Here is a 104,255-nt window from a genome sequence, read left to right as displayed (position 1 = left end):
GGACTCCTGGAGGGAGCGGGGAAGGCTCTGGAGGGAGGGGTTTGCTTGCATGTTTATTGCTTGTTGCACATGACTTTCTTTGTACATAAACCAGACGAAGAACCGAAATCCATATTCTTCCACTGAAAACGCCAAGCTAGGAGAGAAGGACGCTGCACGTAGCCCGCTCTGCGCTCTCCTCGGCTTTTGGCGCCCGTCACCTCCAGAAGCAGCTCGGCTCCACGGACTCAGACCCAGCTCTCCCGGCCCTCCCGAAACACGCGTCCTGCTGCTCCCCGAGACGCCTGGCAGGGGAGGCAGGGCCCTGTGCTTGCACGCCCGGACTGCTGCCGGCACAGCACGGCAGACAAGTGACCTGAGTGGACAGCAGAACCTCTCCGTGCTCCTTCCACCTCCTCCGTTCTCCTCCCTGCTGCCATCAGCTGTAAAACTGAATTTGTAACTATTTATTTTTAATAAAGTCGAATATCCCAGGGGGAGGTTTGGAAGCGAAGGGGAGACCCCAAGGCTGCAGCCCGCTGTAGAGACTGATGAGTGCTGGTGTTTGCTGTTTGTATGGCAGCGGTGCCTCTAGGCTCCCTCGTTCTGGGCCTCTCTGGGAAAGACCTGCCATAAGAGGCTCCAAGAGTGTGCCTGGGGCTAGGATGTGTCGCATACACCATGCGTGGAGGGAGGGATGCATTTGCATTAGATTTTCCGATAGGATGGGTCAAACAACCCTGCCTGCTTCGGAGATAAGAGGAGTTTTGCCCAAGAAAGGCTCAGGGGTGTGCTTGATGAAGAGGCGGAGATGTGCTCAACACTGCTCTAGATGTAAGGCTCAACATGCACACAAACAAGACAAAAACTCACCCATCCCCAAATTGCTAGGGACAAGTAAGAGCTGGGATACAGAAAGGGAGGGCATCAGCCACAGCTAGACCAAACATCATTTTTCTATCATTGCACAGAAGGCACAAAAGCTTGGCGAGACGTTGCCTTTAGGAGCAGCAGGATCACTCATGTAATACTGTAGGACGATACGAGGATGGGAAGATAAATGGCTAGCTCAAGAAGCCGCCCTGGGCACCTAACAGAGGTGCTATCAGGGAAAAGGCTGAGGAAATGATGTCCCACCCCAGCCCTGACCTACAGAGCAGAAAGCCAGCATCTCGATAGCAGTTCAGGACTGGTGCAAGAAGCAAGAGCAGCCTTTGTTTCCCACACAGCCTCCTGGCTTTTCCCACCTACGGCTGGCCACCCAGCCTCGTTTCTCCGCGTGTGTCCCTGTCCCACCTCCCCTCCCCACTGCTAATTACCAAAGCCCCTCCCTCCCTCCCTCCCTTCATTATTTATTTATTTCCCCCAGAGGGAATAAACAGGGGCCGGTATTGACCTGGCTTTCAATACAGCTTTCAGAGCCGGCCGCCTGTCGCTGGCCATGGCAGTGGAAACAAACTAATGGACCGAGAGGGAAGGACTCCGTGTGCGAGGACACGAGCACCCAGGACACGGTTCCCAAAAAGGAGGAACCCACGTGGCTGAACACAGCATCCTTTTGGGGGCAGGGAAGTGTTGGGGGAGCGACCCCAGCCTGGTCGCTCCTGGGAGCCCTGCTTTGTCAACGCACAGAGGTAGGTGCATCCTTCGTCCTCCTTGTGAGCCCCCAAATCACCAAGCACTCGTGCCCAGGGACACACGCATATGTCACACCTGGGCATAAACCACCCTACACCACAGCCGCACCCCACAAACACCCAGCCACGGGCTCACAAACCTCCTGCTACAGCAGCATTCACCGCAACCAGCGCCTCCGGGGTGGGCTCCTTCACATGGCCCACAAAAAGCCACCAGCAGAACCCCCCGTGGAGAGCTGTTTGCCCTAAGGAAGGCTTTTAAGGGGTCTGCAAACCAGCTCTCCGAGCCATTCACAGCCATAAATACAGCCAGGGTGCTGCTATGCGTGATGTACGGAGCATTGCCGTTCAGGTAGGGGATGCTTTCTGCTCCTGTGCTCTCCAGAGAAGACACCTCTGTGTGCTCCCTCGCTCCTGGTGGAGGGATCGTTTCTGCAGTGGCTCGTTGTTGAAAGCTATTCAAACCTCAGAAAGCTAACGGGGAGAGGAAGGGCTTTTTCCCCTATGAATGAGATCCAGGCACTGGCTCAGATCCTGCACCCCATGACAGCTAACTGTGCCGCGCTGGCTCCTGCCAGCTCTCGGATGAACATTGTTGTTGTTTGAAATGACACTCGAGCAAACTTGTTTCATGCTTTATTTTTGGTGACACTTCCAGCCAACCCTTTTGAAAAGAGACCGTCGCTGGCACCTTTCAGCTCCCCCCAAAACTTGCTCAGCGAAACGTTTTTGATACACGACCGCGGCTAAAAATATTGTCAAGGAACACGATAATAGTTTCAAACAGGGAAAAAAAAATGGGTCTGGATATCCGTGACCGGGAAATCACGTTGAAAATGTTCTTGTTTCTGAACAAAACTGCTTTTTTTTTTTTTTTTTTTTTGCACCCAGCTCTGCTTCCGTTGTGTCCCGGAGCAGAGAGCAGCCAGCTGCACGCGGGCTGGTGACCTCTGCACTGCAAAATGCCTTTTCCTCTTCTTCCCAGGCCATTAAGGGCTCTCTCCTGGCCCTGCTAAGTCAATGGGAATTTTGCCATTGCCTGGGGTGAGCGCGGAGCTGGGCCCTAATGGAGCACCACTATCGGAAACCCCCCGCGGCAGGAGGCCTGCGCTCAAGCTGGGGAGCTGGGACAGGGGAAAGCGGGCTGAGCAGGAGGGGGATAGGTGAAAGGGCAGTTTGTGGGGTCGGGGGAGAGCTCAGCGCATCCCTTGGGGGGCACCCGGCAGGGTGGGCGCCCAGCAGCGGGCTGGGCAGGGGACCCTTGGGTGCAGCCGGCTGGGATTTGGGGTCCCTGAGCCAGGGGGGCTGCCCAGGCTGGGGGCGCAAAGCAGAGGAGCTGAGGTGGCAGCGAGGTGCCCAGCCCTTTTGGGGGGGGGGGTCTGCTGGGGGGTGCAGCCCTCCCAAACCCCCTGGTGCTCTGCGGGAGCCGGAGCGGGGATGCTGCGTGTCCTCAGAGCACCACCTAGGGATGGGAGCCAGCCTCGCACCCTGCCTCTCCCCGCTCCTCCAGCGGCTGCGGGGACACCCCTGAGGTGCAGGGGATGGGGTGCAGGGGATGGGGCTGTTCCCCTTCCCATCCTGCAGACAACGCCGGCTCTGGAAGGACGGGCAGCGGGGTGCCAGCGTTTTCCCAGCAAAGGTCAGGCTGGATGGGGACGGCTCTGTCAACTACCAGCTCTGCGAAACCTCAGCAGCTTTTTCAGAGCACCCAGTGGCTTTGAATGCCGTTCAGATGGACACCGACACTTTGATTTCTTCTGCAGGCAAGGCCGTGCCAGCCCGGGGAGGTTGTGCAGAGAAAACCTGGGTTCAGAGTCAGGTCCCTCTGGTCACGGCCCTGCCACCTGCCTGTCCCTTCAGTTGTCACCTCTGCAAGCTGGCTGGTTGCAGACGCTCAACATTTCACATTTTTTTTTCCCCACATTTCCATTCCTCAGTCCCTTGGCCTGACACACGTACCTTATGGGGCAGCAGGGTAATGCTGCCTTTCCCCTGCCCCGGGCAGCTGTGAAACTGCGTGATGGCGGAGAAATGCCCCGCTGGGACGTGTCCTGGCCAGCACGGTGGCTGGCACACACCTCGCAGGCCTTGCAGTGCCCTAGGAGCTCTTCTGGCAACCAACCTTTCCGTATCCCCTCGGGACATAAGGTAATGGTAGCCTGGCTTGCAAACTCTGCTCCTGGGTTTCTCCCAGTTCCTGAGAAAAGCAACGGGAGCAGAGCAGTCATCTCCTTACCTTTGAACACGTCCCCTCCAGAAGGGAGCATCCATTGGGGACAGCCCCTCTGCTCTCCGGGCAGCTGTAGCCCTAAGCACACAGACCCCAAGTGACAGGCTACCCAAATCAGGGCAGCGCGGGAAGAGGAAATGCGTGCTGCTAACTGCAGCGGGGTGATTTCACTGCCCTGGGGCCCACGAAGAAACGCAGAGATGGACACAAACACCGTCCTGAAATAGTCTGTCAGACACCGGACATTTGAGCTTTCAAAGCTTTTGGCCTCTGAAATGAGCGGGATTATTTTGGTGCCGTGCTATTTTGAAATAGCACGCCTTGAGACCTGGGGCCCGGTGCTATTAGGGTCCCCGGCTGCGGTGCGGGGACGGAGTTGTTCGAATGTCCCAGTGCTGCAGTCACCGAAATTGCCCAGCGACCTGCCCCAGAGCACGAACCCCCCCGACCCTCGGCTGTCGCAGGGAGCCAGTCCCCAGCTGCCTCTGGCCCTCGGCCGCATGGTGAGATGGCCTTTTGTTAATCGGTGCCCCGTGCCTGGCGCTCAGCCGGCGAGGACAGGCTGTCCCTTGCGGAGAACCCCCTTGCATAAGAATCGCGGAGGAGCCGCGCTGAGATGCTGAACTAATCCAGCGGGGCATGCCGGGAAGCTGCATTTTAAGCCATCCTCCCTGCCCTCCCGGCTCCCCGCATGTTGTTTATCTCTCCCGGCCCTCCCACAGCCGTACGTGAATTATCCTGACTGGGCAAGCTGGTTTCATAACCGCCTGGGCCTCCCCCCCACCCCCCGGCACGCATATACGTGGGACTGGCTCGTACACGGGAGGTTTTTAGCCACCGTTTTTCGCCGCTGTGAATCACGAGCTCGGGTGAACGCCATGCTCCCCCCCGCGGGTGGTATCTGAGTGGTTTTGCTCCCGTGGCAGGCATGTGCTGCCTCACCTCTGCCAAAAATGCCAAACGCAATCGGGCGCTGCGCATCACAGGACCGAAGGGCAACGCGGCGTGAAAGGGACACCCACCAGGCACCACCAAGAAGGGCTTGGCTCTGTCTTTTACCAAGACTCCCCGCTGCTTTTCCACAGAGCTGCTCCCCAGCCAGGGTTTCCTTCTCCCCAGGTGCAGGGCTTTGCATTTGTCCCCGCTGAACTCATCGGGTTCCTGCAGGACCATCCCTCCAGCCTGCATCCCTGGTAGTACTGGTGGTAAGGGGCTGGTTGGGCCTTGGAGGTCCTTCCAACCTTAATGATTCCCCGATTTTTGGTCCTCCTTCCAATGCAGTGTCACCTGCAGGCTTGGTGTCTTCTCCATGGGCTGCTCGCCCTCTCACCAGAGGCTCTGAGAAGATAAAAAACCCACCCTCAGAGCTGTATGCTCAGAGCCAGCCCTCCAGGATGATGCGACGGGGCTGCCCCAGCCCATGGCTCTGCCACGGGGCAAAACCCAAGCAGAGAGAGGGACAAATTCAACCCCTTTTCTCCAAAAAAAGACAAGCTTGGAGGATGAGCTTATACACCTTCAAACAAGGTGCTGCAGACTCAGCCCTGAGCCCTACTTCTGCCCTGTCCCGCAGTCCTCTGCTACGTCTGCCCTGGCCTAACACAGCCCCAGGGGTGCACCTCAATATTCCTATTTGTTTGTTTTCTTTTTTTTCCACCTGGTCATTTTTTTTCTTTTACTTTTTTAAACAAAGCAAGGCGGCGTGGGTGGCTGACAGAAGCTGGGAATACCACAAGGATAAAAAAAGGTGAGGTATATGGAAAAAACCAATAAAGGCCCTTAATTATAGGTGTGGCCGGGAGCAGCTCCTATTATTAACACTGCCGACACTTCCCCTTTTTCAGACCCTGTTTTCACTAGCTTACAGCTTTGTCAAAGCTTCTCCAACCAAGCAGAAACTTTCGGTTGCCAGCGATGTCCTCAGCTTGGATTGGGCCCGTTTATTGAGTTTTTCTGGAAACATTGAAAACCCAGGAGGGGTTTTGGAGCCCAGGAGCATGGGGCAGAGCAGTGGGGATGGGGAGAGCAGGAACCAGAGCGTTTGTGGGGGGCTTGGTGGCAGGTGGGACTGGGGACGGAGCCGTGTCAGCTTGTGCTGCTGGGACCACAGGCTTCTCCAGCACCTCTGCAAGAGGCCACGATTCCCAAGGCTTTCTGGTGCTGTGATGCTCCAGAAACATCCTCGTGAATTTGAGTTATGATAGACTCTTTAATTACACGGCCACAGATTTATTTTCCACAGGACACCCGCCGCACGCAGGTTGGACGGTGCTCGGGATGAGTCGGGACTGTGTCATGCAGGAGCCTCCTTGCAGAGCCTCAGCATCATTTTTTATTTTATTTATTTTTTTTTATTTTTGCAAAAGTGTGAAGGAAAAGGAGTGACTCATTGCTGAGACGGTTGTGTGCTGGCCTGGATCCCTGCCCCGCCGCGGATTTCCTACCTGATGCTGAGCGAGTCACTCACAGCAACCTTTTTGGAGGTAGCTATTAGCTATGTTTTATTTATTTTGGCGTTTTGCTTTGTTTTTGGCCTCGTGCTATCCTGGGATCCTGGTGTCTCATTTGCCGGAGTATTTATTGCTCCCTGCTGTGTGTGAATTGGGACTTGACTGTACAAAAGGATACAAAATGCAAAGCGCTCTGGCAAGGCTCACCGCTCAGATCGTGTACCCACATTGCAGGCTACTTCTGACCTTACCTCGGGGAACATTAGGTCTTCTCTGAAATGCTGCTCTTTTGCTTGGTGTGAGTATCGGGAAGGCAAATCCCTGATTATTTGGGAAGCACTGCGAAATCAAAGTGTGCGTCCTGTGAAAAGACCCCGTGAGCACTAATCATTGTTTTTAGAGTAGGGGCTGACTATCCTGGAGTTAATAAACTGTGAGTTAACGCTTTGAACAACAAGGAGAAAACAGAATACCAGACAGCTGATCCTCAAATGATCACCAGCCAGCCTGGGCAGGGATCCCGGGACAAGAAATGCATGTGGTCTTATACAACCTGGACCGTAATCCGTATCCTTCCTATTTCGGCCCATTTCGGGTCTGAGGATTGTGCTGCGCTAGCGCTGCCCTCGCATAGCATTTCAAGCGTGATCAAGTAAATCTTGTGGTCCTCGTGACACACTGCTAACCCCGTGCCTCCATTACAGCAAGGGCAGGAGGGCAGCTGAGCTGTGGCCCCGGGGCAAGCTAGCACAGGAGGCGGCCAGATTTCTGCTGGGTTTATCAGTGTCAGATGAGCAGAGGTGGCCCTGGCCCGGTGGGAAGTCACCTCAGGGACTCTTGGGCTGCCAGGAGGTCTGCTCTGCTGGATGCATCAAGCTGTGTGTGCTTGCCTCCTCTTGAATGCCAGGTGTTTGCTCTCACTTCAGATTTCTTGCTTCTGCTGGCCCTGTAGAGGTAGAATATCAGCACAAATTCAGTTTCCTCTGCTCTTCCACTCGTTCCTCACACTTCCCCAGCGTGTGAAGACACGGCTCTGGTCTTTGAAGCAGCACGTCCCTCCCTAGATAGCAGACGAAATGTGAATCTGCTCACTGCGGAGCAGGCAGAGCTGCCAAACGCGACCTGGCAGCGCTCTGAGGTCTGCCGGGTCACCGGAGCTCAGCTTTCCCTTGGGAGGGCTTCAGTTTACCCCTGAGATTTGCTAGGTGCTATGAAGTCAGCTCCCTGGTCATGGAAAGTCATATACAGGGACTGGGAGGCCACCCAGCAGTGACACCGCGAATAAAGGGGGCAGCTCCAGCCTTTCTTCTCCCTTCCTACCCCAGGAATGGAGTGGCCAGCAGAGGTGATGCTGGTTGGGTTCCCACTGAGATGAATCCCCCTTGGATACACCAGCCAGCGAGTGCCTTTCTGACCGCTCCTGGTGCTCAGCAGAGCGGGGCAGGGTCTCAACACTCAACCCTTGACCCATCACCATGGGTTCCCCCCACAGCACTGCAGTGCGAGCACTGGGGGCTGCCTGAGGACCTTCTCAAGAGAATAGGACAGCCCTGACGGAGATGGGGTCCCCATGGGCTGCTCCAGGCATCCCCCAAACCAGCAGCCCCTGGGCCGGGCTCCCCAGGACAAATCCCTCCGGAAAACGAGGTGTAGCCAGGCAGTGCTGGAGAAAAGGTGGGTGTTATTAGATCACGTGGCTAGCCCGGCTACCAGCACGAAAAACTTGATTACAATTCAATTAAGGAAACGCTTCTAATTAAGGAGTTCTTATTTTAAGCCCGAAATGATTAAAATAAAGGCAGCGGAAGTGGCCGTACACGCACTCGGCTTTCACCTGCGAGGGCTGCGTCTCTGCTGGGGGATTTCTCCAAGATCCCGACCACCACCAGAGCCCCGGCCTCGTGCCGTGTCAAGCGGTGCTGAGGTGCAGAGCCAGCATGGCACGGCTCCGTGCCCACCCACCCGCCTGGCCCAGAGCCGAAATTTCAATTCAGGAACTGCAGCATCTGTGGGAAGGGGGAGAGGGCGAGGGGAAGGTGCTGGGAGCACCCGCTGAGGGGAGAGGAGCGAGCACGTTACTATTAGCCGAGGTTGGGAGGGAAGGATGGCTAGTGGAAAGAGGAACGGGCAAAATATTTTGGGTTATGCTGATGGCATGAAGGCTGGGCAGTGACACTTGGGCATGGGGGCTCCTGCTGGCAGCGGTGGTGGCCAAACTGACCCCACTGGGGACATGGCGCCCACCCTCAGGGATGTCCCTGAGGACTCGGGGCCACCAACTCGACGACATTTTAACTCCCGGCCAAGCAGGCTGGGCAGTGTGAGGGAATTGGGCAACCTCCAGCCTCAGGGCTAAGGAGAAAGGAGAAAGCGGGGAGCCACCGAGGGGCAGCGTCCCCCATGTCCCTTCTCTGAGGGGACGGGGACTGAGGAGAGGGGGGGCAGAGGGAACGGCGGTTGCGCCTTTAACGGCGGGCGGGAGGAGGAGGAGAAGAAGGAGGAGGAGAAGAAGGGAGGAGGAGGAGGAGGAGGAGGGCTGGGGCTGTGCTGGGTGACATCAGTGGGTTTGGCTCCGGGGCTCAATGGAAACTGGGTGAGCGCCGGGCTGCGCCGAGCACACGCCGGCTGGAGGGGACGGCGAAGCGGGCGGGGAGGCGGCAGGCAGCGCCTCGCCTCGCCTCGCTCAAGCTGAGCTGAAGGAGGGACCGCAGCCGGGGCTAGGGCAGCCGCCAGCCCTCCCCAATCCTCCGTCATCCTCCCCTCCGCCGCCGCCGGGCCCCCTGACAGCCGGCGGAGCAGCAGCCCCACACGGCCCCCTTCCCGCCTGGGTGGGTATGGGGGGCGCCCGCCTCCATCTTGGGGCGCAAACCCCGGGGGAAAGGCGGCCCCTCCGGCTCTTTGTGTGAGGGAGGGAGGGGAAGGGAAGGGAAAGGGAAAAGGAGGGGCGGGGAGGGGAGGGAGGGCAGGGCCGGGCTGGGGGGCAGCGGGGACAAAAGCCCCTTTGTGGGGGTGCTGGGGGGGGGGCGCCCCCATTGCCCCCCCCCCCCCCTCCTTGGGAAGGGGGGAGCTGGGTTTGGGGGGTCCCCGCTGCCACCCTATATAGGAAATGGGGAGGGTTTGGGGGTCCCCAAGTGGGGTCTTTGGGATGTGAACCCCCCCCTACACCGCCTTTGTGCCGGGGGGGGAATGGGGTTTGGGGTTTTTTTGGGGGTAACGGGGGGCCGCGACCGGCTGGTGTGTGTGGGGGGGTGCCGAGAAGTTGGTTCCCCTTTCACGGAGGGTGGCTGCTTTTATTAATTATTATTATAATTATAATTATTATTTTTTTGTTGTTGTTGTTGTCGTTGCCTACCCGGAAAAATAAAAGCCCCGGTACGGCCGGCTTTCGGAGTGTTTTGCCTGTAGGGGGTGGGGGTGGAAGGGGAAAGATTTATTTCATTTCACCCCCCCCCCCCCCTCCCCATTTTCTTGTTTGTGGCTGTTTGTGCCTAAAATGTAGGCTCCGATGCTGGGGGGGCTGGTTTTTAATTTATTTTTTAATTATTATGATCATTTTCTGCCCCCCCATCTTATCTGCTGCCGGATATCTGTCCTTTTCCGAAGTGTGAAAGGGGGGGGGGGGGGGGCTGTTTGATGTTTCCCCTTTCAATCAAAATGCGATTTTTTCCCCCATTTTTTTTCCTTTTTTTTTTAATTTTTTTTAAAGCCGGTTCAGATGATCGCCTCGCCAGCCTCTTCCTTTATTCCCTTCACACTGGCGCACACACACACACAGACAAAAAAAAAAAAAAAAAAAAAAAAGCCCTGCACAGCCTTTATGGGCAAAGCAACCCCCACTCTCCACACTTCCCCTTCGAGCCGGAGCGGTGCTGGGCTCGGCAGCCTCCATGATGCAGCTGCTGAGCTCGGCCGCCCCGATTGGCTTTTGGGGTGGTTTTTGGGGAGCCCAAATCCCCAGCACCTCGCTCCCCACCTCCTCAGGTGGGGCCGAGACAACTCTTCCCCTACAAAACGGCTGGCAGGGCCTTCGCCCGGCGTCGCCGCTGACACGCCGGTGTGCCGTGGGCTCCGTGCCGTGTTTATATAATGGCCTTTGTGCACGTACGTGGGTATTTGATATTATATAAAAGGGGATTGGTGCAAAATGGTGCGTGTGTGCGTGGACCGACACGGGTGGCTGCATAGTATTTTAGTATTTTCTTCCTTTTTTTTTCTTTTTTTTCCCCTTTCCGAGGCGGTGTAGTATGTTGTAGGTGTCTGGGTGATGTGGATATTACCGTATGCAAACGCTCCTGCGGAGCACACGCTGGCTTTTTTTTTTTTTTTTTTTAAGGTTGTATGCGCCTTAATCCCGTATGGAAAACTAAATGGTTTAACTAAATGATTGCCCTGCAGCCCCTGGGAGCGCTGCCTCGGCTGGAGAGTTAAAGTCTGCTTGGGGAGGGGGGGGTGGATTTCCGAAATTTCCGCACCTATAAATAATACACGGAATGATATAATTTTAAAATATCAGAACGTGAGCCCTCGGCGCTACACCCCCGTCCTTCCCTTTGCAGTAGTAGACCTGGAGGTGAGGTAAGGGCAGGAGCTGTAGGGGCGAGCGCGTGGAGGGGGAGGGAGGCAGCCGGGGAACGCGGTGGCTGTTCGGGCTCCTGCAGCAGTTGGTGCTGGGGGGCGGCCGCCCCCCTCGCCACGAGTCCCCGCTGTCCCTATCGGGCCATCGAATCCCCTATCGGGCCGTCATCGCCGCCCAGGTTCACTTGTGTGCGTGCTGGGGGGGAGATAAGGCAGGGTGACAGCTGTGTGACTGTGATTTTTCACTCCATTATCCTGCTTCCCGCTTCCACCCCCTCACCCCGGAGCAGGTTTTTTTTTTTTTTTTTTAGATTCCCCTCTGGAGCCTGTTGCTCAATCAGCTAGGAGGGCTGCTGCCCTGCTGTGCGAGAAACCCTTCTCAACCCAGCTGTCCCAAAAGGGTGGGACCGTCTTTAGGTTTAGGATTGTGGCGTTGCGGGACCGGTGTCACCGTGCCCCGGAGCAATGGGACCCCGCTGGGACCTGTCCCCAGCCCCGGCTTGGGTTGGAAGCGCTCGGGGTGGCCACAAAGGCCAGAGCCGTCTTCATGGGGGTGGCGTGATGGGTTCCTGGGGACGCGGACCTTTGATCCCTGGTTGGCGTAGGAGGCCGAGCACCTCGGCCGTGCGTTAACGTGGTGATACGGAACAGCAGGCAGCGGATAAAAGCCCTGCCTGCCTGCTGCGCCCTCGCCCAGGTGTGCCTGCCGCCCGGTTCCCTTCCCAAGGCTCTGCCTACATTCCTCGGGACTAAGAAAGTCAGAAATAGCCACGGGGTTTTGTAGTCTTCAGAAACCCACATGCGTGGGTAAAGGCGAGGTGAGGGGACTCCACCTCGCAGCGTGTTGCGGGTGGTTTCTGGTGGCAGGGCTCTGCTTTCAGGGTTCACAATGTCCCCTGAATGCCTTGATAGGATTATTTCCCCGGCCCTGCAGCTCGGCCGTTCCTCTTTCTGTAATCCCATCTCCTGGGGCAGGAGGAGCAGCTCCGGGTTTATGGTGTGCCCAGAATCCCATAGCTGGGATTATTTTTTTGTGTGTGTGTGTGTGTGCGTCTGGCAGAGCCAGCCCTCCCTCCCTCCTCTCCCTCGCTGATGCTTCCTTCCCAGCGGGCCGTGGCGAGGGAAAGTTCCTCTCACCTACTTGTGAAAAACATGAATCACTCCTCACCTTTCCTGTCCCCAACAGACTCCGTGTCTGCGTTTCGTACGCTAATAGCGTGGCATTGCATAAATCAGGAGCGCGGCGGGTTCCTCTAAAAGGAGCCGTGCTTGCAGCCCGGGGAAGAGCTGCGCTTCCTAGGGGCAAGTCGGTGAAGCTGCTGGACCAGAGGGTGGTCGCTTTAGGTTGAGGTCGGATGGGGAGCAAGTTCCTTCTACCTTAGTGGGTTTTCTCTGGCAGGTGAGGAGGCAGAGCCCGGGGAAGGTACAAAGGGAAGGGTCAAAGGGTTAGCTGATCCCCTCGGGCACCGGGATGGGGGAAGGCCCCGGCTGCTGAAAACAAGCACTTGGCTCACCTTGGGGGGGGGGTAGCACAGGCGGGGAGGCTCAGATCCCATCAGCAGAGGTGCGAGGAGATAAGCAAATGGTGTTGTTGCTTCTCTGCGCCACGGCTCCTCCCTGGCCCCCGTGCCAGCCCCAGCCCAGGGGCAGCGGAGGTGCTTGCTGCTGGCAGTCTGTCTGTCTGTCTGTCTGTCTGTCTGCCTCTCGCAGCCCCTGGTTGCAGTGCTGTGGGGCCAGAGGGAGCTCCTGGTCACGGGACACAGCACCCTTGTTGGTGTTCCTGCTGCTAGAACTGACCCGGTGCCGGTTATTTTAGCTGGCTGTGAAGGGAGAGGGTGCTGGCGCCTTCATAAAGGGATTTCCTGCCCCAAATCTGAACAAAATGGTGGGAAACGAGGTTCAATCTTTCTGCCTTCCCATGGTGTTCTCAAAAGGGTCGCGTTCCTGCAGCACTTCCAGCTCCCACTGGACATCCACGCTATCAGGGCAGTGGCTGCGTAGAAGGTGAAACATTTCAGGTGCTGGGCGAAGCAGCGAGGCCCATTCTGGAGCCTTCCACGGCTACCGAGTCAGCTCCTGGCTCTCCTCTAACCATTTTCTGCCCTTTTTTCCGCAGCACGCCTGAGCCATGGAGCTTCGAGTGGGGAACAAGTACCGGCTGGGCAGAAAGATCGGCAGCGGTTCGTTCGGGGACATTTATCTAGGTGAGTGTGAGCCTCTGCGTCCTTCCTCCTGCCAGGTTGCTGTCTCTGGGTTGCACCACTGTTTTTGTTCTGTTCGCCTGGTGGTGTTTCAGGTGCCGGGTAAGGTTGGAGGTGGTGGGGAAAGGGGGAAAAAAAGAGCTTCAAGGAGTGCTTCCAGTTGCTGCTGGCCCTCTGATGGCGCAGAGGGTGGGATGGACTCCGCCTTGCCTCACAGATACTGGAGACGGAGCGGTGTTGGATCAGAATGATCTAGGTTTGGGCTACTGAGGGTGTATTTGTCATCCACCCTCCTCCAACTCTCACGCCTCCTTCTCCTGAGCTTGGGTGTGTGGGTATAAACTCTGTGGGTGGGTGGTGGGAAGGGAGGAGATGGCCTGGCCTTCGGGGTGAGACGAGTAAAGCGATGGGGAGGCTGATAGTGGGAGAGGTGGTCCAGCACCTGCGAGAGAGGCCTGAGCCGAGGAGGTGGAAAACAGGTCGGAGAGGCTGGCCTGGTTAAAGCCCTGGGACCCAGATCTGATAGGTCTGTAGTGGGTGGGGTGGGATTTAGTGGGATTTAGAGTTACCAGCAGGAGTGACCTGAGCCGGGAGCTGCGTGGGGTCAGCGGACGGAGCCTGTGAAGCTCTGGGGTTTCCTGTTACCGCAGCATTTGGGGAGAAGTTCCTCCGAGGCAGCACACTGATGTGTAGATGCGCTCCCTGATGATGTTACTGGCTCAAACCGAGTGGGGCTGGAGTGGCGAGACTAGCCAGTAGCCCGAAAGCCACTGGTGAGAGCTGTGCTGGCCTCACCTCTTGTCCAGTTCCCACCATCACCCTGTAAGCTGTAGTCCCGCAGGCCATCTGAACAATTGCCCTTTCCTCCTGGTGTCTGCACCCTTTGGGTACTCACAGCTGCTTATCATACGCTCCTGGGCTGTTTGTTGGCTCAGTTGAGTCCTGCTTTGCTTCCCACCACATCCACCGCCCCTCCCTGCTGCTGCTCTCTCAGTTTCTCCCAGTTCGTCCATCTGCTGAGCAGCTCGGAGCCTCCACGGCGTTTCAGGTGTGGCGTTTCCAGCTCTGGGCCGAGGAGGGCCACCCTTGGGTGATGTGTAATGCCAGCTGAGACCGCTTTGGGTCTCCTGGCACCACTTTGGGTCTCCTGGGACCACTTTGGGAGACCCAAAGTGCAGAGCTGGCCCGAAACGTGCTGTCAGCTGTATTGTGCGAGGTCTCTTCCAGGTTCTGCAACATCTCCGTCCCTCCCCGAGTTCCCCTTCAGTGAATGCCTCTAGTTCAGGTTACTTCTCCCTGTTTTGTAAATCACCTTCTGTTTTCTACCTCTGGCTTCTATCCCCAGCTCTCTTTTTGCTTTATTATTCTCCCCTGATTGGTGTTGGCAGCTCCCCTTGACGAAGTATCCTGTGGGAATCATCAGTAACGGGCTTTGTTGCCACCTTTCTCCAGAGCACGAACAAAGGTGATAAATAATGGATAAGGGAGCCCAATTCCACCGGGTGCTGCCTTTTGCTTCTTTTTTTCAGCCAGTCAGTGCCTCAGGTGCTTGGGTAATGCCCAGGTGCTGGGGATCGAGGGGGGATGATTATTTTAGCCCAGACCCAGCCTTTAACACTCGTGCCAGGGCTCGAAGCCCCGCAGACCCCCTCTGACACAGGGCAGCTGGGTTCAGCCGCGTGGCTCGAGCGCGGTATCAAAGGCCTTGTGATGTTCCCTGAGGAGCAAGCCAGCCTGCTTGGAAGCAGCGATAGCGAGACTCGGCGGAGCCGGGGTGACTCCCCAGCCCCGAGGGCTCGGGCTGGCAGTCGGGAGGACTCCCGGCCTCCCTCTTTTGGGGTGGCGCTGCCTCAGGAGCCGAGGGGTGCCGCGTGCTCTGCTCCTCGGGTTTCCTGGCAGAAGGGAACCCGAATTTCCACGCGGGCACACGCACAAAGCGGGGGGAGTTGTCGCGCAGCTTAAGCTGGGGCTCAACCAACGTCCCCTGCCTTGGTGAGGGGATGGCTGCTGGATGGGGCTGCCCGCAGGCCTCGGCTAGGCCCCGTTGCCTCCAAAAAGCCTCGAGCAGGGCACCAAAACCCAGCTGGGAGCAGAGTCTCTTTGTCAGGGCGGCGCTGCCGGCCTCGTACAGATGGCCGGGGCTGGGGTCCACCCGGGGAGCCCTTGGGGTGAGCGCAGGGGGCGAGGAAGGAGGGAGCTGCAGACAAAGCATGCCGGGACAGCACAGCGCTGCCTTTGGACAGTTCCTGCTCGCAAGCTCCTCCTCGCTGGGAGGGGAGCTCGTTTCCTTTGTTTCCCGGCCTGTTAACTCTCTCTCACCCTCTCTGCCTTCTCCCATCTGCTGGCAGCCCTCCTTTCTTCCCTCTAGGAGCCGGGGCAGGCGCCCGTCGGCTGGCCCCCGCTGCGGGAGGAGGGTGGCGTTGGCCGCACCAGGCGGGCGGCCAGGCCTCTCTTAAAAGCAGATCCTGTTCAGCAGGTGACATCCCCTGTCCCCGGGGCCCCGCTGCAAACAGCTCGTGATGAATGAGTCGCTGCCGTGCGCGGCCCCCACAGCGGAGCGAGACCGGGGGCGGATGTTAGGAATTATCCCCGATCCTACAGCCGTCTCTCGGCTGGCTCGTCTGAAACCGGGGGGGGGGGTTTCAGAGCGAGGAACTGTTGCTTTTGTGTTTGTGCCTTTAAAAAAAGATGGTGGTTAAGGCGGGGAACAAAGGGAGTCCTCTCTGATCCTCCTGGTTGCTGGTAGTCGCTGTCTGAGTAGACCTCTAGCCCCCAAAAAATAAATGATAGAGGGAGCAAGCTGAAGGTATTAGGGGCGGGGGGCTGGCTGAAGGCCTGTCACCCCCTCAGCAAAAAACAGCCCCTTATCAGACTAAATTCATCCTATTTTCGCTGTCCCAGGCCACGGGGGATTGTGCTTCCTCTCGGAGGCTGACACCTGCATCTGGGCTACCAAGAGCGTGGGGCTGGTGGCCACGCTGATCACTTGAGCGCCACCCTCGTGTTTTGTAGGATCTAAGCTCTCCTAATGTTCGATGCCCCCCTTTTCCATTCCCACTTTACGTGCTCGCAGATGGCACCCCCACCTGCAGGCAGCCTTGTCAGTGGGTACGTTGCCATCTTCCTAAACACGCGTTCGTCCTTCCACTCTTTGGCTTTTGGGGGTAAAAGGGTCGTTGAAAATGCTGCCAGAAGTCCACGAGAGTCATCGCTTCTCGTGTGGCAGCAGATGGACTGGGAGAGGGGAAAAAAAAAAAAACAGGGGATGCACAAGGGAGCTGCTGCGGAGGATTTGGAGGAAAATCTTCACAAAGGCAGGGGGAAGAGAGATGGGAAGGAAATGCTCTTGTCTTTTTGGGTATCCTGGGTGTTTCCGTGCTGAATGTGGCCCTGTGGTTGAACGCCCATTTAGAAGGTACACAGCTAGTCCAGGGCCACGTCCTTGCTGTGATCTGAGCCCCTTTTACTGCTCTTCTTTCCCTGATCTTTGTAAGAAGGGTCCTGTGGTGGAGTGAAGGGAAAGAACGGGCTTGGTTTGCTGGCCAGCAGGTCTTTAAGTGGAAAATAGCAATCTTTTTTTTTTCTGAAGTAACCCTTGGAAAAATAGCTCTAACTATTGGGGTGGTTTTTCCCCCTTCCCTTCAACTGGCTCTTGAGTAAAAACCCTTATTAAATCCATTCCATTGCTCCTCCTTCCCCTCCCTCCGAGCACCCTAAATAATTCCTCTCCCTCCTTGGTGTTTACAGCCTTCAAATATTTGCAGACTGTTGTCATGTCCCATTCTTCTTCCCCACCCTTCTTAGTTGTATCTCTTGTCTCTGTTACATATTTAGCTCTTTTAATCTTTCTTAGTAAATCAATCCCTCTAGGCCCTGATCGTTTTTGTTCCTCTCTTTCAAATTCCTCCCAGCTTGTCTGTCTCGACCTGACACTGTAGCATCTCAATGACGTCTTCTTGCTCGCAGGGAGCTCTTGGCTGACTCTTGTGTACAAGCAGCGCCCGAACCCTTCAGCACGAGATGGATCTCGTTTAGGATCCACTGGGAGAAGGGATTTAGTTGCACAAACTGTTCCTTTTTTCTCTCTAGTCCCTGGTTCTGGAGGAAGTGTGTGAAAGAGGATGGAGAGAGATCCATCTGCAGCTGTCCTTGTGGGTTTCTTTAGGACTTTCAGAGTCTTAACGCAGGGGTCGGGAGGCACGAATTCACCACACCTACAAAAACCGGCTGTGGGTTACCTACAAAACACCAGCTCTGACTCCAGCTCACGCTCCCCACGCGTGTGCCGGAGCAGTTTGCTTTGGGAGAGTTCCCAAGCAGCTGGGAAGCAGAGCTGCCCTCTGAGCTGCCTTCGGGTGCAACTTCTAACAGTCCCTGATACGAGGAAGGGCTTGTTTGTGCGCGAGGCAGGCGCGGGAAGGGGGAGAGAGAAGCAAGGCTGGAGTGTCATTCCCGTGACCTGTGGCAGATCTTCATTCTTTCCATTTTAGGATGATGGGAAACATCTGGAATCCTCCCTGCTAATACTAGAGAAGGATCAGCCTGTTCCTCCTCTGGCAGTGCGCGTTGGGACTAAAGTGCTGGCTTTCGTGGCTGGCAGCTCGCTTCTTTTTTAGAAGGAAGCACGCGGGGAGGTGCTTTTGTGTCACCACAAACCATCGAGCAATACCTTCAACAAAAGGCGTCCGAGTAGCTTAATTCAGTTCCGGGCTCAGTTTATTTCTTCACGCTTCTAATTTTGGATGCAGCAAATGTTTTTGTGTTGGCAAAAGATAAAGGTATTGTTAAAGCCCTCAGGAGAGGGAGAAGCTGGAGGTTGGGGAATTGTCTGTATCAAGCAGGTCAGGGCTGTAGGAAAAACCAGAGGGAATGTTAGCAATGTCTCCTCAACCCATTGGCACCGGAGGTAAGCAGTAATTTTTCTAGGGAAGATGCACTCCGTATCCCTGCCTGGGGGCTGATTTGGGCTTAGGGGGCTGAGCGTATGCTCAGGGACAGCTAAAACTTGTCCTCGGTTTTGTTCCTGCTGGTGCAGGCTGTCCTCTCAAAGTCTGGCACTTGTTGAGACAACGAGGCAGTTTGTGTGTTGTAAAACTGTTGTTCTAGCCCAGCTGCAGGGGCAGAGCTGGCTCGCTAGTCATGTGCCTTCCTCTGGACGTCTCTCTGCACATGGCAGTGCTGGAAGCTTGGTAGGAAGCGGCCGGATCTCGTTTGTGTCGCAGAGAATAAATTTCAGGGCAAATCTCAAGGGTTGGGCACCTGCGAGGGCCTTGTTAAAATGGTTTACTTCACTGGAAGCCTGCTTGATCTTCGTTTTACCCTCGTCTCTGCGCAGGAGCCAACATTGCAACTGGTGAAGAGGTGGCCATCAAACTGGAATGTGTCAAAACCAAGCACCCCCAGCTCCACATCGAAAGCAAGTTCTACAAGATGATGCAAGGAGGAGGTGAGCTGGGGAGGAGAGGACGGGGCTGGGGGAGCGAGCGGTTGGGGGAGGGAATTATTCTGGAGGGCCTCAGAAAAAAAAAACGATTTGGTATCGCACAGAACCCGCTCGGCGGGGGCTGCAGCAGTTTGCCTGTGTTCTGGGGGCTTAATTTTTGTGTTTTCCCCAGTGGGCATCCCCTCCATTAAGTGGTGTGGAGCGGAGGGGGACTATAACGTGATGGTGATGGAGCTCTTGGGGCCGAGCCTGGAAGATCTCTTCAACTTCTGTTCCCGCAAATTTAGTCTCAAGACAGTTCTGCTCCTAGCAGACCAGATGGTGAGTTTCCTCTGAAGCATTTGTGCCTACTCTCCTTCTCCCTGCCTCTTTTATCTTTTATCCCCATCCACCGTGCTCGAGCAATGCCGTACCCCAGGCTTTTGCATTTAGCAGCAAGTGGCTGCCAGGTTTTTCTTCCTCGATGAAGCTGGAGGCCTGGAACCTAGGCACTGCTGACTTTTTCTAATCTCTGCCCGTCCTTCCTTCCTCTTTTGCTCGCCCTCTGTTCGTGTTGCATGCGTAGATACTTTTACTGGCCTGATAAACAACTTCTATTGCTACCCACCCTGAGTAAACCGCGCCTGCCCTGGGCTTAGGATCTTCAGCTCTTCTGGACCCTCTCCTTTCCCAGCCTGGCTTAGTTTGAAAGCTGACTGGTGGCAACCCTGAAGCTCAGAGTTTCAGTCCACGCAAAGACTCTCCAATCCCTTCCTTGTGGCGCTAACAGTGACCTCCCCAGGCTGAGGACTGTGCTGGTGTGCAGGGTCAAATTCCATCTCCAGATCCTCCAGGGGGTGGGAAGGGTTGTGTTTTCCTTGCCTGCCATCTCGGATATTCTCTGCAAAAGGGTCCCTTTGCCTGCTTTGACAGGGTATGGCATCTTTAGAATGGCTGCAGCTACGATGAGCTTTCTTTTCACTTCTCACTTTGTTTTATTTGATTTTTTATTTTTTTTTCCCCTTCCAGATTAGCCGTATCGAGTACATTCATTCCAAGAACTTCATCCACCGGGACGTGAAGCCAGACAATTTCCTTATGGGGCTTGGCAAAAAAGGCAACTTAGTCTACATCATTGATTTTGGCTTGGCCAAGAAATACCGAGACGCCCGGACCCACCAGCACATCCCTTACCGGGAAAACAAGAACCTGACCGGCACAGCCCGTTACGCCTCTATCAACACCCACCTGGGAATCGGTGAGCCTGCTGTTGCTTTCCACGGGACACACTTCTGTGTCTGGTGCCAGGGGGAGCAGCAAATGTTCTCCTGAAGGTTTCAAAGCCACCTCCAGGGTTTGAGTCGCTCGCAGCTGGGTCCTGCGCCCGGCTCTGCTGCTGCAGGTGGCGGGCAAAGAACTGAATCCTTGTGGCTGTGTTACCTCTCCTGCCTTCTGCGTCCTTCTGAGCTCCAGAGAGGATGAATTGCCTGCTGGTGTGTGTTTGTGCACTGCTTAGTAGTACAGCAGGGCCCTATTTCAAGCGGTGAGGCCGCGAGCCTCTTGAATTTACTGCCTCTAACTCTGCCTTGTGCCGTTTTAGATGTGTGAGGAGGCATTGGCAGACCCTAAGCCCTTAGGGATAGGTGCAGCTGAAAAACCTCGCTTCCCGACTGCATCGGCGATGAGTTTGTAGCTGTCAGAGCTGGAGGGTGCAGGCCCACCACCATGCGGTGAGGCTCCTCTCACCCACCGCTGAGGAGGGGGACAGCAGCGTGCTGGAAACGCAGGAGCAGATGAAACGAGGGGAGGCTTCCTTCGGCACAAACATCCAGGTTTTGTGATAATGAGGGCTGTTGGCTTTCGCAGGCCTTTAAGAGGCGTGGGCGTGCTGACAACACTCTCCCATTCACCTCAGAGAGAGAACACGAGGCAGCTCTGGGGAGCCAGGGCTCTGCTCTGATGATTTCAGGCTACTCCAGCGGTGATAAAGCTGGGCTGGATGTTCAGCCGGGTTTTATACCGCTGACAGGCTTTGTAGATGCTGCACGGGGTAATCCACGGGGCACTTAAACCTCCTGAAGTCACCCAAGCTCTTGGCCTAGGAGTGAGCCCCGTAACCTGGTGGCTGTGAGGAGCAGAGGTGGAAACCTCTTGCAGTTTTTTTCTCCCTTTCCCTGACTGGGTGCTTCTTTCTCTGTGACCTCTTTGTCCCCGCCGTGAGGGTTTTGTATTTACCACGGGGTTCCTTCCGAACAGGCTGAGGTTGTTCTGCTACTGAGCAGCAGAAACACCAGAACTGCCCGGCCGGCAGATCGAGGGACGCAGCTCGGTTTGCATTCGGGAGAGCTTCTTCTGAAATGTGTAAGCTGGGAATTTGGGAATCACAGCAGAGAGCTCAGATATTTTGCACTAACAGCTTCTACAAGTTTTCATATCCTCGTATTCCTAGGGAAAGCTCTCGCTTCTCCCCTCTCGCAGATGTTTTCTCCAAAGCCTAGAGCCAACACTTGACCTGCGGAGCAAGCAGTTTCTCCCCGTCCTCCTTGCTTCCTACTCCGCAGTCCCAGACTGAAACTGCTTTATTTATACTGAAACAGGGACTGCTGTGTGCTGAGTGGACTGTGACCTCCCGCCTTCTTTCGTGTCGTAAAAATAGCTCTTGTGGTGCTCCCCGGGTCGCTCTCCTGTATTTTGGCGTGACCCGCTTATATATAAACCGGCTCTCCGCCGAATTCTCGGTCAAGATTTCCACAGCCATGGTAACTGCCACCAGGAGACATGCACAAAATAATTCTTCCTGCTATGTCTGCCGATCCCTTCTGCGTGTGCCTGCCCCGTCTGAACCGAGCGCGAGAGGCTGGCTGCCTGGGCGTGGGCGCGGCTTGGTTGTTCTTGAGCGGCTTTATTATTCACCCGACCCCTAACTTAGCCCTTTACTACTGCTGCTTGGCTCGTGGGTCAGGAGGGACAAACATCTGCGCCCTGAGCCGAGGGCAAATTGCAGCCGCCGTCAATCCGAGCGCCGCAGTCCCTTGCTCTCTCCGTGCCCTTTGCTTCTCAAACGCTGGGTGTGAGTTACCCGGTGCAGCAGGTCTCGGGCACGTTATCTCCACGCCGCGGATCTGTCACCTCGCTGGGATTTCGGGGCAGCCGACCTGCCTGGAGGAGAGGGTTTGGGGTGGCAGGGTGGCAGCCGGAGTCCCTCTTTCTCGAGCCCCTAGCACGGGGTAAGTGGCAGACGTGTTTGTGAGTTAGCAGCATCGCCATGGGAACAGTCGCTCTGCATTTTTATTTTATTTTTTGTCTTTTCAGATACTAAATTCTCTGCCTTAACGTTGCGTTACCGCGGTTTAGGGGGAGAGGGAAGGAACCAGGTGCTGGGGTATCGGTGTGACGGGAATAGCAAATGAATAAACGCCTTTATTTGAATGTGCAAGCTAAGGGTTGGGCATTCCGATGTCTGGAGGAAACACATTCTTTTCCCAGTGACCGGGCAGGGGGGGGAAAAAAAGTAGGAGGCGAGATCGGGGAGGGCTTCCACAGCTGGAGACTCGCCGTTGGGGGAGGCAGCGGACTGTGCAGGCTTGGGTTCACGCATTCCAGTCAATTTTCACATGCTCTGGGGATGAGAGTCCCCTGCACCCTCTGGAGCTTGCGAAGTCTGAAATAGATGCCCAGGGGTGCCCGGGAGCCGCTGCTGGGGGAAGCCTGGTGGGCTCCGTCTGGGTAACAGGAGGCTGGGGGCGGGGGGGCGGCGCCTCCCCAAACCCGTCTCGAGGCCGGCACAGGCGTAGGCTGTGCCGATCACGAAGGTCTTCTGCTGACCCCGCTTTCTGCCACCCCGTTTCAGATCTCTGTGAGCTTTGAAAGGCCGTCACCACGCGGCGGGGAGAGAAAGAAAGGGGAAGCGTAGTCCCAGAATGTGCAGCGTCAGGTCTGAGTGCGTAATCAGGAAGGCATTGCTTGGGTAAGACTGCTCGTAGCCTGGCTGGCTCTAGCAAAGAGGTTTTTTTTTTTGATTTAGGGAGGCCAGCATTGCTTGGGGTGGGAGGGAAGCACCATGCAGGGGGACCAGGAGGTGCTTCGAAACTAGTTTTGGCACGAACCTGGCATCCAAGGCAAGCAGTCCTCATTCTCTCGTCTTTGCCCAAGCATGTCTCCAGCAGGTAGCTCACCTTCCTGCCGCTCACCCCTGCCGCAGCTCCCTCTGAGGACCCACTGGTACAAAAGGAGCTACGGCGTGGGCTGGGATCTCCCTGGGAGTGGGAAGAAGCTGGCACCGCATCTCCGCGCCGCTCCTGAGCACGGGGGGGGGGGGGTTTGGATTTGAGAGGCCGTGCTGGGCTGTGTGGGAGGCCAGCCTCGTGTTTTGCGTTGGAAGGGCGTTTGAGTGAGGAGCAGCGTCTTGGAGAAGCAGCAGCTCCCCGTCTGTTGTACGAGAGCTGAGAAACTGAGCTGAAATGGAGAGAGGAAGTGTGAGGTGGCGTTGCAGGTTGGGCGCAGGTCACGGCTGTAACCCTGCCCCTGAACCGGCTCGCTCTGCGCAGGCGCTCACCTCGCTCGTGTTTCTTTTTCTCTTCTCGAGCCGTAGGGTGAGATTTTGGCCTGCTTCTTCGCGAGGTGGTCAACGATTGTCGAGCTTCTGAAATTGGGAAGTAGTGATGTTAGATAACACTTCTCTGGTTCACTAAGGTGACGTTTTTTTTCCTAACTCCAACTTATTACTCCCTTTTTGGCTGTTTGATGTTACCTACACTTCTGTGGCTGTTGGTACACAAGGTCAGGCAAAATAACTAAATAAAAATGGAGATAGCTTAAGAATGCGTGCCTCTGAAAATTAAACAGAGAAACGGGATTTAGGAACTCCTTCTTCACCATCACCCAACATTTCAGTTGAGGGTCTTGCAGCTGGGGCTGCAGGTGAAAGGAACCTACAGTGTTTGAGGTCTGTACCAGAATTCAGGTAGTGTGACAGCCGTGACCCATGTTGGTGCTCCGGGCTCCTCACAGACTTTGAATCTCTCTGAAGTTGTTTTAAGTGCCTCCAGTAAGGCCTTGCAGCATCCCCCACCAAACTGGGTCTTCTGAACCCTCTGCCCAGTAGGTTTCCCTGGTTCCTGCCCCGTCTATCCCTACTCTAAGGGCTACCCCCACGCTCCAGACAGGGAATCAACAATTACAGGCTGTCAGAGCTGCACTGTGGAGAAATTGAAGGCTGGCAAATTGCAGAATCCGGGTTGCCTTCACCACCTCTGCTTTCAGGCCCTGGATATGTGTTGGGGCTCCATTTCCACAGGCTTCCCGTCTCGGTCAGGACGGAGGTTGTTATCAAACACGGTGCAGTTTAATTTATTTGATACGTGAGGTGTGTAATCGCAGCCCTCTGAGGGCATGTGCAGCCCAGCCTTCAGCCAAATGCAAAACGGTGCCTTGCTTTTCCCTGCTTCCCCCCCTGCGTCTGACAGCCAGCCCTGTGGTTATCTTTGGCAGCAGCCTGATGAGATTAGGAAGCATTAGCCCCTCTAAAGTGGGCAACTTGCAGTGGTGCAGCCATTCCTGCGCGCTCAGAGTAAGACAGTTTGGGGATCAGTGGGGCTTCCTTCTCCTCCACTTGGCCATAAGGTTTTTATGCCGTTTCATGCGCTTTGAACCTCTTTTTCTTCTGCAGCCTTCAGAAAAGTGGCTCGGGTAGGCTGGCAGAGCGAGGGGTGCCAGGACCACTGCACTGGCCTTCGGATGGGGCAGGTGGCAGCGTGTAGCTGACACCGAACCCACAGATTAATATGTAGTCTGCAGCAGCTTTTGGGACGTGGCACTGAATCCGGCAAGACGTGCTGCGGTAGTAGGCGAATGTCCTGGATGAACCTCTTCAGCCTTTCTTCTTCCCCTGTGTTCTCCATCGAGCCGTGTTTTGCATCTTACCTGTTTAAGTTGTTCTCCAGAAGATGCAAAACACTTCCTCCAAAGTGGTTGGTATTTGGGAGGGAAGTAGGGCGACAGGGGCCAGAGCTTCTCGGGAAGGCGTGTAGATGAATTCGTACGTACGCTGGGGGAGCTGAGGGAAGTGTCACAAGTTAACCCGGCCAAGTTGCTGAGCTTCTCTGTCAACTGCATCCTGAGCAAACTTGTAACTTAAAATGGCTTGGCCATGACAAAGAAACAGTTACATGTGAAATATTTTTGCTTGGGAAACAAAGTTTTGTGTTTCATAAATACATATCTAAAAGCAGACCTTTATAATGACCTGTTAAGGACAGTCCTTGCCCTGAGTAGGGTTGTCAGTGGTGCCAGTTACACGGTCATTCCCATTTGGAGGGGAACCTTTTTGTTCAAAGTGTGCCTTTTTTTCCTCTTCCTCTTGAAAAATGCCACCGATCCGTCTCTGCACGGTATTACCTAACAATACTACCTGCTGGGCTTCTCTAAATTATGAGCACAGTTGTTTATCTCGAGAAGGGGTCACTAGTTCCTTGGTTTTGCCCTGTCTAAAGGGTATCAGCAGATAAGCTGGAAGATGTGTTTGAAAGGGCAGTCTGGGGCTTGCCTCTGTGAGCTTTGTCTCTCCGTGACAGTCTCTGCCATGACTAATCCCCGGGTTAGGTCTTGTCCTGGGTGTGGAGGAGCGTAAGTGCCCTTCCTCTGTGACGGGGAAGAGGAAGCAGGCAGAGCTGCTGCAGCGCTTCTTGATGTTGGATTCTCGTGGGAATTAAGGCTTCTCGGCGGGAGGAAGGAGGCAGTCAGAGTAATTACCCCTTTCGGAGCGGCTTGTGCTGTAGCTGCAGTATGAACAGCCCTGTAGGAATTTGTACTGGAATTTCTTCTGCCGGTTTGTCTGTCCCTACAGACCCAACAAAGAAGAGCGAGATGCTGTTTCTTTGCTTCTGTGTTCACCTCCAAACCTGTGTGATTGCCGAAGCAGTTCTGGTTGCCACTCACTCCTTGCCCCGTGTAACTTCTTCCCGCAGAACAAAGCCGTCGCGATGACCTGGAGAGCCTGGGCTACGTGCTCATGTATTTCAACCTGGGCTCGCTGCCCTGGCAGGGCCTCAAGGCTGCCACCAAGCGCCAAAAGTACGAGAGGATCAGCGAGAAGAAGATGTCAACGCCCATTGAGGTGCTCTGCAAAGGGTACCCTTGTAAGTGCTCTGATCTCGGTGGCTGTCTTGTGTGGTGCATGGCTTGCTTCTGCTGCTGAAACTCCCTGCAGCCTCGGGTGCTGAAGGGCACGGCCCGGTAAGCCCAGCCCCAGATGTGCTGCTGACACCGGTGAGGAGAAGCAAAAGAGACCCGTGATGATACATTTCTGGTTCAGATGTCAGAAATTTAGGAGTTTTAGCAGACAGATGAGCCTTGTTTTAGTAAGGGCATGAAGCTGCTGGGGAGGATCTTTGAGAAACTCAGAAGCAGTCTGGAAAGGGGACGTGTAGTGAGGTGAGAAGGTGTGCACATGACCCCGAATTATCCTGGATGATAGGGATTAGGACTGACCACGATGAATCCCAGAAACAACCAGGCAGCGGGGCGGCAAATGCAATCCTTTGTGGACAAATGTGGAGCCCTGTATGCGGGGGGAGAGTAGAAGTCCTCGTGGCACGTATGAAGCAGTAGGCTCTGAGGTGACAGGTGCTGCTTGGCGGGGAGCTGTTTGAGCTACAATAAACGCTTCTGCGAAAGCATCAGCTTCACGCTGAGTGGCTACTGAGGAAGGTCAGTCAGGTGCCCACCAAATAAATCTGGCTCCTGCCAGCCTCAAAACAGAATGATACGGTTCTTCACGCAGCTGTGGAGCTCCTTCCTTTCCAGAAGATGCAGCTGCCTACTTCTGGCCACTGGACTAAGGAGGAGCTCTGGGGGAACAAACGGTGCCTAACAAGCAACTGTTCTCTGCTCTCCCCAGCTGAGTTCTCAACATACCTCAACTTCTGCCGCTCGCTGAGGTTTGATGACAAACCCGACTACTCCTACCTGCGGCAGCTCTTCCGCAACCTCTTCCACCGCCAGGGCTTCTCCTACGACTACGTCTTTGACTGGAACATGCTTAAATTTGTGAGTGTGTGTGTGTGGGGAGAGGACGGGAGGAGCACGGGTTGGTTTGTGGCGTGGAGATGGGGGAGGGAAGTCAGGAACTGCCTGTCATTTGTATTTAAGCCTAGTGAGCAACTTGAGAAAGGGGACCAGGCAGTGTAAAAAGAGGTAGAGCTGTTCTGTGGTGCCGAGGGGTACAGCTGCCGTTCTGTCAGTGTGTCTGATGCAGCGTGTGCATCAACAGATCGATCTCACGCTGTACGTAGGTAGGAGTAACCTTTTAGGGGAGAACTACAGCTGGAGATGGGACAGAAGTAGACTGTGATGACAGCTCTAGTACCACGTGCTTGCTTTCTTCCCCATTTCTCCGTGGAAGGGAATGAAGCCCCTCTGGGTGGAGTGGAGGATGGTGGGGTGAGCTTGTTTTGGGGATGAAGCTCTCCTTTCTTGTGGTCAAGTACCCTGAATCTTCTGTCTGCTGCTGTCTCCCCTGCCTGACTGCCACGTTTTGGGTTTTCCCTCTTTCTGCCCCAGGGAGCAGCCCGAAACCCCGAAGACATGGATCGGGAGCGGCGAGAGCACGAGCGAGAAGAGAGGATGGGGCAGCTGCGGGGGTCAGCCACGCGAGCACTGGCCCCTGGCCCACCCGCCGGAGCCACTGCCAACCGTCTCCGCAATGTCACAGAGCCCATGGCCTCCACCCCCACCTCCCGAATCCAGCAGTCTGGTGAGTGGGATGGGGGAGCTGCCCCCGTTTATCGACCGGATGCTGGAGCCAGGCTGACGTCGTCGTCTCGCGGTTCTCTGCCCCAACAGGAAACACGTCCCCCAGAGCAATCTCCAGAGTGGACAGGGAGAGGAAGGTCAGCATGAGGTTACACCGAGGAGCTCCCGCCAACGTCTCCTCATCCGACCTCACAGGGCGGCAAGAAGTGTCACGGATTTCAGCGTCACAGGTGAGCCCCCGCTGTGACGTACGTGGCCTTGGCCTGGGTGCTCCACAAAGAGCGAGGGCCCTGCAGGCGGTTTTTGCTCGATTTGCTGGAGCTGATGTGAGTCGTGCCATGAGTTCAGTCGTGCGTTTTCTGCAGGCCGTGCTCAGTGCGGTGTTAGCTCTGCTTTGCTCAGAGCGAGCCTTCACCTGGTTGTCTTCCAGACCACAGTGGTTTGGAGAAGTGGAACAGTAAACCCTTGGGAGGGATGATATCCTGAGAGAGGAGCTCAAGCTCTCTGTTTTTGTGTCCTTCTTGCCTTTTTCTTCCTCCATCCCTTACATATTCTTTCTCTTCTTTTGCAGACGAGTGTGCCATTTGATCACCTTGGGAAGTGAGGAGCAATTGCCACTGGACCAGTGTTTGCTTAGGTGAGCCTGTCCTCACAACCTGGGATCCCACAAGGAGGGAATTGCTGCCACTAGGGATTCGGTTAAAGCCTTGAAGTTACTGGGGGGGACTGGGGCCATTTCCTTTCCCCTTCACCTTACCGTAATTTAATGAATTAAATTAAAACGAGATGTTTTTTTGGCTTCGGAAGGATGTGTAAGGTTTGCTGCCAAAGCCTCAGGGATGAATTATCTTGGGCGTAAAAGCAGCTTCCATTTCTCCTGGAGGGTAGGGAGGGTGGAGAAGGTGCTGGGCTGGGGAGCCATTTTGTTAGTTCCTAATGAATGCTTTTCTGGCAGCGTGATGGTTGTGGGGAGGAGGGTGCTGAGCATGGATTAAGGGTGTGAAACTTTGCCCAGCAAGAGAGCATCTCTTCTGACTGGACAGGGTAACTCTGAGGGGTGGCCGGGCTGTGGAAGATGATTTGGTTTGTTATGTTCCAGTTGGTATTGGAATTGCTGGGAAGAGCCTTTTCTCCTAACTTTGTCTTCCTTTTTTTTTTCTCTTTTTTTTTTTTTTTTAATCTCTCTAGTGTCTTCACTGTATTTTTCTTTTAAAAAACAAAAAATCCAAAAAAAAAAAAAAACAAACAAAAAAGTAAAAAAAAAAAATCATTCAAAAAAAAAAAACAAACCCAAGAAACGAACGATTTTTTTTTCTTTTTGCCAACGACGAGGAGTCAAGCTGTGCCCCCGTGCTGGCGCGAGCCGTTTCCGAGAGGGCCGCCTGCGAGCACCTCCGAGGAGCTGACGACGCGGGAGCCGTGCAGAAACACCTCCGCTGCCCCCCCGGGCCATACCGTTGCCTACCCCGTACCCTCTCCTGATGATCTGCTCCTGGTTTTCTTTTTTTTTTTTTCCCCCCTCTCCCCTTTGGGTATCTTCTGCTTCATTTTTTTTTTTTTATCATTTTCAAGTCATATGGTTTCTAGCCATATACGTTTTAACTTTGCTCTCCTTTTTCTCCAAGGGCAGGGGGCGAGGGGCTTTGTTTGCTCTTGTTTTGTTCTCTTCAGGCGCCTGGTGGGCTGGGAGGGAATCAGATCCCAGCCACGCTGGTTGGCAGAAATCTGATTTTTTTTTTTTTTTTTTTATTATTATTATAACAGAATTTATTTTCTCAAGCATTAAATTAATTTTAAGCTGTGAGGGGAACTGCGGCAATGGGCCTCATCGTTGACTCGGGCTTCCTTTCCTTGGGTGGCTTCTCTGCGTCTTTTTGGGCTGTCGGGAAGCGCCAGCCTGCCCTGCTCCGAGGGCTCTGGGTGTAGGGGCACCCGGCCACAGCGAGGATGGGGATGCAGGAGCTGGCGTGCAGGGAGATGCGAACCCACCTCCCATCCTGCGGCGGGGTCTGTCTTTTATTTTGATTTTTATTTTTTTTCCGTCTGGCTGTGCGTGTTTTTCTATTATTATTTTTTTTTTTTTCGTATTTTAATTCAAAAACTTGTTTTAATTCCCGCGGAGAGAGAGAGCGTGTGGGACTCGAGGAGACGAGAGGGGCACGCAGAAACCGGAGGGCGCGGCGTTCGTTCGGAGCGGTGCCTCTTGCTCTCCCCTTCCCTCTCGCAACCCCAAGTAAGATCCACCGGACGTGCACAACCCCTTCCTGCCCTCTCCCCCTTCCTTCCCTCTCCCCCCCCACACACTTTAGTTGTTTTTAAATTTTAATTTCGGAAGCCGCAAGCTTGCTTGGGGCTTCGAAACACGAGGATCACCACTGCGACCTATGGCCTGTAGCAGACACACTGTCCCTGTAGTGTGGAGCCGATGGGTTGTTGGCAGGGCGGGGAGGGTGGGGTTAGTCTTTTTTTGTTTGTTTGTTTTTTATCCTTTCTATTTAACACTTTTATTATTTTCCTCCCTCGTTTGTTGTTTTTTTTTTTTTTTTTTTTCCCTAATTTATTTACCCCTCTTTTACTGTCTCTCTTCTCTCTTTTTTTTTTTTTTTTTAATTAAAGAGCAAAACTTTTTATTACTTTGTAATTTAAAAAAAAACAAACAAAAAAAAAAACCTGAAGAACTTTGGGGGGGATTTTGTACTTTTTTCCTGTGTAAATATTGGACTTTTTTGAGCTTTATCGTGGTTGTTAATTTGAAGTAATAAAGTAGAAAATGATAAAGTGACGCCAGCATCCGTCATTTCTTCCTTCCTCGCGGCCCAACCTCTCTTCCCTGAGTTCCCGGAACGAGTTTGATCCCAATTCCTGGAAGAAAAAAAAAAAAAAAAGTACCTAAAAATAAACTAGAGCTTATTTTTACGCTCCCCGGAGCTGCGGGATGAACGCGGGGCGCCGAGCCAGAGGCCAGGCGGGATCCCTCGCCTCATGGCCCCGAGCCCCTCACAGCCCCTGTATGGCCTTGGGGAGGGCAGGACGGGGTCCGGGGAAGCTCCATGCGGGAACATCTCGGCCGTGAGATTCGGGATTTGCCATTTTTGGCTTCATTCCCCCCAAAAAAACCACCGCTGAGGAAACGGAAGGAGAAGGGGGGCGAGGGCAGGCGCTGAGCAACGCGTGAGGTGCTACCCGCCGCTTGGGCGTGCGCTAACACCTCGGGAAGGTGGGGCCGGCTTCTTTCTTTCACCGTTTCCTTATTTACGCGCTTAAACCCTTTATTTCTTTCTTTAAACCTTTATTTATTTATTTATTTTTTCCCCTTTAAGCCCTACGCGGTTACGTCACCGCCCCGCTCCCTCCTCCCTCCCCTCCCCTCACAGGGCGGCGCATGCGCGGCACAGCCGGGCCGGGCCGGGCCGGGGAGGGCCCCGGCGGCGCCATGGGCTCGTGAACCCCCCCCCGCCCCCCCCCCCTCCTCCCTTCCCTCCCCTCAGCGGGGCCGGGCCCCGCCGCAGGTAAGGGGGGGAGCGGCGCCGTGTGGGGCCGGGGGGGATATAGGGGGGATTTGGGGCGAAAATAGGGGGCAGGGGGGGTTAAGGGGACCCTGTGCTGCCCCTAAGGGACAGGCAGTGGGCGGGGGGGGGGGGTGCTGAGGCGCGCGTCCCGCTAACAAAGAGGAGGGTGCGCGGCTTAAGGGGGTTAGGGGGGCAATGGGGGCTCCTGCACGGTGGGGTTGGTCGGGTTTGTGGTCCTGAAAGTTTGAGGTTTGTTGTCCTAAAGGTTTCAGGTTTGTCGTCCTCAAAGTTTCAGGTCTGTCGTCCTCAAGCTTTTGGGTCCGTCGTCCTCAAGGTTTCGGGTCTGTCATCCTAAAAGCTTCATGTTTGTCATCCTCAAGGTTTAGCGTCTCTCATCCTCAAGGTTTTGAGCCTATCGTCCTAAACTTTTCGGGTCTGTCCTAAAAGTTTCAGGTTTGTCATCCTCAACGTTTCAGGTCTGTCATCCTAAAAGCTTTGGATTTGCTGTCCTAAAGGTTTCAGGTCTGTCGTCCTAAAGGTTTCGGGTCTGTTGTCCCAAAAGTTTCAGGTTTGTCATCTTCAAGATTTCAGGTCTGTCATCCTAAAAGATTGGTATTTGTCATCCTCAAGCTTTTGGGTCTGTCATTCTAAAGGTTTTGTGTCTCTCATCCTAAAGGTTTCAGGTCTGTCATCCTAAACGTTTCAGATCTGTTGTCCTAAAAGTTTCAGGTTTGTCATCCTTAAGGTTTCAGGTCTGTCATCCTAAAAGCTTCATATTTGTTGTCCTAAAGGTTTCATGTCTGTCGTCCTAAAGGTTTCAGGTCTATCATCCTAAACGTTTCGGGTCTGTCATCCTAAAAGTTTCAGGTTTGTCATCTACAAGATTTCAGGTGTGTTGTCCTAAAAGTTTCATGTCTGTCACCCTCAAGCTTTTGGGTCCGTCGTCTTAAAGGTTTCAGGTCTGTCGTCCTGAATAGTTTGGGTCTGTCATCCTAAAGGTTTCAGGTTTGGAGTCCTAAAGGTTTTGCGTCTCTCATCCTAAAGGTTTCAGGTTTGCCATTCTAAAAGCTCAAGGTACGTCATCCTAAAGGTTTTCGGTCTGTCATCCTAAAAGTTTCAGGTTTGTTGTCCTGAAGGTTTTGGGTCTGTCATCCTGAAGGTTTCTATGCATACAGTAGTTTGGGGAAAAACAATCTCTTGCTTTTGGGATGCTGGCGAAAAACTAAGCAACAGGGCTCAGAGGAGAGGCTTTGGTGATGTGAAGGCATTCCGCTGTGGCCTGCTTTGGGGCTTTTTGCACCGTTGTCAAATGGGTACAAAAAACCCCGAAGAGAAGCAGGCTGCGTGTCCTCTCCGGTCTAGCAGAGCGGTGTTTAAGTCCTTAATACCTTTGTTGTTCCAGACGTACCCTAAACTCTAAGCGGTGTGCGCAGCAGGTGGCTGCCTACACCTGCAGCAGAAGCCGTGTCCGGCCGCGAAAGGATGGGGACCGGTTCCTCGGCCCCTAAAATCAGCTCGGATTTCGCAGTGTTTGGGAAATGGGGTGCAAGGGGCCGAGCTGGGGCATCCTTTGTGCTTCGTGGTGTTCGGCCGCCTTGGGACACGTGGCAGCTAGAAGGGGAAGGCTCTCAGGCATGCAGAGGCTGCTCAGAAATCAGATTTTGGCTGGTTTGGCACGAGGACAGCGCTCTGAGCTGGCTTGTTCCTGAAGATTTCCCAGGCTCTCGCTAGGAATCCGCCTGGTTCCCTGTCAGCTCGCTTGGATGTTAGCGGGTGGGAGGCTGGGAGATGAGCTCTTGGGATTTGCGGTTGGGGGATTAAGATTTCTGTTCTTCGCGTGGAATAAAGGAAGGGAGTGTTCTTTTTCCGACTTATAATGAAACAACTTTTGAAACGCCTTTTTTCCTCAGATACCAGTTCCCTTCTCTGTCCAGTTGTGAACGCTTCTCACCCCGTCCTGACTTCAGACAGCAACCTCTCCGTTTCTCTGGGGTGGATCTTCCCCTTCATCCCTCCTCCCCTCCCGTTTGGGGTCTGTGTTTAATTGGCTTACGTTTGCAGCAATGAGCTCTTGCCTCTCGCAGTTTCCAGCAGCGCAGGGGGCATCCCTGAGCTCCTGCAGCAGTGCCTGGAGGAGCAGCACATTTTTGGCAGCCCTTTAAAATTCTTCGGTCCTAGCTTCTTGCGGAGCCCAGCGTCGCATCGGATGCTGACAGCGGTTCCAAACTGATAAGATAGTTTCCTCCGAGGAATTTTAGCCCATGCTGGTAGCAGTGAACTGTCCGGGAACAGAACAAACCGTGTCCAGGGAAAAAGTGGGCAGGCTGCAGCTGGGTGTGCCCAGGCCTTTACAGCCCCCGCGGGGCCCAAATTGCAGGAAACTTGTCGGAGGAAATGCCTCACGTGCTCTACCTGCAGCACCGAGTGTCATTTAACCCGCGGAGCGCCCGGATATTTGGCTTCTCCTCTTCAATGTGGGTCACCAAACCCCCCCCCCCCCAAAAAAAAAAGAAGTAGAAAAGAGGAGGAGGGAGGAGGATGGGGAGGGGAGGAGGGCCGTGCGGGCACAGCGAGACAACAGAAATTAATAGAGCAGAAAAAAAACTCTGGGAAGAAGAGTGCAGAGCTCAGGGTGAGGGGGTTTTGCTGCCGATTGGGAGGTGGGAAACGGGTGCTGGGGAGGGGAAGCAGCTTGCTGTTGGGGTGGGGGCTGTGTACAGGATTGCTGTGGGGCTCTTGGGGTTTGATTTCCTTAAAACGAGAAAAGAGGCGGCATGGGAGGTTGGATCTGTGTGTGCAGCATGTTTTTATGTGGATGCAGGCGTTGGATCACCTCTAGAATAGGGCAGAGGGTGCTGAGCCTTTACCCACAGGTTCCACCACCCTCCTTCTGCCATCCTCCCCTGGCGGAGCACAGCGTCACTCGCGTGTGCGCGGAAATATTTGCTTGTGGAACGGGAGGGGAGGTGATTTGTGGTGGTTTCAGGTTGAGGCTTCCCCCAGCACGAATAGTAGAAAGCAAAATGTGTTGCACGAGTAACAATTGTGTGCGGGGTCATGCACTGGGCTCACCGATTGTTTCGGGGATGCTCTTGGAGAGCTTGCAGACGCACTGCCGGGGCCTTCCTCTGCCTTGTAGCTAACTCGAGTAGATGCCACCCCAGAGAGCGAAAGCGATTTAAGAAGTAATCGATTTAAAAGCGTTTGGTTTGCTTTTATTGTTATCGCCGATTTCATCTGCACCAGGGGCTCTCTGGCGTTGTTTTGTCCCGACGCTCTCCCTCCTCCTTTTGCCACCTTCTGCCAGATCAGCCGGTGGTGCCACACCTTTGGGGGCTGCAAAGAATTGAAGGCAATTGCAAATTTGCCCTACACACCTAGCACAACGGGAGGAGCTGACCCCAGTTGGCAGTTGTAGGCATCCTGATAATTAAAATAGCCTAAAACGAACTCGGCACCATTTGGGCCTGTGTTCTTGTACTCCCTACGAGTTTAGGGGACATTCGGAAAACCGTAAAGCTTTCCCTGATGTAAAGCTTTTACTTCGCTGTGTCTTGTCTTAACAAAGGCAGAAAATCCAGGCTTTCGGGCACCCGCATCTAGTGGCATCTTGACCAAAACCAAATTAAGCACGATGGCTGCTTGAAACCGTGGTAAGTACGGGGCTGGTCTCAAAGAGGAGCAACTCCTCGCCTCGTGGCTTTTCCCTGCGGCCAGGCCGCGTTTGTTTTCCCCGATCGTCCCCTGTGCAGCAGCAGGAGGCTTAGCTGCTAAGGCTCTTTCCCGGGATAGCTTTGCGCATCGTTCTTTGCTCTCTCAGCAGTTTGGAAGCGCAGTGCTTTCAGCCTCGGAGGGGATGAGCTATTTTAAAAGCGCAGATTGCGGTTGCAGATGGCAGAGAGCGGCTCTGGAGCGGGGTCGTTCCCTCTTCTCTCCCTCCTGACACGGGCGAGGGTCTCGCCCGGAGCAGGGGGCTGAGCTTGGGTGCTCCTTCCCTCCTCCTGCACCGCTTTTGTTGCCTCAGGAGCGGGCTGGGAGTGTTTACGTTTGTTTATCCTTACGTAGAACGAGCTCCTCCTCGCCGGGAACATTTTCCGTGCGCTGACGCAGGCCAAAAGCGAAGCTTTTCGTTTTCGCCTCTGCCAGCTCCCTTCTGTTTACCCCTCCGAGTACCGCTCCGGCTGCCTGAAACCCAGCGTGGCCCCCGCAGAGAAGTCCCAGCAGCTGATCCGAGCTCCCCACAGCCACCCCACGTCTGGGAGCCCCGGGGGGGGTACTTTTGGGATAGGTTTCCACATGGTTATGGGTTCTCCCGGGCCTGCTGAGCACGTGCGCTGTTGCAGGTTACCTCCGGGGGGAGCAAGGGGGTAAGCTGGAGGCAGGGAAGCTTCAGGAGCGAGATTTGGAAGTGTTGAAATGTTTTCCTTTGGTATATTTTGGCAGGCACTCCAGAGAGGGAGAGTAAAGCGTGCAAGGAGCTTCCCTCTCCCTCCAAATGGAAGCAGGGACGTTGGGGCTTTTCCGTGGGGATAAAAGGAAGCGGGGCGGTTGTAGGAGGCAGATGTCGAGCTCACGAGTTGGTTAGGACCAGCTGCAGGTCCCGAGCGTGGCAACAAATATCCAAAAAACATTTTATATCCTATAAAACCTTTGCTGGGGCAGGTAGGAGGGGAGCTGCCCGCGCCGGGGTGCTCGCTCTGGAGCTCGTCGGGGTTTGCTCGCAGGCACCACCTTTTCTGGAAGCCTGCTCTGGCGATGTGCTGGGCTCGCGGCCCGCTGCACGGAGGGGACGAGGCAGCTCGGAAACAAGATGTTCAGGCGCTTGCTGTGCCCTGCCCTCACCACGCTCTCGTCTGCCAAAGGCGAAAGAGGAGGCAGCAGAGCAGAGGCTGAGTTGGTGGTTGGTGTCGGGACTTCAGGGGATTAGGAGGGATGATTCGGAAGGGGTGTGTTAGCTCGGGACTGCGGCGTTCCCGCGTGTTTGACTGGGAAGGGGAACGAAGTGCAGGCTGCTGGTTACAGCCAGTAAGAAGTCTCAGGTGATAAAATCTGTCCTCAGGCAACCCTGAGGAACAGGGGCTGCTCATGGATGGGGCAGATCGAGGTTTTAGGGTCGGGAGAGAGAAGCAGAGCCCCCGTTAAGGAAGTTTGCCCGTTTGGTTTCGAGTCAGAGTGGTGGAAAGAAGTTCTGCCTTGCCAGGGCTGCGTGAATCAAAGGGGATTAAGCGAAGAACGAGGCATCAGCGCTTAATTAAAGGCTCTGTAATCACAAGGGGGCAGTGTTAAGGTGACATATACCGCTCCAACTCCTCAACGTCCTGGCTTCTGAATGCTTCACCCTTGTGTCAGCAGGCCTGCTGGGCGCTTTGGCTTCTTACAAAAGAGAGAGGTGTGGAGGAGCAGAGGAATTCCCCGTCGGTGCCGCGCTCGGCTCTGCGCTGTCGGCGAGGTTTGGGCAGCTGGGGAGCGGAGCCCCGCGTCCCGTCCCCCCCCCACTGCTGCTCTGCAAGTCCTGATCTGCTCCCCCGTGGACTTTAGCAGCTTCCTCTCTTGCACGGCTCTCAAAGTGTGCTGGGATCTGCGGGATCGCAGCCGGCTGGACTTTGCATCTGCTCCCGTTTCGGTTTGGCCGTGCCCTCTGTGAGCCCCGTGGACGCGCTGTCAGCACGGGGGGGGCGTGCTCAGTTGCTTCAGAAGTCACTCGGGTAGAAATCCTGTGCTTCCCAAAGCAGGAAAAGCCTTCCTGACATCCCCAGGCAGCCCTCGTCCCTCCAGGCTTTCAGATTTAGCGTGGATTGTGAGCGCGTATGCTTTGAAACTCCAAATTTATCAGTTATGTTTCCTGCGCCGAGTAGCACTGGAAAGGAATTACCCTTTTGGTATGTGCAGGACCAAAGCTGCAACTCAGAGCAGGAATATTTTGGAAAAAAAAAAAAAAGGAATGGCTGGAAAGAGCTAAGAAAGGCCAAGTTTGACAATGATTTTACGAATGAAACCGTAGAGTTGTGCAGCTCCCCCTGTAGTAAGCGAACACCTGCTTGAACAAACCCGGATATTTCCTGGGTTTTCTGTTCTCTTGCTTTTCTTTTCTCCTTTGCCAGAAAGCAGAAAGGAGGCGGGAGGTGGTGTAGGTGACATGGGAGGGCTGCGTGGTGCTCCTGCAAGCCTGTGGTTTGGGGGAAGTGTTGAGAGGCTGCTCACACACCGTAGCGTGGAAGCGATTTCTTCACTCCAGGCCTTTGGATTTGTTTCTGGAGCAGCAGCAGGAGCAGCTCGTGTAGCTCGCAGAGACCCCGGCTGGCTGCTTGTGATCTTGGTTTAAGTGGATTATCTCCTTCCAACCCAGGGGTCACAGTAGAGCCTCCTTACGACCCAACTGAAAATAATAGCTGCTTTAGATCTTGGGCCTTGTACGAATTCTCCCCGCTGAATGAAACCCAGGTTTTCATCCGGGAAATGACCGAGGGTAAGGCCGCTGGGAGACCTCGCGGATCCGTGTGCCCTGGGTGCGCTGTCCCGGGTCAGCTGGCTTTGAAACACCAGTCGGGTTAAATCTGCATCACACAGCAAAGGGAGCTGAGTTAGGAGAGGTGGCGAGAGGTTGCCTAAGCCTGCCGTGCCATATGGTGTTTGATGAAAGCCTGGCTTTGAGGCTCCTCCGGGTAGCGTGGCGAGCTTTCGGCACGCGTCCTGCCGATGCAGGCGCTTCGGGCTGAGTGCTGTTCCTCCTCCAGGTCCTGTTCGTGCGGCTCCTGAGCAGCCTGCTGATGTTATCCTCCCGAGTCCTTCCCACTGAGTGCTGTTGCTTTTTCTTTCTCTTCCCTGGCAGCTCTCGGCTCCTGGGCGGCTCTTCAGCAACCCCAGGCGGAGCCTGGCACCGCGTGGCACCATGATAATGATGACCGATGTCACCGCAGCCCCCCGGCTGGGGTCAGCTGCCACCACTCCGGCCGTGGCCCCCAACTTCTCCTGGATGCCAGAAGACGGCAGCCCCACAGCCGTGGAGCAGCCCATTTTCCTCATGACCACCGCTGCTCAGGCCATCTCAGGTTTCTTTGTCTGGACAGCTTTGCTCATCACCTGCCACCAGGTAAAAACCCCGTCGGTCACACTTCTGCTCCTCTGCCCTTCCCCACGGGGAGGAGCAGCTCTGGTGCCCTGGCACCAGATTTTAATTTCTCTCCCCTCCCCTCTCTCTGGGGCAGGCGCCCCAGAGGGAGCCAGAACGAGGCAAACGCGCCCGGTGCTGTGCCGCTCTCTCGTGCGGTCGTCATGTGAACTGAAAAATAGTGTGGGGAAACACAAATAACCCTGTCATTTATCAACCCGGGCTTCGTACCTGTGGGTCAACAGCTGCCGGAGCGATGACTGGCACCTGGAAAACCACAGCCTGTTGAGGGGAGGACAGGGGGGAGCGAAGTTCAAAACCGGATTAGTCACCGATGAGTAAGAGCAACACCTGCAGTTTCACCTGCTGGGGTAACAGTGACAAAGTGGCATGGGTCCTCCGGTGGCAGAGCACGGATTGATCACCTGCTGAGGGTGGGAGAAGCCTTTCCTCTGCTGTGTAGCACGTCTCGTTAGGTGTTAGTGCCCTTCTCTGGAGAAACCAATGGAGGACGGCGCTGGGGAGACACCGGTGATTCAAACACGCTGTTGTCCTGCTGGGAGAGAGTCGTTCCTGCCTGAAGTGCTCCTGTAGGCACGTGGATTGCAGGGCTCTCGTGACATCCCAAGGGCAAAGCTCGGAGTCATCTGAAGCCCGGCGTCAGCTGCGCTGGGTGAGGTGTTTCACTGGGATTGTCGCAGGGGAAAAATATCACGAAGGTTCGTTAGGTTCTTTTCAACCCCTTCTGGCCAGGAAATGAGGCTTTTGTGAGCTCTTTTTGGGCTAGGAGGGAGAAAGAGAAGTGTTTAGAGCCCTTCAGTTGACTTTGACCAAACCTGGCCAAGAGGCAGAGGGAGATGAAGAGGAGATAACCCCACCCGAGAGCACCGGCGTGTGCTTTATGAGAGCCTGGGGAGTCTACGCAGCACCCACCCCCCCCAAAAGCAGGGTGAAGCTTCAAACGAGCGCTTGTGCCACTTCACACAGTCAGTCACGAGGCGCGTGTGTGATGAAGGAGGTGCTTTTAATTCCAGCAGCCAGGGCAGCAGCTCGGTTAGGGAAGGTCTGGCTTCTGGAGGACGCGGCCGATCGAGCGTCCCTGCGAGCCCAGCCGGGGCCCTCGCTCTGCTCTTAGCCCATTGCAGCGGCGCTGCTCATCTCCGGGGCGTGCTGGCAGTAAATAACTTCCCCACGAGGTGGATGTTCTGTGAAAAACGCGGCTGAGGTGGGGGATTTAATGATGGCCAACAAACCCTGAGCAGAGAGAGCGGGTGAGCGGACAGCTGGATGAAGCAAGCGGCTCCTTTGAGCGCAGCCCAGCTCCCGTGGTGGCTGAGGCGTTGTGGCCACGCTGTCACAGACGTGCCGAGTGGCACTTCTGGAGCAGGTGGCACTGCCGTGGGAAGCGCTCTCAGCTTGGTTAAGGCGAGAGCCTCAAAAACATCCACACAAACTGCCCGGAGAGGGGGTGTGCACCCCAAAGCGTGCTCCCACGCCGCTGAGGGAAAGGAGCCTGCAGTGTTGTGCGTCTGAGCTGCCTAACGAGGGCAGCAGGCACCTGGGGTTGCTAATGGGGAAAAATGAACAAAAGAAGAAGGGGAAGGTGGTGATAATATCAGCACGCTAACTCCCTGCGAGGAACTAGATGATAAATGCCTTCATTTCCTTTTCCTCCTCTTCCACTCTCTCTGCAAACCAAGGGATGCCCGAAGATAACAGCGATTCTCTGATGCTTATCACCTTGAGGTTGCCAGAGACAATCAGGAGCTGATTTTTGTTTGCTCCCACTCCGGTTGCCTCCTCAGTTCTGCTTTCTCCTCTCCTCTCAGCATGCAGCTTGACCCTCTTTTCCCCTCTCGGTCCCCTCAGATCTACATGCACCTGCGCTGCTACAGCTGCCCGAACGAGCAGCGCTACATCGTTCGCATCCTCTTCATCGTGCCCATCTACGCCTTTGACTCGTGGCTCAGCCTCCTCTTCTTCACCAACGACCAGTACTACGTTTACTTCGGCACGGTGCGGGACTGCTACGAAGGTAAGCAGGGCTCAGGTGGAAAGCAACCAGCGACTCCAGCAACCAGGTTTGTGCAAAAGCAGCAGCACTTGACACAAATCTTTTTTATTATATCGAGGTCACGAGCACACTTGGTGCATACAGATCAGGAGAGCAGTTGTTCTGCTGCTGCAGTTAGCTTCGATAATCAGCTCTAGTTTCTTTCGGGGACGGAGGGGCAGATACTTCCCTCTCACCTCTGTTTGTTTTGTTTGTTTTTTTTTTTGTTTACTTCCTCTGATGTCATCTCTTTCCTAGAGACTATGGCATGGGCAGCTGCTATTGTAGTGACCACATCAGAGGGCAGGGGTCACTGGAGGATAATGAGAAAAGCTGGGCTTTTCTTCCTGTGGATGCTGGGAGCTGCCACCTGAGTTGGAGACAAATTGCAGGCCAAAGGGGTTACCACGGTTATTTAAATACATTTTCCATGTTTGGTGTTTTCTTCCCTAATGAAGGCTTTCGCAAAATCAGCGCGGCGTGAATGTGCTGAACTCTGGTCAGCCATAAAGATTACAGATGGAATAACGATTTCCCAGTTCCATGAGGAGAGGCAGGGATACCCCAGGCTTTCATGTGCGGTGGCATTCTTGCCAGCTAGGCACATCCAGGAGCCATTCGTGCGCTGTTTTGAGACTGAGCATTTTGGGGAGCGTTGGGTACCTGTTTTCTAGGGCATAGTTGGGATGCTTGTGGAACAAATTAGAGTCGCTGCCTGCCTCTGACTGTGGGATTTCATCCGTGTGGGAAAACAGACCTCAGGTCTAATAGCTGGCTGCTCGCTGAGGTCAGGTTGCCAGCATTGTTGGGCTTTTGGTCTCGTTCCAAAGTTCCTTGACACTTCTGTTTCCATCCCGAGTTATTTTCTTTTTGTACTGTGTCCATGTCGGGGGCCAAAACTAGGATCTGGGTGATGACGTGCCAGGGAATGTCCAGGGGTGGAGTATCATAGAAAATAAAGTCGAAAGAAGGGTTACCTGATCTGACATTTTGTCCTGTGGTTGCATGTGGCAAACTGAGGAGTGGAGTCCTTGGTTGAGAGAGTGGCAGACAGGTCACGTCCCATGAGAAGGAAACACCCATAATTATGATCAGAGCCCTCCCCGCAGGGTCTTCATCTCTTTTTCCGTGTTATCAGCACAACGGGGCCGTGGAGAGAACTGGAGTGGGGCAGAATATTGGTGGTCAGTCCACAAAGGCTCTTCCTTATCTGCACCAAGCTGCTGGGGAAGGCAGCAAAGAGGTGGCCCAACAAGAGAGCTGTTCAGGGCGCAAGAGATTTGATCTTTCAGAGGAAACGAAGCACAGAGCCTTGTTTGTTCAGAAATCTCCACCAGGCACGAAAACAGAGTTCCACCGATGGGTAAAAACGCTTCTCCAACTCTTCTCTCTACAATCCAGTCACCTCAGAGAGAGGGGGAGACTGTGCTCGTCCCTTCAGAGGGTGAAACCAGGAGCTAAGATGTGCTTGATGGATCAGAAATAACTTTTCCGTATGATTTAGTACCCGTGTAATGTCCTGGGATAATGCACAGGAACTCGGTAAAGAATGGCACCTCACAGATGCCAAGTAAAACAGAGGCTGACCAGCAGTGTGAAATGGTCCTGTGACCCTTTTGGCATCAGCTGGGGAACCGGCCTGGGACCTTGGCCAAACTCCAGCTCAGATAGTCTTGTAAATGCTGAGGTAGGAAGATAAACACAGCGAAAACAATCTTTGAAAGGGCTTTGAAAGGAAAGATGCTGCCTAAGCAGCCCCTGCTAATGTTTGGGTTGTTGCCTGCTCTCTCGGGCCTGGCACCTGTTTTGAAGGCGGTTGTCATTTTGCTCTGATTGATGTCTTTGCAGCCTTTGTAATATACAACTTCCTCAGCCTCTGCTATGAGTACTTGGGAGGGGAGAGCTCCATCATGTCTGAGATCAGAGGGAAACCAATCGAGTGAGTATTTGTCCTGCTTACAGCGTGATGCTCTCATCCTTCCCTGCCCATCTGCCGTGCCTCCATCCCTGTCCTGTCTCTAAAAAAGTGTGTCAGGTGGCAAACGTCTGCTGGGACCGGGCAGGGTGGCTCGTGGTGATTTACCAATATCCTGCCCTGAGACAGATCAAGCTGATCATGGTCTCTTGGGCAAGCTGGATTGATTCACAGCCCTTCTGAACACCTGCCTACACCTTTGTTTCTTTTCTTCCATGCTTCTCCTTCGTATCTTTCCTGCCTGCAGCCGGTTGTGCATGCTCCTTCAGGCCTGGTTTTCTCCCCATGCTACTCAGTTAAAAAAAGGAGAACAGGAATCTTGTGCTCTAGCCCAAATCTTGCTTCTGACCCCTGTCATCTTGTGGTGGTTCTTTCAGGTCCAGCTGCGTGTATGGGACTTGCTGCCTGTGGGGAAAGACCTATTCGATCGGGTTCCTGAGGTTCTGCAAACAGGTATGGGCTGCAGCAGCTGTGCCATCCTCCAGAACCGAATGAAGTCCGTGGCGGGGGTGGCAACGTTGCCTTTTGCTGCTGAACTTCTGAGATGTCCACTCCTTTTAGTGGGTTTATAATATCATTTTGAGGGAGGCCTGTGGACTGCAGAGAGGCTTTTCTTGTTTTGGTTTGTGTGTGTGTGTGTTTTTCTTTTCCTTTTTTTTTTTTTTTAACGGCGTTAACATTTTCTACTCGACCCCATTAGCCCTGGGACCTGACATTTAGCTCTGGGACCTGACATTAGCCCTGGGAAGCCACTCAGATTTTTTTTTTTTTTCTTCTTCCCTTTCTGCATCGCAGAGGTCCCGACTGTAAGAAATGGGTGGCCGGGTTGCGTTGCAGACACCCACCGGTTGTGTAACAGCCTCCTGAATTCCCACTGCTGCCGCTGTGCTTAGAGTTGAGGAGTGGGTGGAGGTTAAGCGTGACACAAGGCTTTGTAGGAGGAAATGGGTATTGCTCACCGTGCGTGCGTGTGTGTCTGTGGATGTGGATGGGGAGGGAACGAGAGATGGAAACCTCGATACAGCCTTCGTCTGCTCATCCCCGTGGTTCGGGTCAGTCACCTCTGGCTGCCATGAAGCAGCAGGTGGGTTTCAAGGCTCTGCTCCCGGGCTGAAATGAACACAGGAGGCTTCTCTGGAGGCAGCGGGAAGCCAGGCTGGTTCTTTGAAAGGGTTTAGGTCACTGTAATTCCTGCCCTGGCTTCTCCTCCACATCATGCCCCATCTTCTGTGGTTTAGCAACATGCAGGAACATCAAAAGTGCAAAGCAGCCTCTGAGTAATATCCCGTGTTAATCCCTGCAGCGTGGTTGGCCTTTCTCAAAATAACACATCTTTTCCTCTGCTCTGTTCATCTGCCCCGTGTTCTGCCCTCATGGCTTTCCCGTTTTCTTCCCTGAAACTTTATCCCTAAACTGCTCCCTGTATGCTCTCTGTCCTCTTTCTCTTGGGGTTCACTGGTGCTCCCGTATTTGATGCCGTGCATTGCCTATTCTTTTTGCTCCCAATTTTAACGTTTTACCTTTTAACTGTGTCACGAGCAGACCTAACACCCCTCAAGGTGAATGAGTGCTGGAGAGAGAATTTCCCTTAGACCTCTTATTTCTCATGTCTCGCAGCCTCTGGCAAGTATCTCCACATCATGGCTTGCATGCGGTTGTGTTTGGGAAGTTTTTTGTTGTTTTTTTTTTTTTTCTTCTTCTTCACAACAATGAGAACTAGAAGCACTTCTGGGGGGGATTTTGCTGGCTTCTGCAAACCTCGAGCTCATTTGGCAACTCTGCCTTAGGTGGATGTTTTTTTTTTTGCTTTTGCTTTGCTGCTGTCCGGCAGCAGCGCTGCTCACCGGCCTGCCCGAGCTCCTGCGGCGGCCGCGGCGTGCCGGTGGCTGCGCTGTGCCACCTGGACAGCTCATTTCCTTCAGGTTGTCTCCCGTCGAGGTTCTTTCTGGGTCCGTGTCTGGTGACCCCCGTGGGTCACACACCATCCATGTGCTTCCCGTATGCCGTAGCATCTTCTGGGGAAGCGCCTAAAAATAGCAGGCGGCGGTTTGGGTTGCGGAGGAATGGTTAAACCAGCCCCGGGTTGGAAGGAGGGGAAGCTCAGGGGACGGGGTTGTTTACCAATTAGCCTGACCTTTTCCAGTTCACATCTTCAGAGTGACTCACAAACTGGCATGTGCTGGGGTTTTTAATCTCCTTGAAGTCTTATGACCACTAACACACCGCCTCGGATCCAAAGCCATTATTCCCCTTCGGTTTTGCTTTCTTTCCCCGCGCAGCCCTCCCCGCGTGTGCAGGTCAGCACCTGCCCAGGCTCTTGCAGTCTTCTTTGGGGAGGCACGGTGACGTTTTTAGGGTCACGGTCTTCTGCTCTTTTAGGGCCTTGGCATTCAGCTTTCCCTCTTGGAGAAGAAATGAAGCGTGGGGTGGCTTTGGGAGAGAAGTCCTGATAGGAGGCGTGATGTATACCTGTAGAGCCTGCTGCCAGACCGGACAGAGCTGATCCCAAGTGCTGCAGAGTCTTTGGGGAGACTCAGTAAAGGCGTGGGGGTGACAACAGAACGGCTGTAACTGCTTTCTGGCCAGACAGTGTACACAAAATGAGCCTTAACGTGGGGGCTGTTGTCACGGTTCCTCCTCAGAGAGCTGGGTTTCACCTCTTTAACCCACCTTCGTACCTAGCTTTATGGCAACACCAGATTGGGGTGTGCTTCCCTTCCCAGTAGTGCTTTGTGTTGAGTGCATCCCCCTCCACACCATGGCACAGCACGGGATTGTTTTCGTGCAGTTACCGGGCATAAAGGTGCCCGTACTTCTCCGAATCTCCTCTCTCCTGGTGGGTGCTTGCACGGCAAGTGGACACTGATGTGCACTGGGGCTTTGCTTGGGACCTTGGCCTCTTGCACCCTCTGCCTTCTCACTCCTCCTCTCTCCTTCCCGCAGGCTACCCTGCAGTTCTGTGTGGTGAAGCCCCTCATGGCCATCAGCACCGTCATCCTTCAGGCCTTCGGCAAGTACCAGGACGGTGACTTTGAGTAAGTTTGTAAGTTTGCTTTCCCCTTCCCTGCTGTGCTTGCAGCCTCTGGAGGTGCCGGGCCATGGGAAAAGACATTTATGCACGTGGGCTGAACGTGTACATGAGAAAAAGGGTAAAACTGTTGGCTTCAGTTTTATTCTGCCCCAGTTTGGGGGAGAAAGGGGAAGGGCAAGGGAAAAGGATCCTACTGAGCTTTTCAGGTGTTCACATCTTTTCTCTCCTCAGTGTAACCAGTGGCTACCTCTACGTGACGATCATCTACAACATCTCCGTCAGCCTGGCGCTCTATGCCCTCTTCCTCTTCTACTTCGCCACGCGAGAGCTGCTCAGTCCCTACAGCCCAGTCCTCAAGTTCTTCATGGTGAAGTCTGTCATCTTCCTGTCCTTCTGGCAAGGTGAGCTGCTTTCCCCGCTGCTTACAGCCACAGAGAGCTCTGCACAGGGGCTCAGACACTCGAGTTCATGGAACAGATGATTAATGGCTAGAACGTCGCTCTGTGTGTTTATTTATTTATTATTCTTGGATTTGTATTATAGTCTTTTGTTGCTTTTCTCAGGGAGAGCTGCTTGGCTCGTTTTCCTCTGTCTTTCTGTGCTCCTGAGCCCTCGACTGTTCCTCCACGTGCACGTGCGCACACATCTCTCTGGCAAAGCCAGCTGCTTGGCTGAAGGGCCCTTTGCATTCCCGAAGCGGTCGCAAAGCCCAAGCTGCCAAGGTTTTATCTGCGTGCTGCCATTTGATTGATTAAAGCGACACGTTTAAATTCTTATTTCCTTTTAATGCTGTATAAACAAAATTGCAATGCCTTGTCTGCGAGCAGCAAGCTCGCTGAATGCCACAGGAACCCCAGCAAGCACTGGTGTTCGTGAGGGACGTTCAGAATGCACGCGCGGCGTGACGCAGGCGCGTTCAGAAAGCCTAAATTCCCCCTCAGCTTAGTGCCTCTTACTAATTGGCGCCCAGCATTTCCCTGTTCGCTGCCCTACTTAAGTTTGCCGAGTTGCGCTTCAAAGACTTAATTGGGTAGGAACTTAGGTGGAATTTAGGCTGTTGGAGTAGGGCCCGTCCTCCCTGCGTACAGACAGACTAATAAGCTGTCTACTTTTTCATCCCGAGCCATCTGCTCACACGCTTTCTGCCTTCTCTGGAATTCTTCAGCCAGCCACCTGGTTATGGAGAGGGAAAAGCACCTTTCGTACAGTTCCGTGTCACAAACAGCTTATGCTTAAAGAGAAAAGCTCAGTTACCTCTTTTTTTTTTTTTTTAGCTTTAGTTAGTGGAGGTGCTGAGATAAGCCACGGAAATATCTGGCTGCTTTGTGTGCTTTAGGGCTGAAGGCCTGTAGCAGCTCGTTCCCCAGAATAGTTCAGCTGAGGATAGGAGGGATCAGCGTTTGAACACTCTTTGCGTAAACACATCTATTTCGTTTATTCCTCCTTTATTTTGTTGTAGAGGTGAGCTCGCTCTGCTCGTGGGTCCCGTGTTAAATGGATTTGCATTCTTAGAGTTTCCATGCCTCCCCGTTGGCTTGCGGTCCTGCTCTTTCACACCTTGACCTGAGCTCCTTGCCTCCTTTAGGGATGCTCTTGGCCATCTTGGAGAAGTGTGGCGCCATCCCCAAAATCCACTCGGCCAACGTCTCCGTGGGTGAGGGCACGGTGGCTGCCGGCTACCAGGACTTCATCATCTGCGTGGAGATGTTTTTCGCCGCCGTCGCCCTGCGCCATGCCTTCACCTACAAGGTGTACGCGGACAAGAGGCTCGATGCACAAGGTGGGAAATGTTCCAGTGTCTGTGTGGGGTGGCCAGACTGGGTGGGGATGTGTCCCTCCAGCAGCTGATGCGACTCCCAACCTGAAGGCTCGGAAAAACATCGGGTCCCCTCCTCCGTGGCGTCTGAGCAGATCTCGTTGTGCAACAGCTCTGCGGGGCAGGAACCCTGCCTGAATTGCATTGTTCCCTTTTCGCTTCCCCAGTGTGCCACCCACGAAAGCCCGGTGCAGACCTCAGGGCTGCAAGAAGTTGCATCCTTTCGGTGGAGTGGGTTTGTCCCTCTTCCTGTCTCCCCAAAGGGGAACTCCATTGCTCCGGGTTGTGCAACAAGCTGGAGGCAGGAGGGACAGGGCCTGAAACAGCCTCTGTTTTGACTCCGGCTCGGGAGGATGAGGCCGTGCTTTGGCAATATGTTTGGCTGGCAGGAGGAGGATCTTCCTGTAATGACTGGGAAGGTGGAGCTGCTGGAAACCTTATTCTGGGGAAGAGGGAGGTAGAAGTTCTCTAGGAAATGGGGCTTCTCGTTTTTCCAAATAAAGGGGTTCCTTCCTGTCGTGGGCTTCTGTGGGGAGGCAGCAGCCCTCGGGCTGTGTTCCTGTAGCTAATCCCTCCATCCCAGCCAGCCCCAGAGGTTTTGGCAGGATGGTGGCCACAGCTGGGGGAGGTGAGATCTGTCTGAGTTGAAGGGGTAAACTGCTGCCCAGTACTTTGGGGGGGTGACTTGGTGCTGGGTCTCGTTCAGTTCTTGTTATTTCCTCTCTCTCTTTCTCTCTGTCTCTCTCCCCTCCTCTTTTTTTTTTTTTTTTTCTCTCCTTTGCTTTGGCCGCTTGTCCCCGACGCAGCCGTGCCGTCGTACGGGCCATACGGTAGGTGCAGCATGCTCGGCGTGTTCCTCCCAGTTTGGATTTAACTGGGATGCCCTTCTGTCCCGGCTCCCGGCCTGCCTGCTACCTCTTCTCTCCCTTCTCCCCCGCTCCGTGTAGCTCCGTGTAACCCGACTGCCTCACGCAGCTGCTCTGGGGTTGCCTGGATCATAAATTGTAGAACAGCCCCTCGGGCAGCGGCAATAACCCGGCGCTGGAGCGTTTGTGTTGGGCCTGGGTGAAACATCTCTCCCCAGAGAGCTGCACGGGGCTGGGCCGGGCTCTCTCACCGCAGCCTCCCTTCACTCCCCCCTCCCCATCTCGCCCCGGCAGGTCGCTGCGCCCCCATGAAGAGCATCTCCAGCAGCCTGAAGGAGACCATGAACCCCCACGACATCGTCCAGGACGCCATCCACAACTTCTCCCCGGCCTACCAGCAGTACACCCAGCAGTCCACGCTGGAGCACGGCCCCCCCTGGCGCAACGGCGGCCACGTCGTCTCGCGCTCCCACAGCTGCTCGGGCGCCCGTGACAACGAGAAGACCCTCCTGCTGAGCTCCGACGATGAGTTCTAGGAGGGGGGAGGCCGTCGTTTTTTTTTTTTTTTTTTCTCCTCTTTTGTTGGTTTTTATTATTATTATTTTATTATTTTTTTTTTTAATTTATTGAAGCAGAAACATGCGAGTCATATCACTTCCTAGAGAGTACAGGTCGCAGCAGTGGGCGATTCCCATGTAGGTTTTGTGGGTACGGACGCGACGAGTGGTGTGGAGGTAGGGGAATGGCCAGGACTCTGCTCTCGAGCCTGTTCCTTCCAGCAGCAGTTGACTGGAATTAATCGAAGCAAAGCTACGGGGCCGGGGGCTCTGGCCTCCCCCGCTTGCCCAGCTTGGTGTGGCACATAACAGGCCAGAGTCTGGAGCCGTGGCCAAAAACGTTTTTCTTTTCCCTGGTACTAACGTCTCTGCCATCTTTGGGAAACGGGATTAGGATGCGTTTGGGAAACGGGGTTAGGATAAGCATTCCCAAGGACCAGACTGGAGAATGGTCTTTCTGGTAGCCATTGCCTCAAATATTGGGTCAGGAACAGCTTCTCCCACCCCTCTTCAGCACTGCCTCCCCGATGCCTCCCCGGAGCACCCGTCTCCGGCTCGCAAACCTCCAGGACTGGCCGTGAGGAGGCGGTGGAAGTTTGCACAGCTCTGGCCCTCTCATCCTTTTGGGGGGAAGGAATTTTTGTAAACACTAAGCTGTTCTTGCCTCTTGTTCCCTGCCCCTCGTACAGATTGCGTGGATTGCCCCAGCCAGCATCCGCGGGGCGAGAACAGAAGCTTCCCTTCGCGTTTGTCAGGTTTTGAATCGCCCCCTAGATTTGCTGACACCCCGGGGTCTGTAGCTGAGCCGGGTTTGGGGATACGCTTTCTGAACCTTATTTTGAAATGGATGCTGATCTGGTGCATAGGATCTGGATATTCTCCAAGCTTCCTCTCCCTAGTGCTTTAAAGCCCAGCCCTTCTGCACCGGCTGCCTTCGGAGAAGCCTGGTGAAGAAAATTAGCATTTTAGATAAATATTTTTAACACTACACGAGATCGTTTCTGAGCTTCCTGCGCTCCCTTGCAACAGGCAGGTGTCAGAAGGAGGATTGGCTCTGAAGCCTCGCCGGCTCGGAGGAGCAAATACCGAAATTTGAAGCCCCAGAGCTGCTTGCAGCGGCCCTGCCGAACCCCTCAGCTCCAGGAGCAAGCCCTTGGAGCTGCCCCCCTCCCCTGCTCCCCCTCTCTGCCCTTCTTTTTTGTTTACCGTGTACCACGCCCGCGGGGTTTGTTTATTATTTTTCCAGGTAGAGTAGTTCTTTGTATATAAATGACTGGAAAAAAAAAGAAAAAAAAAAGAAAAAAAAGAAAGAATTGTATGATAAGTAAGACAGAGCCACCTAGTTTTGTACCTATTGTGTTTAACTGATGTGAGCTCAGCGACAAGCCGCTCTCTCTATTTTGGTCTTCGTGACGTTATACTCCGCAGAAATGAGCAAATATGATGACAAATAAAAAAATATAGAGATAATATAGATTGTACATAAGCTGCCTCTGCGTGGTGGTGTCGGCGTGCCTGACTGCTCTGAGCCAATTTAACGTTTTTGCCCGGTTTCAGGGACTGAGATTTTTCCAGTCTTGTCCCCAGAGCGCCCAGCTCCTGGTCAATGGGAAAGGGAAACTCTCTGATTTTGCTGATTTGAAGAGGGACGATGCATCCGAGAGAGAAAAGCGTCTCCAAACATCCAGCAGCGAACCTGCAAAGCCTTGTACACCGGGATTTAGTTACGGGAGAAGAGGAGGAGCAACACCCGAGAGTACAAAGTAGCATTGGTTTGGAAGTCATGAGCTGTGCCCCATCCCAAATCTTTTTGGGGCATAGTTTCTTGAACGTGTCCTTTAGCAAAGCTGAGGATCTCAGAGCCACAGCTGGAGCCTGAGGTTCAGGAATGACCAAACACACTCATTTTGGAAAAAAAAAAAAAACAACAAACTTGCTTTATTCGTAAAGTCTACAAAATACAGAGGAGTCGGGTAGGACACATACTGTAAGTCAGAAAATAAATAAGTATTTTTTTATTTTTTGCTCTATATAAGTATAAGATAAAATGTGATTTGCATATATAAAATATAAAGTACGGCTCTGTACCAACATCCTGGCTGTGCCGAGCGGCGGAATGGCAAAGAGGACGTGAAAAATAACTTACGGTCGTGCAATAAATAAACCCAAGAGGAGTCGGGGTGTGGGGGGCGGGGGGGACTCTATAACCACCGTGCCCTCCCCCGCGAGCGGCGGGCACCTCGTTTTGGGGAGGGATGGAGGCTGCAGCCGAGGCGGCTGGCGTGGCGTGGCGTGGCGATACCCCGGCCGGGGCTGAAAAGGGCGATCACAGGGGGTGGCAGAGGCCACGCGGGGTGCCTGCCTCCCCGCTGCTCATCAAACCCAGCTCTGCTCCGGCTTTGAAGCCTGCTGAAGAGCCCTTTGGTCCCTGCCGGTGTCCAAGCTGGAGGAAAAACCCCAAAGGGAGGTGTGCCTGCTGCCGGCGGGGCGGCTCCCAGGAGCAGGGATGCTCTGTGCCCTGGCTCCCCACCTCCACCTCTCCCTGCGAGTCTCGCAGCCTCGATTCCTGCTCCCGGAGGCCAGGACGGCCTCTCCGTGTGCTTTATGGCCCACGGGGAGCACGCGCTGGGCTTGGCGTGGCCATCCGAGCTGGCCTGCGCCGAGCCAAACAGCGTTTTTATCGCCGCTCCAGCTGCCTCCGCTTCCTTCCTGCCCGCGCTGCTGCCTTTCGGAGACGCCCGGCCGGGCCGAGCGTCCCGCGGGCAGGAAGAGGCGTGAAGGATGTGCGTGATGGGGACAGAAAACAGCGCCTCTGCTTCTCCCCTGCGCGGCCAACAGCCTCTGAGCCCCTCGCGCCCCCTGCCCGAAGGACCCCTCCCCGCCGTCCCCATCACCTCCAGGCTCCCCACCCGCACCCAGGCACCAACCTGCAGCCACTTTCTCTCCCCCTCTGACCTGCCACCTTCCCTCGCCACCTCCAGCCCGTCTCACGGGGCCGATCCCGGCCCTTCCCATCTTTTTTTCCATCCGCCAAACTCTCTCTCTCTCTTTCTCTCTCCCCATTTCCCTCCCCGGCACGTGCTCCTGGGAGCGCAATTCCCGTGCGCTCGGCTCTCCCGCTTCCTCCCCCCACCCCCCAAAAAAAAAAAAAAAAAAAAAAAAAAAGGGGCATTTTCCTGCCAGCTTGGAGCCGTGGGACGTTCCCCTGCCTCCAGCCGCCTGGGCTCATCCCCTCCTGCACGCACCCAGCGGGGAGAGGGGTGCCGGGACCGGGGGGCTGCAGCAGGGGACGGCACTGCGGGGTGGTGACGGGTTTCGGGAGCCACCGCTGCCTCCACGGGGGTCCCCCATGGGGTCCTGCCCACCCCAGCACACGCGCGGTGGCAGCTCCCCATCCTCAGGAGAGCTGACCCGGCAAGAGCGGGAGGATTTTGGGGCCATGTCCGAGCAGAGGAGAGGTCAGGGAGGGCTTAGAGGCAACCCTTGAGTCGATCCGTGGGGGAAAGCACCCCGGGGGCCACGGAGGGGGGTCCGTGCCCGGCCGGGGGGGACGGGGGGAGGCCGGCACTAGGAGTAGGCGGCCTGGTTGGTGCCGGACTTGACGATGGTGATGACGCTGGCGGTGGCCACCTTGGCGGGGGGCCCGTGGGCGGCCACGGTGCGGGCGAAGCCCTGCAGGGCCTCGTACTTGCCGCGCAGGGTGTCGAGCTCCAGGCGCATGGCGGCGTTCTCCCGGGCCAGCTTGTCCACCTCCCACTCCAGCTCCATCTTCTGCTTCTGCAGCTCTTCCTTCTGGCAGACGCGCTTCACCCGGCAGCTGGCGGCGTAGCCCCGGTTCTTCAGCGTCCGCCGCCGCTGCTTCAGCCGCGCCACCTCCTCCTTGGAGAGGCCCCGCAGGTGGTGGTTGAGCTCCCGCACCGACAGCCCCATCAGCTCCTCATCCGACAGCAGCGGCGTGTTCTCCCCCAGCTCCCGCTTCACCTGGGGGGGGGAAAAGGGGGCGGCCGCGTGAGACCCCCACCCCGATAATACACCCCCCAAAAGCCCCCCGGTCTTCCCCCCTCGCCGCTCACCTTCAGCGCCTTGCTGGAGAGCCCGTCCGCAGCCATGGTCGCCCCGTGCCAGCCCTGCCAAGAGCCGAGAGGAGAGCCCGTTACCGCCTGCCCTGCGCCCAGGGGTGACACCGAGCCTCCCCGTCCCACACCCAGCCATAAAACCTCCCCGTCCCATGCGGAAAGTCCATATTAAGGCCAACAACAGCAGGCTCCCCGTCCCCCTTCGCCCCCGTCCCCCTTCACCCCCGTCCCCCTTCGCCCCCGTCCCCCTTCGCCCCCGTCCCCCTTCGCCCCCGTCCCCCTTCGCCCCCGTCCCCCTTCGCCCCCGTCCCCCTTCGCCCCCGTCCCCCTTCGCCCCACCGCGGGGATGCCGTGCCGTGGGGACCCCCCGCGCACCCCAATCTTGCCTCGGGGGGGCCGGGCCTCCTCCTGGGGAGGGCAGCGGGGCCGAGGTCGGCCCCATACCTGTCGGGAAGCAGAAGCGGGGGCACCGGGCTGGGTACGAGTGGGGTCGCCCCATGGGGAAGGGGGGCGAAGGGTGGGGGCCGAGCCAGCGTCTCCCCGTGGTTCAGCAGCGACGGGGGGGGGGGGGCACCCGAAAGCCACCCGCACTCTGCCCGCCCCCTTTTTTTTTTTAAATAAATATTATTTTTTTGTTGAATATGCCCCCGGCCCTACAAAAGGAGGGCGCTGCCTGCCCCGAGCGGCCGGGGAAGGCCGAGGTACCCCCCAAAAACGCCGAGGAAGCCGCGGAGGGGCCCGGAGGAAGGCTCGGGGCTGGAGGGGCAGGGGGCGGCTGATGCAATCGGGGCCGGGCAGGGCGAGACGCGGGGCCGGGAGGGACCCGAGGGCTCCCGGCAGGGCTCGGCCACCTCCCCCCCGAGCCCGGCCGGCCGGTAGCGAGCCCCCCCCGGCCCCCTGCTCCCCGTGCTTACCGGGAGGAGGCCGCGCTCGTCCCCGTCCCCGCGGCGGGCGGGCGGGGCGCGCTGCGAGCTGCCCGCGATTACTCACCCGCGGATTCCTTTCATTCATAAAAACACAGTCATGCGCTGACGTCACCCCCCCTTGGCCCCGCCCCTTTTCCCTTCACCAACATGGCGCCCGCCCCTCCCTCTCCCTTCCCTTCCCCTTCGCCCCGCCCTTCTTCCCCCGCCCCATTGGCTCCTCCCCGCGCCCCGCGCCGCCCATTGGCTGGAAGGAGGGGAGGGGCGGCGCTGATTGGTCCGCCCCGCCGGGGGCGCCGCTCCGCTGTGGCGCCGCCATGCAGTTCCTGGGCCGGCTGGTCAGCACCCTGAGCGGCGTGGCCCAGGCGCTGGGCAGCCCGCACCGCGTCAGGGAGGTGCCCGCCGCCGAGTACGGGCCCGGCCGCTGCCCCCTGAGGCAGGAGGGCCGGCTGCGCCTCTACGGGCCCGGGCCCGGCCGCTCGTGGGACTGCGTGCTGCTCTGCCCGCACAGCCCGCAGCTCGCCCTGAGGTACGCGCCCCAAACGGGACCCGAAAGGGGAAAGCGGCCCCAAACGGCTCCAGGCCCTAAAATGGAGCCGGGTCCCAAAAGGGAGCTTGGCCCCCAAAATGGCTCCAGGCCCTAAAATGGAGCTGGGCCCCCAAAAGGGTGCCAGGCCCGAAAATGGTTGCAGACCCCAAAAGGGAACCCGACCCCAAAATGGTCCTGGGCCCCAAAGTGGCTCTGGGCCCCCAAAATGGCTCCAGGACCTCAAAAGGGAGCCAGGCCCTAAAATGGAATTGGGCCCCCCAAATGGCTCCAGGGCCCCAAAAGGGCACCAGGCCCCCAGAATGGCCCTGGGCCCCAAAATGGAACTGGGCCCCTAAAAGGGAGCTGGACCTCAAAATGGTCCTTGGACCCCAAAACGGAACCAGGCCCCAAAATGGAACTGGGTCCCCAAAAGGGAACTGGCCCTTAAAAGGGAGCCAGGCCCCAAAATACCTCTGGACCCCAAAAATGGACCTGGCCCCCAAAATGGCTCTGGGTCCCCAAAAGGGAACTGGGGCTCAAAATGGCTCCAGGGCCCCAAAAGGGAAACGGACCCCAAAATAGTCCTGGGCCCCAAAAGGGAGCCAGGCCCTAAAATGGAAGTGGGCTCCCAAAATGGAGCCAGACCCCAAAATGGCCCTTGGCCCCAAAATAGAACTGGGCCCCCAAAAGGGAATGGGACCCCAAAATGGCTCTGGGCCCCCAAAAGGGAGCCAGACCCCAAAAGGGAACCAGGCCCTAAAATGGCCCTGGACCCCAAAAGGGAGCCGGGGCCCAAAATAGCTCCAGGCCCCAAAATGGTCCAGGCCCCCAGAATGGAGCTGGGTCCCCAAAAGGGAACCAGGCCCTAAAATGGCTCTGGGCCCCAAAAAGGGAACCAGGCCCCCAAATGGCTCCAGACCCCAAAAGGGAGCCAGACCCCAAAATGGCTCAAGACCCCAAAAGAGAACCAGGCCCAAAATGGCCCTGGACCCCAAAAGAGAATCGGGCCCTAAAATGTCTCCAGGCCCCTAAACAACCCCAGGGTCTGCAGGTGGGGAGCATTTGGGGCTGCAACCCGTGGTTTTGGGGTCTCCGTCCCCCTCTCTCCCCCTGCGCAGGCTGTTCCAGCTGGACGAGGAGGCGGAGGCCCTGCAGCTCTTCCAGCACTACGCCGGGCACCTGCGGCCCTTCTACGAGAGTTCCCCCGAGCCGCTGACCCCGGAGCTCCTGCAGCAGCTCTGCGACTGCCTGCGCGGCCACCCCGCCTGGTCCCCGGCGCACGTGGCGGTGGAGCTGGGCCTCCTCGAGGCTTTTCGGCACAACGGGGTGCTGGGGTGAGCCCGGGGGGGTTTGGCTGCTTCGGGATCGGCTTTCGGGGTGGCTGTGTCACCTCTTCCTGTTCTCTTGCAGCTGCGTGAACAGCCCCGACGGCGAGGATGGCTGCACCCCGCTGCACCTGGCGTGCCGCCGGGGCGACGTGGCCTGCCTGCTGGAGCTGCTCGAGTGCCGGGCGCGGGTGGACGTCGCCGACCGCCGCGGGGAGACGGTTTTCCACTACGCCGTGCGAGGCCACAACCCCCAGGTCGTCGAGGTGGGAGCGGGGACCGGGACCGGGACGATCGATCGGGGATGGTTTAGGGTTTTTGTATTAAAAACGTATCCTCTTCCCGCGTTCCTCTGATTTTGGCGACTTGGCTTGCTGAAGAAATACTTTCAGTTCCGAGCAGTCTGCTGTTTGTTTCTCTTTCTCTTTTGATTCCTCTCTAAACCAAAGAAAACAAAGTGAATTCCTGCTTTTCTCGCGTGCCGCAGGACTTTTAGGGTTTCCACGGCTGGGTGGGGTGGGGAGAAAATCAGGCAGCTTGGGAAACGCGAAAAACCTTGACTCTGTGCCCTCCTTCTGAGGGGGAAAAAATACAGGAGTGCTTCAGCTGTCAAAGAGGATGGACCGTAGCATCATGAGGAGCCCTGTCCGTGGAGCTTCCACGCCTCGTCTGCCTTTGATTTATTTATTGCTTCCTTTTCCCAGATCCTGGGCAAAACCCCGACGGTTGTCCTGGACCACCTGAGCCACGAAGGGCTGACCCCTCTGCACCTCGCCTGTCAGCTGGGCAAAGAGGACATGGTTCGGGCCCTGCTGAAATGCCAGGCCAGCTGCGGCGTCGTGGGGACGCTGGGCTACCCCATCCACACGGCTCTCAAGTACTCCCACAAGGGGTAAGGAACTACCCGGGCTGCCAGAGCTGTGCTTTTCCTGCAGTTTGGGGCCCTGGCTGCTCGCTTTGGGTTGTCCCAGACCGGACGATCTGCCGAGGGCATCACCGAGCTGGCAGAAGAGCAGCGGGGGGCTGGTGTGGAAGAAAGAGACCCGTTCAGAAAAAAAAAGGTTTTCCCTGAATTTATCTCCAGGTATCACTTGGTGTGATATAATGAGAGAGGCACACACAAAAGAAAAGGAAAAAAAAGAGTTTGTGTAATACTTTCTCAGGATGAGCTGCGAGGAGGTGACTTACTGATGCTTAAACACTTATTAACTGCTGTACCTCTGCCTTCCTGTCTTTGGCTGCTTTGATCCTACTCAGCTTTCATTCCAAAGCGTTGTTATTTCCGTCTCCCGTGGGCAAAGGTACTCCTGACCCTTAATTAACACTCTCTGAATCAGGAGATGCAATATTTACTTCCTGTTCTCTTTTTTTTTTTTTTTTTTTCAGGGAGAAATTTGGTTCTCTTTGTGCTTTCTAATGCTTATTTTCGTGGCGTCCAAGCCCTCCAGAAGGGGCCCTCAACAACGACCGCTGCTAGCTGCTCCACGATTTGGGATTGGGAAGGGATCATCCTGCTGTAGGGTTTCCTGAAAGGCTCTGTGCTTGGGCTGGGCATCTGGCATCTCAATTCCTCATCTCCTTGCCTTCACCAGGTGTGCCCAGGCCATCCTGGAGGTGGATGCCAGCCAGGTCCGCTCCAGGGACCCGCGCCACAACGCCACCCCACTGCACTGGGCGAAGAAGGCAGAGGTAAATAGAGGCAGCCCGTGGCTGCTGGGCTGATTGAAGCCGTTTGGTTCTCTCTGCTCTCCTCTGACCGGTGCCGTTTGCTGCAGGGAGCAGCGGAGCCTTCAGATAGAAAAAAAATATATATAATAATAATCCCAAACTTGGCACGCTTGTCCCAGTAATTCAGCCCTTGTGAAACTGCCAGCTCGTCCCTTTTCCCTGCTTATTGTGAAACTGCACCACTGTCGTTGAAGCACAATTACCCCTGGGGGGAGCTCTCTTCTCGTTATCTCCCAGTTTAATGAGAGGAGGCAGACCGGTGCATTAAACCATGAGGGGAGCGTGAGGTAGGCGCAGGGTCATGGTACGTAGGTTAGAGATACCCCGATGAGTGGTGTGATAAGCTGGAGCACCTGCGAGGCGTTTGTTTTAAGCAGAGAACATTGAACATTTCAATGGAAGGACCATGAAACTTTGTCTTGCAAGGAGGAGAAGGTTAAAAAAAAAAAAAAAAAAAAAAAAAAAGCAAATTTCTTCCCTCCAGTCTGCAAGGATTAGGGACTGTGTTTCTCCATCGCCACCAGCCAGTCGTTACGCTTGCATCTAAGCCCCAAAACATCCAGAAGCTGTAGCCAGATTGCGAAACCATCAAATAATTTTGAGGTAGAAGGTAGAGAAACCCCATGTCCAGCACCTGGGACGATGCAGCTGGCTCCTGCCGTGCCCAGGCGAAGGCTTGCTCCTCTCCATGCGCTTGCCTGGCTCGTGTGAGCACTCAGACAGTTGTCCTCACGATTTCTTTCTCTTTCCTTCACCTGGAACACGCACGCTCGGGCTCAGATGACGCAGCTGCTGCTGAAGTACGGCTCCGAGGTGAACGTGAGCAGCCGGACAGCCGACATGGCCCTGCACATCGCCGTCAGGAGGGGCCGCTTTGACTGCGCCATGGTGCTGCTGACGCACGGGGCCAACACCAACGCCAGGGGCCAGGATGGCAACACGCCGCTGCACCTGGCCATGAAGGTGAGGTTGTGGGGCAATCCTCCTGGGCGCTTTGGCTGAGGGGAAGAGGAGGGAGGGAACGAGAGGTGCGGCTGAGGGGAGCACGGCTTTTGACTGAGCTTTCCCTTGGCTCCTAGCACGACCACCTGGATATGATCAAAGCAATCGTTGTCTTTGGAGGAGATGTGGAGATCCCCAATGATTTCGGGGAGACGCCGGGGCTGTTGGCAGCCCGGAGCAGCAAAGGTGAGGGAGCACCAGAAACCAGCGTAACATCTCCCCTTGTTGGCTAAAACCTGCATCTTGGAGAGGTGAAAACCCACCAGGCGTAGGCAGTGCTTCTCCAAAACGCTTTCCCAGCTTCTAGTTGCTCACAGGACTGGCCCTTGCTAAGCTAGTGGCATAGGCTTTGTGTGAATAGCCCGTGATGAATTTCTCCTCTATGAGACAGAGAAGCAAGAGGAAAAGCTGGCACGCACCCCCCCCCTTCCTCACGCCGTGGTGCTGGGCACTGCGGACTCACAGCGGGATGGGAATCCTACTGAGCTGCCCAGGTGTCAGCAGGCACAGGCACGGCAAGGAGCGTGCGGCACAAACCCTTCGAGCTGCATGGCACTGGCCGCGCCGGCTGCGCGCAGGGCAGGTTCAGGACGTGCTTTCCTCTCCCCCTGGGTTACCCCAGAGGTTTCCTGCGGGTGACGGCTGCCGTGAATTTTGCAGACTTCCCCCTTCCCCCGGTGTGTGCGTGCACTGATTCTCTTTCTGCTCTGTGACTCCCCCTGCGTCACCTAAGGTGCGAACCGGAAAGTGCTCTTAGACCTGCTGCAAACTGTAGGGACGCAGCGCTGCCACCCACCCACCCCCAGCTCCCAAAGCCTGCCACCATCCGACGCCTCCTTCTTCCTGGAAGGCCCGTCTTCCCCGCGGAGCAGCTTCAACAGTTTAGGTAAAGCCTTCCCTGGCCCTCCCTCGCTGTCCTCTTTCCTAGCTTCAGACTTTGGGGCAGCCCATGCTCTGGGGGCTCTCCTGGCTCTCACTTTCTGGCCACTCTGTCCTCGTCCAGCTGGACCCAGGCTCTTTTCTCTGCTTTCCCTGTGTGTGTACTCTATAAATTCCTGATTTATGGACCTGACACAGCGCAGCTCTGCGTGGAGGAAAGGGAAGGCTGTTCCCCTCACCCTTCTGGAAGAGGTGTAGGGCTTGTTTGCTTATGTGCAGTCATGCACAGAAGGGGAGGCACTTGCTGGTTCATCTGAAGGACATCCCAGTGGGCAAAAGGATGTTGAAGTGGCACTTGTTCAGGTCTCAGGGGCCAGTAGTTGGGAGAGGGAAGGGAGGAGGCCAGGGATAAGTGATGCTGGGTACAGGATTTGCGTTATCCGTAGGAAGAGCCAACCTCAGGACGTGAGCTCTGTACTGCCCAGGCTGAGTATGTCAAGATTTCACCCTCTGGGGAGCTACAGAGGCAGCAGGGGGTGTCACAGAGCAGGCAGTGGGTGAGCTGGCTTGGAGGGAGGATCTGACACCATGATGAGGGCGTGCAGGGAGGTGACAGCTGCCTGTGGTCCACTTTCCCTCTGGAAATTGTGGTTTTCATCACAAAGGCCTTCCTGTAGGGCTAGAGGACAACCCCTCTCAGGTTCTCTGTGTCACAAGTCCCACTGGATGGAGGCCTCAGGACTTCCCACCACAGCCTTGTGGCGGTGTCCCACCAAATTTCAGCTCTCTTACCCTTTTCCAGCACGGACTCTGGCTCTCGAAGAAACTCCTCGCCCTGTTCTCCACCATCCACAGCTGCCTTCCAGCCGGGGTGCTGGCAGCAGCATTTAACCTCTCCTCCCCGTGTTCTTCTTTTGGTTTCGCAGGCTGCCTCCTCACCTAGGCTGGATTGCTGCCCTGGGTTTACATCAGCCGAGGGGTAATAACGAGCTAACGAGCCCTCCCGTCCCCAGACCTCTCCTGCTTAGGTTACCTCGCAGGAGTAGATTTAGGTTTTATCTCCTGGCTTGCAGTAGTGGGCGTGCTGCTAGGCTCTGACTCCTCTCTCACCCGTGGTGCTCAACGTCTGCTTCTACAAATCTTTTGTCTGTGCCAGCAAACCTCCAGCTGCCTGCTCTGGAGAATTGGGTTTCTCCTCTTCGGTGTGGGGTTTGTTTTGGGGGGTACCTGGTGGTTACGGGTAAGATGGTTTGTGTTTCCTGCAGGGAGCTTCGACTGGGAAGGGCGTTGGATGTTCTCTGTGGTGGAAGTCATTTACCAGAGGGGTGGGAAGTTTGGGTACCCTGGCCGGGTTTTTTGGGGACAGAGAGAAAGTAGGAAGAATAATTAAAGGCTTTCTAATCGATAGTACCCCTGAGGCACTCGTCAGAGGGTTCGGGTAGCAAATTGGTCTCTCATTTTTTATTTTCCTTCCGTATTCACGGCCCTCTAGGGTACGGGGACCTCCTGTATGCTTCTGCAACACTTGGACAGTTCCTGAAGACGCCGGATGCCGTGGACTCCCCCAGGGAGGGTGGAAGAAGGTGAGTGAGGAATAGCTTCCCTCCAGACCTGCGTGCAAATTGAAGGCGAACGTCACCCTGAGGAAGAGACGGGATGGTTTCCCGTCCCCAGGGCCAGGATCCGAGCTCTGTGAGCTGTGTCTGTCCCTCTGCAGTTACGACCGCCTCCTGTGCCTGGACGGAGGGGGCATCCGGGGCCTGGTGCTCATCCAGCTCCTGCTGGCGATCGAAAAGGCCGCGGGGCGACCCATTCGGGAGATTTTCGACTGGATCGCAGGGACCAGCACCGGGGGCATCTTGGCCTTGGCTATTGTACACGGTGAGGCAAAGAACGGGCTCGTTCTCACTCCTCTGGGTGGAAGGGATGTGGGGTGGGAGCTGCCTCTCTGGGAGTCCTGCCTGAGATTTGCCCTCCCTACCTGGGGAGGGAAGGTGTGTCCATCAACGAAGGAAAATCCAGACCCGTTTTCGCTCTTGCTTCATCGTGTCACCTGGTCTGGATTTTGGGGAGGTGCATGGTGGCGGAGTGCAACATTCTGCTCTTCCCACTCTCCCCAAAGCGGTTTTACAGCAAGATCAGCCCTTGGCAGCAGTGGGAAACTCAGCTCCAGCTTTGCCTTTCCTCTTCAACCCTTCCCAATTGCGCTGCTGGTGTCCGGGCAGCCTGGGAAGGGGACGGGGTTGGGGGTGAGGCCTCCCCCCACCCTCTGCTCCTGGAAAATCCAGGCTCTGACGTGCTGTCTGTGCTCAGGGAAGCCCATGGACTACATGCGCTGCCTGTACTTCCACATGAAGGACATGGTGTTCCGGGGCTCTCGGCCCTACGAGTCGGAGCCCCTGGACGAGTTCCTGAAGAAGGAGTTTGGGGAAAACACCAAAATGACAGATGTCCAAAAACCCAAGTAAGTCCTGCTTGGGGCTGTGCTGCTGGCTCTCTTGGGGAACGCTCTGGAGGCCACGTGGCACGTTTGGCATCTCCTATGAGCAGAGAACCTGTGATGGGGAGACCACAGAAGCCAAAACCACGTATTTTTTTTTTCCATTTTACCCTTAGCTGTCTTCTCCTTTTCCCCAGAGTTATTGTGACGGGGACGTTGTGTGACCGGCAGCCAGCTGAGCTCCACCTCTTCAGGAATTACCCTGTCCCAGAGACAAAAGTCTCCACTGAATATAAAACAACCGCGTCTTTCAAACCACTCACTCGGCCAGAAGGTAAATTTGGGCACCAGCTGTGCCTCGTGAAGAGGGGATGCTCCTCGCACGAAGGAGAGCTGCTGAAAGAGGCACGTCTGCTCCTCTTTCTCCCTGCAGACCAGCTGGTTTGGCGTGCTGCTCGCTGCAGCGGGGCGGCTCCCACCTATTTCAGGCCCATCGGGCGCTTTTTGGACGGCGGGCTGCTGGCAAACAACCCGACCCTCGACGCCATGGCGGAGATCCACGAGTACAACAAGTCTCTGATCAAGAAGGTGAGGGAAATCCTGGCCTTGAAGCAAGAACTTCCAACAGACTGTTGAGAAATTAATATTTCGCCTTCATGGTGTGTTCCTGCAAATAAATCTTTTATTTTCTCCGCAGGGTCAGAGGCAGAAAGTGAGAAAGTTGGGGCTGGTGGTCTCCCTGGGGACAGGGAAGCCTCCACAGGTCCCGGTGAGCTCTGTGGATGTCTTCCGCCCCTCCAACCCCTGGGAGCTGGCAAAGACCGTGTTTGGGGCCAGGGAGCTCGGCAAGATGGTGGTGGATTGTGTGAGTACTGGCAGGAGGGGAAGGGCCTCGGGGTTGCTTTCAGAGAGGGAGCAGAGGTTTCCAGTCTTCAGCTTCTTCCTTTTGGAAGAAAACTGAATTTTCCTTGGAATTGTTACACCCACGGCCGATTCAAGGAATGGGGGTAAGGGGTAGCTTAAAAATTGTGCGAGCACAGCAGGTCTGAATCCATCTCTTCCTGTTTGGCATTTGGAGAGGTGCAGTTCTTGCAGCTGAAAGGAGCTGAGGTCAGGACGGTGGCCAGTGACTCCTAGGAATACTTGCAAGCGTGAGTTTGTAGAACTGGAAGCTTTCCAGGGAGCACGGGTTATCATCTGAGCAATGCAGACCAAAAAAATGATGCTTCAGCGTGACAGCAAGTCATTTTTCTTAAGAAGAGCTTTATTATCCCCACGAGAGCAATTAGCAAGTGGTTGAGAAGTGGGAGCTTTGCTAATAAGGAGCAGCAGCTCAGAGCTGTGGCTAGGAGCGTGCGAGAGGCGGATGATTTTGCATGCTTCCGGAAGAAGCTCGTTAGATGTTATGCATGAATAGGTTCCAGAGGAATGAAAGCTGGAAGGATCAGACTTGAGGGCCTGACTGTGATCTTGATAACGTGGCTTTATCTCTTCTTAGCTCCCTAAAGCCTGGAGATACCTGGGGAGGCCTCTCTGTCTCTGCTGTCTTTTCTTTCAGTTGTCCCAGGATAGCACAGAAAGCCTGCGATAATCACAGGCTCTGCTGGTACCGGGTTGTGGAGTAGAAATGGGTAGAGATGAAGTCCCAAAGAGGCATCCTGGGGATGTTCGTATGGGAACTCCCTCTGTGCAGTGACAGGAGGATCTGTAGGGTGCAGTTCCTTGTGTCCCAAGGATCAAGAGCGTTATATTTAGGGGGGAAAAAAAAAGCCGCTCCACTTTTGCTGGTGATCTTTGCCATCCAGGATGCTCTTGCTCCTGGTTTTCCCTTTCCCTCCGTGGCTTGTGCTGTCGAGCTCGGTGCCAGGGAAGCCTCCTGCGGGCAGGGGCCGGGCAGCGTGTCAGTCCTGCCCTAACTGCCGGCCGGTTTCTCCCGCAGTGCACTGACGCAGATGGCCCAGCTGTGGATCGTGCCAGGGCCTGGTGTGAGATGACGGATATCCCTTATTTTCGGTAAGAGCTTCCCTTCTGCTCCCCGCACAGACCTCTTTTTAGCCTCCAGGTCTGGCTGGGGCATGTGTCATCCCAAATCACGTCCCCTCCGGGGGTGTGCCAGCCTAAATCTGTTCCTCTGCCTCCTTCCTAATTCCTCCGTGATACAACGGAGGATGCTGTAGATCAATGAAGGAACGAGCACAGCTTGTCTGGGGTCAGTTACTGGCGTCTGGAGGGTGCTAAAAAGGGTCCTTTGAGGATGTGAACCTCATCCTGCCCCATTCCACCTCGGGGCACTGCATGGTGTGTTTTGAGACTCGTGTCTTAAATGCAGCGAGAGCTGAACCGTGGCTCAGCAAGGAGTGCAGCTGGGCTTTGAAAGTGTAGGGGAAAGGCCCCCAGCCTGCAATTTTCCCAAATAAGGGGAACCAAACAGCCCAGGAAGCAGCAGCCGGGTTCTGCTGCCAGCCTGGTGCTTGGGATGCTCGCTGCCTTCGCGTCTGTGCCCTGCTGGTGATGATATCTTGGTGTCTGCAGGCTCAGCCCTCAGCTGCACACGGAGGTGATGCTGGACGAGGTGAACGACGCGGTGCTGGTGGACGCCCTGTGGGACACCCAGCTCTACATCTACCAGCAGCGGGAGCAGCTGGAGCGCCTGGTGCGGGACCTCTGCCGGTGACTGGCCTGGAGGTGGCCCCTCCTGCAGCCCCGGGGCAAGGAGCAGCAGATGCCCAAACGGCTCAGGCTTTGCCCCAAATGTTGAGGTTGGGGGGTGGGAGGGATTGCTATTAGTACTAATTAGAAATTAATCCTATTTAATAGACAACAGTGCACATATATTGCGGGACAGCTCTGAAATACTGACAGTTCTTGGACTACAGCCCCATCTCCACTACTCTGCTTGGTTTTGCTGCCCTGCTCCCTGACCCTAAAGCCCTTCCCAGGAGCCAGAGCCCCCACCTACACCCCGAGCTGGAGCAGCTGGAGCCCGGCTCCTGTCTGTGCAGCACCCCCAGTGACAAAGCACCGCGCACCTTCCTGCATCACAGAACGGGCCAACGCCAGATAAAGCCCCAAGGATTGCTTTCCCTGCTGGGACCGAGCTGGTTCTGAGTATAGGGTGGGGAAAGGGATCCTTTGCTCGACACTCCTGGCTTGGAGGGAGGCAGAAACTCTGCAGCCTTCTGCGGTAGAGAGATGGAAAATACTGTGACTGGCACTGGGGAGAAGGGGGAACCCTTCCTGAACCAGTTGCCACCTGTAACGCCCTCCCCTTTTCCCTCCAGAGGTGCCTGAGGTTCTGACAGCACCTCTGGTGGGAGCAGACCCCCCCCCAGGGGCTTTTTTGTGTCCCCTGGCTTGCTGTGACTGTCTGCTCGAGGGCTGGGATGTGAAAACCTGCCTCGTCTCGTGGCAAGCTCAAGACGAGGGATAACAGCAGAGGGATTTTCTCTGTGTTAGCGTGCAATCGAACCTGAGCTCAGGTCCCACCAAAGCAACTGACCCTGTGGCAATTGGGATTTGTCGTTTTTACTGCTGGAAATCCCGTCGTGACTGCTGTACTAAGTGTTTCTGTAGCAAACTTTGTGTATTTATACATGACGTATGTATCCCTTGGAAGTTCTGAGAATTAACCTGAAAAACTGACTTCTTCAGCTGCCGGTACGAACAAAAACTAACATGGCTTGAAATAAAGAGAAGCTAAGATTCGGTTCTGCTCCGTGTGATGTGCTCCGTGTTTTGTGCCTCTGCGTCCTACGCCATCCCACGGGGGGCTGAGCGTGCAGTCCCACAGTTAGGAAATGACAAATTGGGCTCGTGGGGATGCAGAGCTCTTCCCTTCGCATGGGCTGAGGAGGTGAATCGTCTCTGAAGCCATGGTGTGAGCCTGCTGGCTGTCCTGGGGACCCGAGGATGCTGCGGTAGCACGGGGAGGCTCCGAGAGCCCCCTCGGAGGGCTGGAGGCTGCAAGGTGTCCTTCTGGCAGGTGGCAGGCTCTGCGGGTGCCGGGGCAGGGGGAGCTGGGTGCCGGGCAGCGATCAATAATTGAAGGAGGCGGTCACATGCCCGTGCTGCCTGCCGCAGGATTCCTCTCCCTCCAGAGTCCGGTTACATCCTGGGATCAAGTTCCAGCCTCCCGGCTGGTGAATTATTAAACCCCCAGCAGCGCCCCGCTCCCTTTGCACCGCGTCCGTGCCTTCCTGCTGTCATACCTCGCTGGGGACAGGCTCTCTCCATCCAGCCAGCTCCGTGGAAAAGAGGCTCCTCTGGACCAGCACAGCTCCTCGCGCTCTCCTCGCCCCTTCCTCCTCTGCAGGAGAGAGAAAAGGCTCCGGAGATGGACCTGTCCTACAGATCCACCATCTCCATCTATAAGGTGAGCGCCGGCACCGCAGGCTGATGCCTCGCTGGGAGGAGAGCTGTTTCCCCACGGAGGCTCCCTGGGGTGGGCAGCTGAGGGCTGGGTCCGTCCCCGGGGGATTTGGGCTGCGTGGTGTGGGTCTGAAGGCAAAGACAGGAAGAAATTGGTGATTTCTGAAGGGTCACACACCGTGGTTGCTGGTAGCGAGCATCAGTTCGGTCAGCTCTTTTCCCCCTTGCTGCCAAGAGCAGTCGGATCCCCCTCACCCTTCCCTGGGCACACGGGTGCTGCAGAGGGGCGGTGAGGGCCGGGAGTAGGGGAAATTCCTTATCCCAGCCTCCAAGCTGCTATCCTGCGAGCAATAAAAACCCTCTGATAAATCCGGCAAATAAAAACAGAGAGGGCGATCCGCGGCAGTCCATCCCTTCCCTTATCAAGCTGCTGAGGCTGGCAGCACACCAGATCGTGGCCGGGATAAAGCCGTGTCGGTGGCTGAGCAATGAGCGGTGGCCTTCACCCAGGCAGGCTCGGGGATAAGGCTGCTCACACGTCCCCTCGCTGTCGCTCCCCTGTCTGCAGCCGCTGTGGAGCACGGGGCCCTAGGAGGAAGGTGACAGCGGCGGGTGACAGCTCGGTGCTCCTTCCCCTCCGGCACTGCTCCTCTCCTGGCTTGCTGGAGGCGACGCAGGGCAGCAGGGAGCTGATTTTGTGCACAGCCGTACATCAGCACAGCGCCTGGGCAAGACCCCAGTCCCTGCTGCACCCAGCCGAGCCACAGCGGGAGGGTGTCCACCTGCTGGGCTCTCTGGGGCACGGGGAAGAGCAAACTTAACGTGCTTTGCCCTGCCTACAGACCATCCTGGAGCAGTTCAACCCCGCTCTGCAGAACCTGGTGTACCTGGGGAACAACTACCTGCGTGCTTTCCATGGTGAGTGGGGTCCTGCCCGGCCCTGGCTCCACATCGTGCTGCGGGAAGGCAGGGCAGACCCTTACTACCCCTCTCCTCTCCACGCAGCACTAGCCAAAGCAGCTGAAGTCTATTTTAAGGCGATTGAGAAGATCGGGGAGCAAGCCCTGCAGAGCTCCACCTCCCACAAGCTGGGTAAGGCTCTCCCACTCCCCATCCTCTGCACCGCGAGGCGCCACCGCTGAAGGTTTTGGCTTTCCCCAGTAGCCGGTCCCTTTCCAGTCCTTGGGGGGAGGAAGACAGATCCCCTAAATGATGTCCCGCAGTGCCAGGCCCTGCTCAAGCAGTAACAATCAAAATTGTTGTGTATCTTTGAACATCCATCCCCTTGGAGAGGACCCTTGGTCATGGAAACGAGTCCCTGTTCAGGCATCCTGCCCTGACAGCTGAAATTTCCATCTTGGAGGAACCATTTTTCTCCTTCTCGCAGCTTTGAGAAGAGCACTCGTCCTGCGATCTCCCAGGCAATAACCGGTGCCCGGGGAGAGGAGGATGAGCTGAGCCCCGGGGAGGAAGGCTGCCAGCCTCCCAGGGTGCAGAGAGCAGCGCCCTGCGATAGCTGGTGGACTTTCACACCCGCCCATCGGCCGCGGTGGCACGCTGCTGCTCTGCCTCCCTGGGCGCACCAGGAAATGGCCGCGGGGTTTTTCCACCCTCTCCCATCTCTCTCTCTCTCTCTCTTTCTCTGAAGGTGAAATCCTGATGCAGATGTCTGACACGCAGAGGCTCCTGACCTCTGATTTGGAAGTGGTGGTGAGTGTTTTTCCTGGGGGGCTGGTGCGAGTTGAGGACAGAAGGGACTTCCCACCCCACAGCTCGCTGGCGTCTGCCCAGTTTGCTCCGTCTTCCTCCCTCTCACGTGCCTGCTGGCAGGTGCTGCCTCCCTGCACGTGGTGGAGGCGTGTTGCAGAGCTGCCACGGCTGGAGCCTGGCTTCATGCCCTTCCCGGTGCTGTTTGCAGGCTGCTGTCACAAGCAAGGGATGCCAACCTCAAGGGCTGGTGGTCTGGGGGGTGCTGGATGCACACCCTGGTCTTTTTTTGGGGGGGCCTGGTGGCAAGAGGGTCACCGGTTCTGTGAGACAACCCAAACCGCAGAGCCTGTAGCACCCTGTGTGGTGACGGGCAGGGGGTGACGGCTCCTTTCGCCTCCTGCAGGCTCAGACCTTCCACGTGGACCTGCTGCAGCACATGGAGAAGAACACCAAAATGGACATGCAGTTCATCAGTGTGAGTGCTGAGACCCCTTCCACGCCTCGGCCCTGTTTGTTTTCCTCTCTCTGCCACCCGAGACACCTTGCTTGAGCTCTTGAGGTGTTTCTTCAGTAGGACTCAGGGGTCTTTCTTACCTTCTTCTTACCTCTCATGGACCAACCCAGCTCCCTAGTGTGGCTTTTTATAAGAGGTTCAGCTGAAGCCTGATTTCAGAGGGGCTCAGGCAGTCAACCACCCACCAGAGCAGGACCATCACAGCATGGACGGGTCTCTGCTTCTCACCGTGCCTGCTTTCTCCCCGGCAGGAGAGCCAGAAGCAGTACGAGCTGGAGTACCGGCGCAGAGCCAGCAACCTGGATAAGTGCATGGCAGCGCTGTGGAGAATGGAGAGGGCCCGTGATAAAAACGTCCGGGAGATGAAGGTGAGAAGTGATTGCAGGAAGGAGACTTGATTTCTCTGAAGCCAGGGGCTGGTTTCTGAGCAGCGCTGCCCTTCCTGATGAGCCAAGGGGTTGTCCCCGCTGTTCAAAAGGCAGCAGGCTTATCTGGAAAGGAGGCACTTCCTTCCCTACAGGGCGCTGCTGACCTGTGGTCCCCAATATTGCAGTGCCTGCCAAGCTCTTGCCTCACTTAGCAAGCCTCGGGGTGCAAGGAGCTGGCCCTTGGCACCCTGCTCTAGCTCCTCTGTGGAGCCCCAGCAGTGCAGTGGGGAGCTGGGGACACAACCCCACACTTCAGTGCCTCCCCTCCCAAATGTGCGCGAGTCTGATGCGGATTTAGGCTTATCTCTTCCTCCTCGTTTCCCCTCGTGGGCCAGGAGAACGTGATGCGGCTGCGCTCGGAGATGCAGGCCTTCATCTCTGAGAGCCAGCGGGAGGCTGAGCTGGAGGAGAAGCGGCGCTACCGCTTCCTGGCCGAAAAGCACCAGATCCTCTACAACACCCTCCTCCAGTTTTACAGCAGGGTACGGCTCCGGGGAGCAAGCTGGGTGGGCATGCGGGGCTGACTCCTCCTGTACCTTCTCTGCCCCATCCACCACCGCCTCTTTTCTCTTTTATCAGGCCCAGGGCATGATCCAGACCAAGGCCCCGCAGTGGAAGGAGCAGCTGGAGGCCAGCCGCAACCCCTCAAACAGCCACACTCAGGGTCTCATGGCAGCCTCGCACAGCCAGGGGTATCTGTCAGGCCGGAGCACCCCCACACACCTGGAGATGGTGAGGAGCACGTGGATGGCCTTCCTGGCCTTCTGGGCTGCAGGGCAAGGCCAGTTTTGGGCTCTCTTGGTGCCTCTCCATGGCCCTTTCCTGGCCAAGATGAGGGAAGGGTGTGTGCTGTGGTGTCTTTTGCTTGACACAGCTTCTGTGGCTACGTGCTCAGCCTCCTTTCCTTCCAGCAGCTCCAGAAACCCCTCGGGGACTTCACTTCTACCATGAGCGGGAACAGATCGAGCATCTTCTCTCAGGAGCCAGATATGAAGATGTCTCCTCAACCAGAGCTCTCCAGGAGGCCGCTGCAGAGGACACCATCGGCCAGTACGACCCATGTCTGGGAGCAGTGCCACGGGGGGACACGGTGGTTGGGCCTCTGGGGGAACAGGGTCGGGCTCGGGGAGGGACCACAACTCTCAGATCACGGGTCCTCGGCCACATCCCTGGGTGTGGTGAGAGGACAATGCACATAGGAGCTGGGGAGGACAGGGCTGAATGAAGGTGAGCTCAGCTTTCAGAGCAGAGTTCATCCAGGGCTCACCTGCTTTTCATTCATCACAAATTTCAGCTGAAAGTCTTAAAAAAAAAAAATGGGACGGGGGAGAGAAAAATGTCACAAACTCTCAATTGCTGCAGCAGGGCCAGGAAGGGGGCTGTCTGCCCGTCATTGCAGCAGGCAGTGCTTGTACCCGAGATGTTTGGCCAAAGAGGGCACAGCACCAGTCCCCTCGAGGTGGCGTGGGTCTTGCAGGAGGATGCTGAGCTCCATCCAGACCCCTCTGATGCCTCCCTGCAGGTTTGCTCCCTACCGGCCGCATCTCCCGCTCCGGTTCCTTCGGCGAGGCCAGCAGCAGCAGCGAGGGCAGGAGGAAGAGCGGGGCGGTGAGGGTGCAGGCCATCGTGCCCCACACGACGGGGACCAACCGCACCCTGCTGCGCTTCGACCCCGGGGATGTTATCATGGTGCTGATGCCAGAAGCACAGAACGGGTGGCTGTATGGCAAGCTGGAGGGCTCGTCCACGTACGTGACACCTTGGTGTAGCTGATGGGCTTGGTGGCCTGCTCGCCACCTCTCCTGTGCCGTGTCCCCAGCCTGCTGGAGCAGGAGAAGTGGTGGGGCAGGGCGAGGGTGGATGTACTGCCTGGGAAGGCTCCAGGGTAGGGGAGCCAGGGACCTGGCGACACCTCCTGGCTTGCACGGCTGAGTGAATCCTGCCGTGGGAGCCAGCTGAGGACTGTGAACTGCAGGAGTTACCTGAGAGGCTTGGTGTTTCTCAGCTCCAACGCAGGCAGGGCATGGAAACTGCTGCACCCAGCGCTTACTGAATTACTACTCCCTGCGGGGCGGCTGGCTGACACCTGTTGGCAAAGCCTGCCCTTTTTCACATGGGATCCGTGCCCCGTGCTCTGCAGGGAAGGTCACTCGGATGAAGACGAGCAAGCACAGTGCCCTTATTTTAGTGGGGTTCTGAGGCACAGCTGCCTTGACTTGGGGAGGAGAGGATTGCCACAGGCTGCCTTGAGTGCTGGCTTTGTCTTCCTTGTATTTGCTCTCAGTCAGAGCTTTTCTTCCTGGATTGTGCCAGTCCTGCTCCCAGGAGCAGTGATTTTGCATAGCCTGTGAGATAAGCAAGTCCTGCGCCAAGCAGGGGTGGGAACACCATGGCTCCGTGGCTTCCCAAGGACTGTCCTGCAATAAATCCATGCTCCACCTAGGGGCGAAAGGAATGCCGAACCCTATCACACGTGGTAGATGCAGCAGCTGGGGTTGGTCGATATCTGGGATGGGTGTAGATAGGTGTGCTGGGCAGCTGGATCTAAACCACAACCCTATGGTTTGCCTGGAGCTCATTTATCTCTGTTTCCGTGGCTTAGATGCGGCTGGTTCCCTGAAGCTTATGTCAAGCCTCTGGATGACGTGAGGGATGTGGAGGAGCCAACCACCAGGTAAGAGGAGGGCAATAGGCCAGGCAGAAGACAAAGTGCCTCATTGTAAGGCTTTCACACCAGCGCCTGTTTTGGGTGCACCCAGCAGAGAGCTGCAATTTGCTGAGAGCCCCACTGTGCGCTGAGATCTCACAGAGTTACCTTAGGTGACTCCACGAACATGTGCAATATTTTCTAAAAGGAGACTGGGCCATTCCAAGCCACATATTTTCTCCAAAGAAATCCCATGGACACGTGTGGCTAACACCGGTGCTTCTCCCCATTCCTTGCTCCTTGGCTATCCCCGTGTTTTCCTCTCTTCTTGCTCAGGTCCTTCCCGCTCCGCAGCAGTCACAGCATGGATGACATCCTGGACCGTCCCAGCGTTTCTTCCTCCAACACTCACTGGCCTGCTGCTGCCCAGGCTGCTGTGCCGAACCCGCCGCCCCCTCCACTGGCTGCCAGCAGCCACCAGAGCGGGCTGGGGACCTTGGCTGGTTCAGGCTCCAAGGTGAGTGCAGGCTGGCGTGTGTGGAGCAGGGCACGTCTTTCCATCAGAGCTGACTTCCAGCCTTTTCTGTGGAGGCCTGTTGAGAACGATGACACACACAGATGTAGTTGTGCGCCCTCGTCCTCTCCTGAGCTAAGGCATCTTGTTAGCACCGGCCTTTCTCAACCAATCTGTCCCCATGCAACCATGTCTTGGTGGCCCCTACAGTCAACTTCATGCATGCAGATCCTTGGTGCCTGAATTTCCTCCCTCAAGGACTGCCTTTGTGCCCCCGCCCTTCTCATTTCTCTCTCTTTTTGCTCACCAGGGCCCCTTCAGTTCACTCCTTTTCTCCATGACCTCCCAGCCTGATTTCTGGTGGCTCCGGGGCAGCACCTCTTTCTGCTAACAGTAGGACCATGGAGTGATCAGGCTGGGCTGGGCGTGGGGTGACCAGCTAACAGAGATGCCATCCTTCTTCTCCCTTCAGTGAATGGGGAGCAGCTTCAGAGGGCTCCTCTTCCAAATTCAAGTAAAGGGTTGGATTAAAATCACAGGTGGGACAGGCAAACAGCTGGAGGTAAAGGCTGAGAGCACTGCCAGTTTGGAGAGTCTTAGAACAAGGAATCTCCAACCCGTAGCTCACAACCGTGGCATACTGGAAAGGAAACCCTCCACTTATGCTGCTTCCAGCTGTAGGGAATTGACTGGTGAGGACAGTCAAAGTTAAAGGTGAGGACAGTGTAAAGTGAGAACCTATGATTAGGAGAAAGAAGAACAGTGCTGCCCTCCGGGTGTTCCTTGCTCAGCCTCAGAAGGCTGGCAAACCTTGTCACGATGCAACATTTAACTTTTTTTTCCCCCTTCATGACCTGCTCTGCGGTTTCAGAAGGCCTCAGGCTGCACAACATGGATGTGAATGGGATCTGCAGCCTATGATCCCAAGGCCACTGGTTTCCAGCCAGCCCCAGGGCTAGGGTGCAGGAATAGACCTGAGACTGAACAATAAAGTGTGTGGAGCACTTAGAGTATGGTGGCAGAGCAATTGAAACTCATTAGAAGTTCAGAAAGGCTCAACCTTGCTCTAAGCTTCTTCCCAAGATATCCTTCTGCTGAGCCAGGAGAAAATAAGTCCCTGTTTGACTTCCCAGCTGGAACACAGATAGCCACACTTGGCTTTCTTGTTTGCCACCAGATACAGAAACTGGTGTGCTTTATAAGGCCATTGCAATTGTCACCGATCCTTCACTATCTGCTGGCCAAAGATAAGGGCCACGGGGCCAAGCTCCATCTTTCTCCACCAGGTTGGTTCACTTTTGAGCAGTATGTGGGGTAGGGTAGGGTACAGCGCTCCAGCTCTCGAGTTCCCTGAAAGCGCAGGAGCGTGAGGGCATTGACAAGAAACTCTTTGCCAGGATGGGTGGGCAACATGAGGGGGCATCTCTGGCTGTGCTGGCAGGGTGCGATGTAGATCAGACTGTCCCTGTTTGCTGTGCTCTTCAGACGTGACTTTTAGGGAATCTGAAGCATCTCCTTTCTTCCCTAAAACAAAGGGAGGTGTCCATAAGGAACCTGTGTAGGGACAACCCCTCACCACAGAAATTGAATGAATGAGTCAGAGCCCTGCTAATAGGACTTAGTCTCCTAACTCACTCATGTGTTTTGTGAAATCTTCCTTTGTGTGTGCAGTGTCCCCTGCCCAACTTTTGTCTCTCCATTCCCCTCCTCACCCCAGATCACTCACTTGCCTTTCTTTTCATTGCAGAAATCAGGAGTATCTGACCAGCCCCCTGAACTCTTTCCACGGTGAGTGAGACGTGGGGTTGCACTCTGGAATTCATCAGATAGGGTGGCATTGTTAGAATACTATTATTATTGGATCTTTTGGGTTATCAAACATGGGAAGAACAGGGAAGTGACTGGAGGAGGCAATGCACAACTCATCTTCCGTAATTTCCCCCTGCGGTCAGGTTGGTGCCTCCATGTTTCAGGCATGGTGCTGTGACCTCTTTCTTCTCCCTGCTTGCTTTGGAGGGTTAGGGTCAGACGTGTAGAGTGCTACCACAACGGACAGACTTAGGCTAGTGTCCTTTCTTTATCATATGGAAGAGTGAGGATGAGGAGAAGCCCTGAGGGGAGCTTGAGGAACCACATAGGAACCTGCAGCAGGGGCTGTTAAAGAGGGAGAAAACACGCTCAGCAGCCAGCCACCTCCTTGGCACGGAGGTGTCGTTCTGGCAACACTGAACAGCCCTTGCTCGGTCAGCAGGTCCCCTGCATGGTCTTTCCAGATTACCTGATGGTTACCTGTCTCCTTTCCCCTTCCAGAGGTACCAACCCCTTTGCCACAGTCAAGCTGCGTCCCACGGTCACCAACGACCGCTCGGCACCCATCATCCGATGAAGAAGCACTGCGGGCAGCCAAGAATTTCAGCAGGGAAGAGGAAGGCATGGCAGTGATGGGCTGCAACCCCAGCAGGGCAGAGACCTCATGCTACCGCCCACAGAGTGACTTTTCCCTATCCCTCCTTTCCCTCTGGGACATGGGGATCCATCTCTCCTGGCTGTCCGGCATGCTGTAGCCAGCAGCACGCCCCTGCTGCTTTCTTGGGATTGCCTCCCCTCCCTTGTGTGATTATTGTACTTGAGTGGGAGAAGCCTGGCGTTACTGATGCTGGTGCCCTGGGAGAGGGGATGCTGATGGTCTGGAAGGAGAAGGACACTTGCTAGACCATTCCTTCGTTGCTGGAAAAATGAACCCCAAAGGGAGGTGGCCACCAGAAAGCTTCCAGCAACGTGGTCCGGCTGAAGGGCTCTCAGCCCCTTTGGCAGCCACGTTCATTGTGGAGGCACCTGCCTTTCCCTGCCTCCATCTGACCTCTTCCCTTGCTGGGCAGCCCCTGGGCACAGCAGGGGGAAGTGATGGATCCCAGAACCACTGCCCTGCTTCTCCACCCGATGTCCCATGGACAAGGCATTTGTAAATAAAACAGAGAACGCTTCTTCCATTGCTGTCCCAGCGGCCAGGCCTTCCCCTCGGTCAGAGGCCACGGGGGGAGGAGGATGTGTGACCCCACCAGCAAGGGGTTGGGGGGCTGCTGGAGCCCCCCATGGAGCCCCCCACCAGCTGGCCCCATGTCTGCTGCCACTGGAGGGCAGCAAAATCCCATTACCCGGCCTCCACCCAAGCCTCCATGCCTGGGTGGGCCTCAGGTGGGAGGACAAGGCCTGGCGGCCATCTTCTCACCCGCCACCATGCCCTAGGTGCAGAGAGGGAGGGAGCGCGAGCGGTGGCCCCGGCCTGAGCCGATTAGCCTTATTAATAGAAATTAAACCCCGGCTGCGAGTGCTGCCAAGCCCCCGTGGGCCCCATGTGTGCCCCGTTCCCTGCCGCCGGGCAGCAGGATGGGGTGTGGGGGCTAAGAGGCTTGGGGGGATTAACATGGGGGCCCCAAAAACCTGCCCCCCCCCAGCCTGCAAGGAAATGGGTTTCCCTGTGTGCAGCTGGGACTGGCTCGTCCCCAGAGGTGGTTGAGTGGCAGCCATGCAGGGGGGCTATTTTGGGGGTTTTAGTGAGCTGCTGGGGGTGTGCTGGATCCAGCCCCGGTGGCTCTTGCAGCTGTGAAGGATGGTGATCACTTGGCTGCTCCAACTCAGCTTCTGTCGCTGCTGGACACGTGCCCCTCAGCCTTGCCCATGCTACTGCAAAACCATGACCATGGGAGAGGCGTTGGGGCTTGGGAAGACTGAAAAACAGCCCCATCCCCAATTTTGCCCCTTAGTGAAGCATGGTCCACTGCTACTCACTTCCCCTGCACCCTCTCTCCCAGCTCAGCCCATCACCAGCACCGCTTCTTCCCCCTTCGTCCCCTCCAAACCTGCCCTGCTCCATGGGGAGAGGCGAGGAGCCCCCCAGGCGGCTGTGGGATTACCGGGGGATTCAGGCAGCCACCTCCTCCCCATTGGCTGGAAAAGCCTCTTAAAAGTGGAGAAGTGCTTTCTGCCCGCTCAGCACCTGCCGGTCTTTGCTGACCTGAAACCGTAAGCAGCCGCTGACCCACATCCACCCTGCCCGCACCCACCTGCAGCAGGCAAAGGGGGGTCCCCTGCGTGGGGCGTCCCCTCCGGCTTGGCCGTGTGGGTGGCTTTGCAGAGGGCGGCATCAGAGTTGGAGGAAAGCAGGCTGAGAGGGGGATTAGCTCTCCAGCGAGGACGTGGCTGCCCCGAAGGAAGGAGCGGGGCACAGGAGACTGCTGCAAGGGTGCTGGGTTCCTGCAGGCATCGCCCCATGCCTTGCTGACGGGGTGCCCGCCATGGAGCAAGGAGCCAGCAGGGCCATCTGACTGGGCACCCTCATCCAGAGCCGGGGAACGCCAGCCAGACCCATCCCCTCACCTCGGGGACTCAGCCTGCGCTCGGGTGGTCATTGCACAGGTCAGTGGCACAGTGGGAAGCGTGCATCTGAGCCAGAAGGACAACTTTTGGCAGATCTTTTCTAATTTATTCTCTAGCAAATGCTTTTCCAAGGTGATGTTGGGCTGGGGAGGCTGGTGGCATGAATCATGACCTTTGCATTTAATTTATTGAACCTTCCCTACCCCATCCATTCTCCATTGAGGCTTCAGGAGACATCCTCGCATTCATGTGGACCCTCCTGGATGCTGGTACTGGTGCAGCTTGCCTGGCACAGCGGGGCTTTGCTGGACATTATCGTGCACCAGCTCTTCTGTGTGCACCCAGGCACCAGCAGTCAAGGCCGATCCTGTAGTGGTCTTTGCCCTCTTGGTCAGGGTTTGTGACTTCTGGTGCCGGTGCAAGTCTTCTCCTAGCATCTACCCGCAGCTTGCTCTGCAGCAGTGCTCACCACGGGCCTGCCTGCATGTGATGCCCAGGGGAAAGGCTGCTGCCTGTGCTGATGAGCTTTTACGGGTGGCTGAATGTACGTGGGATATTTTTAACCACGAATAAAGCTCCTTAACCGGGGAGAAAATAATAGCAAGCTGTAGCATATGCAGAGGCAGGTGCAGGGTACACGGTGTGACCGCCGTGTGCAGCCGTGAGCAGAGGAGCCTGCATATGCACCGCAGTGTTAGGATCGAGGCAGCTCTGAACCGCCTGGCTCAGAGCTGGGATAAAGCCCCAGCCGAGCTGAGCTGCAGCACATTGGCCTTGGAGGGAGCTTCACGGGTGAGCTTCTCTGGTGCACCTCGTCTTCGTCAGCTGGCTTCGAGCTGCACTCAGGTAAATGCCCTTTCCTACCTTGCTGTACAGTTGTGTTGCGGTGAAAAAGTGGCTCCTGTAGGTACCCATCCAGCCCTAGACTTGAGCAGGACCCATATGTATTTGTCTAAAGCTGTCTTCAAAGTCATGTGCTGTTGATTCACCACTGAGAGAAGATACTGCGGAAAGCTCTGAAGGGCATTCCACAGGTAGCCAAATGTTTTCTTGCTAGGAAGATGAGGATGTTTACAGGGAAAAAAAAAAAAAAAAAAAAAAAAAAGGATGAATTGCAGTGGTCTGATTAATTGATTAGGTGTGCAGGACAAGAACAAGAAGAGTGAGGCTGGGAGAGGGGCTCAAAGAAAAAGGATTGGGGTATGCTCTCAATTCATGCCTCTGCCCCCTTCCATGATCCTTGAGACTTGGGCTGGGGGGAGGAGATAGACGGAGCCTGCATTGGCCTTTAGGTTCTGCCTGAACCTGTTAGGGAAGTGCCACCCAGAAGAGCTGCCTCAATCCATGCTCGCAGGCAGGTCCTGCTCCTTTTTCTGTGGCTGGTGGGGTCCTGAAGGTTGGGAGCTCTGCTGCAGGGAGCCGTGGCTGTGGAGGATGCTTGGGTGCTGCCATGATCAAACCCTCCGTCGTCTGTCTAAAACCATTGGCCAAGACTATTTTGTGTCAAAGCACTCGGGTGCAGATGCTTTGTAACACCTGTCTGATGCTACTGGGGAGCAGCTATAATCAAAGATTGGTGATAGTTTTGCGTACAGGTGTGGAAATAAGCCTGAGTGCCCAAGAAACTGAGGGCAGCGGTACGGCTCAGTGCTGGAAGGGATACGGCAGAGACCTGGGACCTAGGGGAGAAATACAAAAAAAAACCACCCACAGCAGCCAAGTGGAGCAAAATTCTTGGGCAGCTTAGGAGTCCTGAGAGCAACTCACAAGACATCCCCTCTAATTCCCTCCTTTTCCCCCCTTCGGCTTTGTTCCGGCCCCTCCGGGTAGGTACAGAGCCCTAATCTCTCTGGCATGCAAATAAACATCATCACCAGTTTGCCGTGCTCTCCCCCTTCACCCATTTCCCAAATCTGGCCCCGTGCAGCAGGGAAGGGAGGGGTAGGGAAGGGAAGGTGAGGGCTGCGTGCTGAGGAAAGCACGGCGAGGTGAGCGGGCCTCTTGTGCCCCACCACTTCTGCCGTGTGGAGGTCCTGGTGGGCTCCCAACTGGGGCAGACCAGAAGGCGAGAGGATCGAAGGCTGTCCCTGGGAGCTGAGAGGGGTTCACATCGCCTGCTGCGCTCTTCTCTTCTTGCAGCACCTGGAGAGCTCGCCTCCCGGCCTGCCTTTCCCCACCCAGGCTAGACGATGGGGAGAGCTGACCCAGAGGAAGGGCAGCTCCCAGCTCCCGTGAAGCCCCCGGATGGCGGCTGGGGCTGGATCGTGCTCTTCGGCTGCTTTGTGATCACTGGCTTCTCCTATGCCTTCCCGAAAGCCGTCAGTGTCTACTTCAAGGAGCTCATGAAAGATTTCCACGTGGGCTACAGTGACACAGCCTGGATCTCCTCCATCATGCTGGCCATGCTCTATGGGACAGGTGATGCTTGGATACGCTTCCCCCTGCCCAGTCTGTGCCTTCCCCTGTCCTGCTAGAGGCCCAGCCCGTCTCCCCAGGGGCTGTCCTCATGGTCACTGGCCTGTGTATCTAAGCAGCCAAGCAGTGATCTCCATCATTGGAGATCATGTTTCGTCTTCCCTGGGTGCCCTGCTTGGGCAAGCTGTCCCTTCCTAGATGTCCTGTTGCCTTCTGGTCTCCTACTCTGTCTCCTCTGCTTCCTTCCAGGACCAGTATGCAGCATCATGGTGAACCAGTTTGGCTGCCGGCCTGTCATGCTCATCGGCGGGCTGCTAGCTTCCTCTGGGATGATCCTGGCATCTTTTACCACCAACATCATCGAGCTTTACCTGACAGCTGGCGTGCTGACAGGTGAGAGGCCCAGGAGCAGGGGGAGCAGACTTCCCTTAGCATTACCATGCCCAGTCATGGCCACTGGGGTGGCATCAGTGTAAAGTGGTGGAGGAGGGGGGAGAAGGTTCCTGTGTAAGGCACAGGTCCTGGCTAAGCATGGCCGCAGTTATCAGAGTCAAATACAGTTCAGGTGGATAGGCCATTAGGCCATCTTTTCCAGGGGCAAGCCAACAAGATGGAGGAGAAGAGGCTTGTAAGGAACACATGAATCAGGACTAGGACAGTCTTGGATGGGTTTCAGCTTGTTCCAAAACACGTCTCATGTCCTTGCACTCCCTCTCTCCCTCCTGGCTCTCACCCCCACGTAGGTCTGGGTATGGCGCTGAACTTCCAGCCCTCACTGATCATGCTGGGCACCTACTTTGACAAGCGTCGGCCTCTTGCCAATGGACTGGCTGCTGCTGGGAGCCCTGTCTTCCTTTCCTCCCTCTCTCCACTGGGGCAGGTGCTGCTGGAGAAGTTTGGTTGGCGAGGAGGGTTCCTCATCATGGGGGGCCTTCTGCTTAACTGCTGCACTTGTGGGGCAGTCATGAGACCCCTGGACATGGGCATGAAGAGAAAGATGGAGAAGACTCAGGACAAGTATGAAGCCAAGGAGATGTTGCCCATAGGAGGGAAGTCAGAGGAGGGCATCAGCACCACAGATGGAACCAAGAAAGCCAAGAAAGCCAAGAAGAAGCCCAAGAAAGGAAAGAAGCTGTTGGATTTTAGCATCTTTTCCAACCGAGGGTTCATCATTTACACCATCTCAAAGTTCATCCTGGTCTTGGGTCTCTTTGTGCCCCCCATATTGCTGGTCAACTACGCCAAGGACACGGGAGTACCGGACACGGAGGCCGCGTTCTTGCTCTCCATCATCGGTTTCATAGACATCTTTGCCCGACCAGCCTGCGGCATGGTGGCGGGGTTGAAGTGGGTCCGTCCCCACGTGGCCTACCTGTTCAGCTTCGCTATGCTCTTCAACGGCCTGACGGACATCTGCAGCGCCAGGGCTAGCAACTACACGGGGCTGGTCATCTTCTGCGTCTTCTTCGGCATCTCCTACGGCATGGTGGGGGCACTGCAGTTCGAGGTGCTGATGGCCATCGTTGGCTCCCAGAAGTTCTCCAGTGCCATCGGGCTGGTCCTGCTTATCGAGGCGTTCGCTGTGCTCATTGGTCCCCCCTCTGCAGGTAGGTCTCATGCTGCGAAACAAAACACAGGTAATTGGTTTTGCTTCTGTTCCATGGTATTGCAGGTATTGGGCATGGGCAAAGTAGATGAATAAAGGCCATATTTCTCAATTTCATATTTCCCTTGGATGCTCTCTGAAGTGAGAGCTCTGGGTCTCACTCCGCTACAACACTGAAGCTGAGCCTGGGCAAGTGATATTTCTCTCTCTGCCTTGCTGAGAGACCTGAGCGATGGCCAGCATAAAGAGTGGCATGGCTTCCAGCACCCCTCAGTCCTCATCAGTGGCACTTCCCTCTCCTTGCTGCGATCCTTATCTCTGCTATGAACATTGCATCAAATCGTGTTACAGGTAGGGTCAGGCACATGCTGCAGGCAAACCTGTGAGAGTCTTCAGTGGGACAAGGCGAGGATGTTTCAGGTTCTCCTTGGTGCCCATGGCATTTTGATTGATGCCATGAATAATGATTTCAGTTCGTGTTGGCCCCAACCCAAGGTGCCATGTTGCTGTCAGTCAAAGCTGCCAAAACAGTGTGTAGATCCACCTGACGCATTTGCTGTTAGTTTTCGTAAGAGGATTAAGAAACTCATGATTTCTACACCATAGTCCCTGTAAGGGACAGTGTAAGTAAGGTCCATCCATGCCCTACAGCCTACAAATAGGTTGTTCAATGGGAGAGGGAGCCTTCACCCAAGAGGCTTGCACAGCTTCAGATTAAATGTCTGATCAGGTCTGAAGAAGTCAAATCATGCTAAAGGCTCACTTCCAAAGTGCAGTTTCCTGCATCTGTGACTTGCAAGGAAAGGTCAGGGACAGACCGTGGACAAGTCCCTGGGCAGGAACAAGTCTGTTGCTTCCTGCACTCCCTCCCTTTGGCCACAGCATGTGGGTTAAAGCCCATCAGAGGAGAGCTCTGTGTGAATGAGAGGTCTTCATGTTCTGAGTGAAGACCCTCTTGATGCTAGGTCATGGCCTGTCTTACAAACTGTAGAGCAATCGGCAGTCCCAGGCCAGCGAGGGTCCAAAAATAGATGTCTTGGAGGCAGCTGCAGAGAGACCTTGGGGGGAGAGGAGGATTTAACGTTTCCTTGCTGTGAGGACCTGGAGCACTTAGTGAAATAAGTGTTGAGGAAGCAGAAGGCTATTAGGAAGCAGGAGCCACGTTTATTAAATCCTGTATGCAATGTGGCAGTAGGCCAGCTTTGTTGGTGAGCAGGCCCCAGGAGCAAAGGAACCAGAAAGGAACGGGGAAAAGGAGCAGATGCAACCAGGTGAGTTTTCCATGCTGGCCTGCCCTCTCACTTGCTATTTCCACAGAGTTTAAGGCCAAACAATTTCCTGCATAGGACAGGACGTAGGAGACCACTGCAGCTGAAGTTTTTCCAGGTCAGGGAACTTCAAGAGTGGGGAGGGAAGAGTGGAGACATTGAGGACATGGAGAGCAGGAGTCCCTATTTCCAACACAACATCAGATAGGGACAGCACTCTGAGCAGTCACGGGGGGGAACCCCTCCTCAGTTCTGCACTGCTTTGGTACTGTGTGAAGCACAAAACAGGACAGAGAAGGTACAGGGTCACTGAAGAATGGATCTGGGGGGGCTCCCACCTCCCCACCCTGGGTACAGGAAGCTCGAGACTCGGACTCGGGGGAGCAGTGCTGTGGTGGAAGAAGAGGGTTGAACAAAGTGGCTTTGTTTGGTGTAATCCTCCTGAGCTGCTTCCCCCTTCACCACGGGGCTGAGGGGCTTGCTGTAGGATAAGCTGCACACGCACGCACGCGCATGCTCCTTGCTCGCTCTCCAGCCTGGGTGAACGGGGCGCATTCATCCGCTGAGGAATTCGCTGCCTGTGGAAGCGGGGCCGGGTGCAGCTCCACAGGGACCTGGGGTCACAGCTGTAGTATCCACAGCTCCCTCCATTGCCAGCCCTGATGCGTTCAGGAGGTGCAGTCAAAATAAATATCTTTTTGGGCTGAGACATCATCAGGTGTGGGCCCTCTAAGGAAGCCAGGTTCTTGGAGGCTGATCTCACCTTGGCAAGAAGATGTCCTATCGCAGTGTGACTCCATCACCATTATTTAGCCTTGTCAGAACACGGGAAAACCCCAAACCCACACTTAGAGTAGTTCCCCACCTGTGCTGGGCTTTGTGTGTCAGAGTGCTGAGGCAGATGCTAACACCTCCATTTCTTCTCGACCCTTCAGGCCGCTTGGTCGACGCGCTCAAGAACTACGAGGTGATCTTCTACCTGGCGGGCTCGGAGGTGGTGCTCTCCGCTGTCTTCCTGGCCGTGGCCACCTACTGCTGCCTCAACCGAGAGAAGAAGAAGACGCCTCCCCCAGAGAAGCCCCCGTCGGCGGGTGGTGGGAGCGACACCGAAGAAGCAGAGTCCGACGTGCAGGAAGGCGAGGAGCACAGCAGCGACAACCACCAGCCGGCCCGCAGCACCGACAACGCCGTGGTGGCGGCCAGCGAGGAGGCCAACCACGTGGAGGACGAGCAGAGCGGGGAGGGAGGCAGGTGTCCCGAGGGGGACAGGGAGGCGTTGGCACAAGCTGGCTGCAACGCTGACCAGACGGTGGAGCGGGACAGTTTTTAGCCAGGGTGGATGTAAAATGGCTGGCCTGGTCTGCGTGTAACTCGGCCTGGGAGGGGAGGTGGGATGTGGGGTGGGAGAAAAAAACAAGGCAAAAGCAGGTTTAAGAAGATGGTGAGAGTCTAAGAATAGAGGGTCCTCGTGTACATATGCCCACATACCTACCCCGTGATATATCTACTTGTGTCCTGCGCCCATGCTGGTATAACGCAGGCTCGGAGCAGCTCAAACACCAAAATCTTCCCATCCACCTCCGATCCAGCCCTGGAAAATGTATTCTGCAGAGGCTGTGAAGGACTCTCCCTTTCCTTCTGCGTTGTCATAATACAGCACACAATTAGAGACTCTTTGTAATCAGCTCTGGTATGCTTTGGCCTGGTGTCAGTGTTTCCTCTGCCCCATTCCTACTGTTGGGACAGCACAACCCTGAGAGGCACAGCTCTTGGAAATGCCACTCTTCCCTGTATGGATATGCTGTTAGAGGCTGCTGGGGTGCAAAAAAAGAAGGGGGCACCTCAGAAAGGCTAATGCCACCAGGAGGGTGGCCACGGTGCTGCCAGGAATAGCAGCAGCAGCGCAGGTAAACAGCCCGTCCCAGGCGATTATCCACTCAGCAGGAGCAGCACAAGAGGCAGGTGCGTGTTTTCTTTTTAAATAGAGAAAGGCCCCTTACATAAAGGGAATCAAAGGTAAGGCAGAGAGACGGGCTGCGCCCCCAGGGTGCCACGGGTGAGGGTGCCGGGGCACGTGGTAAGGCAGGCGTGACCCCCTCCCCCTGGCTGCAGGGGTGGATTTCTAGATTCAGAGAGGACAACCTCCCCTGGCGTGCTTAAACTGCTCTTAATCTGCTTTGGGCCTGGATCTTTTATAAACACCCCTGGCCAAAGCCTTCTCTTCCGCTTTCCTGACCTGTTTCACCTCAGGGGCCCTGGGGGAACCTATTACTGCGTTGAGGGATCAAGAACTAAGAGGGCTGCTCATGGGACCATCAGATGAGGGCTTTCGTTACGGATGGGGCTGACTGCAAATTGATGGGTAACGGGTGAAGCCCGCAGGACCCGTGAAGCCATTTGGGGACATGATGGAAAGCCTTTCAGTCTAGATACACCCAAGGGCAAAACCATAAATGATGAGCAAACCAAGGCCCAGCTTTTCCTTGCTCACCAATCCCCCCCACAAGAAGCAGCCCCCAGCTTCCCAGAGGTCCACAGCCTGAAAACAACTGCCCTCGTCAGCGCCAGGCAGGTCACTGGAACAACGTCCCCTCTGTTCCCTTGTCACCACTTAACATTTCCCACTGAGCCTTCCCCTCTTAAATCTTTTCACAGAGGGGCATAAAAGCCCGCAGGGTACAAGATCTTGCTACAGATGATGCCGTGAGACAGTCAGCCCTCAGCCTGCCCGCCTGCTCCTCTGTGATGGCAGCACCACGCTTGGGTACTTGTCAGAGCACCTCAGGGAGATGGTTTTAACCCCAAAACCAGACTGCTTCCTGCAGCCCCTGGGTCCGGGGCTGACTCAGGCCCTAATACACCCACTGCTCAAAGCGTGCTGGCTCGTGCTATCGCCACCATGCAAAGGGGCAGGGATTTGAGCATCAGCTTGTGGTGCAACTTGCCTCGTGGAGCTGTGTGGCAAAGCTGGCCCGGCAGCAGCAGGCGGGACCGAAGCTAAGTTACAGAGGATCTGCTAATAAACGGAGGAATGGCCTTGCTGCACCATTTGTAATCCTCCTCTGGAAACTCGTGCCACAGTGACCACTGCATCTTGGCACAAAGACATCCACGGTTATGAGCCAGACAGGCCAGCACACGACAGTCTGTCCCCTTCGCTGTATTTCAAGATTAAAAGCAGTAGAGGATGAGCACATGAATAACTGAAGAAAACCCAGGAAGAACAAGAAACAAAACTGTCACATTTGTCTTTATTACAGTCAACAGTCAGTACACTAGAGTCCATTTAAATCTTTCAGAGCAGCTTGACCATGGATGACTTTCTTCCAGGCACCCACAGAGATGACGAGGCCCCAAATATAAATCAAACATTAAAACAAAACTAACAACCATAAATTAATGCCCTTAAATAACTTCTCTCACTACCACTAGAATGTAACGACAGAAGTCAAACCCTTGACCTCTGAGAAGTACACCACTGCTGGCGGCTGCGCTGCCTGCAAGAGGAGAAAGTGCCATCTGGATTTGGGATCGACCCACAAGGAGAGAGGGAGGAGAAAAGGAAGCTTTTCCTTTTCCCTCCTTCCCTTGTGCAGGATAATTGGACATTACCTACTGTTTCTGGCTGGCCCGAAGGCAGCACAAAACAGTTGTGCAGAGAGGAGAGCAGCAGGTTGGATGCAAGTCACACTCTGCACTAAAAATCACAGCGTCTCTGCCTACAGGCCCTGTCTTCCTCTCTCCACGAGGCTTCCTGCCTCTCCTCGCTAGTGTAAGGACAGAACACCACCTTTGCAGTGGGGGTTCCTTGCGGCACCCGCACAAAAAGAGTGTGCAGGACTCGCTGCACATCTTCAAGAAGCACATTTGGTTACCATCCGTTACAAGGAGCTGTAAGAGAAGGATAGGTGGGAAATGCATGCAGCTTTGCTCTTACTCGCAGGAATCCATCTGCCTCAGACAACCACGTTCACATCTCTGCTGACTGGGAGAGCTTCTTCCTGAGCCGGGTCCCTCCTTTCCACGGGGGAGGGCAGAGCCATATCCTGGAGGATTCTAGCCCTGGGGTGGAGCTAAGGGACACCAAGAGGATGGGAACTAGGGAAAAGACTTGTAGACTCTTGCAGCTGAGTTGTGGCAGCCCAACGTGCCCGGCAGCTACTGCCTCTGCTACGTGAGCTTCCCAGCCCCTTGGATGGGGGCGTGATCAGAACACCTGTACCACTATCCCTTTTGACTTACCCTATTTCTTAAAAACAATGGTGCAGAGAAGCTAAGAGTGACCATCCTCCAAAAATCTGCCCTAGAGCCCAAGGGATGGGCTCCAGGAAGAAAGAGAGGAAGCTTAAAAGGAGGCCAAAGCTTGAAGTTTGAAACCAGCACCCAGTGGGGTGAACAAAACAATGCTGGTGCCAACGCTTTCCCATAGCACAAGGGGAGGGCAGGAGGGGGCGGCTCTTCCATTTGTAGCCACCTCCAGATGTTCAGCTGCCTTCCCCTTGGCAGAGAGTGGATCCTGCACGCTCAGCAGTGTGCACAGTCACGTGGAGACATGGGAGATTTTCCCTCCCCACAACTCAGTATCCAAGTTGGGCAACAGAAGGCTGTGGGGGGGGAAAGGAATATCCAGGCAAACAAGCAAGAGAAGAGAGAGGAAGGCAGAGGTTGGTCCCAATCCAACCAGCTACTCCCACCCAGGGCAGAGGAGGAATCCCAGGCTGGACACACACAGAAAACCACGGAGGATGAATCGCCATGTGAAATACACGTTTTTATATCAGTCTGCAAAGTCTTTCTTTTCCTCTGGCCGTACCAGCACGCTCATGCGTCATCAATGAGCTTTTCGCCGTTCGCGTCCTCCTTCCCGCTCTTCTCTCTGTCACTTCCTCCTCCTTCCTCTTCTTCTTCTGCCCCGTCTGTGTACGTGTCCTTCTGCCCATAGCTGAGAGTAGTGCGGGCGAGGTCCACCTCGATGGGGAAGACGTCCGCGTCTCGGAGCACGGCGTAGCAGTCGTCGTAGTACTTGGACATCGTCGAGACGAACCGCTGCAGCTGGAACACGATGTCCTGAACTGCAGCGGAGACACGTCGACAAGAAATCAGGTGAAAACTCCTTCCCGAGCAAAGCGTGGAGGCTGTGATCAAGCCTCCCTCCCCAGCAGGAGTTACAGACTCCCCTTTATTAGTCCCACGCGGTGCAGATGTCTCAGATATAACCACAGGAAGATTCTCTAGCAAAGGCTGTTGAGCTAAGATGAAGGAGGAGCACAAAGCCCGAAGCTGTGTCTGCCTGACCCCTTCAGGTGCTGGGCACAGCAGCCGTACTCACCATGTTTCTGGTCCAGGAGCTCTATTTTCTCCAGCACGTCCTTCCTCATCTTGGCAAAACGCGTGCGAGCCTCCTGGCGGCAGCGTAGGATAAGGCGGTATTCGTAGTTCCCAGTGCTGACTCGGTAGAGGGGCTCACCCAGGGCCTGCCAAAACACGGCGCCGTTTTAGAGACTCCCACAACGCTGCACACTGATGTGGACTCGCAATAACCTTGGGTTATTACAGCCCTGCAGTCAGGAAGCATGAAACAATAGGAACATTTGCCACAGCAGCAAACTGGCAGTTAGTGTGGCCATGTAAAAGCCAAATGCATGCCAGCCACTCTGAAGAAAAGTGCAACCACAGAGCAAAGAAAACAGGACAGGTACCTTCCAAGTCAACGTGGAGAAATGGAAAGGCTTCTTAACTGAACTAAGACAAGCACCATAAAAAAAAAAAAAAGCCTAGCGTCTGAGGAATATATTAATTTATACAAATCATACAATAACTCTGCTCTTCTTGCAAACTTCACCCTGTATTGATTGCATAATGTAGTGTATGTCTACAGGGAACCCCGTGCTATTTATAACCATCCAGACACAAGACCAGATACCATTAGGGATAGAGCTATAAATTGTCCCACAAAAGAGTTTTGAGGAAAAGGGGTTAGTCTGTCAGCTAAATAGCACTCTTCTCTTGCACTTGCAACCAAAACATAAAATTCCACATTACTATGGCTTCATAACACACATTATATATGCCAAAACCCAGAGATATTACTCTGCTGGCAAAGACTTCTTTCCTTCCTCTTTCTTTCTCATTTAACACCAAAAATGTAATTAAACGTTGACTTAGGAAAGCTTTTTTCATTCCTGGCATTGTGATCTAGGAATTAAAAATAAATAAATAAATAAAATCCTTTCTCTAAGATCAATAACTAGGATAAAATAGATCTTGCTTTTATGCAGGGAACCTTGGTATGTAGGGGACACCTTTAACTGTCTTAAACAGAGCTGTTAAGGATTACAAATGTCAAACTTTAAAACAGGCAGCAAACATACTGAAGAATATCATCAGGTTTTTGGAAGTCTTCTGATTTTAAATTACTTATTTTTTAGGAAAAAAAACATTGTTAGGAGGGATCCTTTAATCCATTTTCTTCAGCTACGTATGCAGCTTTTGCATGCATTTTGCTGCGGAGAAGCTAAACCTCCATTTCTCAGAAGCAAGTCCAGAATTAACGATAAGCTGTACAGTAGACACGAATGTAATCTGTGAAGATAACGCCTTAATCCTCCTTACACAAGCCAATATTACTTAAACACTGAGGCAGGCAACCACTAAGCAAACAAGTTGCAGAGGAGACGACTGATTGCTCTAGTATTCCACAGCACCAGTGATTCATGAGTTACTGGCAGTGTTTTCTAGGAAGTGTTTAAGGGTCTCCAGTTTCTCGTACGTTAAGAACAAATACATGGTGTTCTTAGGACGTGTTCCCTAGTTTGGATCTGCAGACACAGGAGTGCTTTTGCAATTGCAAGGCAGTGTGCACACAGAGGCTACAGAAACAGAGGATGTGATTCTCAGTGCCACCATACTGGTACTCACAATGCAGCTGTATTCTTCATCATCCATCTCTTTGACTTTCAGGCAGTAAGACTTCACAGGATTAAAAACAAAACAAAACACAAAACAAGAAGGCAATATTAAAGATCAAAAGCTATTTCCACGTTCACTCACAGACACAGGGTCATAGCATTTCAAACCTTCCTTCGATGATGTAGGGTGTAAGTAAGAAGGAAAAAAAAAAAAAAAAGATGAGTTGTGGGAAGGATTGGTGTGGGAAGAGCTGACATATTTATTTGCCCTAGAGTTGCAGTTTCAATTATTTCCCTTAACAGGTAAAAACAAAAAGATTTCTACAGTTACAGAAGAGATGCACTTAACAACTCTACCTTATTTTTTTGTATGTAGAAGGGAAGGGATTAGTTGAATGGAGGAGGAAAAACATGATTTGACTGTTATTCAATTTGGCTCAAGAAAAACGATTCCAAACTACCTACAAAATATGGACTCTGAGATTGGAGAGCTATTGAGGGGAGTTCAAGAGTGTAAGTTCCATCAGAATTCTTTACAAAAAAGTAAGGAAATTAATTTGGTTGGGTAGAAAGTAAGTGATCTTGATTCTGGGAGATCCTTCTTTCTGGTGAGAACTATGAAGTCAAAAGAAGGTGTCTGAATTTAAGTAATCTGGCTGTGGACAAAGAATTTTGGGAAGAATAACAACCAAGTTTTTGCATTAACAGTGGGTGAACGCACACGTGATTGTATAGGCTGTATGTGATCCTCAGGCTATGATTCTATAAAACTTCATTTCAACCAGCGTTAAAAATAAGAGCAGCTCACCAAATATTCAAACTTGACATCCAGGTATTTTTTGATAGTCAGCCTTGTGTCAGGAATGGCTTTATTCAAATACGTGTTCAAGTCAGTCAGCATCTGCAAGGGAAACATCGTGTCACTGAATGTAAGGTCAAAACGCAGGAGTATAATTCCTGAAGTCCAACCTTCTAACCAGCACAGGTCACAAGACTGCCTCGAGTTAACTCTTCTTTGAATTGGAGCACATTTGAAAAAAATAAATTGATCCTGATTCAGAATTGCCGTTGTTAGAGCATCCATTAGTCACTGGCAAGTAGCTCCAGCGTTACGAAACGCGTGTCTGGCTTCATCTTCTTTCAACTCATCCTGTTTCACTATCAATTAATCCTGGAAATTGCTCTCCCCCATCCAAAGGGGCACTACCCAACACTGTCCATCCAACACGGCACTTAAAGTGCGCTCAAATCAACATTTAATATTCTCTTTCCTAAACTAAATGAATGGATCTCCTGGAGACTCACCCAAATGTATCAGCTGAAATCACGAAATCGTTACTGGATTGCTTATCTAAACTCTGAAATTTAGTGACATCTTTTAATTACGGGTACTAATAGCAGGGAAAGGACTCTAGGGACTACACTGATCGAACTACGCTCCCATTCACAATAGAAAAAGGTGAGGAATATATTCACGTGCAAAAGCCAAATGGACAAAACCGATTCCCTGTGTTACCTCTCAGGTTGAGAAGAGATCCCTGAAGGAAAGCAGACAACGACAGTTCTTCCCACAATGAATTACTGTGAAGACCACACCTTCAAAGACAACCTTCTGTCTTTCTAGATTCCCCTCTTCTCCAGACCCTTTACTGCTATGGTTAAGTACTTTACCGGCTTAATTGTTTTCAGAAGATGAATCCCAAACTTCTCAATGTTGCGATGGGCATCAGCGAATTTCACAAAAGCTTCACTGGCAGCAGGTTGCGGCTCCCGTACGCCAATGACAGAGAAAACATCTCCAAATGCTAGACGAGGGTAATAAACGTAAACAAATAGAAGAAAAGGTTGGCCCTGGAGAAAAACCATGCCCTTCCCATAACCTTACACTTAGCCAGGGGACAATGCTACGTATTCCCTAAAGACCAGAGGTTGGCAGGGCATTTCTTCAATGTCTTATGTGAAATATAGAGCCCATGTTAGCCCCGTGACTGCTCACACCAGGAGCACAGCCCTTCCCACCTCATTTGTGCAACACTCAAGTTTTCTTTGGGTAAGGGAATCACACCTCCAAGCACTGACTGAAAATCCTGAAACTGGAGGTTAAAGCTTTCTGCTCCCTTTGCTCACTTGTTACCTCTGTGCGTCTGGGATAGCTCGAAGAAAGCTCTGAGAAGACTCTTGGTGTGTTCTGTCAAGCCTGTGATGGAAGACAGGATAAAACATTCATTGTTTCACTGAGACATGATGTCAGTATCCATCTTTTCCATATGGTGTGTAATGGAAGACCCAGCTTACCTTTGTACAGCTCTGCAGTCCTCTCCAGCTCCTCCAATCTCTTCACCAATCCATCTAAATGGAAGTAAGAATCAGAATACAGAATTACAACAGTCAAGGCCAGGACGTGGCTTTTAAAATAGCTTTTAAAATAACTGCAAACTAGTCCAACAGTGTGGGGTCATCATCTGTCAGCATTCACTATGTGGGCCCCCACTTTAAATTAATTTACCTTAGTTAACATTTAAATGGCTCTGATGATATAATTTGTATCACCCAGGAAGAGGCAACCACAACAACGAGGTAGAACAGAAGGAACAAATTAGGAAGGAATAATGTGGAGCATGTAAGTAACTACAGAAAATAGGTTAGCACAAGTGGGCAAGTGTGCCCTTAAGAAAATGTCCTTCTGGGCAATACTTACCGTTGCAAAGTATGGCTCGGCTTAACCCCAGGGCATCAGCTGTCCCTGAGCTCATGTTCTCTACCAGTCGGTGCTTCACCTTCTTCAATACTAAAGGCCAAAAGAGAGTGCAAACCAGGGTCAGGGGCATTTCTATGAGCATGAAAAGCACACTAGCACACTTCACCGATTTATCAGGCTCTGAAAAAGCTGGCCAGCCTCAACTTAACTCATTACTGAGGCAGTGAGCAGAAGAAGAATGCCATAGAAACTAAATGGTCAATCCAGCTGTGCATAGCACATCTTTTATCTTGCCCAAGTGTTCTGCTCTCACATCCTATGTAATTAAATCAATAGAGCTCCAGTGCTTCAGTTGGAAGACTACTCCAATAAATCACTTCGTATCTGGAACTAAACTTTGCTTATGCTACCTGCAGTATTACTTCACCTGAAGTCAGGATACCAGGCTGAAAGTGAGAGAAATGGGATTTAATGCTCAAATTATCCCTTTGCTTACTTAGATGCTTTAGATCTTACTTAAACCTTTTGGTCACCCCCTGATGGAATTAATTTCTGTCTGTGGTGGTCATACCCTGCAAATTACTCGAGACAATTATGCCCTCTTTAGAACCAGATGACTCAGCTACATTAGTTTAGAGGCAAACATGCAGGGGTGCCAAGCTCCTGCAGCTCCTAAAAAAGTCAGCTGAAGCCACAGTGTTCAACATCTCTGGAAAATATTCCATATTCTCACTGCACTTCTGTTTTCCCAGAAATCCATCCCAGTCCTCAGCATTTCCCCGAATCCCTGTCAAATAATTGGTACCTTAAATTAATCCCCATTAAAAGAAATTAAAGCAAAAATAATACATCGATCTTTTAGGGAAGCGAGAAAGGTAAGCCATATAAAGGAGACCGTTGCATAGGCATAGTCCAAAATACATACTTTGTTTTAGAAATAAAGCCTCCTCTTTCTCCTATAAAACGTATGGCTGTACAATACTCAGTGTAGATAGATATTTTGTCACTGTAAAACGAGCTGAGGAACTGCAACCAGTGTTTCACAACACACATTTCTGCGTATACATTTGGAAAAAATCACAGCAGGTCAGCAAAATTTACATGTATTAAAAATAAATAGATTAAATGACTATGTAATTGAGTTTCATCATCCATGCTAAATACGACGCAGAAAAGCAAGCCAGCTGCAGCAACAGTGAAGCCCCAATTTAATTATCAAGACTATTTCAAGAAGGCAGGGAAGGATTTTTTTTTTAAACCTCTAATTATCTTTGACAGTTTCCATTTGAAAACGACTGAATTAACAGTAAGAATGGAAACAGAATTTTACTCCAGTTTTAGCTAGGAGCAGTCTTTCACTCCTCCATGTCACTTTAAACTCTCTAGGGAGAAAGACGCCAGCAAGTCTTACCGATATCCAAAGACTTCCCCTGCTTTGGGTCGGCCTGAAGTTTGTTGTAGTGAATCGTCACTTCTCCCTGCAGGCAGAACAAATTCCAAACTGCTGCGCTGGAGGCAAGCAGCAGCAGCTTTCCTTCAGCAGTGAACAATAAACCGTCAACTGTGACCCAGAAGCTCCAGTGGCCCCCTCCTACCTCTCACCTTTACCATCTGTATCATCTTGGCCACCTCCACCTTGGTCTTCCCTTTGACAGACTTGCCGTTCACTCCCGTGATTTCATCGCCCGCGGCTACGGTTCCATCTAAGGCTGCCGGAGTGTTATCGAATACCTAGCGGAGAGGAAAAGGAACACAGTCTGGAATGAGAAGGATTAGAAAGGAAAATGCAAGGCTGAAGGACAAAAACCTGACAATTATGTTCCTCCTATTTAACTCATTTTATTTCGTAATGCTCATGGTGAAGCCTCGCTTTTTCTCGTCTGATTCTGAGGTGGTATGGCTGCCTTGTTCTCTCAGGAACTTCTTGTCTACAGGCATAGGATTTGTTGATGCTAAGTGTCAACGCTATTCCCCTGCAATTCCAGCATGCTCTCCAAGGAGGAGAATAATCTCAATTTAATTCTTCCACACCTCTGAAGTACTAGGGCAAGGAAATCTCATTTACTGCAAAGTGAGAAAATCCCTCTCACTTTGAGAAAAACACTTAGCACATGGCTCTCCGTGGTCTCCATCTCTCAGGACAACACTCTTTTAGGAAGACAGGTTATTGTTCCTCCCGAAGTGCCCACCTGGACGATATAGAGACAGGGGCAGTACTGTGCTCCTCCCCCAATGCTGATCCCAATCAGGTTCTGGGCGTCCTTCTTCAGGGTCACTGTCCCAGGTACAGTGGGGATCCCGCTAGAACGAGAAAAAGGGAATGGAAAACCGATTATGGCAGGCAGAGCTGTATCTGCAAAAACGACTGTGGTATCTGAGTCAATGTGAGCTGGAAACATAACGGGAGTTGTACATTTGAATTAATGACATTATCTCTGCCATAAAGTCTATCAGCACAGGCTAATTAGAAAGACCCTCTGGGATATTGTTTTTTGAGACTGTGTGCAAGGAGCAGAGGTAGGAGAGTCAACTCCATCCCTTGCCAGGCGTTGAGGTAACACTACAGTGCTTGATTTGGTCTTTGTGCCGGAGTGAGAGGCAAACGCATGCAACATAAAGGAGACGCGAGACCAGCGCCCCATGCCTGGAGAGGCAGGCGAGGCGCAGCCCAGCACTCACAGCTTGTCCTCCTCGATATCATAGTCCAGGTCCGCGAACATCCTGACGCTCAGGCAGAGCCCGTCCGCCCCACACCACTTCTGGGCACCCTGTGAAGAGAGCACAGCGCGGCCCCGTCACCCCAGCGGGCAGCTTCAGCTCCCTGACACCCCCCAGCAGCCCCCTCCCTTTATTTTTCCCCCAAAAACCCTCTCCCCGCCCGCATTTTCCCCCCAAATCCCCTCATTCCGCCCCATTGGGGCCTAGGCCCACGGGGGTCGCCCCCCCCCCCCATGAAGCGTTGCCATGGCAACCGCGGAGGGCGGGGGGGGGGGTCCCGCCGCTCACCGGAAGTGGCCGTCGCGCGCGCGGCCCCCGCTGCCGCCCGCCGCTGCCCCCGGCGGACACGTCACCGCCGGGCCCGCCCGGAAGCGGCCGGCTCCCCCCCTCCCCGCCCCGCCCCGCCCCTCCGCGCCGTTGCTATGGGGACGGGGAGGCGCGGGGCCGCCGCCATCTTGAGAGTGGCGAGGTGATGGCGGCTCCCGTGGTTCGGGGCGCTAGGGGAATAATGAAATGAAATGGAATGGAGTAAAATATAAAATAAAATAAAATAAAATAAAATAAAATAAAATAAAATAAAATAAAATAAAATAAAATAAAATAAAATAAAATACAAAAAGAAAACACAGAAAAAAAAAAACAAACCAAACCAAACCAATAAAATAAAATAAAAATAAAATATTTTTTTTTGTAAAAAACCAAGCCAAAACAAAAACACACAGAAAAACAACAAAACGAAACAAAACAAAAAAAACCACCAAAAAAAACCCACGAAATTTAAAATAAAATAAGATAAAATAAACCAAAAACACACACACACAAAAAAAAAACACAGAAAAACAACAAAGCAAAAAATAAAATAAATATAAAACAAAGCACAAAAGAATACAAAAACAAACAACAACAACAAAAACACAAAAACCCACTAAATTTAAAATAATAAAGTAAAATAAAATAAAATAAATATAAAACAAAGCACAAAACAAAGCACAAAACAAAACAATACAAAAACACACACACACACACAAACACACAAAAAAAATAATAAAATAAAATAAAATAAAATAAAATAAAATAAAATAAAATAAAATAAAATAAAATAAAATAAAATAAAATAAAATAAAATACCCTTTGAACTCAAAACTCCTCCATGACCAGGACAAAGGGCTGGCCGATGGCCTCTTGCTGTCTGAGAGGGTATTTCGTGTTTGCAGCGTGCAGCAGCACCATGAACCTAGGGGCTACGTGCATTAAAACATCTAAAAAACTTTTACACACCCAAAAAACATTAAAAAACTGGAGCCTCCCAGAGTGCTGGAGTACAAGGGCAAAAGTGCGTTGTTAATAATCAGCTTGAGGTCCTGGGGCTAAGAGACCTGCTGTCAGTGCCATGCCATGATGGCAGGGCTGCTGTACACCATGGGTTGGGGGCCAGGGAGTGCCCCCCTGTCCCTTTGCTGGCTCCTGCTTTGTGAACAGGGGTTTGGCTGTCCCAGGGAGGTGACACCAGGCCACCCAGCTGGGCTTCATTCCTGAGGCAGCAGCTCCGCCGTGTGGGCACTGCACAGAACGGCTGCAGGAAGGGGGACTGGGCTCAGGCATGCAGTCTGCAGTGCTGTTTCTCCTATTTTTCTACCAGGGTGTGAAAAAAAAAAAAAAAGAAAAAAGAAAAAAAAAAGCTTACCCCCCACCTAGGATAATACCTGCATCATGAAAATCATTTGTCTGTGCCCAAGGGGATTTCTCTGAGTCTTGCATGTGGCTGGGTGACAAGCTGGTTAAATGGATATTGCATTTCTGCTGGGTCTGCTGCTGGAGCTGCGAGGGGGAAGAACAGGCAGTGAATTTCTACTTTCCTGTCAACTCCTGAAAAGAAAAGAAAATAAAAAAGTAAAGAAAAATTAAAAAAAAAAAAAAAAGAAAAAGGAAAAATGCAAACTATTAAAAAAGAAAAAAAAAAGAAAAAAAAAAAGAAAAAAAAAGAAAAAAAAGAAAAAAAAAGAAAAAAAAAGAAAAAAAAGAAAAAAAAAAAGAAAAAAAAAGAAAAAAAAAGAAAAAAAGGAAAAATAAGAGACCTGTTGACAGAGACAAGGCCAAAATCTGTAGGTTTGATGAGCCCTGCTTTTGTGTTGCTCCATTGATGTGTGCATATTTGACATGTCCTTCGGTATGTCCCCGAAGTGTTGGCCTTTGTATGCGCGTGCTGACTGGCCCTGCCTTTTGTGTGCACTCTCTGCAATGTGTCCAGGGTCGATTGGATGCACTGTGTATGGGATGGAGAAGGAATCTACACGTGCCCCAAAGCCATGGCTGTCTCAATATTGGAAATCCAGCAGATTGCCTCGTCCTGAGGGGAACAGTAATGAAAATGATAACCTCAAACAAATAAACAAAACAAAGGGCATGTGATCTGTAAAAAATCCCAGGAAGCTGTTTGTTCTCAAGAATGGCTCTGATTAATTGTTGCATCAAAAATTTGAAATGCAGCTTTATGCCAAAAAGATAGGCCCTTAATGTCTACCAATGCGGTTTGGATCAGGAGGGCTCAGTTTGCAAGTACAGACATCTCTCCTCCTCTAAACAGACAACCCGACAAAGTCAGCCCAGGCTCTGAGAGTCAAACTCTCTTCTGCTCGTCTCTCATCACGTGTAATGAGGAGTCTGCAAGCAGATCACACGTTGCATGACTAGTTGGCTTCTTGGCACTCAGACGTATTTCTCTGCACTGGGGCTGTGCTGTGTCTCGTGGGTCTGGCTGTCTTCTGCTACTGTTCTCCGCTTAGAGTCAACACGACTAATGCTGAGCTAACGTCCTCCCCATTTGCTGTTCCTCGAGTGTGTTTTCTGTTTGGGGGGAAACATTCAGGGGCTAAGTATGGGGATTATATTCCCTGGGGCTACCAACTCGGAGAGGAAGGGGTGAGAAGCATTGAAAACATGGCTAGCCATGACCTAACTGCTCATTTTGCAGCCTCTACATCTTATCACTGCTATGTTCAAACTCTCAGGACCGCCTGGGATGAGGTGCATCTTCACTCCACTGGCAAGCTGGAAATATCCCTCTCTACAGGATCACCAAGCTCTGAGTGCTTGCCCTAAATCATTTCAAAAGAGCACAATATCGCTGTCCTTTGGAGTACAGGCTGACTTAATTCCGGTGTCAAAATTTCACATTTTGGGGATGAAAGCAATATTTTTGTGCCTCAATTCATTTTATTTTAATAAAATCTTTTTCCTTCCTTCCTTCCTTCCTTCCTTCCTTCCTTCCTTCCTTCCTTCCTTCCTTCCTTCCTTCCTTCCTTCCTTCCTTCCTTCCTTCCTTCCTTCCTTCCTTCCTTCCTTCCTTCCTTCCTTCCTTCCTTCCTTCCTTCCTGGATGTTTGATTGTCTGGAGTTTCCTGAATTCAGGATTATCAGAAGCTTATCCAGAGGGCAGCAGCCTGATGATATGGACATTAACGCATGCTGGATGCATTGTGTTTCCACATACTCCAAGCACATTTCCTTCCCCCTTAAATTTGTCCCCACCAAGTTCCCCTCCTAGGCAAGGAGACAGGTCTCAGGTGCAGCTCTTGTTACCCACTATTAATGTGCTGCTTGGTGCTGATCCCCCAGAAGGTCCAGCTGTTAGATCAAGGAATTAGCCATGGAAATGCAATACTTGCAACTTGAAAAAACAGCAGTGTAAAGTAACGGGGTTTCTGAGACCCTGCAGGTGGAAAGGTGGGCTTTGGCTTGTCTAATCCTTTTTAATTTAGAAGGCAACTCTTAGTCTTTCCAAACCAAGGGCATGATAACTTGCTACGGCACAGCCTGGGAGGACTGCCCCTCACACGAGGTGCTACCAGAGCTTGTGGTGCTTGGGTTGAGCCCTTGGGGTGTGGATGCCTGCAGTGGAATAGCAATGGGGCATGCGGGGACCACAACTCATGAGCAGTGGCAGGGTGGAGGGTGGGAAACAGGCAGAGATTTGCCCTCATTATGCATGGGTCTAACATGCCCAATTACCCCATCCTCTCCTCACCTCCACGATGTAAAAGACTCTTGTTGTGAGTGGTCATAATTCATGGTGAACCCCCTGGACCCCCCTTACCCCCTTCACACCCGCCGCTCTCCATTTTCCTTCCAGAAAAAAACGTGCCTTTGATGAAATGAAACGGCTCAGTCAAAGAACCCCTCAAATGGTTGGGGACCCCTGCACTTGGCCACCCTTGCCCACTTCTCAGCTCTATTTCGGGCCGAGTTTGGAGTTTAAGTGGGCTGACCTTGTGCCCCGGCTGCCCCGGGGGTCAGTGATGAAAGCGGATGGAGGCTTCACAGTCAGGTCTCTCGTGTGTGACTCTTTTGTTCCCGGGACAGGGGTGTGCAGTGCCTGGGACAGTGCTTAATTGTTTCGGGGGCACTGCCTTACCCGTCATGCCCTTCCCCGGGTGGCCCCAGCCCTTCTTGCTCATGCGTGGGAGGGTGGCAGCTTCTCCACTCGGGGCAGGGAGGAGGAAGCAGAGTCTGGGTTGCTCGGCATCATTTCTGGCTGTTTATCAATCCGCGTAATAACTTTCAGAGTGCCAGGAAGGAAAAAAAAAAAAAAAAAAAAAAAAAAAAAGAAAAGAAAGAAAATGAAAGAAAGCAGGAAAAGAAAGGACTTCCTGGCATTTCACAAGTCCTGTCTGCCACTGCTGTCATCCTCCCTTATCCTGCTGTGCAGGCGAGAGCAGCATCACCTCATCCCGGCCAGCTGCTGGACCCATCTGCCATGCCCCATAGGACGCACCCCACAACCGAGGCACTGGGAAAAGCATTTGGGAGGTGGTGGGTTCGTGCCAGGGACTGCCAAAACTTTGGGTTGGGGCGCATGGGCAAAGCCAGGTGGTGGTGTGAGGAAGTGAGCCCAAGGCTGGAGGTGCTGAGGCCCCTGGAAAGCTTTGCTAGACCTGAGCTGGGCACCCAAATCTGGCACAGCACTGAGGGAATGCAGAGGAGCAGAGGATTTGTCATATGTGTGGGCAGGGGAAGGATGCTAGACAGCCTTTTTGGGGCTGATGACAAAGAGCTGAAGGTTTGCAGATGTCCACGATGGAGGTAGATGAGCAGATGTCAGCATGAGCGTGTGGGAAGCCTTGTACCACTCAATACCTCTTTGGATGCCCTCTCAGCATCTTTCTTTTCACAATGAGTCCTTCCTGTGCTTTACATCTTCATTACAGCTGGAGGCTGGGGCAGCAGCCTCCACAGCAGGCCCTTCCCCTCCGCCGTTTCGGGGAGTGACTGCGCAGAGGAAATGGATAAAAGGAGCGGGGGGTCAGGGTTTAATTACCCCATTGTGTGCAGAGACGAGTGATGGACAGAGACTGTCAGTGGGTCACCGATTAGCTGCCAGGGAGCAGACAGAGGAGGGGGGGATCGTGATGAGCCCCCGGGACAGGCTGGTGTTGGGGAGAGACCATGGCGATGGCAGCTCATAATGGGAGATGTTTTTTCTTTTAGTTGCTCCCCCAGTCCTTCAGCTACAGGCAGCTCTGTCCAGGTGTGAAGGTCTCCTGCAGAGGGATCAGCCCATGCTGCCTATCTCCAACCCCACAGCCTCACCACTGCCTGCCCTGGACAGGGCTGAATGTCTCGGTAACAAACCTCTCCCCATTGCAGTTCTGGCATCCGTTGGCTCTGGGGCTGAGAGATCAGGATTATTCTTGACAACTCAGTCCAGTCTTAAACCTGACCCTGCCCTCAGTCCCGCCATACAATATCACACCTCACCTTCTTCCACCAGGTCTGTTGCCCTTGGTCTCAAGGCTCCTCTTCCTTTCCTTTTTCCCTACAATCCCTCTACTCATTCTCTTTGGGACTCTGACCTTCTAACTCCATCCACAACTGTCCTCCGAGGTCCTGCGTCCCGTGTCCCCTCGCCCTATCACTCCTACCTTTTCCTCTTCCTTTCTCTCCTCACTCATCCTTTATCCCTCATTCCTGTCCCCTTCACCCCTCATCTCCTAGGGTTGTTTGCATGAATCATCTCTGGAATCATGAGATCACTGTTTTTTTTCTGTCTCTCTGTCAGTGGGAACATCACATTAAGGAGCATGGAGAAGTGACCGGGGGCCATTGGGGTGACTCTGGCACCCCCTCTCCTCACTCTCCCTACCCCCCTCTTCTTCTCTATCAAAGGGAGCTTTGTTGTCCACAAGCAGAAAGAGAAAAGCAGATAAAAAGGCGGAACATGTGATCTCATTGGCTTTATTTAGACACCCAACTAACCCTCCTCTCCTTTCTCGATTCTTCCAAAATTATCTAAGCAAGAATCCATAATCCATCTCTGGGTTTCTCATCTGTAAAAGAGGTGGTGAGAGCTTTTTTTTTTTTTTTTTTTTTTTTTCCCTTTTCCAAAAACTTCAACCACTAGCCTCTTGGTCTCCACAAGGTGTGAAGATGAGCCTGACAGGGCTCGCTGCCAGCAGTGTGATGCCTTCAACTGCAGTAATCTCCACTGCATAAAACTGTGGGATGCCACCTTGTTGAAAGGGAATCGGGATCAGGGAGAAGCAAATCCTTTTCCTTGTTTCACTGTTGCTAAACAGGGGATTTCGGGGAGGGCCCAGAAACACATTGCTTCAGTGGGGACACTGAGGAGGTCAATGGCTGCAGCATTAGACAAAAAACATTCAAGTTGAGTTTCTGGATCTGCCAGAGACATCCTTTTTGACCAGGGTAAAATTCTCCATCTCAGGATGCTTTGGTTGTCCTTTGTGATGGGAATGATCCATGTTTGGCTGACTGTGCCTCCCTGGCAAGCACGTTGTACCATAGGTCTCATGTGGGAGCAGCAGGGCACAGCTGGGATTGCAGTAAGAATCTCTGTGTTGGGATTTATTTAGATGTTATCAAGCCAGAGGACAGGAAAAGGACTACCATATATTCGTTAATTGTTACATATTAGATGGGCTCGATGCTTTACAATGGAAGCTGCTCTGCATGCAGTTTTGGAAAAGATACGGTTGACTTGGCACAAATCTTTGTTATGAGCACAGTCAGACGAATGTAAGGAGTTGGTCAGTGTGCCATTTTCATGATGTTTTAACCAGCTGGGTTTAGAAATACACCAGACAAGACGTCCTTCTAATGTGCAAATATAATAACCCTTTTATCTGCATAGTCCATTCCCCTTCTTTTCAGGAAGAAAAATTCTCCGGATCACCCCCTACATCCACAGCTTTGTGTGCATGTATGTGGGAAGCCTCTTTCTGTGTCACTAGGGTTGAAATTTAATGATCGTTCCAAGGGCCTTCCAAAATAATTGAGGCACCGCATGGGAGAAGAATATAGAAAGTTTGGCAGATGGAGTCAGGAAGCATATGGTGTTCACCCAGAGCACAGGACAAAGTGAGATAGGGTCGGGACAAAGGGTAGTCGGAGGAGTGAAGAGAGGGTCAGTAGAGAAGACAAGCAAAAAGGCAGGAGGAGCAAGATTGCTCCAGGTGAGAATGAAAAATCTGCTTTTCTTGCAGAAGCTATTACCAGAGAAGGATACACTAAGATGCTCCTAATCATAAAGGTAGGGAGGTGGGAATTCGGCTGGGACATTTTCTGTTGCAGGAGAATGGTCACTGTGGAAGCTGCAGTGACTTCAGCATCACGTGAATTTTCCTTTACACATCTATATGTGTGCGTGTAAAATGACTCAGTGAAGCACTATGTGCAAGGAGGAGGCTATAACGAGGATGATGTCTGTGGGAATGCTTGAGGTATAATTTAATGAGGCGTGGGAAATCATGACGTCCCTGGGGATCTGCCAGAGCTTTACTGTGGTGGAGGGTAGAAAGATATCTGTCGGACATGTGCTGGGGGTTATGGCTGCGGGAGGTGGAGGCGGTTTCTCTGAGAAAACAGGCTTTGTTAAGCTGAGGTATTCTTGACTTGGAAGGTGACATTTGTCAGTAGGCAGCACTGAAAGGTGCACTGGTGAGAAGAAGAAAATTGTCTTGTAGCGCATCCTCACGCACAATAGCATCTGCAGCAATGGAGCAGAGATACTCTGTGACATTACATCTCCAATAAAGAGCGTTGGCTCCAGCTTACATATTGCTAAATCAGAAAATGTGGAGGCCAGAAAGTGACTTTCTTCTGTCTTTTTAAATAAATGCAGAGTTCCTATAAAAATCGAGACCCGTTGTAGCTGCCACTGGACTCCTGCCAGTTCTGGGTCCCCATCATTTGATTTTCCTGAAACAGGCACCATGACTCCATTCGCAAGACATTTCCATTAGCATGTTGGGCTGATTCAACTTATATCCTGCCCTGTTGTGTCTGACTCATTTTTCCCCATCTCTCGAAGCCTGAAGGAAGGCAGAGGGCCCTTCTCATAGATGCTCAAGGTCTCTATCAGATAATAGCTGAAGAAATATTTGCCATGACCGCGCTATGGTCATTTTTTTGCCATTCCTTAGTCACTTGGCAGCCAATGGAGGGAAGAGGCGAGAGCAGGGTGGGGGAGAGTAAATGAGACAGAGGGACAAGAACAAAAGATTCCTTTGTGGCACAGAGAGAGAAAAAAGGGAAAGCATCACCAAATGCCCAGAAGCCATGTTTGTAACAAGAGACCTATTCTCTCAGCTTCTTGGAAAACAACTTGGAGTAAAAGGCCCTGGTTGAATTAACCCTTCATGGAGGCAACTTAATGAGCGTGCAGGGAAGAGGCATGGCCATGGGAGGCGTAAGCTGTGTGCGAGGTGGTGGCACTGGCTCTTGAGCAATTTAAGCAAGGATTGGTTGTCTGGAAAGAGGAGGTAGGAATGACGTTGAGTGGTTTGACCATACCAGAGATCTGAAATGTCAGATGTCCTTTCTCTATGGGAGCTTTGATTTCGGCAAAGATCTCTAGAGGGGGTTTTGCAGCATATGAAGCAGCAGCTCTTTTCAATGAACCATTTTTCTAGGGGGACCGGTACCTTGGACTGTGCAGAGACAAAGGAAAAGAAAACACTCCACCTCAAAATATATGTTTTACTGCAGCATAATCTTGTCCAAAAAGCCTCTCTGAAGTCAGTACCTATCACTGGCCTTCAAAAAAGCTCTTCTCAAACATTGCATCTCTTTTGCTCATGTCTTAGATCTCTCCTTGGCTGAGCACAACAATTATATCGGAGTTAAGGGTTCCCTATACAAACAGATCGAAGGTACCCCAATTCCCCTTTCCACAAAGAAACAATCATTTTTTTAAATTATTTTTTAATTTTTTTTCATCATGAACACTCTTCCTTAGCCTCCTCCTCATCATTTCTAGGAAAGTTTCCTCTGTTATTGAGCAGATCTATGAGTGAGATGGGACTTCAGCAATGATGGTACAAGAAAAAGATACAGCTGTGGAAAGACACCCTACAATTATTTGAAGATCAAATGTCAGCACATGTCAGATCGGGTTGTATCTGAGCTTGCTCTGGGTGCCCTGCAACTTAAAAGAAGTTACTTTAAAAAGTAAAAAGAAGCAACTTGAAAGAACAGCCAGGTCAGAAATAAATGCTTCTTCTCTTCCTGAAGTACAGAAGGAGCAGTGTCCTGCTTCTGGAGCCTCCTCCTCTAGAGTCAGGCAAAGAGAAGTAAAGGGCAGCTTGGAAAAGGCTAGACGTTCCCCTTGTCCGCTTCCCCACCTCGCCAGGACAAGAGCAGCCCTGGGTCACCCATCGCCCGAGGCGCGGATGGGCAGGATGCAGCGGGTGCCCGGCAGCCCGCAGTCAGGTGGGGTGCCGAGCGGATGGGAGACGCACACAACATTACGAATGTGCTTTCGTAAATAAGCGATCACATGGAACTCGTACGCCCGTGTTTCAGCAGTGCCTTGAAAACAACCAGGAAAATCATGTGGCCGCAGAAGTCTGTGGGCTCCCAGCCCTCCCCCACTCCCTGACCTTCTCCCTCCCTTTCGTCTCCTTTCTTTCTCCCTCTCTGCATTACTGAGACGGTAACCACAAAGGCTGGGGATGAATTTTGCGCCCACTAAACTCATCCTGGGCCTTGGGGAGTTTGTGTTGGCACCTGGTCTTGGCATCCAACTCACCTGTGCTACTCGAGGCCACCAAGTGCTGTGTGATGTTCCCTGGAGCCCTACAAGGGAAATCCTTGAGTTCAGTCTCCACGAGGGATTGAAGGACGCTTACCCAGAGTGGATGCTAAATATGACCCAACTCATTGCTGAACGGGATTTTCACCGTTGCAGCTCCGAGTCCTGCAGAAATTGACTTTCTCTCGGCATTACCATTTTAATACCTGACTGGCACTTAGTGGAGTCACTCAAAAGAGCAAGCTCTGTGAGACCAATATTGAAATACAGGTCGTAAACTAAGAAACTTAAAGTTCACATCTGTCCAGTCTCCACTGCTGCCTCGTACAACTCATTCACAGTAGGAAGCCAAGAGTTTCAGAGTGCTAAAACCCTACCCAAGCTAAGAGCAGGTGGTGTTCTCTGTAGAACAAGGGCCACCACACTATCAATAAATGCATGCCTTTGAGCCTGGTCTCCACTGCTTGGCTGCTATTGTAGTTAAACTCCTACATGCATATGGCTAACAACCTCGCTAAGCACAAAGAGATAAAAGATGCATGAAGAAACTGAGGGATTTAGTGGGCTATGCCAGATGAGGCTAACCTGCCCCACTGTCCCTGGACTTGTGCCGTGTTGCCAGTTATGCTGTCTTCTACTGTACATTTGTCCAGCTATCATTTCAACATAGAAGTTGAGGATCTTGGTCTCTAGTCCATAAGGCCTTCATCTTTTCCTTCTTCAGATGCTTCCCCAGATGCATTTCCATTGATTGCAGTTCCCTTCCCTTCCCTTCCCTTCCCTTCCCTTCCCTTCCCTTCCCTTCCCTTCCCTTCCCTTCCCTTCCCTTCCCTTCCCTTCCCTTCCCTTCCCTTCCCTTCCCTTCCCTTCCCTTCCCTTCCCTTCCCTTCCCTTCCCTTCCCTTCCCTTCCCTTTCCCTTCCCTTCCCTTCCCTTCCCTTCCCTTCCCTTCCCTTCCCTTCCCTTCCCTTCCCTT

General features: G+C 53.8%; 7 protein-coding genes across 13 annotated transcripts; 5 read left to right on the top strand and 2 right to left on the bottom strand.

Annotated features, from left to right (window-relative positions):
- The first annotated feature begins 8,866 nt into the window (after positions 1-8,866).
- On the top strand, positions 8,867-29,994 carry LOC311211978 (casein kinase I). The gene is made up of 11 exons (XM_084291027.1): positions 8,867-9,124; positions 12,988-13,075; positions 18,408-18,518; positions 18,688-18,836; positions 19,524-19,752; positions 25,460-25,630; positions 26,392-26,540; positions 27,054-27,246; positions 27,336-27,475; positions 27,817-27,882; positions 28,434-29,994. The coding sequence occupies exons 2-10, from the start codon at positions 13,000-13,002 to the stop codon at positions 27,847-27,849; spliced, it is 1,251 nt and encodes a 416-aa protein (XP_084147153.1). The 5' UTR covers positions 8,867-9,124; positions 12,988-12,999; the 3' UTR covers positions 27,850-27,882; positions 28,434-29,994.
- Positions 29,995-30,247: 253 nt separating this feature from the next.
- Positions 30,248-50,041, top strand: TMEM184B (transmembrane protein 184B). 4 transcript variants are annotated; one of them, XM_084299595.1, is made up of 10 exons: positions 30,248-30,462; positions 37,584-37,844; positions 39,732-39,897; positions 41,764-41,854; positions 42,268-42,343; positions 44,834-44,925; positions 45,153-45,322; positions 46,507-46,701; positions 47,544-47,567; positions 47,898-50,041. In XM_084299595.1, the coding sequence occupies exons 2-10, from the start codon at positions 37,644-37,646 to the stop codon at positions 48,137-48,139; spliced, it is 1,257 nt and encodes a 418-aa protein (XP_084155721.1). In that variant the 5' UTR covers positions 30,248-30,462; positions 37,584-37,643; the 3' UTR covers positions 48,140-50,041. The 4 variants fall into 4 exon arrangements, with proteins under 4 accessions (XP_084155721.1, XP_084155720.1, XP_084155723.1 ...); XM_084299594.1 differs by lacking the exon at positions 30,248-30,462 and adding an exon at positions 30,711-30,754; XM_084299596.1 differs by lacking the exon at positions 30,248-30,462 and adding an exon at positions 33,699-34,407.
- A 105-nt stretch (positions 50,042-50,146) lies between these two features.
- On the bottom strand, positions 50,147-53,246 carry MAFF (MAF bZIP transcription factor F). Of its 3 annotated transcripts, none has more exons than XM_084299632.1 (3): positions 53,227-53,246; positions 52,234-52,287; positions 50,147-52,141 (listed from the first exon to the last, which is right to left on the bottom strand). In XM_084299632.1, the coding sequence occupies exons 2-3, from the start codon at positions 52,267-52,269 to the stop codon at positions 51,728-51,730; spliced, it is 450 nt and encodes a 149-aa protein (XP_084155758.1). In that variant the 5' UTR covers positions 52,270-52,287; positions 53,227-53,246; the 3' UTR covers positions 50,147-51,727. The 3 variants fall into 3 exon arrangements, with proteins under 3 accessions (XP_084155758.1, XP_084155759.1, XP_084155760.1); XM_084299633.1 differs by having other exon boundaries at positions 53,151-53,241; XM_084299634.1 differs by lacking the exon at positions 53,227-53,246 and adding an exon at positions 52,623-52,702.
- A 187-nt stretch (positions 53,247-53,433) lies between these two features.
- On the top strand, positions 53,434-64,768 carry PLA2G6 (phospholipase A2 group VI). 2 transcript variants are annotated; one of them, XM_084303123.1, is made up of 16 exons: positions 53,434-53,688; positions 54,807-55,022; positions 55,099-55,279; positions 55,718-55,905; positions 56,606-56,702; positions 57,522-57,704; positions 57,821-57,929; positions 58,477-58,629; positions 60,115-60,205; positions 60,340-60,503; positions 60,936-61,086; positions 61,260-61,396; positions 61,496-61,650; positions 61,760-61,927; positions 63,002-63,075; positions 63,595-64,768. In XM_084303123.1, exons 1-16 carry the CDS (start codon positions 53,477-53,479, stop codon positions 63,734-63,736), a joined length of 2,421 nt encoding a protein of 806 aa, XP_084159249.1. In that variant the 5' UTR covers positions 53,434-53,476; the 3' UTR covers positions 63,737-64,768. The 2 variants fall into 2 exon arrangements, with proteins under 2 accessions (XP_084159249.1, XP_084159250.1); XM_084303124.1 differs by lacking the exon at positions 58,477-58,629.
- Positions 64,769-65,392: 624 nt separating this feature from the next.
- Positions 65,393-73,629, top strand: BAIAP2L2 (BAR/IMD domain containing adaptor protein 2 like 2; the record flags this gene model as incomplete). The annotated part of the gene is made up of 14 exons (XM_084282075.1): positions 65,393-65,434; positions 66,273-66,348; positions 66,436-66,522; positions 67,079-67,140; positions 67,544-67,615; positions 67,906-68,022; positions 68,418-68,564; positions 68,662-68,814; positions 68,997-69,132; positions 69,605-69,830; positions 70,685-70,756; positions 71,066-71,246; positions 72,991-73,031; positions 73,554-73,629. Exons 1-14 carry the CDS (start codon positions 65,396-65,398, stop codon positions 73,627-73,629), a joined length of 1,485 nt encoding a protein of 494 aa, XP_084138201.1. The 5' UTR covers positions 65,393-65,395.
- A 4,180-nt stretch (positions 73,630-77,809) lies between these two features.
- On the top strand, positions 77,810-82,239 carry SLC16A8 (solute carrier family 16 member 8; the record flags this gene model as incomplete). The annotated part of the gene is made up of 4 exons (XM_084306249.1): positions 77,810-78,038; positions 78,285-78,428; positions 78,779-79,642; positions 81,845-82,239. The coding sequence occupies 4 exons, from the start codon at positions 77,810-77,812 to the stop codon at positions 82,237-82,239; spliced, it is 1,632 nt and encodes a 543-aa protein (XP_084162375.1).
- Positions 82,240-84,175: 1,936 nt separating this feature from the next.
- PICK1 (protein interacting with PRKCA 1) lies at positions 84,176-93,599 on the bottom strand. The gene is made up of 13 exons (XM_084292933.1): positions 93,522-93,599; positions 93,195-93,283; positions 92,705-92,816; positions 92,118-92,246; positions 91,927-91,993; positions 90,516-90,605; positions 90,113-90,166; positions 89,952-90,014; positions 89,489-89,622; positions 88,626-88,718; positions 87,828-87,878; positions 86,239-86,383; positions 84,176-85,981 (listed from the first exon to the last, which is right to left on the bottom strand). Exons 2-13 carry the CDS (start codon positions 93,233-93,235, stop codon positions 85,731-85,733), a joined length of 1,230 nt encoding a protein of 409 aa, XP_084149059.1. The 5' UTR covers positions 93,236-93,283; positions 93,522-93,599; the 3' UTR covers positions 84,176-85,730.
- Between the last annotated feature and the right edge of the window lie 10,656 nt (positions 93,600-104,255).

Source organism: Netta rufina (genome assembly GCF_964035555.1).
Source record: "Netta rufina genome assembly, chromosome: 1".
Taxonomy (NCBI): domain Eukaryota; kingdom Metazoa; phylum Chordata; class Aves; order Anseriformes; family Anatidae; genus Netta; species Netta rufina.
This window is presented reverse-complemented; position numbering and strand designations above follow the sequence as displayed.

Bases quoted from the DNA above. Each gene is read 5' to 3' on its own strand.
- LOC311211978 (XM_084291027.1), top strand. From the start codon at position 13,000: ATGGAGCTTCGAGTGGGGAACAAGTACCGGCTGGGCAGAAAGATCGGC. The intron at 18,519-18,687 runs GTGAGCTGGGGA...TGTTTTCCCCAG, and splicing joins CAAGATGATGCAAGGAGGAG to TGGGCATCCCCTCCATTAAG. The intron at 18,837-19,523 runs GTGAGTTTCCTC...TTCCCCTTCCAG, and splicing joins TGCTCCTAGCAGACCAGATG to ATTAGCCGTATCGAGTACAT.
- TMEM184B (XM_084299595.1), top strand. From the start codon at position 37,644: ATGATAATGATGACCGATGTCACCGCAGCCCCCCGGCTGGGGTCAGCT. The intron at 37,845-39,731 runs GTAAAAACCCCG...CGGTCCCCTCAG, and splicing joins TGCTCATCACCTGCCACCAG to ATCTACATGCACCTGCGCTG. The intron at 39,898-41,763 runs GTAAGCAGGGCT...ATGTCTTTGCAG, and splicing joins GGTGCGGGACTGCTACGAAG to CCTTTGTAATATACAACTTC.
- MAFF (XM_084299632.1), bottom strand. From the start codon at position 52,269: ATGGCTGCGGACGGGCTCTCCAGCAAGGCGCTGAAG. The intron at 52,142-52,233 runs GTGAGCGGCGAG...TCCCCCCCCCAG, and splicing joins TCTCCAGCAAGGCGCTGAAG to GTGAAGCGGGAGCTGGGGGA.
- PLA2G6 (XM_084303123.1), top strand. From the start codon at position 53,477: ATGCAGTTCCTGGGCCGGCTGGTCAGCACCCTGAGCGGCGTGGCCCAG. The intron at 61,087-61,259 runs GTAAGTCCTGCT...CCTTTTCCCCAG, and splicing joins ACAGATGTCCAAAAACCCAA to AGTTATTGTGACGGGGACGT. The intron at 61,397-61,495 runs GTAAATTTGGGC...TTCTCCCTGCAG, and splicing joins ACCACTCACTCGGCCAGAAG to ACCAGCTGGTTTGGCGTGCT.
- PICK1 (XM_084292933.1), bottom strand. From the start codon at position 93,235: ATGTTCGCGGACCTGGACTATGATATCGAGGAGGACAAGCT. The intron at 90,167-90,515 runs GTAAGTATTGCC...ACTTCCATTTAG, and splicing joins CCGAGCCATACTTTGCAACG to ATGGATTGGTGAAGAGATTG. The intron at 86,384-87,827 runs GTGAGTACCAGT...GTGTTTTGGCAG, and splicing joins ATGAAGAATACAGCTGCATT to GCCCTGGGTGAGCCCCTCTA.